Below are 144,179 nucleotides of genomic sequence, written 5' to 3'. Positions count from 1 at the left end.
GATATAAGTACTTCTAGGAAACCTTCTCTCTTGTAATTGTATTTGAGTATGTAGCTCTGTGGCCCCTATCAACTCTGGGTGCAGGTGTTCATAGGAAGGCTCCTGTCCCAGGTTGTTCCTTAGCTCTTGTGTCCTCAGGGTTTCTGGCTGTTTCCTCTGAGCAGCAGAGGTGGTCCTACTATACTGGTGGGTCTCTCTGCACTCCTGAGTGGTTAGCTACCTTCGTGCATCACTTGGATAAGATACACGGTGGCAGAGGGTGGTCCTAAGCCAGAAAAGGAAGCTGGAGAGTTTTCGACCAGAGGGTTCAGGACAAGATCCTCTGAGCTGCAGGGCAGGTGTCACCTGTGCTGACTGTCTGCTCTGCTCTGCTTGGTGGATAGCTAGCTTCCTGTTCCACTTGGAGATGGCACTCTGTGGCAGAGGATGGCCCCAAGCTCTGAATGCCGGACTCCCTCTAACTGCGGGACTCCCTGCAGGTCAGATGCTCTCTGTCAGGATAGGTGCCCAGGCGACTGTGGGGCTGCCCAGCTCCTAGGTGCAGGTGGAGCCCTGGCGGACTGTGTTCCAAGCAATCTTACACTCCAGTATTTCCTGTGTACCTGGCTGACCTGTCTGCTCAGTCACAGGAACCTCATCTCAGTTTTGCAAAAACAATTCTTAACAATAAAAGAACTTCTTGGGGAATCACCATCGCTGACCTCAAACTATACTACAGAGCAATGGTGATAAAAACTACATGGTATTGGTATAGAGACAGAAACATCAATCAATGGAATAGAATTGAAGACCCAGAAATAAAACCACACACTTTCAAACACTTGATCTTTGACAAAGAAGCCAAAAATTATACAATGGAAAAAAGAAAGCATCTTCAATAAACGATGCTGGTCTATCTAGCAGTCTGTATGTAGAGAAATGAAAATAGATCCATTTTTTTCACCTTGCATGAAGCTCAAGTTCTAGTGGATCAAGGAGCTCAACATAAAACCAGATACTCTGAATCTAATAGAAGAGAAAGTGGGAAAGAGCCTTGAGTTCATTGCCACAGGGGAAAATTTCCTAAACAGAACTCCAGTAACTCAGGCTCTAAACTCAACAATTGATAAATGGAACCTCATGAAACTGGAAAGTGTCTGTAAGTAAAGGACATAGCCAATAAGACAAATCAACAACCTACAGATTGGGAAAAAAATCTTCACTAATGCCACATCCAATTGAGTACTAATATCCAAAATAAATCAAGAACTCAAGAAGCTAACCACCAAGAAACCAAACAACTCAATAGAAAAATGGGGTATAGAACTCAACAGAGAATTTACAACAGAAGAATCTCAAAAGGATGAGAAGCACTTTAAGAAATTTTCAAAGTCCTTAGTGATGAGGGAAATGCAAATCAAAACGACTCTGAGATGCCACCTTACACCAATCAGAATGGCTAAGATCAAAAACCATAAGTGACAGCAGATGTTGGTGAGGATGTGGAGAAAGAGGAACACTCCTCCATTGCTGGTGGGATTGAAAACTGGTACAACCACTCTGGATCAAGCTGGAGATTCCTCAGAAAACTTAAAAAAGATCTTCCTGATCTTTTCCACTATACCACTCTTGGCATATATCCAAAAGATGCCTCATCATATCATAGGGAGACATGTTCCACTATGTTCATAGTCATGTTTGTGATATCTAGAGCTGGAAACAAGCCAAATGTCCCACAAAAGAAGAATGGATACAGAAAATGTGGTCTATTTATATTATGGAATACTACTCAGCTATTAAGAAGGACATCCTGAGTTTTGCAGGCAAATGGATGGAACTAGAAAATATGATCCTCAATGGAACAGGATTGAAGATCCAGAAATGAACCCACACACCTATGGCCACTTGATCCTCGACAAAGGGGCTGAAAACATCCAATGGAAAAAAGATAGCCTTTTCAACAAATGGTGCTGGTTCAACTGGAGGTCAGCATGCAGAAGAATGCGAATTGATCCATCCTTGTCTCTTTGTACTAAGCTCAAATCCAAATGGATCAAGGACCTCCACATAAAGCCAGACACTCTGAAGCTAATAGAAAAGAAACTGGGGAAGACCCTTGAGGACATCGGTATAGGGAGAAAGTTTCTGAACAGAACACCAATAGCATATGCTCTAAGATCAAGAATTGACAAATGGGACCTCATAAAATTACAAAGTTTCGGTAAGGCAAAGGACACCATCAAGAGGACAAATCGGCAACCAACAAATTTGGAAAAGATCTTCACCAATCCTATATCAGATAGAGGGCTTATATCCAATATATATAAAGAACTCAAGAAGTTAGACTCCAGAAAACCAAACAAGCCTATTAAAAATGGGGTACAGAGTTAAACAAAGAATTCTCACCTGAAGAACTTCGGCTAGAAAAGGGGAAATCATTTGAAATGTAAATAAAAAATTATATCGAATAAAAAAATATTGTTTAAATAAAAAAAAGTCAAAAACATATTAAAAAAAAAGAATTCTCACCTGAAGAACTTCGGATGGCGGAGAAGCATCTTAAAAAATGCTCAACTTCATTAGTCATTAGGGAAATGCAAATCAAAACAACCCTGAGATTTCACCTTACACCAGTCAGAATGGCTAAGATTAAAAATTCAGGAGACAGCAGGTGTTGGAGAGGGTGTGGAGAAAGAGGAACACTCCTCCACTGCTGGTGGGGTTGCAAATTGGTACAACCACTCTGGAAATCAGTCTGGCGGTTGCTCTGAAAACTGGGCACCTCACTTCCAGAAGATCCTGCTATACCACTCCTGGGCATATACCCAGAGGATTCCCCACCATGTAATAAGGATACATGCTCTACTATGTTCATAGCAGCCCTATTTATAATTGCTAGATGCTGGAAAGAACCCAGGTATCCCTCAACAGAAGAGTGGATGCAAAAAATGTGGTATATATACACAATGGAGTACATTCAGCCATTAGAAACGATGAATTCATGAAATTCTTAGGCAAATGGATAGAGCTAGAGAACATCATACTAAGTGAGGTAACCCAGACTCAAAAGGTGAATCATGGTATGCATTCACTAATAAGTGGATATTAACCTAGAAAACTGGAATACCCAAAACATAATCCACACATCAAATGAGATACAAGAAGAATGGAGGAGTGGCCCCTTGTTCTGGAAAGACTCAGTGAAGCAGTATTCGGCAAAACCAGAACGGGGAAGTGGGAAGTGGTGGGTGGGAGGACAGGGGGATAGAAAGGGGCTTGCGGGACTTTCGGGGAGTGGGGGGCTAGAAAAGGGGAAATCATTTGAAATGTAAATAAAAAATTACATTTCAAATTTTTGAAATGTAATTTCAAAAATTACATTTTATTTTATTTTATATTAAAATAAAAATATAATAACAAAAAAACTGAAAAAAAAGAAAATATGATCCTGAGTGATGTAACTCAGACCCAAGAGGACATGCATGATATGTACTCACTAATAAGTAGATATTGGCCAAAAAAGTACAGAATACCCAGGAAAAAATTCACAGAACTCAAAAAGGCTCACAAGCCCAAGAGCCTGAGTAAGGAGACCTCAATTCCACTTTGTAGAGAAAAGAAAGCAATCACAGGAGGGTACGGAGGGAGGGAACTGAGTAGAAAGTGGACAGGGAGGGGAAAAGGGCAACATGATCAGGTATTAGGTGGAGGGAACAGGACTGACGCCCTGAGAGCCAACCGAAAATAATAGAAACAGGCAACCTCTGGAGGTAGGAGGTGAGGGGGAGCCCCAGAATGCACCAGAGATCTGGGAGGTGGGAGACTGTCAGGAATCAAAGGAAGGGACCTTAGATAACATGCCCTGTAGTGGGGAGAGGGAACTTGTAGAGCCTACCTCCAGCAGAAAGATAGGGCATCAAGTGAGGGATGGGGTTGCATCCCACAGTCAAAAACTCTGACCCTTGGCTGAAAGAACTGCAGGCACAAAAATGGAGAAGAGCCTGAGGAAAAGGAGTTCCAGAGACAGGTCCAAATTTGGATAAAGCTCAAGGGGAGGCCCCAAGGTCTAACACTCTTACTGAGGCTTTAGAACGCCCACAAAAGGGGCCCATCATGACTGCTCTCCGAAAGACCCAACAAGCAGCTGAGTCAGATGCAGATATTTACACCCAACCAATGGACAGAAGCTGCTGAATCCCTGTGGTGGAATTAGGGAAAAGATGGAAGAAGCAGAAGAGGAGGGTGATCCTGTAGGAGGACCAGCAGTCTCAATTAACCTGAACCCCAGAGATCTCTCAGACACTGGGCCACCAACGAGGAAGCATACACCATCTGATAGGAGACCCACAACATCTATACAGCAGAGGACTGCCCGCTCTGGACTCAGTCAGAGAAGATGCACATAACCCTCAAGAGACTGGAAGCCCCAGGGAGTTTAGAAGTCTGATTGGGTGGGGGTGGGGTGGGGATATCCTCGTGGAGATGGAGGGAGGAGCTCTGTGATTTGGAACACTAAGAGGGTAGACTGGGAGGGGGGTAAAATCTGGGCTGTAATAAAGATTAAATAAAATTTAACAAAATTAAATTAAAAAGAAAATATATCTGCAGCTAGCAAAAAATCACACCCATCCTAGAGCACAAGAAAAATTATAATTGTTGTGGCTGTGGAAAATCTGAAATAGTCCTATATCCCACACCTGGGATTAAAACAAAAAAAAAAATCACAACATGACTGGGTTTTACAGAAACTAAAATTCTCACTGTATTTCCACCTTTTAGTCCACCAAATCTTTTTTTTTTCTCTTAACGTCCATCAACTATATAGAATAAAAACGATTATGGAAACTGTAAGGTAAGAATTATATTTGCAATATTCAGTCCATTTGTATTTGGGAACCTGGAGAAAGTACTCCATTATCTATTTCATCTTGGCAAGTCCAAAGTTCTCTGATCATAACTTTCTTGCCATAACTTGCATTTATCAACCTAAAAACATCTTTTAGACCCTAAAACATTTTTCTTAGATTCTAAACAACTTAAGCTTTTATGTCTTTAATCTTTAATAAGGAAAACTGTAAAGCTATTAACTATCTAGTCCTCAGCCTCATCAGAGACCTGAAAAGGATAGATATTACTGGCGTAAACAGGAAGTGCAGAGAAAGCAGCTTCCAAAACTGTAGAAATGACAAACTGTTGGCTGCCTGGACAGTCACCCGAGGTTCCTCTGTATCACTGGGGCATCCAATCTTTGGCCAAAAGGCCCATAAAATCTGACAGACTTTTCTGTGAAGCAGGCATTTTGAAAGACTGGTTTACTTTGTCTTGGCAAAGTTGTTCATTAACTTCCCAGGCTACTGAGCCTCCATGGTTTGGACAGCCTGCTGTCAGTTGTCAAGGTCAGAGACAGGTTTTTGTCTGTTTTGTCATTTGTTTTCTAGTTTGTCCAGTGCCCGTGTTTGCCACAAATGAAGCAATCTCCACGTGGAGGTTCTTTGATGCCCATCACTTTTTTTTGAAGTAGATTGGGGGCTGCTAGGAGCTGATGTGTCTCTGTCAGAAAAGTCTTTTATTATTATTTAATAATACCATTCTCTGCAGATTTCTGATGTGTTTGAGGACAATCTATGTAAAGTATATGAGCACACAAACGTTGCTTCTTTCTAGGTATTTATTTTCTGCTTAATTTTGAAAACATATACAAGAGGCTAAATAAAGTTTATTTCTATAATTAACTAAACTAGTAAGACTACAACTTTGATTATTTATAGGTAGCTAACTACTAACTTGTATTTCTTAATTATCCTAAACTGTTTACACAAGTAGCTTCCAAGGACTTGAACTTTATATCAAGATTTTAAATGAGTTGCATATGGACACTATTTTAAACAAGAGTTGAAACATATCCTCAGCATTTTGTAGTAAATATAACCTTAACTTTCTATCAATATACAATAATCCATGTCAATATAAGTTATTTGAGACTTGTTGATACTTTCTTAGTCTAAAAGGACATACTATAATCCAGTCTTTTATCTTTTCATTCCTAAATTCCCTCCTTTTTCCTTTTATCCCCTTGCCGCTCCTTTCCCCTTACAGGAGATAGGAGAGAAAGTAGGATAGAGGGAAGAAAGTGGAAGAGAGAAAGAGATCCCTGATTCTGACCTCTTCTTTTTTTGTTTCTTCTATGACCATGACCATTAACAACTTGTAACCAAACAACCTAAATGACAACACACATCCATAACCCTTGAAATTACCAAAACCCACCTATCACACCTCGTGAGAATGTGGGTGTCATATCCCCATTCTTTAAGCTGCTTCCAGCTGTCTGGGGACAAAGGCATCTTTGGGGACCCTAAAAAATTATCATTTTCGTCAAGTCCTGGGAAAGCTACCTGTATCATTTGCTGTCTGGTCTCTGTGGGATAGGAGAGTGCAGGGCTTAACTGAGGTCCTGGTGGAAAAAGCAGTCTGTAAGGCTTGTTGCTTTAAAGTTGTCCTGGATGCAAATTATTGAGGAAACAGTAACTGAGGTAGTCTTGTGAGGCTGGATCACCTGGGCTACTTAGTTCATCTTCATTGGTGTCTGGTCCTGCCGTTCTGCAAACACGAACATTTCAAGGTAATATTATAGATACATTTCTACATTAACATCTATATGGAATGTAGAGTGTGCACAATTTAGTTAATGATGATTCTCTATTTGAAAGAGCGAAAAGCATCTGTTAACTTTATAAGTCTATTCAGACTGCATAACCAAACCTAATATAAATCTCCATTTGTGCTATGTGAAAGGGAGGCATAGACTAATATGATGTGATAAGGACCAGGAAGTCAAGAAGATTCATTGGCTCATTCATGCCTCAGTTAGCTGGTGGTCTTCCCTGGTCAAATCTAATCTTTCTAAGTTTTGATCACAAACATATCTTTTCATTCCCTGCACAAACAAGCAAAACTGTGTCCCCAATGCAAAACCATTTGCAGGCTTCCATTCTATTGTTAGCATATCCTTATAGTATACAAGCCCATGTAATGCCATAGTCTTTGTTCTATAACCCAGTGTGTTTCTGCTGTTGTTCCTTTTTCATTAACATTACAAAGCATTATCTAGTCTGTGTCTGGGGATTTTTTTTTTTTTTTTACTTTTCCTTTTTGATTTATAAGCATTTCTTTTAAAGTGCCATTAGATCTTTCTACAACTGCTTGTCCTGTAGTATTGTGTGGTATACCTAAAATGTGCTTTATATTATCACGTGCAGAGAATTGCTTCATCTTCTTGGGGACATGCATGGAATTTTCAGTCTTAACTTACAAAGGTATCCCCATTATTGCCATTATTTTCAATAAATATGTAATTGTAGAATCAGCTTGTTCAGAACTCAAAGCAGTCACCTATTGGAACCCCAAATACCTTTCAATGGTATGGTCTACAAGCTTTAATTTCTCAAGTTCTTCAAAATGAGACTCCATCTGCCAGATTTTATTTCTTTTGTCACCCCTGGAGTTGATTCTGACAAGTGGAGCTTGTTGAGGTTTGCTCTGTTGCTCCGTATTGTAATGCTAAGTTCTGTACTGGAAGATCTAGGCCTGTGAGTGAATTCTCAGGTTTACAAGCCTTTGTTGTATAGATCTAGTTCCTTCATTTAAAACTATTGGTTAAATAAAACTGGCAATTTTATTTAACAGCCAATTATGGAAGGATTAGAGGTAGGTGGGCTTTGCGTTACCTCATGGGGGTAGAGAAGAGAGAGTAGAGAGATGAGGAAGAGAAGGAAAGAGACAGAGAGGGGGGAAGGAAACTTCCACGAGGGGAGATAGGCTATGAACACATGGTCAAGAGAAAAAGCAAATATTTGGGGTGCACTGCTGGAGAGATAGCCAGATCAGCAGTAAGAAAAGTAGATTCCCCAGTAACTGTCAAGCCAAATAAAATAACCTTAGTCTGAGTCTCATGTATTTGGAAGCTAGTTTGGGATATGTTTAAATTGGTGGTACTATAGGAGTTTGGTTATATAGAGATTAAGTAGGGCATTTTATAATTTCCTTGGCTTATTGCCAAGTGGCAGAAATTTTTGTCTTTAAACTTTTACTTTTAACCTGATGTTTTTCATGAATGTTTGAGGCTTCTAACATATTTTCCAATATGTTATAATTGGTCAATTTCTTCATTTTTTTTGTGCCAGTGAACCTGGCAAACTTGTATGAGACTGAATATGAGTAACATACAATGGATGGTTTCTATTTCCGATTGTCTGTGGTAGTTGCAAGGTTAATAACAAGGTTAATTCTGAACCATCAAGAACAAATTCAGCAGTTTCTATATACAAACTAGATCTTTTTGCATATTGAGAATTAGTAATTTTATTAAGAGATTCAGGAAAATCTAGTAATACCATAAGGATTGTATACGACTTTGATTTTTTAACTGAAGAATACGGGCTTTGGACTACTTTGTTTACTTTGTCTGATTTATAGTCTGCTATTCGCATTCCTAACTAATTTTATCAGTATAGACTGTAGGTGCTTCAAAACTTAGCATTTTCTTCACAGTATGTGGGAGAATCTAATTAATTCTTTGTATAAACTGAAGATGCTTGCTTTTAGAATATTTGATATTAATTTCTCCCAAATACTTGCTACAAGCTCTTGACAATCTTTACTGATCACCCATATTGACATAATCTCAGTATTAATAAAAAGGCTCTACAACTTTGGAGTGGTCTGTTCCTGACAATTGATTTAGTCTTATTCTACCTTTTATTGTTCAGAAACCATTCCTATGTGAGTCTTTAGCTTTTTATTTGTTTATACGCTAAGAGAATATATCCCACAATACTATCTTTCCTTTGCATAATGAGCCCAGTATGAGAATGAGTTGAAGGCAAAATAACCAAAATACAATCTGTGGATCAATTTGTTCCACATATGCACCTTGCAGTCTCTGTTCTACCAGAATTAAATCTTTCTTTGCTTCAGCTGTTGACCATCTTGGACTGGCTAAGTCTAAATCTCCTTGTAACTTTTGAACCAAATTATTTAACTCACGAGTAGTTGATCCAATTCTTAGCTGTAGCCAATAAATATCACCATTAATTTTTGAAAATCATTAAGAGTTTGCAACTGATCTCTGGAACCGTACCTTGTGGTCAAATTTTTTTTGTTGACTTATTTTATAAGCCAGATAATTAATAGAATCTTCTCTCTGTATTTTTTTTCCAGGATCAATGTGTATCCCCCAGCATGGCAGAATTCTTCATGTTTCCTTATACATTTTCTCCAAAGTATCTGTATCAGAATCAGCCAACAAAACATCATCCATGTCATGATAAATTCAAGGAAATTGCCTACAAATTATTCCTCATGATTGTTGCACAAAATATTGACATAAAGTTGATCTATTTAACATTCCCTGAGAAAGAACTTTTCAATGATATCTCTAATGGACTAGTGTTATTATTATGCCTGTACTCAAAAAGCAAACCTTTTCCTATCATGCTCATGCAAAGAGATTGTGGAAAAGAAATCCTTTGAGTCAATTCCTATTAGAGGCCTTGACCTAGGTAATAAAGAAGGTAAAGGAATTCTAGGCTGTAAAGGTCTCATTGGTTGAATTACTCTTAAATCTGTTAATACCCTCAATTTTCCTGATTTCTTTTAATAACAAACACAGAAGAAATCTAAGGGCTGTTAAGCACCCATAGATATCGCCATTAATTTTTTATTTTTTCCAGCACCTGCAATTTTTCCTTAGTTAAGGGCCAATGATTTACACACATGGGTTTACCAGTCAGCCATTTTAAGGGTAGACGCAAAGGTATTTCAGTAGTGGCCCCTCTTATAAATTTGAAATCTAAATCCCTGTGATATCCTGTCTTTGGACAATTGGCATAGCCCATGGGTGTTTCTGATGACACATTGTCAGTACCTTCCCCATGAGTATCCACCATTTTCCTCCTAATTTCATCATTAAATCTCTCTGGGATTGTTTCTACAATACTAATTTGTGTACCCCATTATTGTAAAAGACCTCTCCCCCATAAATGTATGGGTATGTCAGCTGCAAAAGGTCTCAACTTCATTTTTGCTCTTCTGGTCCCACACATTTAACCCTTTGTACACGTTGTTTCATTTGAGATAACTTACCAATTCCTACAAACTGTGTATAAACCTTCTGAACTGGCCATTCTGAATTCCAGGATTCAGGGGAAAATGATAGTCACATCAGCACCAAACCTTCTATTTCAAAATCATTCATTTGCAATTTTAAGTTTAGTTTCTGAGTGATAACTACTGTTGGCCAGAACACACATTTCCAGTACTCCCACATTCTCCTTTTCTTCCACTGGAGCAACTTTGCCCTTTATGTAGGAAAGTAGTTATCAGTTGAGCAATTCTCTCCCCTCCATTAATTTGCATCCTTATTTTTTTTACACATGGCACAATTTTAATTTCTCCTTTGAAATGCCTATCTATAATATATGGATCACAAAGAATCCTTGAGAAGTTAATCCACTTTCCCCAAAATCATCCCACTGTCCCCGAAGGCAAAGGACCATCAACACCAGTGGTTATTTTGTAACTTGGAAATTTTTGCCTTCAGTGGCATGAATGAGCTAAGCAATTCTTAGTTGTGTTTTCCTGCCTGCTGACCAGAAGGAAAGGTCTTGTAATTTTCGCAATGAGGCCTTCAGCTGGCAGGCCCCTCCATTTCATTTCCTGATGGCAAGAGATCGTGTATATCTTTCCTGGACTTGTGCTCATTAACGTCCTACAGCATCCCTTGCCAACGCTCCTATACGCCCTGGGATGCTTAGGCAGGTTTTTGTTTTCGTTTTTGTTTTGTTTATGTATTGAGAATGCATTGCCACCAGAAACAGTTAATTCCTTCCTCTGGCAGCAGGTATTTCTCACAGTTAATGCATCAGCCATTTTGAGCTCTGAGGCTTTTAACAGCTTGGTGACAGTTTCTGTGTAAATGGCTGAATTCACTGCAATTAAAGCACTGCAATTATTTTGTTATCTGAGACTTCTAGCTATAGCTTGTCCTGTGATATTGGTGTGATGCACCTGAGAGGCATCATCAGTCACGTCTCTTATTCACTCATCCGTTGCTGTTGCTTGTGCCTTTAACAGTCTAATCGCTCTTTTATATTTGGCATTAGCATTCTCAAATGCCAAGGTCTCTATCAACACCTGTCTCACATTAGGGTCTGATAAGGCTTTGTTTACAGCTGAAACCAATCTTTGCAAGAAATCTGTGAAGGCTTTTCAAGATCCTTCTACAAGTTTAGTGAATGAGGTGGATCTATTCCCAGGTTTCTCAAGCTTGTAGCAAGCATTTAAAGCAACCAAGTGGCATTAATTTATATAATAGCATCATCAAATCAAATTTGATCTTGTAGGTTATAATACACATTTAAAGCTACCAAGTGACATTAATTTATATAATGGCATCATCAAATCAAATTTGATCTTGTAGGTTATAATACGACCCTTCACCAACTGATCTTTAACAACACTCATTCCTTTGCTTTGTGTTGTTCAATATTCATGGCTTCCTCACTCTGCCCCATTAACCACTACAACTGCTGACCTGTAAGCATGGCTGTCACCAAACCTTTCCAGTCATTTTTTGCTAGTCCAGTTACTTAATATTTATTTAACGTAAGGGGAATGTATTCCATAGGAAATAATAATCTTTCTAAAATGCCTCAGATCTATCATTTCTATAGGATGCCACAATATCTCATCAAAATCATGATTAACACCTTCAGCAGGTGTGTGTTGCACAATTACTGGTAAAAATTGGTGATTTTATAGTTCCAGGCCCTCCTTCTGGTGACACACTAAGATTAACCCTTTCTCTCCAAAGGAGTTGTTTTTCTTTAACCCTGCGACCCTGCATGGCCTCCTGCTCCTACTGCTTTGCCAAAGGGCTTCAGGGATTTGAAATTGAAAATGTGCTATGCAAGGTGGGCCTACTATCTGCCTTCTAACTCAGTTTGCTTCTCTCTTTCATCCCAAGAGGAATGCAGACTCTCAGTCACTAGGTCTGAACCTTTTTGCTTCCCTTTTCCAACACTATTCACTTCCCAAGTGCTTCCAACTCTACCAGGAATCTCTTCCATTACACAGCTAATTCTGCAACCCTTTCAAAAAGAATGAGAGACCAGAATGACCCTTCTGGTCTTCCTGTTTCATCCATTCTTTTATTTCTTAGAATCCTTCATATCCATTCACAACTTTTCAATTGCTTAGTCATTCTCTTACTCTTTTTTGAAACAGAACACAGAAAGAGGAAGAAGAGGAGAGCAGGAGGAAGGAGGAGGAGAAGGAGGAAGAGGAGAAGGAAAAGAAGAGAAGAGGAGGAGGAAGAGTAAGAGGAAGAAGAGGAAGAAGGAGAGGAAGAAGAGAAAGAAGAGGGGGAAGAAGAGGAGGAAGAAGAGGAGGAAGAAGAAGAGGAAGAAGAAGAGGAAGAAGAAGAGGGAGAAGAGGGAGAAGAGGGAGAAGAGGGAGAAGGAGAAGGAGAAGGAGGAGAAGGAGAAGGAGAAGGAGAAGGAGAAAGAAGGAGAAGGAGAAGGAGAAGAAGATGATCAGTGGGAGCTTAGCTGGGGAAACCCCAATGGTAGCAGCCCCAATAAACCTTTTTGCTGTCATCCTGAAACAGAATATTCATCCCTTCTTTCCTTGTTCCTTCCTTTGTGCTATTAGAAACCAAGATCCCCATTATGCCTAGCCTCACATCTGGACACTATTCATAGGCGTATGCTTTTGGGCAACTTTATTGAGTTCTATTATCTACCACCTTTCCAGGCCTTATGCAAACCCAATCCCTTCCAATTCTCCAACCCTGGTAGAAGAGAAAGGTTAGAGGAGAAAGAGGATATAGATCTCCTTAGACTACTTCCTCCTGGTTAGGGGTGTCAAGGTCCTTGGGGGCAGTCATCAGAGTATCCATAACCAGCAATCCAGCAATCCAGCAATAGCAAAACCAGCAACTGCAACAGCAGGAACCAGAATCAACAGGAATTAGCAACAGGGGCAGAAGCCACCTCAACCCTTTTCTTGGCTCTCAGATTTATATACTGTCTCAAGAGCACCCAAAAATTCCAAACATAAACCTTCTGCACTTGATAAAAAATTATGCCCCAGCTATACCACTCCTGGGCATATACCCAGAAGATGCTCCTACATGTAACAAGGACACATGCTCCACTATGTTCAGAGCTGCCTTGTTTATAATAGCCAGAAGCTGGAAAGAACCCAGATGGCTCTCAACAGAGGAATGGAAACATAAAGTGTGGTATATATACACAACGGAGTACTATTTAGCTACTAAAAACAATGAACTTATGAAATTCTTAGGCAAATAGATGGAACTAGAAAGTGTCATCCTGAGCGAGGTAACCCAATCACAAACCCCACATGATACGCACTCACTGATAAATGGATGTTAGCCCAAAAGCTCAAAATAAACAAGTTACAATTCACCCAGAACAGGAAGCTCAAGAAGAAGGACTTTTTTTTTTATTTCTTTAAAAGATTTATTTATTTGTGTACTTTAGTTTTTCTTTTCTTTTTTATTAGATATTTTCTTTGTTTACATTTCTTTTTTTTAAATTTTATTCGATATATTTTTTATTTACATTTCAAGTGATTTCCCCTTTTCTGGTTCCCCACTCCCCGAAAGTCACATAAGCCCCCTTCCCTCCCTCTGTTCTCCCACCCATCCCTTCCCACTTCCCTGTTCTGGTTTTGTCTTATACTGCTACACTGGGTCTTTCCAGAACTAGGTGAGGGTGCTTTGGTTCTTTTGAGAAAGGGAACAAAATACTCACAGGAACAATAAAGGAGAGAAAGTGTGGAGTAGAGATTGAAGTAAAGGCTATCCAGAGACTGCCCTACCTGGGGATTCATCCTATAAACAGTCACCAAACTCCAACACTACTATGGATGACAAGAAGTGTATACCAAAAGGAACATGCCATGGTTGTCTCTGGATGGGCCCTGCCAGAGCCTTACAAATACAGAGGCAGATGCTAGCAGCCAACCATTGGCCTGGGTGTGGGGTCCCCAATGGAGGAGTTGGAGGGTGGACTGGAGAAGCTGAAGGGGTTTACAGCCCCATGGGAAGAACACATGTCGGCCACCCAGACACCCCAGGATTCTCAGGGACTAAACCATCAACCAAGAGGTACACATGGTTCCAGCCAAAAATGTGGCAGAGGAATGCCTTGTTGAGCATCAGTGGGAGGAGTGGTCCGTGACCAGGTGAAGGCCCAATAGATGCTCCAACAAAGGGAAATCTGCAGGGGGGGAGGTAGAAGTGGGTTGGGTAGAGGGGGCATATATGAGGAGTCAGGGAGTGGGAGGAGGGGTTGGGGGTCTTTGGGGAGGGGGAAAATCAGGAAAGGTTTTACCATTGGAAATGTAAGTGAAGATGATATTCAATAAATGAAATTTTAAAATTATGCCTCTACTAGAGCATAAGAAAAATCATTTTTAATGGCTATAAGCAAACTGAAGCATATTCCATACCTGGGATTAAAACAAAAACATACCCAAATAACATAACTGGATTTTTAAAGAAACAAAAAATTTCACTACAGAATAGTTTTTGCAATCCTGTGTTTTTTGTTATTCCAAATGAATTTGCAAATTGCTCATTCTAACTCTATGAAGAATTGAGTTGAAATTTTGATGGGGATTGCACTGAATCTGTGTATTGCTTTAGGCAAGAGGGCCATTTTTACTATATTAATCATGCCAATCCACGAGCATGGGAGATCTTCCCATCTTCTGAGATCTTCTTTGATTTCATTCTTCAGAGTCTTGAAGTTCCTGTCATACAGATCTTTCACTTGCTTGGTTAGAGTCGCACCAAGGTATTTTATATTATTTGTGACTATTGTGAAGGGTGTCATCTCCCTAACTTCTTTCTCAGCCTGTTTATCCTTTGAGTATATGAAGGCTACTGATTTGTTTAATTTTGTATCCAGCCACGTTGCTGAAATTGTTAATCAGCTTTAGGAGTTCTCTGGAATTTTGGGGGCCACTTAAGTATACTATCAAATTATCTGCAAATAGTGATATGTTGACTTCTTCCTTTTCAATTTGTATCCCTTTGACCTAATATTGATGTCTAATCGCTCTGGCTAGGACTTCAAGTACTATATTGAGTAGGTATGGATGGAGTGGGCAGCCTTGTCTCTTTCAGGATTTTACAGAGATTACTTCAAGTTTCTTTCCATTTAGTTTGATATTGGCTACTGGTTTGCTTTACATTGCTTTTACTGTGTTTATGTGCGGGCCTTGAATTCCTGATCTTTCCCAGACTTTTACCATGAAGCAGTGTTGAATTTTGTCAAAGGATTTATCTCAGCATATAAAGAAATGATCATGTGGGTTTTTTCTTTGAGTTTGTTTATATAGAGGATTACATTGATGAATTTCCATATATTGAACTATACCTGCATCCCTGGGATGAAGCCTACTTCTTGATCATGATGTGTTCTTGGATTCAGTTGGTAAGAATGTTATTGAGTATTTGTGCATCATTATTCAGAAGGGAAATTGTTCTGAAGTTCTCTTTCTTTGTTGGGTCTTTGTATGGTTTAAATATGAGCAAAATTGTGGCTTCTAGAGCAAATTGGGTAGTGTTTCTTCTGTTTCAATTTTGTGGAATAGTTTGAAGAGTGCTGGTATTAGGTCTTCTTTGAAGGTCAAATAGAATTATGCACTAAAGCTATCTGGTCCTGGGCTTTTTGGGGTTGGGAGAATTTTAATGACTGCTTATAGTTCTATAGGGGTTGTGGGACTGTTTAGATGGTTTATCTGATCCTGATTTAACTTTGGTACTTAGTATCTGTGTAGAAAATTTTGCATTTCATCTAGATTTTACAGTTTTGTTGAGTATAGACTTTTGTAGTAGGATCTATTATTTTTTGGATTTATTCAGTTTCTGTTGTTATGTCTCCCCTTCTCTTTCTGATTTTGTTAATTTGGATATTGTCTTTGTACTCTGGTTAGTCTGGCTAAGGGTTTACCTATCTTGATGATTTCTCAAAGAACTAGCTCCTGGTTTTGTTGATTCTTTGTATAGTTCTTTTTGTTTTTTCTTTTTTTCTCTCTTACTTTTGTGATTCCTAGGCTTTTTCCCTCTATTCTTTGTTTACATTCCAAATGATTTCCCCTTTCTCCGTTCCCCCCTCCACATAAGTCCCATAAGCCCTCTTCCCTCAGCCCATTCCCCAATCAACCCCCTCCTACTTCTCTGTCCTGGTAATCCCCTACATTGCTGCATCAAGCCTTTCCAGAAACAGGGCCCTCTCCTTTCTTCTTCTTGGGAATGATTTGATATATGAATTGTGTCTTGGTTATTCAGAGCTTCTGGGCTAATATCCACTTATCAGTGACTGCATTCCATGTGCATTCTTTTGTGATTGGGTTACCTCACTTAGGATGATATTTTCCACTTCCAACCATTTGTGTAAGAATTTCATGAATTCATTGTTTTTAATTGCTGAGTAGTATTCCATTGTATAAATATACCACATTTTCTGTATCCATTCCTCCATTGAGGGACATCTGGGTTCTTTCCACCTTCTGGCTATTATAAATAAGCCTGCTATGAACATAGAGGAGCATGTGTCCTTATCGCATGCCAGGGACTCCTCTGGGTATATGCCCAGGAGTGGTATAACATGGTCCTCCGGAAGTGTCATGCCCAGTTTTCTGAGGAACCCACACACCTATGGTCACTTGATCTTCGACAAAGTAGCTAAAATCATCCAGTGGAAAAAAAGATAGACTTTTCAACAAATGGTGCTGGTTCAACTGAAGGTCAGCATGCAGAAAAATGCAAATTGATCCATTCTTTTTGTTTCTACTTGGTTGATTTCAGCCCTGAGTTTGATTATTCCCTGCCGTCTACTCTTGGGTGTATTTGCTTCTTTTTTTTTTTTCCTAGAGCTTTCAGATGTGCTGTCAAGCTGCTAGTCTATGTCCTCTCAATTTGGAGAGGCATACTCTAGCAGCTTTTATTGGAAGCACCCAGAGCTATGAGTTTCCCTCTTAGCAATGTTCACATTGTGCCCCATAAGTTTTGGTATGTTGTGGCTTCATTTTCATCAAATTCTAAAAAGTCTATAATTTCTTTTATTCTTCCTTCCTTGGCCAAGTTATCATTGAGTGGATCCTTGTTCAGATTCCATATGCATTAGGCTTTCTGTTGTTTTTGTTGTTGTTGAAGACCAGCGTTAGTCCATGGTGATCTGATAGGATGCATGGGATCATTTTGGTCTTCTTGTATATGTTGAGGCCTGTTTTGTGACTGATTATGTGGTCAATTTTGGAGAAGGTACCATGAGGTGATGAGAAGAGGGTATATTCTTTTGTTTTAGGGTGAAAAGTTCTATAGATATCTGTTAAATCCATTTGGTTCATAAATTCTGTTAGTTTCACTGTGTCTCTGTTTAGTTTCTCTTTCCATGATCAACTGTCCATTGATGAGAGTGGGGTGTTAGTCTCCCACTAGTATTTGTGAGCTGCAATTTGTGCTTTGAGTTTTAGTAGTTTCTTTTATGAATGTGGGTGCCTGTCTTAGTCAGAGTTTCTATTCCTGCACAATCATCATGACCAAGAAGCAAGTAGGGGAGGAAAGGGTTTATTCAGCTTACACTTCCATGTTGCTGTTCAACAGAAAGGCAAGACTGGAACTCAAGCAGGTTAGGAAGCAGGAAGTGAAGTAGAGGCCATGGTGGGATGTTACTTTCTGGTTTGCTTCCCCTGGTTTGCTCAGCTTGCTTCCTTAAAGAACCCAAAATTACCAACCCAGAGATGGCACCACCCAAAAAGGATCCTCCCTCCTTGATCCCTAATTGAGAAAATGCCCCATAGCTGGATCTCATGGAGATACTTCCCCAGCTAAAGCTCCTTTCTCTATGATAACTCCAGCCTGTGTCAAGTTGACACACAAAACTGCTAGTACAATTGTTTGTGTGTGTGTCTGTGTATGAATGCTTTATGTATCTATGTAAAATATAGCAACTGTTTATAAGAGAAAGCATTTATGATGCAGCAATGTAGGGGATTACCAGGACAGAGAAGTGGGAGGGGGTTGATTGGGGAGCTGGTAGAGGGAAGAGGGCTTATGGGACTTATGGGGAGAGGGGAGCCTGGAAAGGAGAAATCATTTGGAATGTAAACAAAGAATATAGAAAATAAAAAATATTAAAAAAAGAGAAAGCATTTGTCTGTTAGTCTGACAGGGACTTAATTTGCTTCCAGTTGTCTCTACTTTCCTACATACAACAAAATTTGTTCTGTTTTTGATATATTTTTATTAGATATATTCTTTATTTATATTTCCTTTTTTAAGATCAACAATTGTTGTTTTTATTAGATATTTTCTTTATTTACATTCCAAATGTTATCCCTTTCCTGGTTTCCCCTCTACATCTTACAGAATAAAATAAAATAAAACAAAACAAAAAACAAACAAAACAAAAAAGTACTCATGCCTAAAGAAATATCAAAATAAACAGACAAAGGGTATTGTCTACGCGGACCTTAAACTCTGCTAGGAATGTTGTTTGAAAACCAATAATCTCTGGGAGCTCTGGGGGGTTCTGGTTGGTTGATATTGTTGTTCTTCCTATGGGGTTGCAAACCCTTTCAGCTCCTTCAGTCCAGTCTCTAACTCCTTCATTGGAGACCTCATGCTCAGTCCAATGGTTGGCTGTGAGCATCCAACTCTGTATTTTTCAGGTTCTGGCAGAAACTCTCAGGAGACAGCTATATCAGGCTCCTGTCAGCAAGCACTTCTTGGCACCCACAATAATGTCTGGGTTTGGTAACTGTATATGAGATGGAAGCTTCTGGATGACCTTTCCTTCAGTCTCTGCTCCACACTTTGTCTCTATATCTCCACCCATGGATATTTTGTTCCCCCTTCTAAGAAGGACCAAAGTATCCACACTTTGGTCTTGCTTTTTCTTGAGCTTCATATGGTCTCTGAATTGTATCTTGGGTATTCCGAGCTTTTGGGCTAATACCCACTTATCAGTAAGTATGTACCCTGTGTGTTTTTTTGTGATCGGATTATGTCACTCAGGATGATATATTCTAGTTCCATCCATTTTTCTTTATATATATATATATATATATATATATATATATATATATATATATATATATATACCATTTTATTTTATTTTTCTAATTTTTGTAATTGAATATCATCTTCATTTACATTGTCATGGTAAAACTTTTCCCAATTTTCCCCCTCCCCAAAGATCCCCAACCCCTCCTCTCTCCCCCAGCCTCTACATATATGCCCCTCCACCCGACACATTCCCACCTCCCCCCACTTCGGTTTCCCTTTGTTGGGGCCTCTGTTGAGCCTTTACCTGACGAAGGACCATTCCTCTCACTGATGCCCAACAAGGCCTTCCTCTGCCACATTTTTGGCTGGAACCATGTGTGCCCCTTGGCTGATGGTTCAGTCCCTGGGAGTCTTGGGGTGTCTGGGTGGCCAAAATCATTGTTCTTCCCATGGGGCTGTAAGCCCCTTCAGCTCTTTTGGACCACCCTCCAGCTCCTCCATTGGGGACCCCAAGCCCAGTCCAATAGTTGATTGCTAGCATCTATCTCTGTTTTTGTAAGTCTCTGGCAGGGCCCTTCTGGAGACAACCATTGCTCCTTTGGTATACACTTCATGTTATCCTTAGTAGTGCCAGGATTTGTTGACTGTTTATAGGATGAATCCCCAAGTAAGGCAGTGTCTTGGTGGCCTTTACTTCAGCCCCTGCTCCACACATTGTCTCCCTTATTGCTCCTGTGAGTATTTTGTTCCCTTTCTTAGAGGAACCAAAGCACCCTTACTTAAGTTCTCCTTGAGCTTCCTGTGCTAGATGAATTGTAAGTTGTTTATTTTAAGGTTTTGGGCTAACTTCTGCTTATTAGTGGGTTCATACCATGTGTGATCTTTTGTGATTGGGCTGCCTCACTCAGGATAACACTTTCTAGTTACATCCATTTGCCTAAGAATTTCATAAATTCATTGTTTTTAATAGCTGAACAGTACTCCATTGTGTATATATACCACAGTTTCTGTATCCATTCCTCTGTTGAGGGATATCTGGGTTCTTTTCAGCTTCTGGCTATTATAAATAAGGAAGCAATAAACATAGTGTAGCCTGTGCCCTCATTACATGTAGGAGCATCTTCTGGGTATATGCCCAGGAGTGGTATAGCTGGGTCAGCAGGTAGTACTATGTCTAATTTTCTGAGGAATCGCCAAACTGATTTCCAGAGTGGTTTTACCATCCTGCAATCCCATCAACAATGGAGAAGTGTTCCTTTTCCCCCACATCATCTCCTGCATCTGCTGTCCCCTGAATTTTTCATCTTAGCCATTCTGACTGGTATAAGGTGGAATCTCATCGTTTTGATTTGCATTTCCCTAATGACTAAGAATGCTGAACATTTCTTTAGGTGCTTTAGGACCATTCAAGTTTCCTCAGTTGAGAATTCTCTGTTTAGCTCTGTACCCCATTTTTTTTTGTTTTTGTAATCTATCTATTTATCTATTTATTTATCTATCTATTTATTTATTTATTAATCTATTTATTTATTTATTTTTAATTTATTGATATATTTATTTACATTTCAAATGATTTCCCCTTTTCTGAACCCCGAATCCCCAAAAGTCCCATCAGTCCCCTTTCCTCCCCCTGTTTTCCCACCCAACCCTTCCCACTTCCCTATTCTGATTTTGCTCTATACTGCTTCACTGAGTCTTTCCAGAACAAGGGGCCACTCCTCCGTTCTTCTTGTACCTCATTTGATGTGTGGATTATGTTTTGGGTATTCCAATTTTCTAGGTTAATATCCACTTATTAGTGAGTGCATACCATGATTCATCTTTTGAGTCTGGGTTACCTCACTTAGTATGATGTTCTCTAGCTCCATCCATTTGCCTAAGAATTTCATGAATTCATTGTTTCTAATGGCTGAATAGTACTCCATTGTGTAGATATACCACATTTTTTTGCATCCACTCTTCTGTTGAGGGATACCTGGGTTCTTTCCAACTTCTGGCAATTATAAATAGGGCTGCTATGAACATAGTGGAATACGTATCCTTATTACATGCTGGGGAATCTTTTGGGTATATGCCCAGGAGTGGTATAGCAGGATCTTCTGGAAGTGAGGTGCCCAGTTTTCGGAGGAAACGCCAAACTAATTTCCAGAGTGGTTGTACCAATTTGCAACCCCACCAGCAGTGGAGGAGTGTTCCTCTTTCTCCACATCCTCACCAACACCTGCTGTCTCCTAAACTTTTAATCTTAGCCATTCTGACTGGTGTAAGGTGAAATCTCAGGGTTGTTTTGATTTGCATTTCCCTAATGACTAATAAAGTTGATCATTTTTTAAGATGTTTCTCCACCATCCAAAGTTCTTCAGGTGAGAATTCTTTGTTTAACTCTGTACCCCATTTTTTAATAGGGTTATTTGGTTTTCTGGAGTCTAACTTCTTGAGTTCTTTATATATATTGGATATTAGACCTCTATCTGATGCAGGATTGGTGAAGATCTTTTCCCAATTTGTTGGTTGCCGATTTGTCCTCTTGATGGTGTCCTTTGCCTTACAGAAACTTTGTAATTTTATGAGGTCCCATTTGTCAATTCTTGGTCTTAGAGCATACACTATTGGTGTTCTGTTCAGAAACTTTCTCCCTGTACCGATGTCCTCAAGGGTCTTCCCCAGTTTCTTTTCTATTAGCTTCAGAGTGTCTGGTTTTATGTGGCGGTCCTTGATCCATTTGGATTTGAGCTTAGTACAAGGAGACAAGGATGGATCAATTCGCATTCTTTTGCATGCTGACCTCCAGTTGACCCAGCACCATTTGTTGAAAAGGCTATCTTTTTTCCATTGGATGTTTTCAGCCTCTTTGTCGAGGATCAAGTGGCCATAGGTGTGTGGGTTCATTTCTGGATCTTCAATCCTGTTCCATTGATCCTCCTGCCTGTCACTGTACCAATACCATGCAGTTTTTAACACTATTGCACTGTAGTATTGCTTGAGGTCAGGGATACTGATTCTCCCAGAATTTCTTTTGTTGTTGAGAATAGTTTTAGGTATCCTGGGTTTTTTGTTATTACAGATGAATTTGAGAATTGCTCTTTCTAACTCTGTGAAGAATTGAGTTGGGATTTTGATGGGTATTGCATTGAATCTGTATATTGCTTTTGGGAAAATGGCCATTTTAACTATATTGATCCTGCGGATCCATGAGCATGGGAGGTTTTCCCATTTTTTTGAGGTCTTCTTCCATTTCCTTCTTCAGAGTCTTGAAATTCTTGTCATACAGATCTTTCACATGTTTGGTAAGAGTCACCCCAAGATACTTTATACTGTTTGTGGCTATTGTGAAGGGGGTCATTTCCCTAATTTCTTTCTCAGCCTGCTTATCCTTTGAGTACAAGAAGGCCACTGATTTGCTTGAGTTGATTTTATAACTTGCCACTTTGCTGAAGTTGTTTATCAGCTGTAAGAGTTCTCCAGTGGAGTTTTTTGGGTCACATAGGTAGACTATCATGTCATCTGCAAATAATGATAGTTTGACTTCTTTCTTTCCAATTTGTATCCCTTTGACCTCCTTATGTTGTTGAATTGCCCATGCTAGTACCTCAAGTACAATATTGAAAAGATAAGGAGAAAGTGGGCAGCCCTGTCTAGTCCCTGATTTTAGTGGAATTGCTTCAAGTTTCTCTCCATTTAGTTTGATGCTGGCTACCGGTTTGCTGTATATTGCTTTAATGATGTTTAGGTATGGGCCTTGGATTCCTGTTCTTTCCAAGACTTTAAGCATGAAAGGATGCTGAATTTTGTCAGATGCTTTTTCAGCATCCAATGAAATGACCATGTGGTTTTTTCTTTGAGTTTGTTTATGTAGTGGATTGCATTGATGGATTTCTGTATATTGAACCAACCCTTCATCCCTGGGATAAAGCCTACTTGATCATGATGGATGATCATTTTGATGTGTTCTTGGATTAGGTTGGCAAGAATTTTATTGAGTATTTTTGCATCGATGTTCATAAGGGAGATTGGTCTGAAGTTTTCTTTCTTTGTTGGATCTTTGTGTGGTTTTGGTGTCAGTGTAATTGTGGCTTTGTAGAAGGAATTGGGTAGTGTTCCTTCTGTTTCTATTTTGTGGAATAGTTTGAAGAGTATTGGTGTTAGGTCTTCTTTGAAGGTCTGATAGAATTCTGCACTGAAACCATCTGGTCCTGTGTTTTTTTGGTTGGAAGACTTTCTATGACCCCTTCTATTTCTTTAGGGGTTATGGGACTGTTTAGGTGATCTATTTGGTCCTGATTTAATTTTGGTATTTGGTATCTGTCAAGGAAATTGTCCATTTCCTCCAGATTCTACAGTTGTGTTGAGTATAGGCTTTTGTAGTAGGATCTGATGATTTTTTGGATTTCCTCAGTTTCTGTTGTAATATCTCCCTTTTCATTTCTAATCTTGTTAATTTGGATACTTTCTCTGTGCCCCTTGGTCAGTCTGGCTAAGGGTTTATCTATCTTGTTGATTTTCTCAAAGAACCAGCTCCTGGTTTTGTTGATTCTTTGTATGGTTCTCTTTGTTTCCAATTGATTGATTTCAGCCCTGAGTTTGATGATTTCCTGTCTTGTACTCCTCCTGGATGAAATAGCTTCTTTTTGTTCAAGGGCTTTCAGGTGTGTCATTAAGCTGCTAGTATATGCTCTCTCCATTTTCTTTTTGGAGGCACTCAGGGCTATGCGTTTTCTTCTTAGCACTGCTTTCATTGTGTCCCAAAGATTTGGGTATGTTGTCTCTTCATTTTCATTAAATTCTAAAACGTCTCTGATTTCTTTCTTTATTTCTTCTTTGGCCAAGGTGTCATTGAGTAGAGTATTGTTCAGCCTCCATGTGTATGTGGGCTTTCTGTTGTTTTGTTGTTATTGAAAACCACTCTTACACCATAGTGATCTGATAGGAGGCATGGGATTAGTTCGATCTTCTTGTATTTGTTGAGGTCTGTCTTGTGACCAATAATATGATCGATTTTGGAGAAGGTACCATGAGGTGCTGAGAAAAAGGTATATTCTTTTGCTTTAGGGTGAAATGTTCTATAAATATCAGTCAAATCCAATTGGTCCAAAGCTTCAATTAGTTTTACTGTGTCCCTGTTTAGTTTGTTTTCCTGATCAGTCCATTGAGGAGAGTGGAGTGTTGAAGTCCCCCACAATTATTATGTTAGGTGCAATGTGTGCTTTGAGCTTTAGTAAAGTTTCTTTTACGAATGAGGGTGGCCTTGCATTTGGTGCATAAATGTTCAGAATTGAAAGTTCTTCTTGGTAGATTTTTCCTTTGACCAGCAAGAAGTGTCCCTCAGTGTCTCTTTTGATGACTTTAGGTTGAAAGTCAATTTTATCTGATATTAGAATGGCTACTCCGGCTCATTTTCCGAGACAATTGGCTTGTAAAATTGTCTTCCAGCCTTTTACTCCAAGGTAGTTTTTGTCTTTGACATTTAGGTGTGTTTCCTGTATGCAGCAAAATGTAGGGTCCTGCTTTTTTATCCAGTCTGTTAGTCTATGTCTTTTTATTGGGGAATTGAATCCATTGATGTTAAGGAATAGAGATTATTACTTCCTGTTATTTTTGATGTTATTTTTATATTTGAGTGATTATCTTCTTTTGAGTTTGATGAACGAAGGTTACTATCTTACTTTTTCCAGGGTTTAGTTTCCCTCGTTGTATTGGAGTTTTCCTCCTATTATTCTTTGTAGAGCTGGGTTTGTGGAAAGATATTGTGTAAATTTGGTTTTGTCATGGAATGTCTTGGTTTCTCCATCTATTGTGATTGAGAGTTTTGCTGGGTATAGTAGTCTTGGCTGACATTTGTGTTCTCTTAGAGTCTGCATGAGATCTGCCTAGGATCTTCTAGCTTTCGTTGTCTCTGGTGAGAAGTCTGGTGTGATTCTGATAGGTTTTCCTTTATATGTTACTTGCCCTTTTTCTCTTACTGCCTTTAATAGTCTTTCTTTGTTTAGTGCATTTGGGGTTTTGATTATTATGTGGTGAGAGGTATTTCTGCTCAGATCCAGTCTGTTTGGAGTTCTGTAGGCTTTTTGTATATTCATAAGTATCTATTTCTTTAAGTTGGGAAAGTTTTCTTCCATAATTTTGTTGAAGATATTTGCTGGCCCTTTCAGTTGTAAATCTTCGCTCTCATCTATACCTATAATCCTTAGGCTTGGTCTTCTCATTGTATCCTGGATTTCCTGGATGTTCTGGGATTCAAGCTTTTTGCATTTTGCATTTTCTTTGACTGTTGAGTCAATGGTTTCTATGGTATCTTCAGCATCTGAGATTCTTTCTTCCATCTCTTGTATGATGTTGTTTATATTTGCATCTATGGCCCCTGATTTCTTCTCAAGGTTTTCTATCTCCAAAGTTGTCTCCCTTTGTGATTTCTTAGTTGTTTCTACTTCTGTTTTTAGATCCAGGATGGTTTTGCTCGGTTCCATCACTTGTTTGTTTGTGTTTTTCTGTAATTCTTTAAGAGATTTTTGTGTTTCCTCTTTCATGAGTTCTGCCTCTTGACTCAAGTTCTCCTGCATTTCTTTAAGGTTTTTTTTGCATTTCTTCTTTATTGGCTTCTATTTCTTGAGCCTTATTCTCCTGCATTTCTTTAAGTGATTTTTCTGTTTCCATTATACGGGTTTCTAGCTTATTCATGTTCCCCTGTATTTATTTAAGAGGTTCATTTATGTCCTTTTTGTGTTCTTCTAACAGCATCATGATCAGTGATTTTAAATCCAAATCTTGTTTCTCTGGTGTGTTGGCATAACCAGGACTTGCTGATGTTGGAGAGTTTGGTTCAGATGCTGCCATATTGCCTAGATTTCTGTTAGTAGCGTTCCTGCGTTTGCCCTTTGCCATTTTGTTCTCTGGAGTTAGTTGGTCTTGTCCCTGGCTGGTGTTTGGGCCTCCTGAGTGGCTCTGGGGCTATTACTGCAACACTATATGGCTGGGTTTCCCCTGTAGCAGATTGCTGATGTTCTGTCCTCCTCTTGGGTGCCCTTTCAGCCCTAGTGTGCTTTGTCCCAGATTGTGTCTGTGAACCAGATGGAGCCCGTTTGCACCTTCAGGGAGTGCTGATGATGTATGCTGCCGGGACCTTTTCCTCATGCTGATCACTCTGCTGGGCAGCCGATCTTCCAACTGGGTTGGTGCACACAAGGCTAGCCTGGCTGCTCAGGCCCTGGGAGGCCAAGGTCCGAGCAAAGTTCCCCTCGGACTATGACTGTTAATTGGGTCTGTCAGGTGGCCAGGATGGTGGGCATGTGTGCTCGCGCTCCCTGAAAGTGCTGGGAGAGTCTGCTGGGCTAACAACCTCCTGGGCGGGTTGACACACAGATGGCCCACCAAGCCACCTAGTTCTTGGGGTCAGTCCAGGGCCTGTTGGGGCCCAGACCCCCGCTTTGTTAGCCTCTGCCTATGCTTGTTAGCCGGCTCTGCCCGCCCGAGCTCTCTGGCGTCCTGTAGGCAAAATGGCGGTGTGCGCGCTGGCCCGGGCAAAAAAACCTCCTGGCTGAGTTGGCACCCCGATGGCCCCCCGAACAGCCCAGGGCCTGGGTGGAGGCCAACGCCTGTCAGGCTTAGACCCCCACGATGTTGGCCTCGGGTTACGTTTGTGTACCTCAGTCTGTCTGATCTCTCTGGAGTCCGAAACCAAGATGGAGGTGAGTCTCTCCTGACTGGCGGGAGGCAGAGTTCTGAAGTGGCTTCTGTGCGGTGAAAGGCACCGTAAATCCGCTGCTGCTTGCAGCTTGGCTGGCCAGCGAAGGTCAGTGGTTGTGGGGGCAGGGCCTAACTGGACCCTGTGTCGCCTTGGTTCCACTGCTGATGGCCCTTCAGCTGGACCAGCCACTGCTGCACTGCCACCGCCGCCGCCGCCGCCGCAAGTGTCTGTACCCCATTTTTTAATAATAGGGTTATTTGACTCTCTGGAGACTAACTTCTTGAGTTCTTGGTATACATTGGATATTAGCCCTCTATCGGATGTAGATCTTAGTAAAGATCTTTTCCCAGTTTGTTGGTTGCCATTTTGTCCTATTAACTGTGTCCTTTGCCTTCCAGAAATTTTGCAGTTTTATGAGGTCCCATTTGTTGATTCTTGTTTTTAGAGCATAAGCCATTGGTGTTCTATTCAGGAACTTTTCCCCTGTGCCCATGTGTTCAAGATTTGTCCCCACTTTCTCCTCTATAAGCTTCAGTGTGTCTGGTTTTATGTGTAGATCCTTGATCCACTTGGACTTGAGCTTTGTATGAGGAGATAAGAATGGGTCGATTTGCATTTTTCTGCATGCAGATTGCCAGTTGATCCATCACCATTTCTTAAAAATGCTGTATTTTTTCCCTGGATGTTTCTAGCTCCTTTGTCAAATATCAAGTGACCATATGTGTGTGTGGGTTCTTTTCTGGGTCTTCAATTCTATTCCATTGATCTTCCTGCCTGTCTGCATAACAGTTCCAAACAGTTTTTATCATGATTGCTCTGTAGTAGAGCCTGAGGTCAGGGATGGTGATTCCCCCAGAAGATCTTTTGTTGTGGAGAAGTTCCAGATGAATTTGAGAATTGCTCTTTCTAGATCTATGAAGAATTAATTTGGGATTTTGATAGGGATTGCATTGAATCTGTAGATTGCTTTCTGCAAGATGGCCATTTTTTACAATATTGATCCTGCCAATCCATGAATATGGGAGATCTTTCCACCTTCTGAGACTTTCTTCTATTTCTTTCTTCAGGGGCTTAAAGTTCTTGTCATATAGATCTTTCTCTTGCTTCATTAGGGTCACACCTAGGTATGACATATTATTTTGGACTACTGTGAAGGGTGTCATTTCACTAACTTCTTTCTTCTCTTGTTTATCCTTTGAGTAGAGGAAGGCTACTGATTTGCTTGAGTTAATTTTATATCCGGCCACTTTTCTGAAGTTGTTTATCAGCTTTAGAAGTTCTCTGGTGGAAGTCTTGGGCTCACTTAAGTATACTATCATATATCTGCAAATAGTGATATTTTGACTTCCTTTCCAATTTGTATACTTTTGACCTCCTTTTGCCACCTGATTGCTCTGGCTAGGACTTCAAGTACTATATTGAATAGATAGGGAGAGAGTGGGCAGCCTTGTCTGGTCCCTGATTTTAGTGGGATTGCTTCAAGTTTCTCTCTGTTTAACTTGATGTTGGCTACTGGTTTGCAATATATTGCTTTCACTATGTTTAGGTATGGGTCTTGGATTCCCGATCTCTCCAAGACTTTTATCATGAAGGGATGCTGGATTTTGTCAAAAGCCTTTTCAGCATCTAATGAAATGACTGTGGTTTTTTTCCTTTAGTTTGTTTATCTAGTGGATTACATCGACAGATTTCCATATATTGAATCATCCCTGCTTCCCTGGGATGAAGCCTATAGTGAATTATAGTTTTGATGCATTCTTGGATTTGGTTGGCCAGGATTTTGTTCAGTATTTTTGCATCAGTGTTCATGAGGGAGATTGGTCTGAAGTTCTCCTTCCTTGTTTGGTTTTTGTTTGGTTTAGGTATAAGCATTATTGTTGCTTCATAGAATGAGTTGGGTAGTGTTCCTTGAGTTTCTATTTTGTGGAAATGTTTGAAGAGTATTGGTATTAACTCTTCTTTGAAGATCTGATAGAACTCCCCACTAATCCCACCTGGTCCTGGGCTTTTATTATTTATTTATTTACTTATTTATTTTTGATGGGAGACTATTAATGACTGCTTCTATTTCCTCAGGACTTATGGGATTATTTAGATGGTTCATCTGATCCTGTTTTAGTGTTAGCACCTGGTATGTATCTAGAAAGTTGCCCATTTCATCCAGGTTTTCAAACCTTGTTGAGTATAAACTCTTGTAGTAGGATCTGATGATTTTTTGAATTTCCACAGTTTCTGTTGTTATGTCTCCCTTTTCATTTCTGATTTTATTAATTTGAATACTGTCTCTGTGCCCTCTGGTTAGTCTAGCAAAGGGTTTATCTATCTTGTTGATTACTTTCAAAGAACAAACTCCTTGTTTTGTTGATTCTTTGTATAGTTCTTTCTGTTTCTGTTTGGTTGATTTTGACCCTAAGTTTGATTATTGCCTGCCATCTGGTCCTCTTGGGGGTATTTGCTCCCTTTTGTTCTAGAGCTTTCAAACGCACTGTCAAGCTGTTTTTGTAAGCTCTCTCCATTCTCTTTTTGGAGACACTCAGAGCTATGAATTTTCCTCTTAGCACTGCTTTCATTGTGTCCCATAAATTTAGGTATGATGTGTCTTTATTTTCATTAAATTCTAAAAAGTCTTTGATTTCTTTCTTTATTTCTTCCTTGGTCAAACTGTCATTGAGAAGAGCATTGTTCAAGGTCCATATGTATGTGTGCTTTCCATTGCTTTTGTTTGAGCTTAAGACCAGCCTTAGGCCATGGTGATCTGATAAGATACATGTAATACTTTCAATATTTCTGTATCTGTTGAGTCCCATTTTGTGAACAACTATATGGTCAGTTTTGGAGAAGGTACCATGAGGTGCTGAGAAGAAGGTATATTCTTTTGCTTTATGGTGGAATGTTCTATAAATATCTGTTAGATCAATTTGGTTCATAACTTTAGTTAGTTTCACAGTATCTCTGTTTAGCTTTTGATTCCATGATTTGTCCATTTTTGAGAGTGGGGTTTTGAAGTCTCCCACTATTATTGTGTGGAGTACAATGTGTGCTTTGAGCTTTATTAAAGTTTCTTCTATGAATGTGGTGCCCTTGCGTTCAGAGCATAGATGTTCAGAATTAAGAGTTCATCTTGGTACACTTTTCCTTTGACCAGTAAGAAGTGTCCCTCCTTAACTTTTTTGACAACTTTTGGTTGAAAGTCAATTTTATCCAATATAAGAATGGCCACTCCAGCTTGTTTCTTGGAACCATTTGCTTGGAAAATTGTTTTCCAACCTTTGACTCTTAAATAGTGACTGTCTTTGTCACTGAGGTGGGTTTCTTGTATGCAGCAAAAGGTTGGGCCTGTTTACATATCCAGTCTCTTAGTCTATGTCTTTTTATAGGGGAATTGAGACCATTGATATTAAGAGATATTAAGGAAAGTGATTGTTGCTTACTGCTATCTTCTTAGTTAAAGGTGAAATTCTGGTTGTGTATCTATCTTCTATTGGGTTTATTTAAAGATTACCTTGTTGATTTTTCTATGGTGTGGTTTGCTGCCTTGTGTTGGTATTTTCCACCAATTATCCTGTGCAGAGCTGGATTTGTGGAAATATATTATGTAAATTTGGTTTTGTCATGGAATGTCTTGTTTTCTCCATGTACAGCAATTGAGAATTTTGCTGGGTATAGTAGTCTTGGCTGACATTTATGTTCTCTTAGGGTCTGTATGACATCTGCCCAGGCTCTTCTGGCTTTCATAGTCTCTGGTGAGAAGTCTGGTATAATTCTGATAGGTCTGCCTTTATATGTTAATTGACCTTTTCCTCTCACTGCCTTTAATATTCTTTATTTGTTTAGTGCATTTGGTGTTTTGATTATTATATGATGGGAGGTATTTCTGCTCTTGTCCAATCTGTTTGGAGTTCTGTAGGCTTCTTGTATGTTCATGGGCATCTCTTTCTTTAGGTTAAGAAAGTTTTCATCTGTAATTTTGTTGAAGATATTTACTGGGCCTTTAAGATGTAAATCCTCACTCTCTTCTATACCTATAAGCCTTAGGTTTGGTCTTCTCATTGTGTCCTGGATTTCCTGGGTGTTTTGGGTTACAAGTTTTTTGCATTTTGCATTTCCTTTGACTGTTGAGTCAATGTTTTCTATTGAATATTCAGCATCTGAGATTCTTTTATCTCTTGTATTCTGTTGTTGATGCATCTATGACTCCTGAATTCTTTCCAAGGTTTTCTATCCTCAGAGATGTCTCACTTTGAGATTTCTTCGTTGATTCTATTTCCAGTTTCAGATCCTGGATAGCTTTGTTCAGTTCCTTCACTTGTTTGTTTGTTTTTTCCTGACATTCTTTAAGGAATTTTTGTGATTCCTTTTTAAGTCCTTCTACCTGTTTACCCATGTTCTCCTGTGTTTCTTTAAGGGATTTTTGTGATTTCTCCTTAAGGGCTTCTGCATGTTGACCCATTTTCTCCCATAATTCCCTATGGGACTATTGTATTGCCTCTTTAAGTGCTTCTACCTATTGACCCATGTTCTCCGTATTTCTTTAAGAGATTTTTGTGTTTCTTCTTTAAGGGGCTTCTACCTTTTGATCCATATTCTCTTGTATTTCTTTAAGGGATTTTTGTGTTTCTACCTGTTGACCCATGTTCTCCTGTATTTCTTTAAGGGAGTTACTTATGTCCTTCTTGAATTCCTCCATCAGCAATATGAGATATGATTTTAAATCTAGCTCTTGCTTTTCTGATGGGATGGAGTATGCAGGATTTGCTGCTGTGGGAGAACTAGCTTCTGATGGTGCCATGTTGCCTTGGTTTCTGTTGGTAATGGTCTTATAATTGCCTTTGGCCATCTCATTATCTCTGGTGTTAGTTGGTCTTGCTGTCTTTATCTTCACTGTCCTGCAGGCTTGTGTTTCTGCACTCCTGGGATTCCCTTTCTCTCCAATGCCCTGAAAACAGCTGGTTCTCCAGGAAGTATCATGATGGGGTCTCTCCTGTGGCAGACTTGGCAAGGGTCGAATGCCCTGCTGGCTGCTATTTCTCAAATGTTCTGCTACTGCTGGTTCGTTTTTTTTTTTTTTCGATATAATTTATTTACATTTCAAATGATTTCCCTTTTCTAGCCCCCCCACTCCCCGAAAGTCCCATAAGCCCACTTCTCTTCCCCTGTCCTCCCACCCACCCCTTCCCACTTCCCTGTTCTGTGGTTTTGCCGAATACTGTTTCACTGAGTCTTTCCAGAACCAGGGGCCACTCCTCCTTTCTTCTTGTACCTCATTTGATGTGTGGATTATGTTTTGGGTATTCCAGTTTTCTAGGTTAATATCCACTTATCAGTGAGTGCATACCATGATTCACCTTTTGAGTCTGGGTTACCTCACTTAGTATGATATTCTCTAGCTCCATCCATTTGCCTAAGAATTTCATGAATTCATTGTTTCTAATGGCTGAATAGTACTCCATTGTGTAGATATACCACATTTTTTGCATCCACTCTTCTGTTGAGGGATACCTGGGTTCTTTCCAGCATCTGGCAATTACAAATAGGGCTGCTATGAACATAGTAGAACATGTATCCTTATTACATGGTGGGGAGTCTTCTGGGTATATGCCCAGGAGTGGTATAGCGGGATCTTCTGGAAGTAAGGTGCCCAGGTTTCGGAGGAACCGACAGACTGATTTCCAGAGTGGTTGTACCAATTTGCAACCCCACCAGCAGTGGAGGAGTGTTCCTCTTTCTCCACACCCTCTCCAACACCCGCTGTCTCCTGAATTTTTAATCTTAGTCATTCTGACTGGTGTAAGATGAAATCTTAGGGTTGTTTTGATTTGCATTTCCCTAATGACTAATGAAGTTGAGCATTTTTTAAGATGCTTCTCCGCCATCCGAAGTTCTTCAGGTGAGAATTCTTTGTTTAACTCTGTACCCCATTTTTTAATAGGGTTGTTTGGTTTTCTGGAGTCTAACTTCTTGAGTTCTTTATATATATTGGATATTAGCCCTCTATCTGATGTAGGATTGGTGAAGATCTTTTCCCAATTTGTTGGTTGCCGATTTGTCCTCTTGATGGTGTCCTTTGCCTTACAGAAACTTTGTAATTTTATGAGGTCCCATTTGTCAATTCTTGCTCTTAGAGCATACGCTATTGGTGTTCTGTTCAGAAACTTTCTCCCTGTACCGATGTCCTCAAGGGTCTTCCCCAGTTTCTTTTCTATTAGCTTCAGAGTGTCTGGCTTTATGTGGAGGTCCTTGATCCATTTGGATTTGAGCTTAGTACAAGGAGACAAGGATGGATCAATTCGCATTCTTCTGCATGCTGACCTCCAGTTGAACCAGCACCATTTGTTGAAAAGGCTATCTTTTTTCCATTGGATGTTTTCAGCCTCTTTGTCGAGGATCAAGTGGCCATAGGTGTGTGGGTTCATTTCTGGATCTTCAATCCTGTTCCATTGATCCTCCTGCCTGTCACTGTACCAATACCATGCAGTTTTTAACACTATTGCTCTGTAGTATTGCTTGAGGTCAGGGATACTGATTCCCCCAGATTTCCTTTTGTTGCTGAGAATAGTTTTAGCTATCCTGGGTTTTTTGTTGTTGCAGATGAATTTGATAATTGCTCTTTCTAACTCTGTGAAGAATTGAGTTGGGATTTTGATGGGTATTGCATTGAATCTGTATAGTGCTTTAGGCAAAATGGCCATTTTAACTATATTGATTCTACCGATCCATGAGCATGGGAGGTTTTCCCATTTTTTGAGGTCTTCTTCCATTTCCTTCTTCAGAGTCTTGAAGTTCTTGTCATACAGATCTTTCACATGTTTGGTAAGAGTCACCCCAAGATACTTTATACTGTTTGTGGCTATTGTGAAGGGGGTCATTTCCCTAATTTCTTTCTCAGCCTGCTTATCCTTTGAGTATAGGAAGGCCACTGATTTGCTTGAGTTGATTTTATAACCTGCCACTTTGCTGAAGTTGTTTATCAGCTGTAGGAGCTCTCTAGTGGAGTTCTTTGGGTCACTTAGGTAGACGATCATGTCGTCTGCAAATAATGATAGTTTGATTTCTTCCTTTCCAATTTGTATCCCTTTGACCTCCTTATGTTGTCGAATTGCCCGAGCTAGTACCTCAAGTACAATATTGAAAAGATAAGGAGAAAGGGGGCAGCCTTGTCTGGTCCCTGATTTCAGTGGGATTGCTTCAAGTTTCTCTCCATTTAGTTTGATGCTGGCTACCGGTTTGCTGTATATTGCTTTTACTATGTTTAGGTATGGGCCTTGAATTCCTGTTCTCTCCAAGACTTTAAGCATGAAAGGATGGTGAATTTTGTCAAATGCTTTTTCAGCATCCAATGAAATGACCATGTGTTTTTTTTCTTTGAGTTTGTTTATGTAGTGGATTGTATTGATGGATTTCCGTATATTGAACCAACCCTGCATTCCCGGGATAAAGCCTACTTGATCATGGTGGATGATCATTTTGATGTGTTCTTGGATTCGGTTGGCAAGAATTTTACTGAGTATTTTTGCATCGATGTTCATAAGGGAAATTGGTCTGAAGTTCTCTTTCTTTGTTGGATCTTTTTGTGGCTTTGGTATCAGCGTAATTGTGGCTTCGTAGAAGGAATTGGGTAGTGTTCCTTCTGTTTCTATTTTGCGGAATAGTTTGAAGAGTATTGGTGTTAACTCTTCTTTGAAGGTCTGGTAGAATTCTGCACTGAAGCCATCTGGTCCTGTGCTTTTTTTGGTTGGAAGACTTTCTATGACTCCTTCTATTTCTTTAGGCATTATGGGACTGTTCAGATGGTCTAGTTGGTCCTGATTTAATTTTGGTATTTGGTATCTGTCAAGGAAATTGTCCATTTCCTCCAGATTCTCCAGTTGTGTTGAGTACAGGCTCTTGTAGTAGGATCTGATGATTTTTTGGATTTCCTCAGTTTCTGTTGTTATATCTCCCTTTTCATTTCTAAGTTTGTTAATTTGGATACTTTCTCTGTGCCCTTTGGTCATTCTGGCTAAGGGTTTATCTATCTTGTTGATTTTCTCAAAGAACCAGCTCCTGGTTTTGTTGATTTTTTTGTATGGTCCTCTTTGTTTCTACTTGATTGATTTCGGCCCTGAGTTTGATGATTTCCTGCCTTCTACTCCTCCTGGGCGAAATAGCTTCTTTTTGTTCTAGGGCTTTCAGGTGTGTCATTAAGCTGGTAATGTATGCTCTCTCCATTTTCTTTTTGGAGGCACTCAGGGCTATGAGTTTTCCTCTTAGCACTGCTTTCATTGTGTCCCATAGATTTGGGTATGTTGTGTTTTCATTTTCATTGTGTTCTAAAAAGTCTTTAATTTCTTTCTTTATTTCTTCCTTGACCAAGGTATCATTGAGTAGAGTATTGTTCAGTTTCCACGTGTATGTGGGTTTTCTGTTGTTTCTGTTGCTATTGAAGACCACTTTTACTCCATAGTGATCAGATAGGAGGCATGGGATTAGTTCTATCTTCTTATATTTGTTGAGGTCTGTCTTGTGACCAATTATATGGTCGATTTTGGAGAAGGTACCATGAGGTGCTGAGAAAAAGGTATATTCTTTTGTTTTAGGATAGAATGTTCTATATATATCTGTTAAATCTAATTGGTCCAAAGCTTCAATTAGTTTCATTGTGTCCCTGTTTAGTTTCTGTTTTCCTGATCGGTCCATTGAGGAAAGTGCAGTGTTGAAGTCACCCACAATTATTGTGTTAGGTGCAATGTGTGCTTTTAGTTTTAATAAAGTTTCTTTTACGAAAGAGGGTCCTTGCATTTGGGGCATAGATGTTCAGGATTGACAGTTCTTCTTTTTGTATTTTTCCTTTGACCAGCAAGAAGTGTCCCTCAGGGTCTCTTTTGATGACTTTGGGTTGAAAGTCAATTTTATCTGATATTAAAATGGCTACTCCAGCTTGTTTCCTGAGACCATTTGCTTGTAAAATTGTCTTCCAGCCTTTTACTCTAAGGTAGTGTTTGTCTTTGACCCTGAGGTGTGTTTCCTGTAAGCAGCAAAATGTAGGGTCCTGTTTACGTATCCATTCAGTTAGTCTGTGTCTTTTTATTGGGGCATTAAGTCCATTGATGTTAAGAGATATTAAGGAATAGTGATTGTTACTTCCTATCATTTTTGACGTTATTTTTTAAATTTGAATGCTTAACTTCTTTTGGGTTTGATGAAAGGTTACTATCTTGCTTTTTCCAGGGTGAAGTTTCCCTCCTTGTATTGGTGTTGTCCTCCTATTATCCTTTTTAGGGCTGGGTTTGTGGATAGATATTGGGTAAACTTGGTTTTGTCATGAAATATCTTAGTTTCTCCATCTATGGTGATTGAGAGTTTTGCTGGATATAGTAGTTTTGGTTGGCATTTGTGTTCTCTTAGAGTCTGCATGAGATCTGCCCAGGACCTTCTAGCCTTCATAGTCTCAGGTGAAAAGTCTGCTGTGATTCTGATAGGTCTTCCTTTATATGTTACTTGGCCTTTTTCTCTTACTGCCTTTAGTATTCTTTCTTTGTTTAGAACATTTGGTGTTTTGATTATTATGTGACGGGAAGTATTTCTGTTCTGGTCCAGTCTGTTTGAAGTTCTGTAGGCTTCTTGTATATTCATGGGCATCTCTCTCTTTAGGTTAGGGACGTTTTCTTCCATAATTTTATTGAAGATATTTGCTGGCCCTTTAAGTTGTAAATCTTCACTCTCATCTATGCCTATAATCCTTAGGTTTGGTCTTCTCATTGTGTCCTGGATTTCCTGGATATTTTGGGTTACAAGCTTTTTGCATTTTGCATTTTCTTTAACTGTTGAGTCCATGGTTTCTATGGAATCTTCAGCATCTGAGATTCTTTCTTCTATCTCTTGTATTCTGTTGTTGATATTTGCATCTCTGTCCCCTGATTTCTTCCCAAGGCTTTCTATCTCCAAAGTTGTCTCCCTTTGAGTTTTCTTAGTTGTTTCTACTTCTGATTTTAGATCCTGGATGGTTTTGCTTAGCTCCTTCACTTGCTTGTTTGTGCTTTCCTGTAATTCTTTAAGAGATTTTTGTGTTTCCTTTCATGACCTCAGCCTGTTGACCAAAGTTCTCCTGTATTTCTTTAAGAGATTTTTGTATTTCCTCTTTCATGACCTCAGCCTGTTGACCAAAGTTCTCCTGTATTTCTTTAAGTGTTTTTTGCATTTCCTCCTTGTTGGCTTTTGTATTCTCCTGGATTTCTTTCAATGATTTTTGTGTTTCCCTTGCAAGGGCTTCTAACTTTTGATCCATTTTCTCCTGAATTTCTTTAAGTATGTCCTTCATGTGTTCCTGTACCAGCATCATGACCAGTGATTTAAAATCCAAATCTTGTTTTACTGGTGTGATGGGGTATCCAGGACATGTTGGTAGAGGAGAATTGGGTTCAGATGTTGCCATATTGCCTTGATTTCTGTTAGTGACGTTCCTGCGTTTGCCTTTTGCCATCTAGTTCTCACTGGTGTTAGTTTGTCTTGTCAGTGCTGGACTCACCAGTGCAAGCTGCCCCTTCCCAGTTGGCCTCTGGTGCACAGCTTACTTCCTGCACTGCTTGTAGACAGGGTGCTGCTGCCCAGGCTGTTCAGATCCCAAAGCAGGCACCCAAAGGCTCCCGCTGGTGCCCGCTGGATTCACTGGAGCACACTGACTTCTCCCAGCTGGCCACCGGAAGCCCAGCTAGCCTCTTGCAGGACTTGGAGATGTGGTGCTGCCGCCCAGGCTGATCTCAGTCTGTCTGATCCCTGGAGTCCGAGACCAAGATGGATGCACCTCTCCTGACTGGTGGGAGGCCGAGTTCTGAAGTGGCTTCCGTGCAGGAAAGGCGCCGCACAACTGCAGCTGCTTGCTGCCCGGCTGGTCAGCAAAGGTCAGTGGTCGTGGGTGCAGGGCCTAGCTGGACCCTGTGTCGCCTTGGTTCCACTGCTGATGGCCCTTCAGCTGGACCAGCCACTGCCCGTTTTTTTTGTTTGTTTGTTCGTTTGTTTTGTTTTGTTTTGTTTTGTTTTGTTTTCTGCTGGTTCTTGAATGCACTGCTGATGCTGGTTCTCGAGTGCCCTGTTTTTACCAGTTCAAATGTCCCACTTGTATCAATTCTCGAATGACCTGCTCCTGCCCATTCTTTAAAGAGTATCAGGAAGTAGACTCCTCCTGGATAATCTGCTCCTGCCAGTTCTCTAGCAAGCATCAGGAAGTGGGATCTTTATTGTGCTAGATGTTGCACAGGTCTACCACATCAGATAATCTGCTCCTGCTAGATCTCTAGCGAGTATCAGGGAGTGGGATCTTCCTCTTGCTAGATGTGGCACAGCTCTACCACATCCGACAGAACAGGGCAGAGGCCGAGGAAGAGGGAGGGGTATAGGGGAAGGAAGGGGAGTGGGATTTTGGGGGGTTGCTAGGTAATGAGTCCCAGAGTGGCTCTGAGCCTCTGGGGGGTGCACAGTGATTCTTACCAGATAATCTACTCCTGCCAGATCTCTAGCGAGTATCAGCAAGTAGGATCTTCCTCTTGCCAGACGTGGCACAGGTCTACCACATCTGACAGAACCAGGGTAGTGGTGGCAGAGGAGGGAGGGGTACTGTGGAAGGAAGGGGAGTGATGTTCTGGGGTGTTGTTGGGTAATGAGTCCCAGAGTGGCTCTGGGCCTCTGGTGGTGCAGCATGATTCTTACCAGATAATCTGCTCCTGCCAGATCTCTAGCGAGTATCAGGAAGTGGGATATTGTTAGATATGGCACAGGTCTACCACATGCAATGGACCAGGGCAGTGGTGGTGGAGGAGGGAGGGGTATCCCTTTATTTACATTTCAAATGTTTCCCTTTTCCTTCTCCCCCAAAAACCCCTAGCCCATTCCACACACACACACCCCACTCACTAACCCACCCACTCCCAATTCCATGTCCTGGCTTTCCCCTGTATTCCCCTGTATTGAGCCTTCTCAGGATAAAGGGCCTCTCCACCCATCGATGTCCAACAAGACCATCCTCTGCTACATATGCAGTTGAGCCATGGGTCCCTCCATGTGTACTCTTTGGGTGGTGATTTAGTCCCTAGGAGCTCTGTGGGTACTAGTTGGTTCATATTGTATTTCCTCCTACAGGACTGCAAACCCCTTCCAGCTCCTTGGGTTCTTTCTCTAGCTCCTTCATTTGGGACTCTATGCTCAATTTAATAGTTGGCTGTGAGCATCCCCCTCTGTATTTGTCATGCACTGACAGAGCCTCTCAGAAGACAGCTATATCAGCAAGCACTTGTTAGCATCCACAATAGTTTCTGGGTTTGGTAACTGTACATGGGATGGATCACCAGGTGGGGCAGTCTCTGTATGGTGTTTCCTTCAGTCATATCTTGACTCTGCATCTCCTCTTGTGAGTATTTTGTTCCCCCTTAACCAGAGTATCCATAATTTAGTTTTCCTTCTTGACTTTCATTTGGTCTATGAATTATATCTTGGGTATTCCAAGCTTCTTGTCTAATATCCACTTATCAGTGAGTGCATAACATGTGTGTTCTTTTGTTATTGGGTTACTTCACTCAGGATATTTTCTAGTTCCATCCATTTGCCTAAGAATTTCATGAATTCATTGTTTTTAATAGCTGAGTAGTACTCCATTGTGTAAATGTACCACATTTTCTGTATCCATTCCTCTGTTGAAGGACATCTGGGTTCTTTCCAGCTTCTGGCTATTTTAAATAAGGCTTCTATGAGCACAGTGGAGCATGTGACCTTATTACATTTTGGAGCATCTTCTGGGCATGTGCCCAGGAGAGGTATAGCAGGGTCCTTAGGTAGTACTGTGCCCAGTTTTCTGAGGTACCACCAAACTGATTTTCAGAGTGGTTGTACCAGCTTTCAATCCCACCAGCAGTGGAGGAGTGTTACTCTTTCTCTACATCCTCGCCAGCGCCTGCTATCACCTGAGTGAATTTTAGCCATTCTGATTGGTGTGAGGTGGAATCTCAGGGTTGTTTTGCTTTGCATTTCCCTGATGACTAAGGATGCCGAACATTTCTTTAGGTGCTTCTCCACCATTCAGTATTACTCAGGTGAAAATTCTTTGTTTAGCTCAGTAACCCATGTTTTAATAGGGCTCTCTGGAGTATAATTTCTTGAGTACTTCATATATATTGGATATTAGCCCTCTGTTGGATATAGGGTTGGTTATGATCTTTTCCCAATCTGTTGGTTGCCATTTTGTCCTATTGACAGTGTTCTTTTTGCCTTACAGAAACCTTGTAATTTTATAAGGTCCCATTTGTCAATTCTTGATCTTAGAGCATAAGCTATTGGTGTTCTGTTCAGGAAATTTTCCCATGTGCCCATGTGCTCAAGGATCTTCCCCAGTTTCTTATCTATTAGTTTCAGTTTGTCTGGTTTTATGTGGAGTTCCTTGATCCACTTGGACTTGAGCTTAGTATATGATATTATTTCACTGTACTTATATCTGTTGATGTCTGTTTTGTGACTAATTACATGGTCAATTATGGAGAAGGTACCACGAGGTGCTGAGAAAAAGGTATATTCTTTTGGCTTAGAATGAAATGTTCTGTAGATATCTGTTAAATCCATTTGGTCCATAACTTCTTCAGTTTCACTGTGTCTCTGTTTATTTTGTGTCTCCCTGATCTGTACATTGATGAGAGTGGGGTGTTGAAGTTCCCCACAATTATTGTGTGAGGTGCAATGTATACTTTGAGATTTAGTAAAGTTTCTATTATGAACGTTGGTGCCCTTGGATTTGGAGCATAGATGTTCAGAATGGAGAGTTATTCTTTGTAGATTTTTCCTTTGATGAGTATGAAGTGTCCTTCCTTATCTTTTTTGATTAGTTTTGGTTGAAAGTCAATTTTATCTGATATTAGAATGACTACTCCAGCTTGTTTCCAGGAACCATTTGCTTGGAAAATTGTTTTCCAGCCCTTTACTATGAGGTTGTGTTTATCTTTGATACTGAGGTGTGTTTCCTGCATGCAGCAAAATGCTGGGTCCTGTTTATGTATCCAGTCTGTTAGTTTATGTCTTTTTATTGAGGAATTGAGTCCATTGATGTTAAGCGATATTAAGGAATAGTGATTGTTGCTTGATGTAATTTTTATGTTTTTGTGGTTATCTTCTTTTGGGTTTGTTGAAAGAAGATTAATTTCTAGCTTTTTATAGTGTATAGTTTCCCTCCTTGTGTTGGTGTTTTCCATCTATTACCCTTTGAAGGGCTGGTTTTATGGAAAGATATTGTATAATTTTCATTTTATCATGGAATATCTTGATTTCTTCATCTATGATAATTGAAAAGGTTGCTGGTATAGCAGCCTGGGCTGGCATTTGTGTTCTTTTAGGGTCTGTATGACCTCTGCCCAAGATCTTCTTGCTTTTATAGTCTCTGGTCAGATGTCTGGTATAATTTTGATAGGTCTGACTTTACTTTGGGTGGAAACACTGTCCATGACCTCGAGCAGTATTACAGAGCAATAGTGATAAAAACTGCCTGGTATTGGTAAAGAGACAGGAAGATATATAAATGGAACAGCATTGAAGGTCCAGAAATGAACCCACACACCTATGGTTACTTGATCATTGACAAAGGAGCTAAATTCATCCCATGGAAAAAAGACAGCATATGATGGTTAGGACATAGAGAGAGGGGAAACGCTCCTCCATTGTTCATGGGAATGCAAGTTGGTACAACCACTGAGGAAATCAGTCTGGTGGTTCCTCAGAAAATCGGACATAGTACTATCTAGGCACCCAGCTACACCACTCCTGGGCATATACCCAAATGAAGCTCCAACATATAACAAGGATACATGCTCCACTATGCTCATAGCAGCCTCATTTATAATATCCAGAAACTGGAAAGAAGCCAGATGTCCTTCAACAAAGGAATGGATACAGAAAATGTGGTACATTTACAGAATGGAATACTACTCAGTAATTAAAAACAATTAAATTGTGCAATTTGTAGGCAAATGGATGGAACTAGAAAGTGTCATCCTGAGTGAGGTAAGCCAGACATAAAAGAACACACATGTTATGCACTCACTGATAAGTGGATATTAGTCCAAAAGCTAGAAATTCCCAAGATGCAATTCACAGAATACATGAAGCTCAAGAAGAAGGAATTTGAAAGTGTTGATGTGGCTGTCTGTTCCTTTCTGCTGGGGCAGACTTGTGGCTGGTCTGCTCCAATGAAGATACCATCTCCTGATCCATCCTAGAGAACCCGCTGCACTCAGAGCTGTTGATCCAACAGTCTGAAGGCCTCCTAGGAGATCTATTGCAGCCATGGGAACAGATCAGAACCCTCTCTGCTCCTGTGAAGAGCCCCCTGTTGGAAGCCCCACAGGCAGTCTGCTACAGCCAAGAATACAGGCCTTCCAGGATACCTGAAGAAACCCAGGGTCAAAAGAGGTAGACTCCAGACAATCACCCAGACCAACAAACATCAGGGATATCCAGATAGCAAAGGGGAAGCACAAGACCATAAGCAACAGAAGCCAATGTAGGTAGACATCATCAGAACCCAGTTCTCCCACCACAGCAAGCCCTGAATACAACAACACACCTGAAAATCAGGAAGCTGACCTTAAACATTATCTCATGAAGATAATAGAATCCTTTAAGGAGGATATCAATAACTCACTGAAAGAAATAGAGGAAAACACAGGTAAACAGGTGAAGAAATTGAATAAAGTGATTCAAGACCTAAATGAGGAAGTAGAAAAAAATAAAGAAAACACAAATGGAGGAAAACCTGGAAATGGAAAACCTAGGAAAGAGGTCAGGAATTACAGATGTAAGTATCTCCAACAGAATACAAGAGATAGAAGAGAGAATCACAGGCGTAGAAGATATCATAGAAGAGATGGACACAACAGTCAAAGAAAATGCAAATGCAAAAAGCTTCTGACCAAAAACATCCAGGAAATCCAGGACAGAATGAGAAGACCAAACCTAAGGATTATAGGTATAGAAGAGAGTGAGGATTCCAAATGTAAAGGGACAGTAAATATCTTCAACAAAATTATAGAAGAAAACTTCCCTCACCTAAAGAAAGATTCCCATGAACATACTAGAAGCCAACAGAATTCCAAATAGGCTGGACCAGAAGAGAAATTTCTCCTATCACATAATAATCAAAACAGCAAATGCACGAAATAAAGAAAAAATATTAAAAGCAGAAAGGGAAAAATTCAAGCATCATATAAAGGCAGACCTATCAGAATTACACCAGACATTGGTACAATATCAGGCAAGAGGATCAATGGAATAGGATTGAAGGCCCAGAAATGAACCAACACACCTATGGTCACTTGATCTTCGACAAAGGAGCTGAAAGCATCCAGTGGAGAAAACATAGTCTTTTCAACAAATGGTGCTGGTTCAATTGGAGGTCAGCATGCAGAAGAATGCGCAGCAATCCATTCTTATCTCTTTGTACCAAGCTCAACTCCAAATGGATCAAGGACCTCCACATAAAACCTGACACACTGAAACTAATCGAAAAGAAACTGGGGAAGACCCTGGAGGACATGGGCACAGGGGAAAAGTTCCTGAATAGAACACCAATAGCTTATGCTCTAAGATCAAGAATTGACAAATGGGACCTCATAAAACTACAAAGTTTCTGTAAGGCAAAGGACACTGTCAAAAGGACAAAACGGCAACCAACAGACTGGGAAAGGATCTTCACCAACCCTAAATCCAACAGAGGGCTAATATCTAATATATACAAAGAACTCAAGAAAGTAGAACCCAGAGAAACAAATAACCCCATTAAAAAGTGGGGTACGGAGCTAAACAAAGAATTTTCACATGAAGAACTTCGGAGAGCTGAGAAACACCTTAAGAAATGTTAAACATCATTAATCATTAGGGAAATGCAAATCAAACCAACCCTGAGATTTCACCTCACACCAGTCAGAATGGCTAAGGTAAAAAACTCAGGAGACAGCAGGTGTTGGCGAGGATGTGGAGAAAGGGGAACACTCCTCCACTGCTGGTGGGATTGCAAGATGGTGCAACCACTTTGGAAATCAATCTGGTGGTTCCTCAGAAAACTGGGCATGTCACTTCCTGAGGACCCTGTTATACCACTCCTGGGCATATATCCAGAGGATTCTTCAGCATGCAATAAGGACATCCACTATGTTCATAGCAGCCCTATTTGTAGTAGCCAGAAGCTGGAAAGAACCTAGGTGTCCTTCAACGGAGGAATGGATACAAAAAATGTGGTATATTTACACAATGGAGTACTATTCAGCCATTAGAAACAATGAATTCATGAAATTCTTAGACAAATGGATGGAGCTGGAGAACATCATACTAAGTGAGGTAACCCAGTCTCAAAAGATCAATCATGGTATGCACTCACTTATAAGTGGATATTAGCCTAGAAACTTTGAATACCCAGGACATAATCCACAAATTAAATGATGTCCAAAAAGAATGGAGGAGTGGCCCCTGGTTCTGGAAAGACTCAGTGCAAGAGTATAGGGGAATTCCAGAACAGGGAAATGGGAAGGGGTGGATGGAAGAACAGGGGGATGGGACTTGCAGGGAGTGGGGACCCAGAAAAGGGGAAATCATTTGAAATGTAAATAAAAAATATATCAATTAAAAAAAAAGAATTATACCAGACTTCTCACCAGAAAGTATGAAAGCTAGAAGATCCTGGGCAGATGTCATATAGACCCTAAGAGAACATAAATGCCAGCCCAGGCTACTATACTCAGCAAAACTCTCATTACCATAGACGGAGAAAACAAGATATTCCATGACAAAACAAAATTTATACAAAAAATGTCCACAAATCCAGCTCTACAAAGGATAATGTGTGGAAAATACCATGATGGGGTGGGAAACTACACCCTAGAAAAAGCATGAAGGTAATGTTTCAACAAACCCAAAAGAAAATAGTCACACAAATATTCCATGTTTAACAACAACATCAACAATAAAAACAAGAAGTAACAGTCACTTTTCCTTAATATCTCTTAACATCAATGGACTCAATTCCCCCCAATATAAAGACATAGATTAACAGACTAGATACCTAATCAGGACCCAACATTTTGCTGTATACAAGAAACCCATCTTAGTAACAAAGACAGTTACTACCTCAGAGTCAATGATTTGAAAACAATTTTCCAAACAAATGGTCCCAAGAAACAAGCTGGAGTGGCCATTCTTATATCAGATAAACTCAACTTTCAACTAAAAGTTGTCAAAAAAGACAAAGAAGGACACTTCACACTGATCAAAGGAAAAATCAACCAAGATAAACTCTCAATTCTGAACATCTATGCTCCAAAGGCATTAAAGAAAAAAAAAACTTTACTAAAGCTCATAGCACACATTGCATACCACACAATAGTGGAAGACTTCAACACTCCACTCTCAGCAATGGACAAATCATGGAAACAGAAACTAAACAAAAACACAGTGAAACTGACCAAAGTTATGACCCAAATGGGTCTAGCAGATATTTATAGAACATTTCATCCTAAAGCAGAAGAATATACCTTCTTCTCAGCACCTCGTGATACTATCTCCAAAATTGACCATATAATTGGTCACGAAACAGGCTTCAACAAATTCAGGAATATTGAAAGAATTCCATGCACCCTATCAGATCACCACAGTCTAAGGCTGGTCTTAAGTTCCAACAAAACAACAGAAAGCACACATATACATGGAAGATGAACAATGCTCTACTTAATGATAACTTGATCAAGGAAGAAATAAATTAAAGATCTTTTAAATTTTTATGAATATGAAGACACAACATATCCAAACTTATGAGACACAATGAAAGCAGTTCTAAGAGGAAAACTCATATCTCTAAGTGCCATCAAAAAGAAACTGGAGAGAGCTTGATATCACATCTGAAAGCTCTAGAACAAAAAGAAGCAAATATACCCAAGAGAAGTAGACAGCAGGAAATAATCAAATTCAGATCTTCAAAGAAGACCCAATACCAATACTCTTCAAACTATTCCACAAAATAGAAACACAAGGAACACTACCCAATTCATTTTGTGAATTATGCATATACAATTATGCATATACCTAAATCAAAGACCAAACAAGGAAATAGAACTTCAGACCAATTTCTCTTATGAACATTGATGCAAAAATACTCAATAAAATTCTTGCCAACCAAATCCAAGAATACATCAGAATGACCATTCACCACAATCAAGTAAGCTTCATCTCAGGGATGCAGGGGTGGTTTAATATACAGAAATCCATCAATGTAATCCACTACATAAACAAACTCAAAGAAAAAAAACATACGATCATTTCATTAGATGCTGAAAAAGCATTTTACAATATTCATCATACCCTCATGTTAAAAGTCTTGGAAAGATCCATAATTCAAGGCCCATACATAAACATAGTAAAAGCAATATACAACAAACTAGTTGCCAACATCAAATTAAATGGAGAGAAACTTGAAGTAATCCCTCTAAAATTAGGGACTAGACAAGGTTGGCAACTCTCTCCCTATCTATCCAATATAGTACTTGAAGTTCCAGCTAGAGCAAGTAGACAACAATATTAGGTCAAAAGGATACAAATTGGAAAGGAAGAAATCAAAATGTCATTATTTGCAGATGACTTAAGTGGCCTGAAAAATTCCACCAGAGAACTCCTAAACCTGCTAAACAATTTCAGCAAAGTGCTGGATACAAAATTAACTCAAACAAATCAGTAGCCTTCCTCTACTCAAAGGATAAGCAAGCTTTGAAAGAAATTAGGAACCCTTTGCAATAGTCACAAAAACTATTAGATATCTTGGTGTGACTCTAACCAACCAAGTGAAAGATCTGTATGACAGGAACTCCAAGCCTCTGAAGAAAGAAATCAAAGAAGTTCTCAGAAGATGGACATATTTCCCATGCTCATGGATTGGCAAGATTAATATAGTAAAAATGGCCATCTTGCTGAAAGCAATTTATAGATTCAATGCAATCCCCATCAAAATTCCACATCACCCCCATAGAGCTAGAACAAGCAATCTGCAAATTCATTTGGAATAACAAAAAACCCAGAATAGCAAAAACTATTCTCAACAACAAAAGAACTTCTGGGGGAATCACTGTCTCGGACCTCAAGCTCTACTACAGAGCAATAGTGATAAAAAAAAAACTGTATGATATTGGTACAGAGACAATCATGTATGTAGATCAATGGAATAGAATTGAAGACCCAGAAAAGAACCCACACACCTATGGTCAGTTGATATTTGACAACAGAAAATTCCATCCAATGGAAAAAAGACAGCATTTTTAACAAATGGTGTTAACAAATTTGTTAACAGCAGTTAACAAATCAACTGGAGGTCAGCATGTAGAAAAATGCAAATTGACTCATTCTTATCTCCTTGAACAAAGCTCAAGTCCCCGTGGATCAAGGACCTCCACATAAAACCAGATACATTGAAGCTTATAGAGGAAAAAGTGGGGAAGAACCTTGAATACATGAGGGGCACAGGGGAAAATTTCCTGACCACAACACCAATGGCTTAGGCTCTAAGAACAAGAATGGACAAGTGGGACCTCATAAAATTGCAAAGCTTCTGTAAGGCAAAGTTCACTGTCAATAGGATAAAACAGCAACCAACGAAATGCAAAAAAAAAAAAAAAAAAAACTTTACCAATCCTACATCTGACAGAAGACTAATATCCAATATATCCAAAGAACTAAAGAAGTTAGACGCCAGAGAGTCAAATAACCCTAGTAAAAATGGAGTAGAGAGCTAAAAAGGGAATTCTCAACTGAGGAAACCTGAATGGCTGTGAAGCACCTAAAGAAATATTCCAGGATTTGGGGCTGGAGAAATGTCAGCGGTTAAGAGCACTGGCTGGAAGAGCACTGGCTGGCTGTTCTTCCATAGGACCTGGGTTCAATTCTCAGTACCCACAAGGCATCTAACAACTGTCTATAACTCTAGTTTCAGAGGATCTGACACAGACATAGATGTAGGCAAAATGCCAACAAACATAAACAAATAAATTACAAAAACGTAAATAAAAAGATGAAAGCTGGAAAACAAAAAGAAATGTTCAATATCCTTAGTTATCAGGAAAATGCAAATCAAAACAACCCTGAGATTCCACTTCACACCACCAGTCAGAATGACTAAGATGAAAAATCAGGGGACAACAGATCCTGGCGAGGATGTTGTTTTAGTCAGGGTTTCTATTCCTGCACAAACATCCTGACCAAGAAGCAAGTTGGGGAGGAAAGGGTTTATTCAGCTTATAGTTCCGAATTGCTGTTTATCACCAAAGGAAGTCAGGACTGGAACTCAAGCAGGTCAGGAAGCAGGAAAAGATATAGAGGCCATGGAGGAATGTTTCTTACTGACTTGCTTCCCCTGGCTTGCTCAGCCAGGAATACCAACCCAGAGGTAGTACCACCCACAAGGGACCCTCCCCCCTTGATCACTAATTGAGAAAATGCCCCTAGGCTGTATCACTTGGAGGCATTTCCTTAACTGAAGCTCCTTTCTATGTGATAACTCCAGCCTGTGTCAAGTTGACACACAAAACCAGCCAGTACAGATGTGGAAAAAGAAGAACAGTCCTCCACTGCTTGTGGGATTGCAAGCTGGTAAAACCACTCTGGAAATCAGTTCGGTGGTTCCTCAGAAAATTAGACACAGTACTACCTGAGGACCCAGCTACACCCCTCCTGGGCATATACACAGAAGATGCTTCAACATGTAATAAGGACACATGCTCCTCTATGATCACAGCAACCTTATTTATAATAACCAGAAGCTAGAAAAAACCCAGATGTCCTTCAACAGATGAATAGATACAGAAAATGTGGTATATTTACACAATGGAATACTACTCAGCTATTAAAAACAATGAATTCATGAAATTCTTAGGCAAATGAATGGAATTAGAATGTGGCGTCCTGAGAGAGGTAACTCAATCACAAGGGATCACACATGGTATGCACTCACTGATAAGTGGATATTAGCCCAAAAGCTTAGAATAAGCAAGATACAATTCATAGAACACATGAAGCTCAAGAAGAAGGAAGACCAAAGTGGGGGTGCTTTGGTTTTTTTGAGAAAGGGAAAAAAATACTCACAGGAGCAATTATGGAGACAAAGTGTGGGGCAGAGACTGAAGGAAAGGCCATCCAGCGACTGTCCTACCTAGGGATTGATCCTATAAACTGTCACCAAACCCCAACACTATTGTGGATACCAAGAAGTTCTTATGAAAAGGAGCCTGATATGGCTGTCTCCAGAGGGGCCCTGCCAGAGCCTTCAGATACAGAGGCAGATAGTAGCAGCCAACCATTGGACTGAGTGTGGGGTCCCCAATAGAAGAGCTAGAGGGAGGACTGGAGGAACTGAAGGGGTGTGCAGCCTCATGATAAGAATGATGATGTTGGCCAACCAAACCCCACCAGGGCTCTCAGGGACTAAGCCATCAACCAAGGGGTACACATGGTTCCCGCTGCATTTGTGGCAGAGGAATGCCTTGTCCGGCATTGTTGGGAGGAGAGGTTCTTGGTCCCATAAAGGCTAGGTAGATGTCCCAGTGTGGGGAAATCTAGGGGGTTAGGTGAGAGTGGATTGGGTGGACTGGCATCCTCATGGAGGCAGGGGAAGGGAGGATGGGATGGGTTGGAGGTTTTCTGGGATGGGGGGAACTTGGAAAGGGAATTACATTTGAAATGTAAATGAAGAATATATTCAATTCGGAAAAAATGAAGAGTCAATGTTCCAGTCCTTCTTAGAAGGGGGATCAAAATACTCAAAGAAGGAAATATGAAGACAAAGTGTGGAGCAGTGACTAAAGGAAAGACCATCCAGAGACTGCCCCACCTGGGGATCCATCCCATATATAGACACCAAACCCAGGCACTACTATGGATACCAAGAAGTTCTTGCTTACAAGAGCTTGATATAGCTGTCTTCTCAAAGGCTCTGCCAGATCCTGACAAATACAGAGGTGGATGCTCTCAGCCAAACAACCATTGGACTGAATACAGGGCCCCCAATGGAGGAGTTGGAGAAATGACTGAAGGAGCTGAATGGGTTTGCAACCCCATAGGAAGAACAATATCAACCAACCAGACCCCCAGAGCTCCCAGGGTGTTGTATTCCTTAGCTGCCTGAAGCTATTATGAACTGGGTTGCTGGAACAGAAGCTGAGGTATGGATGGGGAAGGGGTGAAAAGAAGGAGGGCCAAACCTCACTTCCAGAAGATCCTGCTATACCACTCCTGGGCATATACCCAGAGGATTCCCCACCATGTAATAAGGATACATGCTCTACTATGTTCATAGCAGCCCTATTTATAATTGCCAGATGCTGGAAAGAACCCAGGTATCCCTCAACAGAAGAGTGGATGCAAAAAATGTGGTATATATACACAATGAAGTACTATTCAGCCATTAGAAACAATGAATTCATGAAATTCTTAGGTAAATGGATGGAGCTAGAGAACATCATACTAAGTGAGGTAACCCAGACTCAAAAGGTGAATCATGGTATGCACTCACTAATAAGTGGATATTAACCTAGAAAATTGGAATACCCAAAACATAATCCACACATCAAATGAGGTACAAGAAGAAAGGAGGAGCAGCCCCTTGTTCTGGAAAGACTCAGTGAAGCAGTATTCTGCAAAAACCAGAATGGGGAAGTGGGAAGGGGTGGGTGGGAGTACAGGGGGAGAGAAGGGGGCTTATGGGACTTTCGGGGGGTGGAGGGCTAGAAAAGGTGAAATCATTTGAAATGTAAATAAAAAATATATCAAATAAAAAAATAAGTCGAGTACATTAAAAAGAAGAAGAAGAAGAAGAAGAAGTAGGAGGGCCAAGACAATATTTCACTGATCAAGGCCGGAAACTTTAATGGCGGTTGGACTTTTAAAAGGTTTGGGCAAACCCTTCCCCCCAGACTCTGGTCTGAGTTCTGGTAGAAGTTGTCTAGCTTCTCTTGGAGGTCCTTGTCTTGACTGCTCCAGCAGTTGGGTGGGTCACCTGCTTAATTCAGGAATTCTTAGACCTAGAGGAACAATGAACTTAACCTTCACTGAGCTTCTCCACCCTAGGATAAAAATTCCTGCTTTAACCTACTTCTCTATCATGTCCTAAAGGCAGATTCCTGCCCGAAGCCAGGGATTGTCCTTGTCCAATGTCAAACTCCGACGTGACTGCACCAATATGGCTCTGTACACCAGGGACTAAACCACGAACCAAGAGTACACATAGAGGGACCCATGACTCCAGCAACATATGTAGCAGAGGATGGCATCAATAGAAGGAGAGGCCCTTGGTCCTGTGAAGTCTTACATTCCCAGTGTAGGGGAATGCTAGGGCGGTGAGGGGTGGGGAGTTGGTGGGTAGGTGGGGCAGCACCCTCTTAGAAGCAGGGAGAGAGAGGATGTGATAGAGGGGTCACAGAGGAGAAACCAGGAAAGGGGATAACATTTGAAATGTAAATAAATAAAATATCCTCTAAACAAAATCATACAGAAAATAGAGAGCATCTTCAAAAAATGGTGCTTGTCAAAATTTATGGCTGCATGCAGAAAAAGGCAAATTTTCCATCTCTATTACTTTGTATAAAACTCAGCTCAAAATGGATCAAGGACCTCAACATAAATCCATACAGCCTTAATCTGGTAGAAGAGAAAATGGGAGTAGTCTTGAATGCATTGGCACAGGAAATGACTTCTGCACAGGACACCAATAGCACAGGCACTAATAACAACAATTAGTAAATGAGACCTTATGAAACTTAATAGCTTCTGGATGCCAAAGAACACTCATTCTAACAAGTCATCAAGGGAAACAGATATTTAGCAACTACTTATCCAACAGAGGGCTCATATCTAAAACATACACAGAACTAAAAAACAAACTGGACATCAAGAAAACAAACAACCCAAATTAAAAAGTGGGGTACAGATACAGATAGAGTTTTCAAAACATGAAACACAAATAAATGGCTGAGAAACACTTTTAAAATTTCATGTATCTTTAGTCATCAGGGAAATGTCAATAAAAAGTACCTTGAGATTTCATCTTATACTAGTAAAAATGGCCAGGATTGATGAAGCAGATGGCAACTGATGCTGGAAAAGAAATGGAGTAGAGAAATGCTCATCCATTGCTAATGGGCACACAAACTTGTCCAGCTACTATGGACAGTTCCTCGGGAAGCTAGGAGTAGATCTACCTCAAAACCTAACTCTAGCACTCTTGGGAATATACCCAAAGAGTACTATATCCTACTACAGAGACACTTGCTCATCTGAGGTCATTGCAGCTCTCTTCATAATTGGAAATTGGAAATAACTTTGATGTCCACCAATAAATAAATGAATAATAAAAATGTAGAAAATGTGCACAACGAAATATAACTTAGATAAATAGTAGAATCATGAGCCAGAGACCCATTTGCTCTGGATCCCCACTGACTCAGCCCACACCCCAGTTGCAGCTCAATCACCAAGGAGTTCTGGAATATCCAGAATCACAGGGTCACAGGGTCACAGGGTCACAGGGTCACAGGATCACAGCCAGACAGGCTCCAGTCAGAGATGACAAGGCCAATTAATATCAGAGATAACCAGATGGTGAGAGGCAAATGCAAGAACATAAGCAATAGAAACCAACACTGTTGGCAAAATCAGAACCCAGTTCTCACACCACAGAAAGCCTGGGATAGCCCAACACACCTGAAAAGCAAAATTCAGATTTAAGTTTTCATCTCATGAAGATGAAAGAGAATTTTAAGAGGGACACAAATAGCTCCCTTAAAGAAATACAGAAGAACACAGGTAAACAAGTAGAAGCCCTTAAAAAGGAAACACAAAAACCCATTAAAGAATTATAGGAAAACACAACCAAAGAGGTGATGGAATTGAAAAAACCATCTGTGATCTAAAAATGGAAATAGAAGCAATAAAGAAATCACATAATGAGATAATGAGATAGAAAACATACAGAATACCCAAGATACAGTCCACAGAACTCAATGAACGTTTTCAACCAAAAGTTATCAAAAAAGATAAGGAAGGACATTTCATATTCATCAAAGCAAAAATCCACCAAGATGAACTCTCAATTCTAAACATCTGTGCCCCAAATGCAAGGGCACCAACATTTATAAAAGAAACATTAATGAAGCTCAAAGCACACATGAACTCCACACAATAACAGTAAGAGACTGCAACACCCCTATCTTGCGAATGGACAGATCATGGAAACTATAACTAAACAGAGATTTGATGAAACTAATAGAAGTTATGATGCAAATGATGTTAAAAGATATCTATAGAGCCCTAAAACACAAGAATATACATTATTTCAGCACCTCATGGTATCTTTTCAAAAATCGACCATATAATTGGACACAAAACAAACCTCAACAGATACAAAAACATTGATAGAAAATATAGGAAAGAAATCAGGAGTCGTAGATGAAATAATCAGATCCAACTACAAAATTCTATATTCAACAAAACTGGAAAATCTAGATGAAATGGATGACTTTCTAGACAGATACTAGGTACAAACTTAAATCAGGATCAGATAAGCCATCTAAACATTCCCATAACTCCTAAGGAAATAGAAGCAGTTATTAAAAGTCTCCTATCCACAGAAAGCACAGGGCCAGGTGGTATTAGTACATAATTCTATCAGACCTTCAAAGAAGACCTAATACCAATACTCTTCAAACCACTCCACAAAATAGAAAAATAAGGAACACTACCTAATTCATTCCATGAAGCAACAGTTATGCTGATACCTAAACCACACAAAGACCCAACAAAGAAATAGAACTCCAGACCAATTTTCCTTATGAATATTGATGCAAAACTACTCAGTAAAATTTTCACAAACCAAATCCAAGAAAACATCAAAAATAATCATTCATCATGACCAAATAGGATTCATCCCAGGGATGCAAGGATGGTTCAATATATGGAAATCCATCAATATAATCTACCATATAAACAAACTCAAAGGGAAAAAAAACCCACATGTTATCTCATTACATGCTGAAAAGCCTTTGAAAAAACACAACACCCCTTCCTGTTAAAAGTATTGGAAAGAGATCTTTGCTCCTGTGACAAAGCAGCCAGCTTAGCCAGGTACACAGGGAACACCAGAGTGAAAGATCGCTTGGGACAGAACCTGCGAGGGCTCCACCTGCACCTAGGAGCAGGGCAGCCCCACAGCTGTCTGGGTACATATCCTGCCAGGGAGCATCTGACCTGCAGGTAGTCCCATGGTTAAAGGGAGTACTGTGCTCAGAGGTGAGGCTGCCACCATCTTTGTTCCTGTGACAGTGGGGAGTGGCAGACTGTTAGGCAGGGATCATCAGAGTAGAGGATCACTTGGGACACACCCCTGCCAGGACTCTGCCTGCATCCAGGAGCTCTGCAGCACCACAGCAATCTGTGCTAGGGGAAAGCAGGTCACCTACAGTTGCTGAGATAGGCTTGCAAGGAAACAGGAGGGGCAAGCACCAGTCAATGACAGCAGAACCAACTAACACCAGATATAATCAAATGGCAAAAGGCAAATGTAAGAACATTGCTAATAGAAATCAAGGCATTATGGCACTACCCAAATCCAGTTCTCCCACAAAAGCAAGTCCTAGAAACCCCAACACACCAGGAAAGCATAAGACTTGGACTTAAAATCACAGGTCATAATGCTGATAGAGGGCTTCCTGGAGGGCTTCAAGAAGGACATAAATAACTCCCTTAAAGAAATATAGGAGAACACAAGTAAACAGGGAGAAGCCCTTGAAGAACTAAAAGAAAACACAACAAAACAGGTGAAGGAATTGAACAAAGCCATCAAGGATCTAAAAAAAGGAGGTAGAAACAATGGTAAGATCACAAAGGGAGACAACTCGGGACATAGAAAACCTAGGAAAGAAGTCAGGAGTTATGGATGCAAGCATCAACAACAGAATACAAGAGATAGAAGAGAGAATCTCAGATATAGAAGATACCATAGAAAGCATTGATACAACAGTCAAAGAAAATGAAAAATGCAAAAAGCTCTGACCTAAAACATCCAGGAAATCCAGGACAAAATGAGAAGACTAAACCTAAGAATTATAGGTATAAAAGAGAGTGAAGGTTTCCAACTTAAAGGGCCAGTAAATGTCTTCAACAAACTTATAGAAGAAACCTTCCCTAACCTAAAGAAAGAGATGCCCATGAATATACAAGAAGCCTACAGATCTCCAAATAGATTTGACCAGAAAAGAAATTCCTCCTGTCACATAATAATTTAAAAAAAAACAAATGTATAGAACAAAGAAAGAATATTAAAATCAGTAAGGGAAAAAGGTCAAGTAACATATAAAGGTAGACCTATCAGAATTACACTGGACTTCCCATCAGAGACTATGAAAGCCAGAAGACCCTGGGCAGATGTCATGCAGACCCTAAGGGAACACAAATGCCAACCCAGACTGATATATCCAGCAAATCTCTCAATTATAGATGGAGAAACCAAGATATTTCATGACAAAAACAAATTTACACATTTTCTTTCCACAAATCCAGCCCTTCAAAAGGTAATGAATGGAAAATACCAACAAAAGGAGGGAATCTACACACTAGAAAAAGCAAGAAATTAATCTTCTTTCAACAAACCCAAAAGAAGATAAAGAAACATAAAAATTACATCAAAAATAGCAGGAAGCAACAATCACTATTCCTTAATATCTCTTAACATCAATAGACTCAATTCCTCCAAGAAAAAGACACAGACTAACAGACTGGATACATAAACAGGACCCAACATTTTGCTGCATACAGGAAATGCATCTCAGTGTCAATGACAAACACTACCTCAGAAGAAAAGGTTGGAAAACAGTTTTCCAAGCAAATGGTCCCAGGAAACAAGCTGGAGTAGTCAATCTAATATCCAATAAAATAGACAATCTTCCAAAAGTCATCAAAAAAGACAGGATATTTTATACTCATCAAAGGAAAAATCTACCAGGAGGAACTCTCAATTCTGAACATCTATGCTCCAAATACAAGGGCACCCTCATTCGTAAAGGAAACTTTACTAAAGCTTAAAGCACACATCACACTCCACACAATAATTGTGGGTGACTTGAACACCCCACTCTCCTCAATGGACAGATCAGAGTAATAAAAACTAAACAGAGACACAGTGAAACTAACAGAGGTTTTGGACCAAATGGATTTAATAGATATCTATAGAAAATTTCATCCTAAATCAAAAGAATATACGTTTTTCAGCACGTCATGGTACCTTCACCAAAATTGACCATATAATTGGTCACAAAACAGGCCTATACAATTATAAGAAGATCGAACTAATTCCATGCCTACTATCTATGGAGTAAGGGTGGTCTTCAATAGCAACACAAACAACAGAAATCCCTCATACACATGGAAGCTGAACAAAGCTCTACTCAATGATATCTTGGTCAAGGAAGAAATAAGGAAAGAAATCAAAGCATTTTTAGAATTCAATGAAAATGAAGGCACAACATACCTACATTTATGGGAATGAAAGCAGTGATAAGAGGAAAACTCATAGCTCTGAGTGCCTCCAAAAAAGAAGCTGGAGAGAGCATATACTAGCAGCTTAATAGTACACCTGAAAGCTTTAGAACAGAAAGAAGCTAATACACCCAAGAGGAGTAGAAGGCAGGAAATCCTCAACCTCAGGGCTGAAATCAACCAAGTAGAAACAAAAAGAACTATATAAAGAATCAACATAACCAGGAGCTGGTTCTCTGAGAAAATAAACAAGATAGATAAACCTTTAGCCAGACTAACCAGAGGGCACAGAGGCAGTATCCAAATCAACAAAACAGAAATGAAAAGGGAGATATAACAACAGAAACTGAGGAAATTCAAAAAATTATATCCTACTACAAAAGCCTATACTCAACACAACTGAAAAAAATCTGAATTAAATTGACAATTACCAGCTACCAAAGTTAAATCGGGATCAGATAGACCATCTAAATAGTCCCATAACCCTTAAAGAAATAGAAGTGGTCACTGACAGTCTCCCAATCAAAAAAAGCACAGGAACAGATGATTTTAGTGCAAGATTCTATCAGACCTTCAAAGAAGACCTAAAACCAATACTTTTCAAATTATTCCACAAAATAGAAACAGAAGGAGCACTATCCAACTTGTTCTATGATGCCACAATTTCGCTGATACCAAAACCACAAAAAGATCAAAGAAAGACAACTTTAGACCAATTTCACTTATGAATATCAATTCAAAACTGCTCAGTAAAATTTTTGCCAACTGAATCCAAGAACACATCAAAATGATCATTCACCATGATCAACTAGGCTTCATCCCAGGGATGCAGGGATGGTTCAATATATGGAAATCAATCAATGCAATCCACTACATAAACAAACTCAAAGAAAAAAACCACATGGTCATTTCATTAGATGCTGGAAAAGCATTTGACAAAATTCAGCATCCATTCATGTTAAAGGTCTTGAAAAGAACAGGAATTCAAGACCCATACCTAAACATAACAAAAGCAATATACAGCAAACCGGTAGCCAACATCAGACTAAATGGAGAGAAACTTGAAGCAATCCCACTAAAATCAGGGACTAGACAAGGCTGCCCTCTCTCTCCATGCTTATTCAATATAGTACTTGAAGGTCTAGCTAGAGCAATTAGACAACATAAGGAGGTCAAAGGGATACAAATTGGAAAGGAAGAAGTCAAATTATCACTATTTGCAGATGATATGATAGTATACTTAAGTGACGCCCCCCCAAAAAAAACCCCACCAGAGAACTCCTAAAGCAGATAAACAACTTCAGCAAAGTGGCTGGTTATAAAATTAACTCAAGCAAATCAGTAGCCTTCCTATCTCAAAGGATAAACAGGCTTACAAAAAAATTAGGCAAATGACCTCCTTCACAATAGCCACAAACAATATAAAGTATCTTGGTGTGACTCTAATCAAACAAGTGAAAGATCTGTATGACAGGAACTTCGAGTCTTTGAAGAAAGAAATCAAAGAAGAACTCAGAAGATGGAAAAAAATCTTCCTTGCTCTTGGATTGGCAGGATTAATATAGTAAAAATGGCCATATTGCCAAAAACAATCTACAGATTCAATGCAATACCCATCAAAATACCAACTCAATTCTTCATAAAGTTAGAAAGAGCAATTCTTAAATTGATCTGGAATAACAAAAAACCCAGGATAGGTAAAACTATTCCCAATATTCCCAATAGTAAAAGAACTTCTGGAGGAATCAGTATCCCGGACCTCAAGCAGTACTACAGAGCAAGAGTGTTAAAAACTGCATGGTATTGGTACAGTGACAGACAGGTAGATCAGTGGAATAGGATTGAAGACCCAGAAATGAACCCACACACCTATGGTCACTTGATCTTTGACAAAGGAGCTAAAACCATCCAGTGGAAAAAAGATAGCCTTTTCAACAAATGGTGCTGGTTCAACTGGGGGTCAGCATGCAGAAGAATGCAAATCAATCCATTCTTATCCCCACTAAGCTCAAGTCCATGTGGATCAAGGACCTCCACATAAAATCAGACACACTGAAACTAATAGAAAAGAAACTTGGGAAGAACCCTGAACACATGGGAACAGGGGAAAATTTCCTGAACAGAACATCAATAACTTATGCTCTGAGATCAAGAATTGACAAATGGTACCTCATAAAATTACAAAATTTCTGTAAGGCAAAGGACACCGTAAAAAGGACAAAACGCCAATCAACTAATTGGGAAAAGATCTTTATCAAACCTACATCCAAAAGAGGCCTAATATCCAAGATATACAAAGAACTCAAGAAGGGACATCAGAACTCTGCCTCCCGCCAGTCAGTTACGAGGCCTCCATATTGGTTCTCGGTCGCCAGAGAAATCAGACTGAGGTACGCAAATATAACCCGAGACCAACATCGCGGGGGTCTAAGCCCGACGGGCGTTGGCCTGCACCCAGGCCCTGGGCTGATGGGGGGGGGGGGGGGGGTGGGGGGGGGTGGGGGGGTGGGGGGGGGTGGGGGGGGTGGGGGGGCACCAGGGTGCAAACCCGGCCAGGAGGTTTTTTTCCTCCCAGGCCAGCACGCACACCACCGCCATTTTGCCTAAGGGAAACCAGGGAGACCTAGCAGGCAAAACCAAACTGGCTAACAGGCATAGCCCGAGGCGGACATAGCAGGGGTCTCAGACGGTCAGGCCCTGGACTGCCCCCAGGCCCTGGGCTGCTCGGTGGGCCATCTGTGTGCAGACCCGGCTAGGAGGTTGTTTATCCGGGCCGTTTGCGCACCACCACCATTTTGCCTACGGGAAGCCAGAGAGACCTAGCAGGCAAAACCAAACTGGCTAACAGGCATAGCCCTAGGCGGACACCAGCCGGAGACAAGACCAATTAGCTCCAGAGAACAAGATGGCAAAGGGCAAACGCAGGAACGCTACTAACAAAAATCTAGGCAATATGGCAGCATCTGAACCAAACTCTCCAACATCAGCAAGTCCTGGTTATGCCAACACACCAGAGAAACAAGATTTGGATTTAAAATCACTGTTCATGATGCTGCTAGAAGAACACAAAAAGGACATGAATGAATCTCTTAAAGCAATACAGGGGAACATGAATAAGCTAGAAACCCGTTTAATGGAAACACAAAAAACACTTAAAGAAATGCAGGAGAATAAGGCCCAAGAGATAGAAGCCAATAAAGAAGAAAGGCAAAAAAAAAAAAAAAAAAAAAAAAAAACTTAAAGAAATGCAGGAGAACTTGAGTCAACAGGCAGAAGTCATGAAAGAGGAAACACAAAAATCTCTTAAAGAATTACAGGAAAACACAGACAAACAAATGATGGAAATGAGCAAAACCATTCTGGACCTAAAAACAGAAGTAGAAACAACTAAGAAATCACAAAGGGAGACAACTTTGGAGATAGAAAACCTTGAGAAGAAATCAGGGGCCATAGATGCAAATATAAACAACAGAATACAAGAGATGGAAGAAAGAATCTCAGATGCCGAAGATACTATAGAAACCATTGACTCAACTGTCAAAGAAAATGCAAAATGCAAAAAGCTTGTATCCCAGAACATCCAGGAAATCCAGGATACAATGAGAAGACCAAACCTAAGGATTATAGGTATAGATGAGAGTGAAGATTTACAACAGAAAGGGCCAGCAAATATCTTCAACAAAATTATGGAAGAAAACTTTCCTAACTTAAAGAGAGAGATGCCTATGAATATACAAGAAGCCTACAGAACTCGAAACAGACTGGACCTGAGCAGAAATACCTCCCGTCACATAATAATCAAAACCCCAAATGCTCTAAACAAAGAAAGAATATTAAAGGCAGTAAGAGAGAAAGGCCAAGTAACATATAAAGGAAGACCTATCAGAATCACACCAGACTTCTCACCAGAGACCATGAAAGCTAGAAGATCCTGGGCAGATCTCATGCAGACTCTAAGAGAACACAAATGTCAGCCAAGACCACTATACCCGGCAAAACTCTCATTCACCATAGATGGAGAAACCAAGATATTCCATGACAAAACCAAATTCACACAATATCTTTCCACAAACCCAGCTCTGCAAAGAATAATAGGAGGAAAACTCCAATACAAGGAGGGAAACTACACACTGGAAAAAGCAAGATAGTTACCTTCCTTCATCAAACCCAAAAGAAGATAACCACTCAAATATAAAAAGAACATCAAAAATGACAGGAAGTAATAATCAATATTCCCTAATATCTCTTAACATCAATGGTCTCAATTCCCCAATAAAAAGACATAGACTAACAGACTGGATAAGGCAACAGTACCCTACAATTTGCTGTATACAGGAGACACACTTCAGTGTCAAAGATAAAAACTACCTCAGAATAAAAGGCTGGAAGACAATCTTACAAGCCAATGGTCACAGGAAACGAGCAGGAGTAGCCATTCTAATATCAGATAAAATTGACTTTCAACCTAAAGTCATCAAAAGAGACACAGAAGGACATTTCTTGCTGGTCAAAGGAAAAATCCACCAAGAAGAACTTCAAATTCTGAACATCTATGCGCCAAATGCAAGGGCACCCTCATTCGTAAAAGAAACCTTACTAAAGCTCAAAGCACACATTGCACCTAACACAATAATTGTGGGGGACTTCAACACTCCACTTTCCTCAATGGACCGATCGGGAAAACAGAAAGTAAACAGGGACACAGTAAAACTAATTGAAGCTTTGGATCAATTGGATTTGACTGATATTTATAGAACTGTACAGAGCCATATTGGGGCAGTCTTGCACTTGGTCAGAGTTTGACTTTGGTCAAGGTTAACTTCTCCCAGTTAGCCAGGATTCTGCTCCACCTAGGGTGGAGTGCACGTAGTAAAGGTTAAGTTCATTGTTCTTCCTGGTATAGGGATTCCTGAATTAAACAGGTGACCCACCCAGCTGCCGGAGCAGTCAAGACGAAGACCTCCAAGAGAAGCTAGACAACTTCCACCGGAACTCAGCCTGGAGTCTGGGGGGAAGGGTTTGCCCGAACTGTTAAAAGGTCCGGCGCCATTAAAGTTTACGGCTTTGATCAGTGAACATTGACTTAGCCGTACTTTCTTTTCGCCGCTCTTCCCTATGACCCCAAAATTCTCTCAACAGGTAACCTGGTTTACATGTAGCTGCTGGCGGCTACATAGTGGCGCCTGAACGTGGGAAGACCTGGCACGAGAGAATTTCTTGAGGTAGCCCTATCCAGCGAAGCTTCGTGGAAAAGGTGAAAATTAATGGTGTCCGCACGGTAAGCAACATAGAGGGCAAAACTAGCGCTAGTGAATTCGTGTCTATGGTTGTGAGTGCAGGAATGGATACAGTTTTTCAAGCATACTGCGTGGACCCAGCGCAGGACTGCTTGGGTTGATAAGATAGGGAAATATGGGGAAGGAATTTGGTAGGCATTTGCCCAAAGCTCGTAAGAGCTGATTTCGGCGAAAAGAAAGGGGTTTTTAAAAATAGGCATATGTCCACAGCTTCTAAGAGCTGTTTAAAGAGGAAAATGGATGCAATTGCTTAACAAGCACGCTTAACTTTCTGTGTATCTTTCCGTGTTTGTCCCGGTGCACCGACTGTCTATGTGTATGTTTATGTCCTCTCTGTGTCTTTGTGTGAATGACTGTTTCATGTTAAAAAGAAAAAATTGGTAAAGATTACATCTGCTGGTAACCTTTTGAGCTAGCCACAGTTTGTGTGGGGATTGATTCAAAGCCACGCTGCAGCAGCGTAGCTCACTCACCCAAGACAGAAACATGGCTGGGGAAAAAGCCGCTCTTAAAAGCCCAGAAACCTCGAGATTTGGGAAGACTTTGGTTTGGCTTGTGAAATTCATGTAGTCGCTTTATACTTGTTTTTAATTGGTTTTAATGATATAAGGCTTTACATTTCTTGACTAAAGAGTTATAAATTAATTGGTTATTATGTAAAAGGTATAGTGTTATTAAGAAAAGGTTAGTTTAAAACTGGTAATTCAGTGTTAGAGCCATCTTAACTAACTACACGTGGCCTAACGCCACTCATGCTTTGTTCTTGTTTATAATTGGATTTAAAGGTATATTTTGCATGTCTTGACTATAGAGTATTGGCTTAAGTCACTGCACATGATTTAAAAGGTATAATGTTATTAACAAAAGTCTGGTTAAGGCTGGTAGTTTAGGGTAGTCGCCATTTTGAACACGTGGCATGATGGTTAAGGCTGGTAGTTTAGGGTAGTCGCCATTTTGAACACGTGGCATGATGGTTAAGGCTGGTAGTTTAGGCTAGTCGCCATTTTGAACACGTGGCATGACGATTAAGGCTGGTAGTTTAGGGTAGTCGCCATTTTGAACACCACATGGCATGACGCAATCCAGGAAATACAGGCCTTTAAGACGCTCCTAAATTGGCATGGTGTTTTGTGTGAATCTTGGCCTGGAGATTGGATTTTAAGATTTAAAATAATGTCTCTTTAATAAGTTACACTGGCAGACAAACCTTGTGCTGTAAAAATGTGTTTGCCATTGATTTTAAAGAAAATAGATTGTTTAAAATTGGGATTTGCTTCCAAAATTGCAATTGTGCTCTAATATTGCAAGAAAACATTGAGTTACAATAAAAATCAGTGTGTCATTGGCTGCAGTTTTCAGTTTGCAGGCTCATAATTCTTAACATCTTGTAATTAAGATAATTTTAAGAGTGATACAGCTGTCTCCAAGATTAAAAAGGAGATCTCAGTGGAAATGTATTTGATATCAAGTAGGTTCCTTTGACCATGGAATTACAGGTTTCTTTTGTTTAATCCTTAAATTGTCCTTGTAGGTTTGGGTCTGGTCTTAGATAAAAGGCTCAGATTAGAAGATATTTACTTTCCAGTAATCTCTTACAATGTTCTTGCCAAGGACTCAGGGTGGATCCTAGGGCAGAATTTTTACATTTGAGTTAATGCAAAGCTTAGAGCTGCCTCAGGGGAAGCTAGTGAGGAAGCTTGAGAAATTGTTTCTGCCTTACAGGCCCCACCTAGGGAGTGTTTGGCTTAAAAAAAAAAAAAAAAAAAAAAAAAAAAAAAAGTTTTTGACTTATCCAGGTGTGGGTTAAAATGCAGTTCAAATCTATGAAAGGTCAAGGAGGCTATAAAAGCATTAACATTTGGCCTGTCTACTCCCTATAAAATTATTGTAAATTTAAAGGGTTGGTTTTTTGCTTTACATTCTGATAATTATAAAAGCATTTGCTTCTAATTTTAAAGAGACAACAAAACAATTTCATTAGAAAGTTTTGCCTCAGGGAATGGCTAACCGCCTTATGTCTTGTGAGAAAAAGTGTTTTGTCTCTGTTTCAATACTAGAAGTTAAGATCTTAAAATTTTCAGTGTATAATGTTCATAGAATGTTTGTTACAGGCCCTTGCTCCTATAGACTTTTAGAATTTTTAGGTAAATGATTTTCAAAGGTTGTTAAGATATATTAATTGGCTTTATCTTATTTACCTCATTTTAAGCTTGCCACAGAAGGTCTTAAACCTCTGTTTTCAAGGTAGGAAACGTTTGTTCCTTGCTTCAAGCAACAATCAAATTTATTATTAATGGTTGGTCTATTACATGGTAAGCATTTTTAGGCAAAATTAATAATTGTTATCCAAAAGATAATTTGTACTATCAGATCACATGTTTATTCCTTTAAGTTTCTCCCTGCTTCAACACAGATACCTGAATTGGGTGCTATAGCAGCTATTTTTAAGATGTTAAAGGTCAAGCTTTTAATAATAGTAGATATACATAGCTCATGGTCTATAATTGCTTAAAATTGGTCCATTTTTAATACTGCTAATTCTTAATATTTACAGTTTATACAAATGTGATTCAAATTTCTAAGAACAAAGGATATGTTCTCTAAATGACTGTCCTTTAGGTATTTGAAATAATTTTATATTTTGTGCACATCAAATTATAAAGATTTGTTCTTGATGTCCTCAATTTCTACCTCTACCACGTAATGGTGTTAATCCTAGAGGACTTAGTTATTACAGATAAATGATATTCATATTTCTAATTTAAAAGATTAAAAAAAAATATGTACATGTGACTAATGATTCATTTTTAGGCTGTCTAGTTGCAACTGCTCTAACAGAAAAAGCAACTATATTTTATATAATTACATAGTTATTGCCTATGTTATGGTTTATACTTTGTGTTCCAACTTAAATTAATAAAACAATATCTTGGAAGAAAGAAGAGAGGGGAAATCGTGTCCCTGTACATATCATTTATATTATGCTTACATGTTTTTAAGAAAATTTTAAAATTTTAAAATTGGATGCCAAGAAACTCCTTGCTAAATGTATATGACATCTTGTAATTAGACATATTGATGTCTAGGTGAAATGAAGGAATTCACTTACTAACATATGCCATGATCCTGATTTAATATTGGGGGAGAAGGCATGTCCTCTGTTTTTTCCACAGAATGCTGCAGAAGATATGCTGACTGTGCTTGCTGAATGCCCAGACCATGGTAACATAAGAGCTATATTGGATATATGTTCTTGACTTACCTCAATTGTTAAATGTCCCAGGTTAGATAAATTGCCTAGCTTCAAGCTTTTAGACTTTGTGGGACAGAAAATAGAGACTGTTAAGCTAGCTTAGGAAAAATTAATCTAAAGAAGAGTTAAAATGACTCTTCTCCTTATTGTGTTCAGCTGACTTAACCATAGACTAGTCTAGAAATAATCCCAATATTGAAGATTCCAATTTTGAAGATGGCTAACAATCTTCAGCCAGCTGTGTTAATTTAACATATAGTCTCCACTTTTCCTGAGAAGTAACAGCTTAATTCTTGATTCACAAGGCTACCTCTCCCACCTCAGAGGCCAAGCCTTGGGTCCTTAAAGTTGTTAATTTACAACTGAATTGGATACTTCTGGGACAAGTTAATCCTATTCCACCTTTAACTCTTGACCTTGTCTGTTAAGCAGACTGGCTGTCTCCACCCAGGTTCACCTGGATGGAGAGATTACATGTCTGTTAAAGACACTTGCAGACCCCCCTGGCTTCAAAACTTACACAAGTGGATCTCCAAAGAGGGAGCCACATAGAACTCAGATCTATGTGTGTTTGTTTATGAACAAACATGGGTACCAGCGAGACGTGCGAGGCAAAGCACTGCATGGGGAGGTGAATTTCTGCTTCTGAGTCCCCAGGAAGTACACCTAATTGCATAGGGGTTAACGTCGAGAGGCTGTCCTTAAAATAATAAGGGAGCCTATTACCCCTCCTCTGAAAAAGACGTTATACAATATTTAAGAGGAATTACGGTCAATGCTTCCCCTCCTGGTTAAGGCCCGCCTTCTTATGAAGGATATTTATCCACTTGTTTTCTACCTCCTCGTGTTCAAATTAATAAAAAAAAGGGAGGACATGTACAGAGCCATATTGGGGCAGTCTTGCACTTGGTCAGAGTTTGACTTTGGTCAAGGTTAACTTCTCCCAGTTAGCCAGGATTCTGCTCCACCTAGGGTGGAGTGCACGTAGTAAAGGTTAAGTTCATTGTTCTTCCTGGTATAGGGATTCCTGAATTAAACAGGTGACCCACCCAGCTGCCGGAGCAGTCAAGACGAAGACCTCCAAGAGAAGCTAGACAACTTCCACCGGAACTCAGCCTGGAGTCTGGGGGGAAGGGTTTGCCCGAACTGTTAAAAGGTCCGGCGCCATTAAAGTTTACGGCTTTGATCAGTGAACATTGACTTAGCCGTACTTTCTTTTCGCCGCTCTTCCCTATGACCCCAAAATTCTCTCAACAGGTAACCTGGTTTACATGTAGCTGCTGGCGGCTACATAGAACATTTCACCCTAAAGCAAAAGAATATACCTTTTTCTCAGCACCTCATGGTACCTTCTCCAAAATCGACCATATAATTGGACACAAGGCAGACCTCAACAAATATAAGAAGATCGAACTAATCCCATGCCTCCTATCAGATCACTATGGAGTAAAAGTGATCTTCAATAGCAATAAAAACAACAGAAAACCCACATACACGTGGAAACTGAACAATATTCTACTCAATGATAACTTGGTCAAGGAAGAAATAAAGAAAGAAATTAAAGACTTTTTAGAACACAATGAAAATGAAAACACAACATACCCAAATCTATGGGACACAATGAAAGCAGTGCTAAGAGGAAAACTCATAGCCCTGAGTGCCTCCAAAAAGAAAATGGAGAGAGCACACATTACCAGCTTAATGACACACCTGAAAGCCCTGGAACAAAAAGAAGCTATTTCACCCAGGAGAAGTAGAAGGCAGGAAATCTTCAAACTCAGGGCCGAAATCAACCAAGTAGAAACAAATAGAAACATACAAAAAATCAACAAAACCAGGAGCTGGTACTTTGAGAAAATCAACAAGATAGATAAACCCTTAGCCAGACTGACCAAAGGGCACAGAGAAAGTATCCAAATTAACAAACTTAGAAATGAAAAGGGAGATATAACAACGGAAACTGAGGAAATCCAAAAAATCATCAGATCCTACTACAAGAGCCTGTACTCAACACAACTGGAGAATCTGGAGGAAATGGACAATTTCCTTGACAGATACCAAATACCAAAATTAAATCAGGACCAACTAGACCATCTGAACAGTCCCATAATGTCTAAAGAAATAGAAGGAGTCATAGAAAGTCTTCCAACCAAAAAAAGCACAGGACCAGATGGCTTCAGTGCAGAATTCTACCAGACCTTCAAAGAAGAGTTAACACCAATACTCTTCAAACTATTCCGCAAAATAGAAACAGAAGGAACACTACCCAATTCCTTCTACGAAGCCACAATTACGCTGATACCAAAGCCACAAAAAGATCCAACAAAGAAAGAGAACTTCAGACCAATTTCCCTTATGAACATCGATGCAAAAATACTCAATAAAATTCTTGCCAACCGAATCCAAGAACACATCAAAACGATCATCCACCATGATCAAGTAGGCTTTATCCCGGGAATGCAGGGTTGGTTCAATATACGGAAATCCATCAATACAATCCACTACATAAACAAACTCAAAGAACAAAACCACATGGTAATTTCATTGGATGCTGAAAAAGCATTTGACAAAATTCAGCATCCTTTCATGCTTAAAGTCTTGGAGAGAACAGGAATTCAAGGCCCATGCCTAAACATAGTAAAAGCAATATACAGCAAACCGGTAGCCAGCATCAAACTAAATGGAGAGAAACTTGAAGCAATCCAACTGAAATCAGGGAACAGACAAGGTTGCCCCCTTTCTCCTTATCTTTTCAATATTGTACTTGAGGTACTAGCTCGGGCAATTCGACAACATAAGGAGGTCAAAGGGATACAAATTGGAAAGGAAGAAGTCAAACTTTCATTATTTGCAGACGACATGATAGTCTACCTAAGTGACCCAAAAAACTCCACTAGAGAGCTCCTACAGCTGATAAACAACTTCAGCAAAGTGGCAGGTTATAAAATCAACACAAGCAAATCAGTGGCCTTCCTATACTCAAAGGATAAGCAGGCTGAGAAAGAAATTAGGGAAATGACCCCCTTCACAATAGCCACAAACAATATAAAGTATCTTGGGGTGACTCTTACCAAACATGTGAAAGATCTGTATGACAAGAACTTCAAGACTCTGAAGAAGGAAATGGAAGAAGACCTCAAAAAATGGGAAAACCTCCCATGCTCATGGATCGGTAGAATCAATATAGTTAAAATGGCCATTTTGCCAAAAGCAATATACAGATTCAATGCAATACCCATCAAAATCCCAACTCAATTCTTCACAGAGTTAGAAAGAGCAATTATCAAATTCACCTGGAACAACAAAAAACCCAGGATAGCTAAAACTATTCTCAGCAACAAAAGAAAATCTGGGGGAATCAGTATCCCTGACCTCAAGCAATACTACAGAGCAATAGTGTTAAAAACTGCATGGTATTGGTACAGTGACAGGCAGGAGGATCAATGGAACAGGATTGAAGATCCAGAAATGAACCCACACACCTATGGCCACTTGATCCTCGACAAAGAGGCTGAAAACATCCAATGGAAAAAAGATAGCCTTTTCAACAAATGGTGCTGGTTCAACTGGAGGTCAGCATGCAGAAGAATGCGAATTGATCCATCCTTGTCTGCTTGTACTAAGCTCAACTCCAAATGGATCAAGGACCTCCACATAAAGCCAGACACTCTGAAGCTAATAGAAAAGAAACTGGGGAAGACCCTTGAGGACATCGGTACAGGGAGAACGTTTCTGAACAGAACAACAATAGTGTATGCTCTAAGAGCAAGAATTGACAAATGGGACCTCATAAGGTTACAGAGTTTCTGTAAGGCAAAGGACACCATCAAGAGGACAAATCGGCAACCAACAAATTGGGAAAAGATCTTCACCAATCCTACATCAGATAGAGGGCTAATATCCAATATATATAAAGAACTCAAGAAGTTAGACTCCAGAAAACCGAACAACCCTATTAAAAAATGGGGTACAGAGTTAAACAAAGAATTCACACCTGAAGAACTTCGGATGGCGGAGAAGCATCTTAAAAAATGCTCAACTTCATTAGTCATTAGGGAAATGCAAATCAAAACAACCCTGAGATTTCATCTTACACCAGTCAGAATGGCTAAGATTAAAAATTCAGGAGACAGCAGGTGTTGGAGAGGGTGTGGAGAAAGAGGAACACTCCTCCACTGCTGGTGGGGCTGCAAATTGGTACAACCACTCTGGAAATCAGTCTGGCGGTTCCTCAGAAAACTGGGCACCTCACTTCCAGAAGATCCTGCTATACCACTCCTGGGCATATACCCAGAGGATTCCCCACAATGTAATAAGGATACATGCTCTACTATGTTCATAGCAGCCCTATTTATAATTGCCAGATGCTGGAAAGAACCCAGGTATCCCTCAACAGAAGAGTGGATACAAAAAATGTGGTATATCTACACAATGGAGTACTATTCAGCCATTAGAAACAATGAATTCATGAAATTCTTAGGCAAATGGATGGAGCTAGAGAACATCATACTAAGTGAGGTAACCCAGACTCAAAAGGTGAATCATGGTATGCACTCACTAATAAGTGGTTATTAACCTAGAAAACTGGAATACCCAAAACATAATCCACACATCAAATGAGGTACAAGGAGAAAGGAGGACTGGCCCCTGGTTCTGGAGAGACTCAGTGAAACAGTATTCGGCAAAACCAGAACAGGGAAGTGGGAAGGGGTGGGTGGGAGGACAGGGAAAGAGAAGGGGACTTAAGGGACTTTCGGGGAGTGGGGGGCTAGAAAAGGGGAAATCATTTGAAATGTAAATAAATTATATCGAATAAAAAAAAAGAACTCAAGAAGGTAGAGTGCAGAGAGCCAAATAACCTATTACAAATGGGGTACAGAGCTAAACAAAGAATTTTCAACTGAGGAATATCAAATGGCTGAGAAGCACCTAAAGAAATGTTCAACATCCTTAGTCATCAGGGAAATGCAAATCAAAACAACCCTGAGATTTCACCTCACACCAATCAGAATGGCTAAGATCAAAAACTCAGGAGAAAACAGGTGCTGGTGAGGATGTGCAGAAAGAGGAACAGTCCTCCACTACTGGTGGGTTTGCAAGCTGGTACAACCACTCTGGAAACCAGTCTGGTGGTTCCTCAGAAAACTGAGCATGGTACTACTGGGGGACCCCCGCTATGTCACTCCTGGGCATATAACCAGAGAATTTCCCAGAATGTAATAAGGACACATGCTCCATTATATTCATAGCAGCCCTATTAATAATAGCCAGAAGCTGGAAAGAACCCAGATACCCCTCAATCGAGGAATGGATACAGAAAATGTGGTATATTTACACTATTCAATACTACACAGCTATTAAAAACAATGAATTCATGAAATTCTTAGGTAAGTGGGTGGAACTCGAGAATGTCTTCTTGAGTGTGGCAACCCAATCAAAAAAGTATACACATGGTATGTACTCACTGATAAGTAGATATTAGGCCAGAAGCTCGGAATTCCCAAGCAACAATTCACATATCAAATGATGCCCAAGAAGAAAGAAGGAAAGGTCCCCTGTCCTGGAAAGGCTCAATAAAGCAGTGTAGGGGAATACCAGGATAGGGAAATGGGAAGGGGGTGATTGGGGAACAGGGGGAGTGAAGAGGGCTTATGGGACTTTTGGGGAGGGGAGGATCCAGAAAATGGGATATCATTTGAAATGTAAATAAAGAGTGTATGGAATAAAAAAAGTATTGGAAAGATCAGCAATTCCAGGTCCATACCCTAACATAATAAAAGCAATGTACAGCAAACCAATATCCCACAGCAAACTAAATGGAGAGAAACTCAAACCCATCCCACTAAAATCAGGGACAAGACAAGGTTGCCCACTCTTTCCTGCCCTATTCCATATAATACTTGAAGTTCTAGACAGAGGAATTAGACTGCAAAAAGAGATTAAAAGGATACGAAGTGGTAGGGAGGCCATCAAGATATCACTATTTGCAGATGATATGATAGTATACATAATCAACCCCAAAAATTCTCCCAGAGAGCTCCTACAGCTGACAAATAACTTCAGCAAAGTGGCTGGATATAAAATTAACTCAAAAAAAAAAAAAAACCAGTAGCCTTTCTCTACTCAAAGGATAAATGGGCTTAGAAAGAAATTCGGGAAACAACACCCTTCACAATAGTCACCAATGATATAAAATATCTTGATGTGACTCTAACCACACAAGTGAAAGATGTGTATGACAAGAACTTCAAGCCCCTCAGAAGATGGAAAGATATTTCATGCTCATGGATTGGCAGGATTAATATAGGAAAATTGGCTATATTATCAAAAGAAATTTACAGATTCAATGCAATCCTCATCAAAATTCCAACTCTAGATTTTCTTTCCAGTGACTGTGCAGGCAGGTGCAGCCAGGAGCACAAGGAACACAGGAGTGGCAGAGCAGCTGAAACAGAGTCCTTCTGGGATCCATCTGCACCCAGGAGCTGGGATGATCTGCATCCATCTGTGCCAATGGAAAGCTGGTCTTTCAGGAGTGCTGTGACAGGCTTCCAGACCCATAGGAGGGACAAGCTCCAGCCAGAGACAGCGGGACCAAGACCAGAGATAACCAGATGGTGAAGGGCAAACATAAGAACATTACCAACAAAAACCAAGGCAACATGGCACCATCTGAACCCAGTTCTCCCACAACAGCAAGTCCTGGATACCCCAACACACTGGAATCGCAAGATCTGGATTTAAAATCACATCTCCTGATGCTGAAAGAGGACTTTAAGAAGGACATAAATGACTCCCTTAAAGAAATACAGGAGAACGTGGAAAAACCAGGTAAAAGCCCTTAAAGAGGAAATGTAAAAATACCCTACAGAATTACAGAAAAACACAAACAAACAAGTGAAGGATCTGGACAAAACAATCCAGGATCTAAAAATGGAAGTAGAAATAATAAAGAAATCACAAAATGAGACAACTCTGAAGATAGAAAACCTTGGAAAGAAATCAGGAGTCATAGAATCAAGTATCAAAAATAGAATACAAGAGATAGAAGAGAGAATTTCAGGTGCTAAAGATGCCATAGAAAACATTGACTCAACAGTCAAAGAAAATGCAAAATGCAGAAAGCTTTTAACCCAAAACATCCAGGAAATTCAGGACACAATGAGAACACCAAACCTGAGGATTATAGGTATAAAAGAGAGCAAAGATTTACAAATTAAAGGACCAGTAAATGTCTTCAACAAAATTATAGATGAAAACTTACCTAACCTAAAGAAAGAGATGCCCGTAACCATAAAAGAAGCCTACAGAACTCTAAACAGACTGGACCAGAACAGAAATTCCTCCCTTCACATAATAATAAAAAAGAAACAAATGCACTTAACAAAGAAAGAATATTTAAAGCAGTAAGAGAAAAAGGGTAAGTAACATATAAAGGCAGACCTATCAGAATTACACCACACTGCTAACCAGAGACCGGAGCAGATGTCATATAGACCCTAAGAGAACACAAATGCCAGGCCAGACTACTGTACCCAGTAAAACTCTCAATTACCATAGATGGAGAAACCAAGATACTCCATGATAAAAGTCCTGGATACCCCAACACACTGGAATCGCAAGATCTGCATTTAAAATCACATCTCCTGATGCTGAAAGAGGACTTTAAGAAGGACATAAATGACTCCCTTAAAGAAATACAGGAGAACGTGGAAAAAAAAAAAACAGGTAAAAGCCCTTAAAGAGGAAATGTAAAAATACCCTACAGAATTACAGAAAAACACAAACAAACAAGTGAAGGATCTGGACAAAACAATCCAGGATCTAAAAATGGAAGTAGAAATAATAAAGAAATCACAAAATGAGACAATGGACACAATTGAGACAAATGAAATCACAATGAGACAAATCACAATGAGAAATCACAAATGAGACAAATTTACACAATATCTCTCCACACATCCAGCTCTATAAAGGATAATAGATGGAGCTCACCCACATGAGGAGGGAAACTACACCATAGTAAAAGCAATAACGTAATCTTCTTTCAACAAACCCAAAAGAAGATAAACACGCAAATATAAAAGAACATCAACATTAACATGAAGCAACAATCACTATTCCTTAATATCTCCTAATATCAAAGGACTCAATACCCGCAATAAAAAGCAGACTAACAGACTGGATATGTAAACAGGGTCCAGCGTTTTGTTGCGTACAGGAAATGCACTTCAGTATCAAAGATAAACACTACCTCAGAGTAAAAGGCTGGAAAACAAATTTCCAAGTAAATCGTTCCATGAAACAAACTGAAGTAGCCATTCTAATATCAAATAAAATCGACTTTCAACTAAAAGTCATCAAAAAAGATATGGAAGAACACTTCATACTCATCAAAGGGAAAATCTACAAAGAGTAACTCTCCATTCTGAATATCTATGCTCCAAATGCAAGGGAACCCACATTAATAAAAGAAACTTTACTAAAGCTCAAAGCACACATTGCACCTCACACAATAATTTTGGGTGACTTCAACACCCCACTCTCATCAATATACAGATTAGGGAAACACAAATTGAACAGAGACACAGAAAAACTCACAGAAGTTATGGACAAAATGGATTTGACAGATATCTATAGAATATTTCATCCTGAATCAAAAGAATATACCTTCTTCTCAGCCCCTCATAGTACCTTTTCCAAAACTGACCATATAATCAGTCACAAAACAGACCTCAACACATTTAAGAATTGAAATAATCCCATGCCACTTATCCGATCACTATTGATTAAGGCAATAGCGACAAAAACAACAGAAAGCCCACATACACATGGAAGTTGAACAATGCTCTACTCAATGATACCTTGGTCAAGGAAAAAAATAATGAAAGAAATGAAAGACGTTTTAGAATTTAATGAAAATGAAGACACAACATACCCAAACTTATGAGACACAATAAAAGCAGTGATAAGCTCTGAGTACCTACAAAAAGAAACTTGAGAAAGCATATACTAGTAGTTTAACAGCATACCTGAAAGCTCTGGAACAGAAAGAAGCTAATACACCCAAGAGGAGTAGATGACAGGAAATAATCAGTTCAGGGCTGAAATCAACCAAATAGAAACAAAAAGAACTATACAAAGAATCAACAAAACCAGGAGCTGATTTTTTGAGAAAATCAACAAACAGACAAATCCTTAAGAAGATTAACCAGGGGACACAGAGACAGTATCCACATTAACAAGATCAGAAATGAAAGGGGAGATATAACAACAGAAACAAGAAATTCAAAAAAATCATCAGATCCTACTACAAAAGCCTATACTAAACACAACTGGAAAATCTGGATGAAACGGACAATTTCCTAGACAGATACCAAATACCAAAGTTAAATCAGGATCAGATAGAACATCTAAACAATCCCATAAGCCCTAAAGAAATAGAAGTGGTCATTGAAAGTCTCCAAACCATTAAAAGCACAGGACCAGATGGTATGAGTGCAGAATTCTATAAGGCCATCAAAGAAGACCTAATACCAATTCTCTTTAAACTATTCCACAAAATAGAAACAGAAGGAACACTACCCATCTCGTTATATGAAGCCACAATTATGCTGATACCAAAACCACATAAAGATGCAAAAAAGAAAGAGAACTTCAGACCAATTTCCCTTATGAATACCAATGCAAAAATACTCAATAAAATTCTTGCCAAGTGAGTCCAAGAACACATCACACAATCATTCACCACATGTGATCATTCATCACAATCAAGTAGGATTCATCTCATGGATGCAGGGTTCAATATAAGGAAATGCATCAATGCAATCCACTACATAAACAAACTTAAAGAAAAAAAAGCCACATGGTCATTTCATTAGATTCTAAAAAAGCATTTGACAAAATTCAGTATCACTTCATGTTAAGTCTTGGAAAGATCAGTAATTTAAGGGCCATACATAAACATAGTAAAAGCAATTTACAGCAAACCAGTAGCCAACATCAAACTAAATGGAGAGAAACTTGAAACAATCCCACTAAAATCAGGGAATAGACAAGGCCACACTCTTTCTCCATATCTATTCAATATAGTACTTGAAGTTCTAGCTAGAGCTATTAGACAACAAAAGGAGGTCAAAGAGATACAAATTGTAAAGGAAGAAGTCAAACTATCGCTACTTGCAGATGATATGATAGTATACTTAAGCGACCCCAAAAATTTCACCAGAGAACACTTAAACCTGATAAACAACTTCAGCAAAGTGGCAGGTTATAAAATTAACTCAAACAAATCAGTAGCCTTCCTATACTCAAAGGATAAAGAGGCTTAGAAAGTAATTAAGGAAACAACACTCTTCACAATTGTCACAAACAATATTAAGCATCTTGATGTGACTCTAAACAAACAAGTTAAAGATCTATATGACAAGAACTTCAAGTCTCTGAAGAAGTAAACTGAAGAAGACCTCAGAATATGGAAAGATTTCCCATACTCTTGGATTGGCAGGATTAATATTGTAAAAATGGCCATCTTGCTAAAAGCAATATCCAGATTCAATGCAATCCCCATCAAAATTCCAACTCAATTCTTTATAGAGTTAGAACAAGCAATTTTCAAATTCATCTGTAACAACAAAAACTCAGGATAGCTAAAAATATTCTCAACAAAAAGAACTTCTGGGAGAAGCAGTATCTTGGTCCTCAAGATGTACTACACAGCAACAGTAATAAAAACTGCTGCAAGGAGGCAGCTTGCACTGGTAAGTCCATCCAGCCGGGCAGAGCAGAGAATCCAGTCCGGAGGCCTCCGGTAGGAGCCTTCTGGTCTCCACCTCTGGATCTGGAACAGGTGGGCCACGGCGCCCCATCTCCAGGCAGTGCAGAAGACCAGCTGTGCACCTGGAGGCTGGCTGCAAGGAGGCAGCTTACACTGGTGAGTCCTGCATTGACAACAAGACCAACTAACACCAGTGAGAACTAGATGGCAAAAGGCAAACATAGGAAAGTTACTAAGAGAAATCAAGGCAATATGGCAGCATCTGAACCCAATTCTCTGTTAACAGCAAGTCCTGGATACACGAAAACTCCAGAAAAAAACAAGATTTGGATTTAAAATCACTGGTCATGATGCTGTTACAGGAACACATGAAGGACATAAATAAATCTCTTAAAAAAATTCAGCAGAAAATGGATCAAAAGTTAGAAGCCCTTACAAGGGAAACACAAAAATCATTAAAAGAAATTCAGAAGAATATGGGTCAAAAGTTAGAAGCAAATAAGGAGGAAATGCAAAAATCACTGAAAGAAATACAGGAGAACTTTGGTCAACAGGCTGAGGTCATGAAAGAGGAAACACAAAAATCTCTTAAAGAATTACAGGAAAACACAAACAAGCAAGTGAAAGAGCTGAGCAAAACCATCCAGAATCTAAAATCAGAAGTAGAAACAGCTAAGAAATCACAAAGGGAGACAACTTTGGAGATAGAAAACCTTGGGAAGAAATCAGGGGCCATAGATGCAAATATCAACAACAGAATACAAGAGATAGAAGAAAGAATCTCAGATGCCAAAGATACCACAGAAACCATGGACTCAACACTTAAAATGCAAAAAGCAAAAAGCTTGTAACCCAAAACATCCAGGAAATCCAGGGCACAATGAGAAGGCCAAACCTAAGGATTATAGGCATAGATGAAAGCGAAGATTTACAACTTAAAGGGCCAGCAAATATCTTCAATAAAGTTATGGAAGAAAACTTCCCTAATCTAAAGAGAGAGATGCTCATGAATATACAAGAAGCCTTGAGAACCCCAAGCAGACTGGACCAGAACAGAAATACCTTCTCTCACATAAAAATCAAAACTCCAAATATACTAAACAAAGAAAGAATATTAAAGGCAGTAAGAGAAAAAGGACAAGTAACATATAAATGAAGACCTATCAGAATCACACCAGAGACTATGAAAGCTAGAAGATCCTGGGCAGATCTCATGCAGACTCTAAGAGAACACAAATGCCAGCCCAGGCTACTATACCCAGCAAAACTCTCAATCACCATAGATAGAGAAAACAAGATACTCCATGACAAAACAAAGGTTACCCAATATCTTTCCACAAACCCAGCCCTACAAAGGATAATAGGAGGAAAACACCAATACAAGGAGGGAAACTTCACCCTGGAAAAAGCAAGATAGTAACCTTCTTTCATCAAACCTAAAAGAAGATAACCACTCAAATATAAAAATAACATCAAAAATGACAGGAAGTAATAATCACTATTCCTTAATATCTCTTAACATGAATGGACTCAATTCCCCAATAAAAAGACATAGACTAACGAACTGGATATGTAAGCAGGACCCTACATTTTGCTGCATACAGGAAACACACCTCAGTGTCAAATACAAACACTACCTTAGAATAAAAGGCTGGAAGACAATTTTACAAGCAAATGGTCTCAGGAAACAAGTCTGAGTAGCCATTTAAATATCAGATAAAATTGACTTTCAACCTAAAGTCATCAAAAGAGACACTGAGGGACACTTCTTGCTGGTCAAAGGAAAACACACCAAGAAGAACTCTCAATCCTTAACATCTATGCTCCAAATGTAAAAACACCCTCATTCAAAAAATAAACTGTACTAGAGTTCAAAGCACACATTGCACCTAACACAATAATTGTAGGTGACTTCAACACTGCACTTTCCTCAATGGACTGATCTGGAAAACAGAAATTAAACAGGGACACAGTGAAACTAATTGAAGCTTTGGACCAATTGGATTTAACATATATATATATATATATATACAGAGAGAGAGAGAGAGAGAGAGAGAGAGAGAGAGAACATTTCACCCTAAAGCAAAAGAATATACCTTTTTTCAGCACCTCATGGTACCTTCTCCAAAATCGATCATATAATTGGTCAAAAGACAGGCCTCAACAAATATAAGAAGTTCGAAATAATTGCATGCCTCCTATAAGATCACTATGGAGTAAAAGTGGTCTTCAATAGCAACAAAAACAACAGAAAGCCCATATACACAAGGAAACTGAACAATATTCTACTCAATGATACCTTGGTCAAGGCAAAAATAAAGAAAGAAATAAAAGACATTTTAGAATTTAATGAAAATGAAGACACAACATACCCAAATCTATGGAACCAATGAAAGCAGTGCTAAGAGGAAAACTCATAGCCCTGAGTGCCTCCAAAAAGAAAATGGAGAGAGCATACACTAGCAGCTTAATGACACACCTGAAAGCCCTGGAACAAAAAGAAGCTAATTCACCCAGGAGGAGTAGAAGGCAGGAAATCATCAAACTCGGGGCTGAAATCAATCAAGTAGAAACAAAGAGAACCATACAAAGAATCAACAAAACCAGGAGCTGGTTCTTTGAGAAAATCAACAAGATAGATAAACCCTTAGGCAGACTAATAAAAGGGCACAGAGACAGTATCCAGATTAACAAAATTAGAAATAAAAAGGGAGATATAACAACAGAAACTGAGGAAATTAAAAAAATCATCAGATCCTACTACAAAGGCCTATACTCAACACAACTGGAGAATCTGGAGGAAATGGACAGTTTTCTAGACAGATATCAGACACCAAAATTAAATCAGGATCAAATAGATCATCTAAACAGTCCCATAACTCCTAAGAAATAAAAGGCGTCATAGAAAGTCTCCCAACCAGAAAAAGCACAGGACCAGATGGCTTCAGTGCAGAATTCTATCAGACCTTCAAAGAAGACCTAACACCAAAACTCTTCAAACTGTTCCACAAAATAGAAACAGAAGGAAGACTACCCAACTTGTTCTACGAAGCCACACTTACGCTGATACCAAAACCACGCAAAGATCCAACAAAGAAAGAGAACTTCAGGCCAATTTCCCTTATGAATATCGATGCAAAAATACTCAATAAAATTCTTGCCAACTGAATCCAAGAACACAACAAAATGATCATCCACCATGATCAAGTAGGCTTCATCCCAGGGACACAGGGTTGGTTCAATATAAGGAAATCCATCAATGCAATCCACTACATAAACAAACTCAAAGAAAAAAAAACCATATGATCATTTCATTAGATGCTGAAAAAGCATTTGACAAAATTCAGCATCCTTTCATGCTAACAGTCTTGGAAAGAACTGGAATTCAAGGCCCATACCTAAACATAGTTAAAGCAATATACAGCAAACTGGTAGCCAACATCAAACTAAATGGAGAGAAACTTGAAGCAATCCCACTAAAATCAGGGACTAGACAAGGCTGTCCTCTCTCTCCATATCATTTCAATATAGTACTTGAAGTTCTAGCTAGAGCAATTAGACAACATAAGGAGGTCAAAGTGATAAAAATTGGAAAGGAAGAATTCAAATTATCACTATTTGTAGATGATATGATAGTATACTTAAGTGACCAAAAAAACTCCACCAGAGAACTCCTACATCTGATAAACAACTTCAGCAAAGTGGCAGGTTATAAAATCATCTCAAGCAAATCAGTTGCCTTCCTATACTCAAAGGATAAGCAGGCTGAGAAAGAAGTTAGGGAAATGACACCCTTCACAATAGCCACAAACAATATAAAGTATCTTGGTGTGACTCTAACCAAACAAGTGAAAGATCTATATGACAAGTACTTCAGGTCTCTGAAGAAGGAAATCGAAGAAGACCTCAGAAAATGGACAAATCTTCCATGCTTGTGGATTAGCAGGATTAATATAGTTAAAATGGCCATCTTGCCAAAAGCAATCTACAGATTCAATGCAATCCCCATCAAAATCCCAACTCAGTTTGTCACAGAGTTAGAAAAAGCAATTCTCGAGCAGCAGCAACAGCAGCAGCAGCTGGTCCAGCAGAAGGGCCATCAGCAGTGGAACCAAGCAGACAGGGTCCAAGCAGACCCTGCGCCCACGACCACTGGCCATCGCTGGCCAGCCGGGCTGCAAGCAGTGGCGGATTTATGGCGCCTTTCACCACACAGAAGCCACAACATCAGTACTCTGCCTCCCGCCTGTCAGTTATGAAAGACTTGCCTCCATCTTAGTTCTGGGACTCCAGAGTGATCAGACAGACTGAGGTACGCAAATATAACCCGAGACCAACATTGCGGGGGGTCTAAGCCCGACGGGCGTTGGCCTGCACCCAGGCCCTGGGCTGGTCGGGGGCCACCGGTGTGCAAACCGGGGCAGGAGGTTGTTTGCCCAGGCTGGTGCGAGAGCCACCGCCATTTTGCCTACGGGAAGCCAGAGAGTCCTAGCAGGCAAAACCAAACTGGCTAACAGGCATAGCTGGAGGCTGACATTGCAGGGATCTAAGACGGTCAGGCCCTGGACTGCCCCCAGGCCCTGGGCTGCTCAGTGGGCCATCTGTGTGCCGACCTGGCCAGGAGGTTGTTAGCCCAGCAGACTCTCCCAGCACTCTCAGGGAGTGCGTGCACGCACGCCATCCTGGCCACCTGACCGACCCAATTAACACTCACAGCTGAGGGGAACTTTGCTCAGACATTGGCCTGCCAGGCTTTTGCCTAGACTCAGGGCCTGAGCAGCTAGGCTAGCCTTGTGTGCACCAACATGGTTGGCAGTTCCACTGCTCAGCGGAGTGATCAGCACACAGAAAAGGTCCCTGCAGCATACACCCTCAGCACTCCCTGAAGGAGCAAACGGGCACCATCTGATTCACAGACACAATCTGGGGCAAAGCACACTAGGGCTGAAAGGGCACCCAAGAGGAGGACAGCACATCAGCAATCTGCAACATGGGAAACCCTGTCATCCAGTATTGCAGAAATAGCCCTAGAGCCTCTCAGGAGGCTGAAACACCAGCCAGAGACAAGACAAACTAGCTCCAGAGAACAAGATGGCAAAGGGCAAACGCAGGAATGCTACTAACAGAAATCTAGGCAATATGGAAGCATCTGAACCAAACTCTCCAACATCAGCAAGTCCTGGTTATGCCAACACACCAGAGAAACAAGATTTGGATTTAAAATCACTGGTCATGATGCTGCTAGAAGAACACAAAAAGGACATAAATGAATCTCTTAAAGAAATACAGGGGAACATGAATAAGCTAGAAACCCGTATAATGGAAACACAAAATTCACTTAAAGAAATGCAGGAGAATAAGGCCCAAGAGATAGAAGCCAATAAAGAAGAAAGGCAAAAAAAAAAAAAAAAAAAAAAAAAAAAACAAAACCTTAAAGAAATACAGGAGAACTTGAGTCAACAGGCAGAAGTCATGAAAGAGGAAACACAAAAATCTCTTAAAGAATTACAGGAAAACACAAACAAACAAATGATGGAATTGAGCAAAACCATCCTGGATCTAAAAACAGAAGTAGAAACAACTAAGAAATCACAAAGGGAGACAACTTTGGAGATAGAAAACTTTGAGAAGAAATCAGGGGCCATAGATGCAAATATAAACAACAGAATACAAGAGATGGAAGAAAGAATCTCAGATGCTGAAAATACCATAGAAACCATGGACCCAACTGTCAAAGAAAATGCAAAATGCAAAAAGCTTGAATCCCAGAACATCCAGGAAATCCAGGATACAATGAGAAGACCAAACCTAAGGATTATAGGTATAGATAAGAGTGAAGATTTACAACTGAAAGGGTCAGCAAATATCTTCAACAAAATTATGGAAGAAAACTTTTCCAACTTAAAGAGAGAGATGCCCATGAATATACAAGAAGCCTACAGAACTCCAAACAGACTGGACCTGAGCAGTAATACCTCCCGTCACATAATAATCAAAACCCCAAATGCACTAAACAAAGAAAGAATATTAAAGGCAGTAAGAGAAAAAGGCCAAGTAACATATAAAGGAAGACCTATCAGAATCACACCAGACTTCTCACCAGAGACCATGAAAGCTAGAAGATCCTGGGCAGATCTCATGCAGACTCTAAAAGAACACAAATGTCAGCCAAGACTACTATACCCAGCAAAACTCTCATTCACCATAGATGGAGAAACCAAGATATTCCATGACAAAACCAAATTTACACAATATCTTTCGACAAACCCAGCCCTGCAAAGAATAATAGGAGGAAAACTCCAATACAAGGAGGGAAACTACACCCTGGATAAAGCAAGATAGTTACCTTCCTTCATCAAACCCAAAAGAAGATAACCACTCAAATGTAAAAATAACATCAAAAATGACAGGAAGTAATAATCACTATTCATTAATATCTCTTAACATCAATGGTCTCAATTCCCCAATAAAAAGACATAGACTAACAGAATGGATAAGGAAACAGGACCTTACAATTTGCTGCATACAGGAGACACACCTCAGTGTCAAAGATAAAAACTACCTTAGAGTAAAAGGCTGGAAGACAATCTTACAAGCCAATGGTCGCAGGAAACAAGCAGGAGTAGCCATTCTAATATCAAATAAAATTGACTTTCAACCTAAAGTCATCAAAAGAGACACGGAGGGACACTTCTTGCTGGTCAAAGGAAAAATCTACCAAGAAGAACTTTCAATTCTGAACATCTATGCGCCAAATGCAAGGGCACCCTCATTCATAAAAGAAACTTTACTAAAGCTCAAAGCACACATTGCACCTAACACAATAATTGTGGGGGACTTCAACACTCCACTCTCCTCAATGGACCGATCAGGAAAACAGAAACTAAACAGGGACATAGTAAAACTAATTGAAGCTTTGGACCAATTGGATTTGACTGATATTTATAGAACATTTCACCATAAAGCAAAAGAATATACCTTTTTCTCAGCACCTCATGGTACCTTCTCCAAAATCGACCATATAATTGGTCACAAGGCAGACCTCAACAAATATAAGACGATCGAACTAATCCCATGCCTCCTATCAGATCACTATGGTGTAAGAGTGGTTTTCAATAGCAACAAAAACAACAGAAAGCCCACATACACATGGAGGCTGAACAATACTCTACTCAATGACACCTTGGCCAAAGAAGAAATAAAGAAAGAAATCAGAAACTTTTTAGAATTTAATGAAAATGAAGGCACAACATACCCAAATCTTTGGGACACAATGAAAGCAGTGCTAAGAGGAAAACTCATAGCCCTGAGTGCCTCCAAAAAGAAACTGGAGAGAGCATATACCAGCAGCTTAATGACACACATGAAAGCCCTGGAACAAAAAGAAGCCAATTCACCCAGGAGGAGTAGAAGACAGGAAATCATCAAACTCAGGGCTGAAATCAATTGGAAACAAAGAGAACCGTACAAAGAATCAACCAATCCAGGAGCTGGTTCTTTGAGAAAATCAACAAGATAGATAAACCCTTAGCCAGACTGACCAAAGGGCACAGAGAAAGTATCCAAATTAACAAAACTTAGAAATGAAAAGGGGATATAACAACAGAAACTGAGGAAATCAAAAAAATCATCAGATCCTACTACAAGTGCCTATACTCAACACAACTGGAGAATCTGGAGGAAATGGACAACTTCCTTGACAGAGACCAAATACCAATATTAAATCAGGACCAAATAGATCATCTAAACAGTCCCATAACCCCTAAAGAAGGAGAAGGAGTCATAGAAAGTCTTCAAACCAAAAAAAAGCACAGGACCAGATGGTTTCAGTGCAGAATTCTATCAGACCTTCAAAGAAGACTTAACAGCAATACTCTTCAAACTATTCCACAAAATAGAAACAGAAGGAACACTACCCAATTCCTTCTACAAAGCCACAATTACGCTGATACCAAAACCACACAAAGATCCAACAAAGAAAGAGAACTTCAGACCAATTTCCCTTATGAACATTGAAGCAAAAATACTCAATAAAATTCTTGCCAACCTAATCCAAGAACACATCAAAACGATCATCCACCATGATCAAGTAGGCTTTATCCCAGGGATGCAGGGTTGGTTCAATATACGGAAATCCATCAATGCAATCCACTACATAAACAAACTCAAAGAAAAAAACCACATGGTCATTTCATTGGATGCTGAAAAAGCATTTGACAAAATTCAACATCCTTTCATGCTTAAAGTCTTGGAAAGAACAGGAATTCAAGGCCCATACCTAAACATAGTAAAAGCAATATACAGCAAACCAGCAGCCAGTATCAAACTAAATGGAGAGAAACTTGAAGCAATCCCACTAAAATCAGGGACTAGACAGGGCTTCCCCCTTTCTCCTTATCTTTTCAATATTGTACTTGAGGTACTAGCTCGGGCAATTCAACAACATAAGGAGGTCAAAGGGATACAAATTGGAAAAAAGAAGTCAAACTATCATTATTTGCAGATGACATGATAGTCTACCTAAGTGACCCAAAAAACTCTACTAGAGAGCTCCTACAGCTGATAAACAACTTCAGCAAAGTGGCAAGTTATAAAATCAACTCAAGCAAATCAGTGGCCTTCCTGTACTCAAAGGATAAGCAGGCTGAGAAAGAAATTAGGGAAATGACCCCCTTCACAATAGCCACAAACAGTATAAAGTATCTTGGGGTGACTCTTACCAAACATGTGAAAGATCTGTATGACAAGAACTTCAAGACTCTGAAGAAGGAAATGGAAGAAGACCTTAAAAAATGGGAAAACCCCCCATGCCCATGGAGCAGTAGAATCAATATAGTTAAAATAGCCATTTTGCCAAAAGCAATATACAGATTCAATGCAATACCCATCAAAATCCCAACTCAATTCTTCACAGAGTTAGAAAGAGCAATTCTCAAATTCATCTGGAATAACGAAAAACCCAGGATAGCTAAAACTATTCTCAGCAACAAAAGAAATGCTGGGGGAATCAGTATCCCTGACCTCAATCAATACTACAGAGCAATAGTGTTAAAAAACTGCATGGTATTGGTACAGTGACAGACAGGCAGATCAATGGAACAGGATTGAAGATCCAGAAATGAACCCACACACCTATGGCCACTTGATCCTCGACAAAGGGCTGAAAACATCCAATGGAAAAAAAGATAGCCTTTTCAACAAATGGTGCTGGTTCAACTGGAGGTCAGCATGCAGAAGAATGCGAATTGATCCATCCTTGTCTCCTTGTACTAAGCTCAAATCCAAATGGATCAAGGACCTCCACATACAGCCAGACACTCTGAAGCTAATAGAAAAGAAACTGGGGAAACCCCTTGAGGACATGGGCACAGGGGAAAAGTTACTGAACAGAACACCAATAGCTTATGCTCTAAGATCAAGAATTGACAAATGGGACCTCAGAAAATTACAAAGTTTCTGTACGGCAAAAGACACCATCAAAAGGACAAATCGGCAACCAACAAATTGGGAAAAGATCTTCACCAATCCTACATCAGATAGAGGGCTAATATCCAATATATATAAAGAACTCAAGAAGTTAGACTCCAGAAAGCCAAACAACCCTATTAAAAAATGAGGTACAGAGTTAAACAAAGAATTCTCACCTGAAGAACTTCGGATGGCTGAGAAGCATCTTTAAAAATGCTCAACTTCATTAGTCATTAGGGAAATGCAAATCAAAACAACCCTGAGATTTCACCTTACACCAGTCAGAATGGCTAAGATTTAAAATTCAGGAAACAGCAGGTGTTGGCAAGGATGTGGAGGAAGAGGAACACTCCTCCACTGCTGGTGGGGTTGCAAATTGGTACAACCACTCTGGAAATCATTCTGGTGGTTCCTCCAAAAACTGGGCACCTCACTTCCAGAAGATCCTGCTATACCACACCTGGGCATATACCCAGAGGATTCCCCAGCATGTAATAAGGATACATGCTCTACTATGTTCATAGCAGCCCTATTTATAATTGACAGAAGCTGGAAAGAACCCAGGTACCCCTCAACAGAAGAGTGGATGCAAAAAATGTGGTATATCTACACAATGGAGTACTATTCAGCCATTAGAAACAATGAGTTCATGAAATTCTTAGGCAAATGGATGGAGCTAGAGAACATCATACTAAGTGAGGTAACCCTACATCCAATAGAGGGCTAATATCCAATATATACAAAAAACTCAAGAAGTTAGACCCCAGGGAACCAAATAACCCTATTAAAAATGGGGTACAGATCCTAACAAAGAATTTTTACCTGAAGAAATTCAGATGGCCAAGAAGCACCTTAAGAAATGTTCAACATTGTTAGTCATTAGGGAAATGCAAATCAAAACAACCCTGAGATTTTGCCTCACACCAGTCAGAATGACTAAGGTTAAAAACTAAGGAAACAACAGGTGTTGGGGAGGACGTGGAGAAAGAGGAACACTCCTCCACTGCTGGTGGGATTGTAAGATGGTACAACCACTATGGAAATAAGTCTGGCAGTTCCTTAGAAAACTGGGCATGACACTTATGAAGGACCTTGCTGTACCTCTCCTGGGCATATAACCAGAGGATTCCCCATCATTCAATAAGGACACATGCTCCACTATGTTCATAACAGCCTTATTTATAATAGCCAGAAGCTGGAAAGAACCCAGATGTCCCTCAGTGGAGGAATGGATACAGACAATGTGGTATATTTACACAATAGAATACTACTCAGCAATAAAAAACAATAAATTCATGAATTTTTTAGCCAAATGGTTGGAACTGGAAAATATCATCCTAAGCAAGGTAACCCAATAACAAAAGAACACACATGGAATGCAGTCACTGATATGTGGATATTAATTAGCCCAGAAGCTCTGAATACTGAAGACACAATTAGCATATCAAATGATTCCTATGAAGAAGGAAGAAGAGGGCCATGATCCTGGAAAGGCTTGATCTAGCATTGTAGGGGTGTACCAGGACAGAGAAAAGAGAGGGGGAATGATAGGAGAATGGATGGAGAGAAGAGGACTTATAGAACATATGGGGAGGGGGGAACTAGGAAATGGGAAAGCATTTGGAATGTAAACAAAGAATATAGAAAGTAAAAAAAATATATTAACAAAAAAACCTACATAATATTGGTACAATGACAGGCAGGTAGATAAATGAAATAGAATTGAGGACCCAGAAATGAACTCACAAGCATATGGTCCCTTGATCTTTGACAAAAGAGCTAAAACCATCCAGTGGAAAAAAGATAGCCTTTTAAACAAATGGTGCTGGTTCAAGAAGTGGTTAGCATGCAGAAGAATGCAAATAGATCCATTTTTGTCTCCTTGTACAAAGCTCAAGTCCAAATGGATCAAGGACCTCCACATAAAACTAGACACACTGAAACTAACAGAAAAGAATGTGGGGAAGAGCCTCGAGCACATGGGCATAGGGAAAATTTTCCCGAACAAAACCCCAATAGCTTATGCTCTAAGATGGAGAATTGACAAATGGGACCTCATAAAATTACAAAGTTTCTGTAAGGCAAAGGACACTGTCAATAGGACAAAATGGCAACCAACAAATTGGGAAAAGATCTTTACCAACTCTATATCCAATAAAGGGCTAATACCCACTATATACAAAGAACTCAAAAAGTTAGACTCCAGAGAGCCAAATAACCCTATTAAAAAAATGAAATACAGAGTTAAATACTCTCTACTGAGGAATACTGAATAGCTGAGAAGCACCTACAGAAATGTTCAACATCCTTAGTCATTAGGGAAATGCAAATCAAAGCAACCCTGAGATTTCACATCCCACGAGTCAGAATGGTTAGGATCAAGAACTCAGGTGACATCAGGTGCTGGCGAGGATGTGGAAAAAGAGGAACACTCCTCCACTGCTGGTGGGATTGCAAGCTGATACAACCACTCTGGAAATCAGTCTGGCAGTTCCTAAGAAAACTGGACATGACACTTCTCGAGGACCCTGCTATACCACTCCTGTGCATAAACCCAGAGGAATCCCCAGCATACAATAAGGATACATGCTCCACAATGTTCATAGCAGCCTTATTTATAATAGCCAGAAGCTTGAAAGTACCCAGATGTCCCTCAACAGAGAAATGGATACAGAAAATGTGGTACATTTTCACAATGGAATATACTACTCAGCTATTTAAAAACAATGAATTCATGAAATTCTTAGGCAAATGGATGGAACTAGAAAATATCATCCTGAGTGAGGTAACCCAATGACAAAAGAACACACACATTGTATGCAGTCGCTGATAAGTGGATACTAGCCCAGAATCTTGGAATACCCAATACAGTTCATAGACCAAATGAAGTGCAAGAACAAGGAAGACCAAAGTATGGATAATTTGGTCCTTCTTAGAAGGGGAATAAAATACCCAGAAGAGGAGACACAGAGACAATGTGTGGATCAGAGACTGAACCAAAGCCCAACCAGAGACTGTCCCAAATGGGGATCTACCCCATATACTATCACCAAATCCAGACACTAATGTGGATGTCAACAAGCACTTGCTAAAAGGAGCCTGATATAGCTGTCTCCTGAGAGGCTTTGCCAGCACCTGACAAATATGGAGGTGGCGCCTCCCAGCCAACCATTGAACTGAGCACAGGGTCCCTAATGGAGGAGCTAGAGAAAAGACTCAAGGAGCTGATGGAGCTGTCAGCCCCAAAGGAAGAACATTATTATGAACCAACCATTACCCTCAGTGCTCCCAAAGACTAAACTATCAACCAAAGAGTACACATGGAGGGACCCATGGCTCCAGCTGAATATGTATCAGAGGATGGCGTTGTTGGACATAAAAAGGAGAAGAGGCCCTTGGCCATGAGAAAGCTTAATGCCCCAGTATAGGGGAATACCAGGACAGGGAAGTGGGAGTGGGTGAGTTGGCGAGCAGGGGCAATTGGGGATAGGATAGGGTGTTTTTGGAGGGGAAACTAGAAAGGAGATAACATTTGAAAAGAAAATATCTAATAAAAAATCAACTCCATTTCTCCTAGAAATTCTCAAATTCATTTGGAATAACAAAAACTCCAGGGAAACTACTCTCAACCATAAAGGCACTTCTTGGGAAACCACTATCTCTGACCTTAAGATATATTATAGTACAATAGTGATAAAAACAGCATGGCAATGGTACAAAGACAGGCAGGCAGATCAATGAAATAGAACTGAAGACCAGAAATGAACCCATATACCTATGATCACTTGATCTATGACAAAGAAGCTAAAACTATCCAGTGGGAAAAAAGATAGCCTTTTCAACAAATGGTGTTGGTTCAACTGGAGGTCAGCATGCTGAAGAATGCAAATAGATCCATTCTTATCTCCTTGTACAAAGCTCAACTCCAAATGGGTCAAGGACCGCCACATAAAACCAGACACACTGAAACTAATAGAAAAGAAACTGGGGAAGAGCTTTGAGCACAGGGGAAATTTTTCTGAACAGAACACCAGTAGCTTATGCTCTAAGATCAAGAATTGACAAATGGGACCTCATAAAATTACAAAGTTTCTGTAAGGCAAAGGATACTGTCAAAAGGACAAAACAGCAACCAACAAACTGGGAAAAGATTTTCACCAACCCTACTTCTGACAGAGGGCTAATATCCAATATATACAAAGAACTCAAGAAGTTAGACTCCAGAGAGCCAAATAATCCTATTAAAAATGGGGTACAGAGCTAAACAAAGAATTTTCACCTAAAGAACTTCGAATGGCTGAGAAGCATCTTAAGAAATGTTCAACATCATTAGTCATTAGGGAAATGCAAATCAAAACAACCCTGAGATTTCACCTTACACCAGTCAAAATTGCTAAGATTAAAAACTCAGGAGACAGCAGCTGTTGGCGAGGATGTGGAGAAACAGGAACACTCCTCCACTGCTGGTGGGATTGTAAGCTGGTACAACCACTTTGGAAATCAGTCTGGCGGTTTCTCAGAAAACTGGGCATGACACTTCTGGAGGACCCTGCTATACCACTCCTAGGCATAATACTCAGAGGATTCCCCGTCATGCAACAAGGACACATGCTCCACTATGTTCATAGCAGCTTTATTTATAATAGCCAGAAGCTAGAAAGAACCTAGATGTCCCTCAATGGAGGAATGGATACAGAAAATGTGGTATATTTACACAATGGAATGCTATTCAGCAATTAAAAACAATGAATTCATGAAATTCTTAGGCAAATGGTTAGAACTGGAAAATATCATCCTAAGTGAGGTAACCCAATCACAAAAGAACACACATGGAATGCAGTCACTGGTAAGTGGATATTAGCCCAGAAGCTCTGAATACCCAAGATACAACTCACATATCAATTCATTCCCAAAAAGAAGGAGCAAGAGGGTCCTGGTTCTGGAAAGGCTTGATGTAGCATTGTAGGGGGTTACCAGAACAGGAAAATGGCAAGGGGTGGATTGGGGAATGGGTGGAGGGAAGAGGGCTTATGGGACTTATGGGGAGAGGGGAACTGGGAAAGGGGAAATCATTTGGAATGTAAACAAAGAATATAGAAAATTAAAAAAAGAAAAGAAAACAGAGAACCAAATAACCCTATTTCAAAATGGGGTCCAGAGCTAAACAAATAATTTTCAACTCAGGAATCTCAAATAGTTGAGAAGCAGCTAAAGACATGTTCAGTATCCTTAGTCATCAGGGAAATGTAAATCAAAACAATGCTGAGATTCCACCTCACACCAGTCAGAATGGCTAAGATGACAAATACTGGTGACAGCAGATGCTGGGGAGGATATGGAGAAAGAGGAACACTCCTCCATTGCTGGTGGGACTGTAAGCTGGTAGTCCACTTTGGAAACCAATCTGAATGTTCCTGAGAAAATTGGAATTAGTTTTCCCTGAAGCTATACCACTCCTGGGCATGTACCCAAAAGATGCTCCAACATATAACAAGGACACATGCTCATCTATGTTTATAACAGCCTCATTTATAATTTATAATAACCAGAAGTTGGAAAGAACCCAGATGTCCCTCAACAGAAAAATGGATATGGAAAATGTGGTCCATTTACACTATATATAAATGGAATCACCAAATAACAGTGGAAACAAAGTCCCAACTAGGTGAAACCTTCAGTACTATAAATGGATTACATCTAGTTGAGCTGTTGGCTAATGGAGTCACATGGAAACTCCTTAGACAACTCAGGCTATTATTAAAGCTATTGCCTGCTCTCTGCAAACTGATGGTAAGGCCTTATTGCTGAGGACAATACCTACAAATGTCACTGAACATGAAGTAGTTGAGCCTCTGTAAAACTAGAGCTTTTACCACTAATGACTTATGTCCATGGTGCTGCAAGATTCCCTGCACACTACCAAAAGAGAAAGGTAACCACCTATACAACAACAAATCCTTCAATCTACAGTGTTGAACTACCTGCTCAATATGCTGGTCCATGCACAAAGGTTGTAGAAGAAACCAGCCACTGTCAGATTGGAATTAAAGTTTACTCAGTCCATAAGATAGAATCAATGCCAAGAACTTGAGACTAGGTAGGAGACCATGGACCCAGGGGAAAACAAAATGCTATTGTTCTGTTAGAGGAACATAGCAATAAAATGACTTTTTATCAACATTCTGCTATACCGTAGATCAGTGTGTCTTGATCAGCATCAGAGAAACTTCCCCTTGCAGGAGATGAGAGAAAGGACAAAGACCCGCAAGTGGATGATGGGCAGAGAGTGAAAAACCTGGGCATATTCAGTCCGAAGCTAGATGTCTTCACCAATCCCTCCCCTCTGGTCTCAAGGAATTCTGCAGAAGAGGAGTGGGAAGATTGTAAAAGTCAGTGGGGATGAAAAACATGAGGAATGCATGCCTTCCAGACACAAAAGAACAGATGCTCATATGAACTCACAGAGATTGAGGGAGTGCACACAGGGCCTGCACAGATCTAAGCCAGATGGGCTCCTGGTGTTAATAGAGGAAGCAGATACTAGTCCCAGTCGCTGTCCCAGAAGCCCTCTCCAGATGTCAACCACTCACAAAGTAAAAGATTTATTCAATGGAACCTTACCAGGTATAATAAACTATAAACAAAGTATTATTGGAGATGTTTTGTCTCATAATGCTTTGTTTGGAGATTTTTCTCTCTTAGTTGTCTTTTGTTTATCTATTATGGTTTCTGGTTTTGTTTTTATGGATGTGTGTTAATATATTTCTTGTGCTTTTTCTCTGTTTTGTCTTTTCTTTCTATGTCTGTTTGCTTTGTTTTATTTTGGTTTGTTTTTTTTAATTGACCTGATTGTTTGAGAGAGAGAAAGAGAAGAGAAAAGAGAGAGAGAGAGAGAGAGAGAGAGAGAGAGAGAGAGAGGAGGTGTGGTATTGGGTGGGGAGAGGTATAGGGAGAATCTGGAAATAGGTAAGGAAGGGAATAATGTGACCAAATATATTATATGAAAAAATATTTTTATTTAAAAAAGTTAACAGAAATAGTTAGAGCTAAATGATATTATAGATCAAGTGGACCTAACAGATACCTACAGAACATTCCATCCAAATAACAGAGAGTACAGGTTATTCTCAGCAGTCACTAAAACGCTGGCTAATATATGTTGGCATATTTTTTTTAACTATTTTATTGGGTTCTTATATCTATCACCCTTCCAACACTTATCCTGTCCCAATTTCTTCCAACTCCCTAACACTAGGTAGGAGAGAAAGAAAGAAGGTATAGATCTCTTTAGATTACTTCCTGCTGGTTTGGGGTGTTGGGTTCCTGGGGCAAGTCTAGTTTCTTCTATCCAATTTCTTCTTATCTCTTTGCACATGACCAATTGACAAGCTGCAGCAAGAGAAAGTAGCAGCAGCAGGGACAGAAGCTGCAGCAAGAGAAAGTAGCAGCAGCAGGGACAGAAGCAGCCTCCATGGGCCTTCTTGGGACTCTTCCATTTATATCCTTTCCAGAGTCCTCAGAATTAAACTATCTGTAGCTGGTTAAAAAAAAAAAAAAAAAAAAAAAAAGGCAGCGGCAGCGGCAGCAGTGGCTGCTCCAGCTGAAGGGCCATCAGCAGTGGAACCAAGGCGTCACAGGGACCAGTTAGGCCCTGTGCCCACGACCACTGACCTTCGCTGACCAGCCGGGCAGCAAGCAGCTGCAGTTGTGCGGTGCCTTTCCTGCACGGAGGCCACTTCAGAACTCGGCCTCCCACCAGTCAGGAGAGGTGCATCCATCTTGGTTCCATACTCCAGGGATCGGACAGACTGAGGTACACAAACATAATCCGAGGCCAACACCGCGGTGGTCTGAGCCCGACGGGCGTTGGCCTGCACCCAGGCCCTGGGCGGGTCGGGGGCCATCGGGGTGCCAACCCAGCCAGGAGGTTTTTTGCCCAGGCCTGCGAGCGCGCCGCCACCATTTTGCCTGCAGGACGACAGAGAGCTCAGGCGGGCAGACCTGTAACAGGCATAGCCTAAGGCTAACAAAGCGGGGGTCCAGGCCCCAAAAGGCACAGGACTGACCCCAAGAACTGGGTGGCTTGGTGGGCCATCTGTGAGTCAACCCGCCCAGGTGATTGTTAGCAAAGCAGACTCTCCCGGCACTTTCAGGGAGCGCGGGCGCGCACGCCCACCATCCTAGTCACCTGGCGGACCCAATTAACAGTCATAGCCCTAGGGGAACTTTGCTCGGACCTTGGCCTCCCAGGCTTTTGCCTGGACTCAGGGACTGGGCGGCCAGGCTAACCTTGTGTGCGACAGCCCGGTTGGCGGATCGGCTGCCCAGCGGAGTGAGCGGAACACAGGGGAGGTCACAGTAGCATACACCGTCGGCACTCCCTGGGGGTGCACACAGGCTCCATCTGGTCCACAGACACAATCTGGGGCAAGGCCTCAGGCAGAAGCCCTTAGCTCTACTCTCTCCGCTTCCGGATCCAGATCAGTCTGGGCGGCAGCATTACATCTCCAAGTCCTGCAAGTGGCTAGCTGGGCTTCCGGGCGGCCAGCTGGGAGAAGTCAGTGTGCTCCAGTGAATCCAGAGGGCCCCAGCGGGAGCCTTCTGGTGCCTGCTTTGGGATCGGAACAGCCTGGGCAGCAGCACACTGTCTACAAGCAGTGCAGGAGGTAAGCTGTGCACCAGAGGCCAACTGGGAAGGGGCAGCTTGCACTGGTGAGTCCAGCACTGACAAGATAAACTAACACCAGTGAGAACTAGATGGCAAAAGGCAAACGCAGGAACGTCACTAACAGAAATCAAGGCAATATGGCAACATCTGAACCCAATTCTCCTCTACCAACATGTCCTGGATACCCCATCACACCAGTAAAACAAGATTTGGATTTAAAATCACTGGTCATGATGCTGGTACAGGAACACATGAAGGACATACATAAAGAAATTCAGGAGAAAATGGATCAAAAGTTAGAAGCCCTTGCAAGGGAAACACAAAAATCATTGAAAGAAATCCAGGAGAATACAAAAGCCAACAAGGAGGAAATGCAAAAACCACTTAAAGAAATACAGGAGAACTTTGGTCAACAGGCTGAGGTCATGAAAGACGAAACACAAAAATCTCTTAAAGAAATACAGGAGAACTTTGGTCAACAGGCTGAGGTCATGAAAGACGAAACACAAAAATCTCTTAAAGAATTCCAGGAAAACACAAACATGCAAGTGAAGGAGCTAAGCAAAACCATCCAGGATCTAAAATCAGAAGTAGAAACAACTAAGAAAACTCAAAGGGAGACAACTTTGAAGATAGAAAGCCTTGGGAAGAAATCAGGGGACAGAGATGCAAATATCAACAACAGAATACAAGAGATAGAAGAAAGAATCTCAGATGCTGAAGATTCCATAGAAACCATGGACTCAACAGTTAAAGAAAATGCAAAATGCAAAAAGCTTGTAACCCAAAATATCCAGGAAATCCAGGACACAATGAGAAGACCAAACCTAAGGATTATAGGCATAGATGAGAGTGAAGATTTACAACTTAAAGGGCCAGCAAACATCTTCAATAAAATTATGGAAGAAAACGTCCCTAACCTAAAGAGAGAGATGCCCATGAATATACAAGAAGCCTACAGAACTCCAAACAGACTGGACCAGAACAGAAATACTTCCCGTCACATAATAATCAAAACACCAAATGTTCTAAACAAAGAAAGAATACTAAAGGCAGTAAGAGAAAAAGGCCAAGTAACATATAAAGGAAGACCTATCAGAATCACAGCAGACTTTTGACCTGAGACTATGAAGGCTAGAAGGTCCTGGGCAGATCTCATGCAGACTCTAAGAGAACACAAATGCCAACCAAAACTACTATATCCAGCAAAACTCTCAATCACCATAGATGGAGAAACTAAGATATTTCATGACAAAACCAAGTTTACCCAATATCTATCCACAAACTCGCCCTAAAAAGGATAATAGGAGGACAACACCAATACAAGGAGGGAAACTTCACCCTGGAAAAAGCAAGATAGTAACCTTTCATCAAACCCAAAAGAAGTTAAGCATTCAAACTTAAAAAATAACGTCAAAAATGATAGGAAGTAACAATCACTATTCCTTAATATCTCTTAACATCAATGGACTTAATGCCCCAATAAAAAGACACAGACTAACTGAATGGATACGTAAACAGGACCCTACATTTTGCTGCTTACAGGAAACACACCTCAGGGTCAAAGACAAACACTACCTTAGAGTAAAAGGCTGGAAGACAATTTTACAAGCAAATGGTCTCAGGAAACAAGCTGGAGTAGCCATTTTAATATCAGATAAAATTGACTTTCAACCCAAAGTCATCAAAAGAGACCCTGAGGGACACTTCTTGCTGGTCAAAGGAAAAATACAAAAAGAAGAACTGTCAATCCTGAACATCTATGCCCCAAATGCAAGGGCACCCTCTTTCGTAAAAGAAACTTTATTAAAACTAAAAGCACACATTGCACCTAACACAATAATTGTGGGTGACTTCAACACTGCACTTTCCTCAATGGACCGATCAGGAAAACAGAAACTAAACAGGGACACAATGAAACTAATTGAAGCTTTGGACCAATTAGATTTAACAGATATATATAGAACATTCTATCCTAAAACAAAAGAATATACCTTTTTCTCAGCACCTCATGGTACCTTCTCCAAAATCGACCATATAATTGGTCACAAGACAGACCTCAACAAATATAAGAAGATCGAACTAATCCCATGCCTCCTATCTGATCACTATGGAGTAAAAGTGGTCTTCAATAGCAACAGAAACAACAGAAAGCCCACATACACGTGGAAACTGAACAATACTCTACTCAATGATACCTTGGTCAAGGAAGAAATAAAGAAAGAAATTAAAGACTTTTTAGAACACAATGAAAATGAAAACACAACATACCCAAATCTATGGGACACAATGAAAGCAGTGCTAAGAGGAAAACTCATAGCCCTGAGTGCCTCCAAAAAGAAAATGGAGAGAGCATACACTAGCAGCTTAATGACACACCTGAAAGCCCTAGAACAAAAAGAAGCTATTTCGCCCAGGAGGAGTAGAAGGCAGGAAATCATCAAACTCAGGGCCGAAATCAATCAAGTAGAAACAAAGAGAACCATACAAAAAATCAACAAAACCAGGAGCTGGTTCTTTGAGAAAATCAACAAGATAGATAAACCCTTAGCCAGAATGACCAAAGGGCACAGAGAAAGTATCCAAATTAACAAACTTAGAAATAAAAAGGGAGATGTAACAACGGAAACTGAGGAAATCCAAAAAATCATCAGATCCTACTACAAGAGCCTATACTCAACACAACTGGAGAATCTGGAGGAAATGGACAATTTCCTTGACAGATACCAAATACCAAAATTAAATCAGGACCAACTAGACCATCTAAACAGTCCCATAATGCCTAAAGAAATAGAAGGAGTCATAGAAAGTCTTCTAACTAAAAAAAGCACAGGACCAGATGGCTTCAGTGCAGAATTCTACCAGACCTTCAAAGAAGAGTTAACACCAATACTCTTCAAACTATTCCACAAAATAGAAACAGAAGGAACACTACCCAATTCCTTCTACGAAGCCACAATTACGCTGATACCAAAGCCACACAAAGATCCAACAAAGAAAGAGAACTTCAGACCAATTTCCCTTATGAACATCGATGCAAAAATACTCAATAAAATTCTTGCCAACCGAATACAAGAACACATCAAAACGATCATCCACCATGATCAAGTAGGCTTTATCCCGGGAATGCAGGGTTGGTTCAATATACGGAAATCCATCAATACAATCCACTACATAAACAAACTCAAAGAACAAAACCACATGGTCATTTCATTGGATGTTGAAAAAGCATTTGACAAAATTCAGCATCCCTTCATGCTTAACGTCTTGGAGAGAACAGGAATTCAAGGCCCATACCTAAACATAGTAAAAGCAATATACAGCAAACCGGTAGCCAGCATCAAACTAAATGGAGAGAAACTTGAAGCAATCCCACTGAAATCAGGGACCAGACAATGCTGCCCCCTTTCTCCTTATCTTTTCAATATTGTACTTGAGGTACTAGCTCGGGCAATTCGACAACATAAGGAGGTCAAAGGGATACAAATTGGAAAGGAAGAAGTCAAACTATCATTATTTGCAGACGACATGATCATCTACCTAAGTGACCCAAAGAACTCCACTAGAGAGCTCCTACAGCTGATAAACAACTTCAGCAAAGTGGCAGGTTATAAAATCAACTCAAGCAAATCAGTGGCCTTCCTATACTCAAAGGATAAGCAGGCTGAGAAAGAAATTAGGGAAATGACCCCCTTCACAATAGCCACAAACAGTATAAAGTATCTTGGGGTGACTCTTACCAAACATGTGAAAGATCTGTATGACAAGAACTTCAAGACTCTGAAGAAGGAAATGGAAGAAGACCTCAAAAAATGGGAAAACCTCCCATGCTCATGGATCGGTAGAATCAATATAGTTAAAATGGCCATTTTGCCTAAAGCACTATACAGATTCAATGCAATACCCATCAAACTCCCAACTCAATTCTTCACAGAGTTAGAAAGAGCAATTATCAAATTCATCTGCAACAACAAAAAACCCAGGATAGCTAAAACTATTCTCAGCAACAAAAGGAAATCTGGGGGAATCAGTATCCCTGACCTCAAGCAATACTACAGAGCAATAGTGTTAAAAACTGCATGGTATTGGTACAGTGACAGGCAGGAGGATCAATGGAACAGGATTGAAGATCCAGAAATGAACCCACACACCTATGGCCACTTGATCCTCGACAAAGGGGCTGAAAACATCCAATGGAAAAAAAGATAGCCTTTTCAACAAATGGTGCTGGTTCAACTGGAGGTCAGCATGCAGAAGAATGCGAATTGATCCATCCTTGTCTCCTTGTACTAAGCTCAAATCCAAATGGATCAAGGACCTCCACATAAAGCCAGACACTCTGAAGCTAATAGAAAAGAAACTGGGGAAGACCCTTGAGGACATCGGTACAGGGAGAAAGTTTCTGAACAGAACACCAATAGCATATGCTCTAAGAGCAAGAATTGACAAATGGGACCTCATAAAATTACAAAGTTTCTGTAAGGCAAAGGACACCATCAAGAGGACAAATCGGCAACCAACAAATTGGGAAAAGATCTTCACCAATCCTCCATCAGATAGAGGGTTAATATCCAATATATATAAATAACTCAAGAAGTTAGACTCCAGAAAACCAAACAACCCTATTAAAAATGGGGTACAGAGTTAAACAAAGAATTCTCACCTGAAGAACTTCGGATGGCGGAGAAGCATCTTAAAAAATGCTCAACTTCATTAGTCATTAGGGAAATGCAAATCAAAACAACCCTAAGATTTCATCTTACACCAGTCAGAATGGCTAAGATTAAAAATTCAGGAGACAGCAGGTGTTGGAGAGGGTGTGGAGAAAGAGGAACACTCCTCCACTGCTGGTGGGGTTGCAAATTGGTACAACCACTCTGGAAATCAGTCTGGCGGTTCCTCCGAAAACTGGGCACCTTACTTCCAGAAGATCCTGCTATACCACTCCTGGGCATATACCCAGAAGACTCCCCACCATGTAATAAGGATACATGTTCTACTATGTTCATAGCAGCCCTATTTATAATTGCCAGATGCTGGAAAGAACCCAGGTATCCCTCAACAGAAGAGTGGATGCAAAAAATGTGGTATATCTACACAATGGAGTACTATTCAGCCATTAGAAACAATGAATTCATGAAATTCTTAGGCAAATGGATGGAGCTAGAGAATATCATACTAAGTGAGGTAACCCAGACTCAAAAGGTGAATCATGGTATGCACTCACTGATAAGTGGATATTAACCTAGAAAACTGGAATACCCAAAACATAATCCACACATCAAATGAGGTACAAGAAGAAAGGAGGAGTGGCCCCTGGTTCTGGAAAGACTCAGTGAAACAGTATTCAGCAAAACCAGAACGGGGAAGTGGGAAGGGGTGGGTGGGAGGACAGGGGAAGAGAAGGGGGTTTGCGGGACTTTCGGGGAGTGGGGGGGGGCTAGAAAAGGGGAAATCATTTGAAATGTAAATAAATTATATCGAATAATAAAAAAAAAATAAAAAAAATCATTCAGGGAAAAAAAAAAAGAGAGAGCAGGCTGAACAAGCTAGGGGAAGCAAGCCAGTAAGAAACATCCCTCCATAGCCTCTGCATCAGCTCCTGCTTCCTGACCTGCTTGAGTTCCTTTCCTGACTTTCTTTGCTAATCAACAGCAAAGTTTCCACATTGTGAGCTGAATAAACCCTTTCCTCCCCCCCCCCCAAAAAAAAAACATGCCCAGGAAAATGCATGAGACAAATCATAATCACCTGCTTTGAAGCAGCTTCTTACCCTACACCTGGGATTAAAAGAAAAACATACTCACACAGCATAACAGATTTTACAGAGACTAAAATCCTTACTACATATCCCCCTTTTAATCCAACAAATAGCTTTCCCCCCCTCTAACAACAATAAGCTATATATAACAAGAACAATGATGAGAACTACCAAGTAAGAGTTATATTTACAATATTCAGTCCATATGTGTTTGGCAGTCTTGGAGAAATTGGGAGAACTGGGCAACCTCCACAATCCATCCTATCCAAAGTTTTGTACCTAAACCACTTTCATGTCATAACTTGCATTTATCAACCTAAATACATCTTTTTAGACCCCAAAACATTTTCTTAGAATGTAAGCAACTTAAGCTTTTATGTCTTTAGTCTTTAGTAAGGAAAACTGCAAGGCTATTAGCTATCTAGTCTTTGACCACATCAGAGACCTGAGAAGGATAGATATTACCTGAGTCAAAAAGAAGTACAGAGCAAGCAGATTTCAAAACTGTAGAAATGACTGTTGACTGCCTGGACAGTCACCGAGGCTCCTCTGTATTGTCTGGGCATCCGATCTTTGGCCAACAGACCCACAAAGTCTGACAGACTTTTCTGTGAAGGAAATATGATAGGCTAGCCAACCTCATCTCTGAAAATTGGACAGTCGATTTTCCAGTGTCTTGCTTGCCTGCAGTTTGGACAGCATGCTGTTAGCAGCTGGAGTGAGGGCAGGGTTTTGCCCAGTGGCTTCATGTGGAGGTTCTTTAATGCCCATCATCTTCTTTGAAGTGTATTGGGTGCTGCCAGGAGCTGATGTGTCTCTCTGTCAGAAAAGTATCTCATTATTAAAACATCTTAAATGCCATATTCACTCTTTAGATCTCTGAAGTGTTTGAAGACTATCTTTCTATCAATAGTATATCTGAATAGACATTTTTGTTTTAAGCTATTTATTATCTGCTTAACTTTGAAAACATATACAAGAGACTAAATAAAGCTTATTTGTGTAATTAACTAAACTAGTGCCTAACAAGACTAAAAGTAAAATTATTTATAGGTGACTATTAACTTGCATTTCTTAATCATCCAAAACAATTTGCAATAGTAGCTTTTCATAAGACTAAAATTTTATATTACATTTTAAAATGAGTTACATATATACAAAGCATTAATCAAGAATTGAACAAAATAATCTTAAATTTCTACCAATATACAATAATCCATGCCAATGTAACATATTTGAGACTTGTTGCTTTCTTAGTCTAAAAGATTTTCAATGTACCTAACATGTTCGGGTTTGTTTTTTTCATTCATTTTTTGTTTTTGTTTTAATAACTTAGTAATTCTTGACTGCTCTTGTTTGAAATGGTTAGTCCCTCAAGCTAGGGCCCCAAAGTTGTTTCCTGACAGGAAGAGATTGTCGTGTGTGATTAGGAAAACTAGACCTTCACTCAGTTGTCCAATGATGCCCCTCATCACAAAGTCTGCAAACCTCAGGAAGCAGGCTTTGAGATTTCTTTAAGGGAACCCATTGCTACCACAAATGTTTATCTGCCTCTTCAGCAGAAAGCACATATTTCTTAGAATTAATACATCAAACATTTTTTATTTGATATATTTTTTATTTACATTTCAAATGATTTCCCCTTTTCTAGCCCCCCACTCCCCGAAAGTCCCATAAGCCCCCATCCCTCCCCCTGTCCTCCCACCCACCCCTTCCCACTTCCCCATTCTGGTTTTGCTGAACACTGCTTCACTGAGTCTTTCCAGAACCAGGGGCCACTCCTCCTTTCTTCTTGTACCTCATTTGATGTATGGATTATGTTTTGGGTATTCCAGTTTTCTAGGTTAATATCCACTTATTAGTGAGTGCATACCATGATTCACCTTTTGAGTCTGGGTTACCTCACTTAGTATGATGTTCTCTAGCTCCATCCATTTGCCTAAGAATTTCATGAATTCATTGTTTCTAATGGCTGAATAGTACTCCATTGTGTAGATATACCACATTTTTTGCATCCACTCTTCTGTTGAGGGATACTTGGGTTCTTTCCAGCATCTGGCAATTATAAATAGGGCTGCTATGAACATAGTAGAGATGTATCCTTATTACATGCTGGGGAATCCTCTGGGTATATGCCCAGGAGTGGTATAGCAGGATCTTCTGGAAGTGAGGTGCCCAGTTTTTGGAGGAACCACCAGAATGATTTCCAGAGTGGTTGTACCAATTTGCAACCCCACCAGCAATGAAGGAGTGGTCCTCTTTCTCCACATCCTCTCCAACACCTGCTGTCTCCTGAATTTTTAATCTTAGCCATTCTGACTGGTGTAAGGTGAAATCTCAGGGTTGTTTTGATTTGCATTTCCCTAATGACTAATGAAGTTGAACATTTTTTAAGATGCTTCTCCGCCATCCGAAGTTCTTCAGGTGAGAATTCTTTGTTTAACTCTGTACCCCATTTTTAATAGGGTTGTTTGGTTTTTTGGAGACTAACTTCTTGAGTTCTTTATATATATTGGATATTAGCCCTCTATCTGATGTAGGATTGGTGAAGATCTTTTCCCAATTTGTTGGTTGCCGATTTGTCCTTTTGATGGTGTCCTTTGCCGTACAGAAACTTTGTAATTTTATGAGGTCCCATTTGTCAATTTTTGATCTTAGAGCATATGCTATTGGTGTTCTGTTCAGAAACTTTCTCCCTGTACCGATGTCCTCAAGGGTCTTCCCCAGTTTCTTTTCTATTAGCTTCAGAGTGTCTGGCTGTATGTGGAGGTCCTTGATCCATTTGGATTTGAGCTTAGTACAAGGAGACAAGGATGGATCAATTCGCATTCTTCTGCATGCTGACCTCCAGTTGAACCAGCACCATTTGTTGAAAAGGCTATCTTTTTTCCATTGGATGTTTTCAGCCCCTTTGTCGAGGATCAAGTGGCCATAGGTGTGTGGGTTCATTTCTGGATCTTCAATCCTGTTCCATTGATCTGCCTGCCTGTCACTGTACCAATACCATGCAGTTTTTTAACACTATTGCTCTGTAGTATTGCTTGAGGTCAGGGATACTGATTCCCCCAGAATTTCTTTTGTTGCTGAGAATAGTTTTAGCTATCCTGGGTTTTTTGTTATTCCAGATGAATTTGTTAATTGCTCATTCTAACTCTGTGAAGAATTGAGTTGGGATTTTGATGGGTATTGCATTGAATCTGTATATTGCTTTTGGCAAAATGGCCATTTTAACTATATTGATCCTGCCGATCCATGAGCATGGGAGGTTTTCCCATTTTTTGAGGTCTTCTTCCATTTCCTTCTTCAGAGTCTTGAAATTCTTGTCATAAAGATCTTTCACATGTTTGGTAAGAGTCACCCCAAGATACTTTATACTGTTTGTGGCTATTGTGAAGGGGGTCATTTCTCTAATTTCTTTCTCAGCCTGCTTATCCTTTGAGTATAGGAAAGCCACTGATTTGCTTGTGTTGATTTTATAACCTGCCACTTTGCTGAAGTTGTTTATCAGCTGTAGGAGCTCTCTAGTGGAGTTTTTTGGGTCACTTAGGTCGACTATCAGCATCCTTTCATGCTTAAAGTCTTGGTAAGAACAGGAATTCAAGGCCCATACCTAAACATAGTAAAAGCAATATACAGCAAACCGGTAGCCAGCATCAAACTAAATGGAGAGAAACTTGAAGCAATCCCACTAAAATCAGGGACTAGACAGGGCTGCCCCCTCTCTCCTTATCTTTTCAATATTGTACTTGAGGTACTAGCTCGGGCAATTTGACAACATAAGGAGGTCAAAGGGATACAAATTGGAAAGGAAGAAGTCAAACTATCATTATTTACATCAAACATTTTGAGCTCTGAGTCTTTTAGTCTGGCATGTCCTTTGTAAATGGTCAGATTCACTGCAATTAAAGCACCAGGCATTTTACTATTGGAGACCTTGTATAACTACTGGGAAAGCTAAGGGTGGTACTCTTTTTTTTTTTTTAGTGTGTTTATTTGTTTTTTTATAATAGAGGTTCTTTTTTTGAGTTAATTTTATTTTTTTATTTTTTTATTCGATATATTTTTTATTTACATTTCAAATGATTTCCCCTTTTCTGGACCCCCACTCCCCGAAAGTCCCATCAGCCCCCATCCCTCCCCCTGTTTTCCCACCCAACCCTTCCCACTTCCCTGTTATGGTTTTGCCCTATACTGCTTCACTGAGTCTTTCCAGAAGAAGGGGCCACTCCTCCGTTCTTCTTGTACCTCATTTGATGTGTGGATTATGTTTTGGGTATTCCAGTTTTCTAGGTTAACACACACTTATTAGTGAGTGCATATCATGATTCATCTTTTGAGTCTGGGTTACCTCACTTAGTATGATGTTCTCCAGCTCCATCCATTTGCCTAAGAATTTCATGAATTCATTGTTTCCATTGTGTATATATACCACATTTTTTGCATCCACTCTTCTGTTGAGGGATATTGGGTTCTTTCCAGCTTCTGGTAATTATAAATAGGGCTGCTATGAACATAGTGGAACATGTATCCTTATTAATGCTGGGGAATCTTCTGGGTATATGCCCAGGAGTGGTAGAGCAGTATCTTCTGGAAGTGAGGTGCCCAGTTTTCGGAGGAATCACCAGACTGATTTCCAGAGTGGTTGTACCAATTTGCAATCCCACCAGCAGTGGAGGAGTGTTCCTTTTCCTCCACATCTTCACCAACATCTGCTGTCTCCTGAATTTTTAATCTTAGCCATTCTGACTGGTGTAAGGTGAAATCTCAGGGTTGTTTTGATTTGCATTTCCCTAATGACTAATGAAGTTGAGCATTTTTTAACATGCTTCTTCGCCATCTGAAGTTCTTCAGGTGAAAATTCTTTGTTTAACTCTGTACTCCATTTTTTAATAGGGTTATTTGGTTTTCTGGAGTCTAACTTCTTGAGTTCTTTATATATATTGGATATTAGCCCTCTATCTGATGTAGGGTTGGTGAAGATGTTTTCCCAATTTGTTGATTGCCAATTTGCCCTTTTGATGGTGTTCTTTGCCTTACAGAAACTTTGTAATTTTATGAGGTCCCATTTGTCAATTCTTGATCTTAGAGCATAAGCTATTGGTATTCTGTTCAGGAACTTTCCCCCTGTACCGATGTCCTCAAGGGTCTTCCCCAGTTTCTTTTCTATTAGCTTCAGAGGGTCTGGCTTTATGTGGAGGTCCTTGATCCATTTGGAGTTGAGCTTAGTACAAGGAGACAAGGATGGGTCAATTCCCATTCTTCTGCATGCTGACCTCCAGTTGACCCAGCACCATTTGTTGAAAAGGCTATCTTTTTTCCATTGGATGTTTTCCGCCCCTTTGTCGAGGATCAAGTCTATGAAGAAGGAAATGGAAGAAGACCTCAAAATATGGAAAAACCTCCCATGCTCATGGATTGGCAGGATTAATATAGTTAAAATGGCCATTTTGCCAAAAGCAATATTCAGATTCAACGCAATACCCATCAAAATCCCAACTCAATTCTTCACAGAGTTAGAAAGAGCAATCCTCAAATTCATCTGGAATAACAAAAAACCCAGGATAGCTAAAACTATTCTCAACAATAAAAGAAATTCAGGGGGTATCAGTATCCCTGACCTCAAGCAATACTACAGAACAATAGTGTTAAAAACTGCATGGTATTGGTACAGTGATAGGCAGGCATATCAATGGAACAGGACTGAAGATCCAGAAATGAACCCACACACCTAGTACTCTTGTAACCCAGTGCCTCCTGTGGCACTGTTTGTGCAAGATTAACCCTTTCCCTTGAAATGGACTGTTTTAGTTTTTTTACCCTGTGACCTCTCACAGCCTCCCCCTCTTCCCTTCTGTACACAGGCTCATCATCGCACCTGGGGTTACAGGGACTTGAAAGTGGGAGTGGCTCAGGGCCCTGGGCTACAGTATGCCTTCCAGCACAGTCTGTTTCCCTCTCTCATTCTGTGGGAAGCTCCTGTTCTCAGTCACCAAGTCCAGACTCGTTTGTTCTCCTTTTTCAGTGCTATTCTCTTCCCAAGTCCTCCCATTTGTATCCATAATCTCTCCAGTTGCATCTCAGGTCCTGCCATTTCCATTCATAATTTTCCAATTACTCAGTCATTCTCCCAATTTTTTTGAGACAGAATACAGGAAGAAGAAAAAGCAGAAACAACATCCCTACTGGGAGCAAAACAGAGGGTGGGAGGGGGTAGGAAGGGACACTGTGTGTGTGGGGGGGGAATGGGCCAAGGTTAGAGGGAGGGGTCATAGGGGAGGAAGAGAACCCAGCAGCAGCCACAATAAATTTTCTGCTGACCTCCTGAAACAGAAAATCTATTCCTTTGTACCCTGCCATTTTCTCCATAGCATTAGAAATCAGATTCTCATTCTGCCTAGCTGAACATCTAGGCAACACTTGCTGGTGGTATTTTTTTAAAGCTATTTTATTGGTCTCTTATATCTACAACCCTTACTCCACCTAATCCTTTCAAGCCCCCAACACTAGGTAGGAGAGAAAGTCAGCAGGGGGAGAGGTAGTAGTGGTGGTGTCTGTAGACCTCTTTAGACTACTTCCTGCTGATTAGGGGTGTTGGGTTCCTTGGAGCAAGTCCAGTCTTCTTTATCAGGATGTGCAATTTCTTTTTCTCATTTCCTTGCTCATGACCACTTGACAAATCACAACATCAGAACAGACAGCAGCAGGGATGGCAGCAGCCTCCACAGGCCCTATCAGGACTTGCCTATTTATCTCCTCTCCAGAATCCCCAGAATTAATCTGCAGCTGGCAAAAATCACATCCTTGCTAGTGCAGGAGGCAAATCATGATCACCTACTGTGAAGCAGCTTCTTATTCCACACCTTGGAAGCAAATTCTCACTACAGATATAGGCCACCTATTAGGAACACAAAGCAAATCTCAACAAATACAGAAAAACTAAAATAATCCTCTTTTCTTTATCTGTCCACAGAGGAATAAAGCTGTGTGTCAAGAACAAACAAATCACATATAATATAGTTATGGAGATTGAATAACACATTATTGAATGATAATGGATCATCAAAGAAAAAAACAGGAAATTTAATTTTTTTCTGGGGTTGAGTGGCAATGAAAACATAACATATAAAATTTTTTAGGCTATAAGGAGGCCGATCCTAAGAGAAAGTTTAGAGCTCTAACTCCCTACTTTAAAAAAAGTCACAGATAATCCAAAAAAACAACTTAATGATGCACCTTAAAGTCTTTGAAAAACAAGAACAAATAACAGTAAACAGGAAGAAGTAATTAAGATAAGCCCAGAAATTAATGGAATAGGAACAACAAAAGTAATGCAAAGAATCAATAAAATGAAGATTTAGTTCCTTAAAAAGATTAACAAGATTGCTAAACCTTTAGCTAAATTAATCAAAAATTTAAAAAAGCCAAATTAATAAAATTAGAGATGAAAAGGGAGACATAATAGACACCAACAAAATTCAGATGATTATAAGAACATACTGTGAAATATCTGTAGTCTACCAAATTAGAACACATAAAAGAAATGGATGAATTCTTAGTGAATATGACATGCTAAAATTAAAGAAAGAATGATAAGAGTGTTAAACAGACCAATCAATCACCAACAATGTTATCCAGACAGCAATAAGGAATCCCTTCCACTACAAAAGCAGGCTCAGGCCCTGACAAATTTCTTACAGAATATTACCAAACCTTTAAAGTAAACTCATTCTTAAATTGTCTCACAAGATAAAATGGAAAGGATGCTTTAAGTTCTTTTATTACATTGATAACTAAAACCAGATAAAGCATAATGAAAAGTTAAAGATTAACTTCCTTGCCGATCAAGGTACAAAAGTGTGTAATGAAGTATTTACAATCTGAATTCACGAACATGTGAAACTCACCGACCATGATCAAGTCAGTTTTATCTCAGAGATGACAGAATAGTTCAACATACAAATCAACAAATGTAATCAACAACAGAAGTAGACACAAGGGCAAAGCCACATGGTCATCTCATTAAATGCAGAAAAGGCCTTTGGCACAATCCAAAATGCCTGCAGGATAAATGTCCAGAGGAGACTAGGGCTACAGGAGTCATATTTCAACATAAGAAAGGCATCATACAACATGCCTGCAGGCAATGTCATGATGAATGGAGAGAAATGAGAAGCAATCCCATTAAGTGAAAAAGACAGGGATGCTCACTCTCTCCACTCCTGTTCAATACAGCACTGTATCCTTAGCTAGGGCAGTAAGTCAAGAGGAGATAAAGGAGGATACAAAAAGGAAAGGGAACTGTCAAAGCATCTTTTTTGTAGATGGTAAGATTCCATACATTAAAATCTCCTAAAAACCATACCAGGTAACGTCTACATCTAGTAAATATGTTCACAAAAGTAGCAGGATAAAAATTAACACATGAGAGGAGGCCAGCTGTGTACCCGGAGGCCAGCTATGCACCCAGAGGCCAGCTGGGAGGAGGCAGCATGCACTGGTGAGTCCGGCTCTGCAGAGAAGAGGATCCAGTCCTGAGGCCTCTGGTGGGAGTCTTCTGGTCTCCATCTCTGGATCAGTAACACCCTCGGACACAGCGCCCCCATCTCCAAGCAGTGCAGGAAGCCAGCTGTACACCCAGAGGCCAACTAGTAAGAGACAGCTTGCACTGGTGAGTCCTGCATTGATAACAAGATCAACTAACACCAGTGAGAACTAGATAACAAAAGGCAAATGTAGGAACGTTACTAACAGAAATAAAGGCAATATGGCAGCATCTGAACCCAATTTTCCATTAACATGTCCTGGATACCCCAAAACACCAGAAAAACAAGATTTGGATTTAAAATCACTGGTCATGATGCTGTTACAGGAACACATAAAGGACATAAATAAATCTCTTAAAGAAATTCAGCAGAAAATGGATCAAAAGTTAGAAGCCCTTACAAGAGAAACACAAAAATCATTGAAAGAAATTCAGGAGAATATGGGTCAAAAGATAGAAGCCAATAAGGAGGAAATGCAAAAATCACTTAAAGAAATAAAGGAGAACTTTAGTCAACAGGCTGAGGTCATGAAAGAGGAAACACAAAAATCTCTTAAAGAATTACAGGAAAACACAAACAAGCAAGTAAAGGAGCTGAGCAAAACCATCCAGGATCTAAAAACAGAAGTAGAAACAACTAAGAAATCGCAAAGAGAGATTTTGGAGATAGAAAACCTTGGGAAGAAATCAGGGGCCATAGATGCAAATATCAACAACAGAATACAAGAAATAGAAGAAAGAATCTCAGATGCTGAAGATACCATAGAAACCATGGACTCAACAGTTAAAGAAAATGCAAAGAGCAAAAAGCTTGTAACCCAAAACATCCAGGAAATTCAGGACACAATGAGAAGCCCAAACCTAAGGATTATAGGTGTAGATGAGAGTGAAGATTTACAACATAAAGGGCCAGCAAATATCTTCAGTAAAATTATGGAAGAAAACTTCCCTAACCTAAAGAGAGAGAGATGCTCATGAATATACAAGAAGCCTTCAGAACTCCAAACAGACTGGACCAGAACAGAAATACCTCCCGTCACATAATAATCAAAGCCCCAAATGCACTAAACAAAGAAAGAATATTAAAGGCAGTAAGAGAAAAAGGCCAAGTAACATAAAGGAAGACCTATCAGAATCACACCAGACTTCTCACCAGAGACAATGAAAGCTAGAAGATCCTGGGCAGATCTCATGCAGACTCTAAGAGAACACAAATGCCAGCCAAAACTACTATACCCAGCAAAACTTTCAATCACCATAGATGGAGAAAACAAGATACTCCATGACAAAACCAAGTTTATCCAATATCTTTCCGCAAGCCCAACCCTACAAAGGATAATAGGAGGAAAACACCAATACGAGGAGGGAAACTTCACCCTAGAAAAAGCAAGATAGTAACCTTCTTTCATCCAACCCAAAAGAAGATAACCACTCAAATATAAAAAATAATATCAAAAATGACAGGAAGTAACAATCACTATTCCTTAATATCTCTTAGCATCAATGGACTCAATTCCCCCCAAAAAAGACATAGACTAACGAACTGGATATGTAAGCAGGACCCTACATTTTGCTGCATACAGTGTCAAAGACAAAAACTACCTTAGAGTAAAAGGCTGGAAGACAATTTTATAAGCAAATGGTCTCAGGAAAAAAGCCGAAGTAGCCACTCTTAATATCAGATATAATTGACTTTCAACCTAAGGTCATCAAAAGAGACACTGAGGGACACTTCTTGCTTGTCAAAGGAAAAATACACTAAGAAGAATTCTCAATCCTGAACATCTATGCTCCAAATGCAAGGGCACCCTCATTCATTAAAGAAAGTTTACTAAAGCTCAAAGCACACATTGCACCTAACACAATAATTGTGGGTGACTTCAACACTGCACTTTCCTCAATGGACTGATCAAGAAAACAGAAACTGAACTAATTGAAGCTTTGAACCTATTAGATTTACCAGATATATATACACACACACACACACACACACACACACACACACACACATATATATATATATACATATATATATATATATATATGTATATATATATATATATATATTATACAGAGAGAACATTTCATCCTAAAGCAAAAAAATATACCTTTTTCTCAGCACCTCATGGTACCTTCTCCAAAATCGATCATATAATTGGTCACAAGACAGACCGCAACAAATATAAGAAGATCGAACTAATCCCATGCCCCCTATCAGATCACTCTGGAGTAAAAGTGGTCTTCAATAGCAACAAAAACAACAGAAAGCCCACATATACATGGAAACTGAACAATGCTCAATGATACCTTGGTCAAGGAAGAAATAAAGAAAGAAATCAAAGACTTTTTAGAATTTAATGAAAATTAAGTCACAACATACCCAAATCTATGGGACACAATGAAAGCAGTGCTAAGAGGAAAGCTCATAGCCCTGAGTGCCTCCAAAAAGAAAATGGAGAGAGCATACACTAGCAGCTTAATGACACACCTGAAATCCCTGGAACAAAAAGAAGCTAATTCACCCAGGAGGAGTAGAAGGCAGGAAATCATCAAACTCAGGGCTGAAATCAATCAAGTAGAAACAAAGAGAACCATACAAAGAATCAACAAAACGAGGAGCTGGTTCTTTGAGAAAATCAACAGGATAGATAAACCCTTAGCCAGACTAACCAAAGGGCACAGAGACAGAATCCAGATTAACAAAATTAGAAATGAAAAGGGAGATATAACAACAGAAACTGAGGAAATGCAAAAATTCATCAGATCCTACTACAAAAGCCTATACTCAACATAACTGGAGAATCAGGAAGAAATGGACAGTTTCCTAGACAGATATCAAACAAAAAAATTAAATCAGGATCAAATGAATCATCTAAACAGTCCAATAACTCCTAAAGAAATAAAAGGGGTCTTAGAAAGTCTCCCAACCAAAAAAAGCACAGGATCAAATGGCTTCAATGCAGAATTCTATCAGACATTCAAAGAAGACCTAACACCAATACTCTTCAAACTATTCCACAAAATAGAAACAGAAGGAACACTACCCAACTTGTTCTACAAAGCCACAATTATACTGATACCAAAACTACACAAAGATCCAATAAAGAAAGAGAACTTCAGGCCAATTTCCCTTATGCATATCGATGCAAAAGTACTCAATAAAATTCTTGCCAACCGAATCCAAGAACACATCAAAACGATCATCCACCATGATCAAGTAGGCTTCATCCCAGGGATGCAGGGATGGTTCAATATAAGGAAATCCATCAATGCAATCCACTACATAAACAAACTCAAAGAAAAAAAAAACATATGATCATTTCATTAGATGCTGAAAAAGCATTTGACAAAATTCAGCATCCTTTCATGCTAACAGTCTTGGAAAGAACTGGAATTCAAGGCCCATACTTAAACATAGCTAAAGCAATATACAGCAAACCTGTAGCCAGCATCAAACTAAATGGAGAGAAACTTGAAGCAATCCCACTAAAATTAAGGACTAGACAAGGCTGCCCTCTCTCGCCATATCTTTTCAATATATTACTTGAAGTTCTAGCTAGAGCAATTAGACAACGTAAGGAGGTCAAAGGGATACAAATGGGAAAGGAAGAAATCAAATTATCAGTATTTGTAGATGATATGATAGTATACTTATGTGATCCAAAAAACTGCACCAGAAAATTCCTACATCTGATAACTCCAGCAAAGTGGCTGGTTATAAAATCAACTCAAGCAAATCAGTTGCCTTCCTATACTCAAAGGATAAGCAGGCTGGGAAAGAAGGTAAGGAAATGACACCCTTCACAATAGCCACAAACAATATAAAGCATCTTGGTGCAACTCTAACCAAACAAGTGAAAGATGTATACAATAATAAGTTCAGGTCTCTGAAAAAGGAAATGGAAGAAGACCTCAGAAAATGGGAAAATCTTCCATGCTCGTGGATTGTCAGGAATAATATAGTTAAAATGGCCATCTTGCCAAAAAGCAATATAAAAATTCAACACAATCCCCATCAAAATCCCAACTCAGTTCTTCATAGAGTTAGAAAAGGCAAATCTCAAATTCATCTGGAATAACAAAAAAAAAAAAATCCAGGATAGCTAAAACTCTTCTCAACAGTAAAAGAACTTCTGGGGGAATCAGTATCCCAGACCTCAAGCAATACTACAGAGCAATAGTGTTTGAAACTGCATGGTATTGACCCAGTGGCAGGCAAGTGGACCAATGGAATAGAATTGAAGACCCAGAAATGAATCCACACATCTATGGACACTTGATCTTTGACAAAGGTGCTGAAAACATCCAGTGGAAAAAAGATAGCCTTTTCAACAAATGGTGCTGGTTCAACTGGAGGTCAGAATGCTGAAGAATGCGAATTGATCCATTCTTATCTCCTTGTACTAAACTCAACTCCATGTGGATCAAGGACCTCCGTGTAAAACCAGACACACTGAAACTAATAGAAAAGAAACTGGGGAAAACCCTTGAGGACATGGGCACAGGGGGAAAGTTCCTGAACAGAACTCCAATAGCTTATGCTCTAAGATCAAGAATTGACAAATGGGACTTCATAAAATTACAAAGTTTCTGTAAGGCAAAGGACACTGTCAAAAGGACAAAATGGCAACCAACGAATTGGGAAAAGATCTTCACCAACCCTACATCCGATAGAGGGCTAATATCCAATATATACAAAGAACTCAAGAAGTTAGACCCCAGGGGACCAAAGAACCCTATTAAAAATGGGGTACAGATCTAAACAAAGAATTTTCACCTGAAGAAATTCTGATGGCCAAGAAACACCATAAGAAATGCCAACATCATTAGTCATTAGGGAAATGTAAATTTAAACAACCCTGAGATTTCACCTTACACCAGTCAGAATGGCTGAGGTTAAAAACTCAGGAGACAGAAGATGCTGGACAGGATGTGGAGAAAGGGAAACACTCTTCCACTGCTGGTGGGATTGTAAGATGGTACAACCACTATGTAAATCAGTCTGGCGGTTCCTCAGAAAACTAGGCATGGCACTTCTGGAGGACCCTGCTATACCTCTCCTGGACATATACCCAAAGGATTCCCCTGCATGCAGTAATGACACATGCAACATTATGTTCATAGCAGCCTTATATATAATAGCCAGAAGCTGGAAAGAACCCAGATGTTCCTCAATGGAGGAATGGATACAGAATATGTGGTATATTTACACAATGGAATACTACTCAGCAATTAAAAACAATGAATTCATGAAATTTTTAGGCAAATGGTTGGAACTGGAAAATATCCTAAGTGAGGAAACCCAATCACAAAAGAATACACATGGAATGCAAGCTCTGATAAGTGGATATTAATTAGCCCAGAAGCTCTGAATACCCAAGGCACAATTAGGATAACAAATGACTCCCATGAAGAAGTAAGGAGAGGATCCTGATCCTGGAAAGTCTTGATCTAGCATTGTAGGAGAATATAAGGACATAGAAAAAGGAGGGAGGTGATCTGAGAATGGGTGGAGAGAAGAAGGCTTATGGAATATATGGGGAGGGGAGAACTGGGAAAGGGGAAATCATTTGGAATGTAAACAAAGAATATAGAAAAGAAGAAAAAGAAAAAATTAACATGAGTGTCTGTGCTCAAACACACCACACACACACACACACACATACACGCACGCACGCACGCACACACACACACACTCACGCACGCACGCGCACGTGCGCGCGCGCGCGCACACACACACACACACACACACACACGCATGCACGCACGCACGCACACACACACACACACACACACACACACACGCACGCACACAGACTCATTAGCCTTTCTATATTCTAAAAACATATTGAAAAAGAAATCAGGGAATGAACTCTATTCACAGTAAAAACAAAACAAAACAACAAAACAAAAGAAAAAACCAACCAACAAACAAACAAAAACCCAGAAAGACAGAAGAAACAGAAACCTGAAAATAAATATAACCAAGGGAGTTGTTCTATTCAGGTTCCTGTAACAGGTTTCTGTTGCTAGGATAAAACACTAACCAGAACCAACCAGTGGAGGAAATGGTTTACCGGCTTTCCTGTGCTGATCACAGCCCATCATGAGGAAAGTTGGGGTCGGAGCTCAAGCTTGCACAGAGACAGGAACCATAGAGGAAAGCTGCTATCTCCTGCTTGTCCCCAGGTTCATGTCTCTCTACCTATCATATACCCATAGGACTACGAGGAGTGGCACCACCCATGGTGCGGGTGCCTCCTACACTCCCACATCAAGCAACAATCAAGAAAATGCTGCATAGAAATGCCTAAAGGGCAACTGGTGGAGGCAATTCCTAAGTTGAGGATCCTTCCTCCTAGGGGACTCTAGCTGTGTCAAGCTGACAAAAACTTAACCAGAGCAGAAGTGAAAGCCCCATACAATGAAAACTAAAGTACTGAGGAAAGAAATCAAGGATTAGCATGGTGAAGATGGCCATCTTGCCAAAAGCAATACACAGATTCAATGCAATTCCCATCAAAATTCCAACTCAATTTTTTTTACAGACATTGAAAGAGCAATCCTTAACTTCATATGGAAAATCAAAAAACACAGGATAGCCAAAAGAGTTCTGAACAATAAAAGAACTTCTGGAGGAATCACCATCTCTGACTTCAAACTGTACTATAGAGCAATAGTGATAAAACAAAACAAAACAAAACCCTTGTGGTATTGGTACAGAAACAGACAGGTTGATCAATTGAATAGAATCTAAGATCTAGAAATAAACCCACACACCTATGGACATTTGATTTTTGACAAAGAATCCAAAACCACATAGTGAAAAAAATGAAAGCATTTTCAACAAATGGGGATGGTTTAATTGGAGGTCTGTCTGCTAGTAGAAGAATGCAAACTGACCCATATTTATCACCCTGCACAAGACTCAAGTCCACATAGATCAAGGACATCAACGTAAAACCAAATACACTGAATCTAATAGAAGGGAAAACGGGAAATACTGAATGCATTGTCAAAGGAGAAAATTTCCTGAACAGAACACCAATGGCTTGGACTCTAAGATCAACAATTGATAAATGGGACCTCATGAAACTGAACAGCTTCTGTAAGGCAAAGAACACTGTCAATAGGACAAAATGGCAACCTACAGATTGGGAAATGATATTCACTAACCCTACATCTGATAGAGGGCTAATAGCCAAAATATACAACGAACTCAAGAAGTTAGATTCCAGAAAACCAATAACCCAATTAAAAATGAAAAACAGAGTAGTACAGTAGTACAGTGTAGGGGAATACCAGGACAGGGAAGCGGGAGGGGGTTGATTGGGAAATGGGGGCAGAGAAGATGGCTTATGGGATTTTTGGAAGGGGAACCAGGAAAGGGGAAACCATTTGAAATGTAAATAAAGAATATATCTAACAAAAATAATGAAGAACAAAGCTAAACAGAATTCTCAACAGAGCAATTTCAAATGGCCAAGAAGCACTTAAATAAATGTTCAGCATTCTTAGTCATCAGGGAAATGCAAATCAAAAAGACCCTGAGATTACACCTTACACTAACAAAAATGGCAAAGATAAAAAATCTCAAGTGACAGCAGATGCTGGGGAGGATGTGGAGAAAAGGGAACACTTCTCCACTGCTGTTGAGACTGCAAACTTGTAAAGCCATTCTAGAAATCAATTTGGCAGTTCCTCAGAAAACTGGAAATAGTTGTACCTGATGACCCAGCTCTACTCCTGGGCATATACTGAATGATGCCCAACCATATCACAAGGACACATGTTCCACTATGTCTGTAGCAGACTTATTCATAATAGCTAGGAACTACTATGAAACTAATACCCAGACATCCCTCAACCAAAGAATGGATATAGAAAATGTAGTTCATTTACACAATGGAAAAGCAAATACATCATGAGTTTTGCAGGCAAATAGATGGAACTAGAAAATATCCTGAGTGAGGCAACCCAGTCCCAAAAAGACATGCATTGAATATCCTCAGGGATAAGCGGATTAGCCAAACAGTACCCATAATATACCCCATAGGCCCTAAGAAGTTAAACAAGAAGGAAGGCCCAAGTGATGATGGTTAAATCCCACTTTGAAGGGGGAACAAAATAATCATGGGAGGAAGAGGGAGAGAGGGACCAGAGTGGGAGATGAGAAAGGGAGGGGAAATGGGGGACAGAATCAGAATGGAGACAGGAGAGGGGTCCAGTGGGCCAGGAGAAAGAATGGAAACATGTAGCTGCCAGGGTTGGGGATAGGGGTAACCTTTAGAGAATCCCAGACGCCTGGGATAGGAGAGACTCCCAGAACTCAATGTAGGTGACCTTAGCAAAAAATGCATAACAATGGGGATATGGAACCTGAAGAGACCACCTCCATTAGCCAGACAGGACCCCCTAGTGGAGGGATGGGATGGGATTACCAAGCTATCTACAGAGCTTTCTACCCAAAAATTGCTTCTATCTAAAAGAAATGCAAGGACAAAGGTAGAGCAGATGAAGAATTGGCCAATCAGTGATAGGCCCAACTTAGGATCCATCCCATTGGCCGGCACCAATCCCTGACTAATGCTTGCAGTCAGGAACCTAACATGGCTGTCCTCTGAGAGGCTCTACCTGCATCTGACTGAGAGAGATGCAGATAATCACAGTCAAGCATTGGACAGAGATCTAGGACCCCTATGGAAGAGTTATGGGAAGGATTGAAGGAGCTGAAGGGGATGGCAACCACATAGGAAGACCAACAGTGTTAACTAACCTGGGAGTTCCCAGAGACTGAGCCACCAACCAAAGAGCATCCATGGATTGGTCCAAAGTCCCTGGCACATATAGGATTATCCTATAGAGACTTGATGATCCAGGGTGAGGGGATAGCTGGGGGCACCCTCTCAGGAGTGAAGGGGAAGAGGAATGGGAGGGAGATCTCTGGGGCAGGTGATCAGGATGGGGGTGCAACATTTAATATATAAATAAATAAAATAATTTATTATAAAAGGAAGAAAGTGAAGAAGACACAGGAAGATGGAAGGACCTTCCATAGACATTGATTGGAAGGAATAATATTGTAAAAATGGCCAACCTACCAAAATCAATGTACAAATTCCATAGAATCTCTGTCAAAATTAAAATCCAATTATTCACAGAAATTGAAAGAAATTTTAATTCATATGGAAATATGAAATATTCAAGATTGCCAAACAACCTAAACAATAAATCAGAATGTATTACCATTCCTGATTTTCAGTTATACTACAGAGCCACAGTGTTAAAAACAGCATGTACTAAAGAAAGAAACAGACATATTGCTTGATAGGATGAAATTATAGATCCAGATATAATCCCTGGTCCATATTCATACCCAACTTTTGATTATGAAGCAAAAAACATACATTGGAGAAAAGTCAGCATCTCCTTTCTTTTTTGTTTTTTGTTTTTTTTTCTTTTTTCGAGACAGGGTTTTTCTGTGTAGCCCTGGCTGTCTTGAAACTCACTCTGTAGACCAGGCTGGCCTTGAACTCAGAAATCTGCCTGCCTCTGCCTCCCAAGTGCTGGGACTAAAGGCGTGCACCACCACTGCCCAGCTATCCCCTTTCTTTTTTCATGTTAATTTCAATTCTTTATCACTTATGTAAAGAGACTTAACCTATTGATAACTTAAGCATAAAATCATTGTATTATCAATTCTTCCAGATTTATAGGAACTGATTAAATTAGTATCCAATCCTTTTCAAAACACAATCTTCCTTTACTTTGTAATAATACAATGTCTTGATTTGAATTTTCTATATACTAATTATCTTTCCCCAACTTCCTGAAAATTTATCTCAAAGGCTTTTACATTCTTATTTCTAAAGTGAAAAACACTATAAGGAATTTAATTATGTTTTTCACAATTATATGCCATTAAACGATATTCTCAATCATTGCTCCTCCCAACCCTTCCCAATGTACTTCCGCTGGTTCACTTCTTCCTCCCAAGTTGTACCTTCTTTCTTTCTTTTTTTTTTTAATTTTTTTCAATTTTCTATATTCTTTGTTTACATTCCACATGATTTTCCCTTTCCCAGCTCCCCCATCCCCATAAGTCCCATAAGCCCTCTTTTTCCTCTACCCATTCTCCGATGAACCCCATCCTGTTTCTCTGTCCTGGTACTCCCCTACAATGCTGGATCAAGCCTTTTCAGGACCAGAGACCTCTCCTTCCTTCTTCTTGGGAATCATTTGATACACAAATTGTGTCTTGGGTATTCAGAGCTTCTGGGCTAATAGCCACTTGTCAGTGACTGCATTCTATGTGTGTTCTTTTGTGATTGGGTTACCTCACTTACGATATTTTCCAGTTCCAACCATTTGCATAAGAACTTCATGAATTCATTGTTTTTAATTACTGAGTAGTATTCCATTGTGTAAATATACCACATTTTCTGTATCCATTCCTCCATTGAGGGACACCTGGGTTCTTTCCAGCTTCTGGCTATTACAAATAAGGCTGCTATGAACATAATGGAGCATGTGTCCTTACTGGGGAATCCTCTGGGTGTATATACCCAGGAGTGGTATAGCAGGGTCCTCCTGAAGTGTCATGCCCAGTTTTCTGAGGAACCACCAGACTGATTTCCAGAGTGGTTGTACCAACTTGCAATCCCACCAGAAGTGGAGGAGTGTGCCTCTTTCTCCACATCCTTGCCAACACCTGTTGTCTCCTGAGTTTTTAATCTTAGACATTCTGACTGGTGTGAGGTGAAATCTCAGGGTTGTTTTGATTTGAATTTCCCTAATGACTAATGATGCTGAACAATTCTTAAGGTGCTTCTCAGCCATTCGAAGTTCTTCAGGTGTAAATTATTGGTTTAGATCTGTACCCCATTTTTAATAGGGTTATTTGGCTCTCTGGAGTCTAACTTCTTGAGTTCTTTGTATATATTGGATATAAGCCCTCTGTTGGATGTAGGGTTGGTGAAGATCTTTTCCCAATTTGTTGGCATTTTGTCCTTTTTACAGTGTCCTTTGCCTTACAGAAACTTTGTGATTTTATGAGGTCCCATTTCTCAATTCTTTTTTTTTTTTTTTTTTAGATTTGGTTTCTTTGAGGCAGAATTTCTCTGTATAGCCCTGACTGTTCTGTAATTCACTCTGTAGACCAAGCTGGCCTCAAACTCAGAAATCTGCCTGCCTCTGCCTCCCAGAGTGCTGGGATTACAGGTGTGTGCCACCACCGCCCGGCTCCATTTGTCAATGCTTGATCTTAGAGCATAAGCTATTGATGTTCTGTTCAGGAACTTTACCCCTGTACCCATGCACTCAAGGCTCTTCCCCAGTTTATTTTCTATTAGTTTTAGTGTGTCTGGTTTTCTGTGGAGGTCCTTGATCTACTTGGAGTTGAGCTTAGTACAAGGAGATAAAAATGGATCAATTTGCATTCTTCTGCATGCTGACCTCCAGTTGAGCCAGCACCGTTTCTTGAAAAGGCTATCTTTTTTTCCACTGGATGGTTTTAGCTCCTTTGTCAGAGATCAAGTGACCATAGGTGTGTGGGTTCATTTCTGGGTCTTCAGTCCTATTCTATTGATCTGACTTGCTTGAGTTGATTTTATATCTGGCCACTTTGCTGAAGTTGTTTATCAGATGTAGGAGTTCTCTGGTGGAGTTTTTTGGATCACTTAAGTATATTATCATATCATCTGCAAATAGTGATAGTTTGACTTCTTCCTTTCCAATTTGTATCCCTTGACTTCCTTATGTTGTCTAATTGCTCTAGCTAGGACTTCAAGAACTATATTGAAAAGATATGGAGAGATGGGGCAGCCTTGTCTAGTCCCTGATTTTAGTGGGACTGCTTCAAGTTTCTCCCCATTTAGTTTGATGTTGGCTACCGGTTTGCTGTATATTGCTTTTACTATGTTTAGATATGGGCCTTGGATTCCTGTCCTTTCCAAGACTTTTAGCATGAAAAGATGCTGAATTTTGTCAAATGCTCCCTTTTCATTTCTAATTTTGTTAATCTGGATACTATCTCTGTGCCCTTTGGTTAGACTGCCTAAGCGTTTATCTATCTTGTTGATTTTCTCAAAGAACCAGCTCCTGGGTTTTGTTGATTCTTTGTATGGTTCTCTTTGTTTCTACTTGATTGATTTCAGCCCTGAGTTTGATGATTTCCTGCCTTCTACTCCTCCTGGGTGAATTAGCTTCTTTTTGTTCCAGGGCTTTCAGGTTTGCCATTGAGCTGCTAGTGTATGCTCTCTCCAATTTCTTTTTGGAGGCACTCAGGGCTATGAGTTTTCCTCTTAGCACTGCTTTCATTTTGTCCCATAGATTTGGGTATGTTGTGTCTTCATTTTCATTAAATTCTAAAACGTCTTTGATTTCTTTCTTTATTTCTTCTTTGGCCAAGGTATCATTGAGTAGAGTATTGTTCAGTTTCCATGTGTATGTGGGTTTTCTGTTGTTTTTGTTGCTATTGAAGACCACTCTTGATCCATAGTGATCTGATAGGAGGCATGGGATTAGTTTGATCTTCTTATACTTGTTGAGGTCTGTCTTGTAACCAATTATATGGTCGATTTTGGAGAAGGTACCATGAGGTAGGTGCTAAGAAAAAGGTATATTCTTTTGCTTTAGAATGAAATGTTTATATATATATATATATATATATATATATATATATATATATCTGTTAAAACCAATTGATCCAATGCTTCAATTAGTTTCACTGTGTCCCTGTTTTGTTTCTGTTTTCCTGATATGTCCATTGAGGAGGGTGGAGTGTTGAAGTCACCCACAATTATTGTGTTAGGTGCAATGTGTGCTTTGAGCTTTAGTAGAGCTTCTTTTATGATGGGTGCCATTGCATTTGGAGCATAGATGTTCAGAATGGATAGTTCTTCTTGGTGGATTTTTCCCTTGACCTGTAAGAAGTGACCTTCTGTGTTTCTTTTGATGACTTTAGGTTGAAAGTCGGTTTTATCTGATATTGGAATGGCTACTCCGGCTTGTTTCCTAAGACCATTTGCTTGTAAAATTGTTTTCCAGCCTTTTACTCTGAGGTAGTCTTTGTCTTTGACACTGAAGTGTGTTTCCTGCAAGCAGCAAAATGTAGGGTCCTTTTTACGTATCCAGTCTGTTAGTCTATGTTTTTTATTGGGGAATTGAGTCCATTGATGTTAATAGATATTAAGGAATAGTGATTATTACTTCCTGTAATTTTTGATGTTGTTTTGATATTTGAGTGGTTGTCTTCTTTTGAGTTTGATGAAAGGAATTTACTATCTTGCTGTTTCTATGGTGTAGTTTCCCTCCTTGTATTGATGTTCTCTACCTATTAACCTTTATAGGGCTGGTTTTGTGGAATGATATTGTGTAAATTTGGTTTTGTCATGGAATATCTTAGTTTCTCCATCTATGGTGATTGAGAGTTTTGCTGGGTATAGTAGTCTTGGCTGGCATTTGTGTTCTCTTAGAGTCTGTATGAGATCTGCCCAGGATCTTCTAGCTTTCATGGTCTCTGGTGAGAAGTCTGGTGTAATTCTAATAAGTCTTCCTTTATATGTTAGTTGGCCTTTTTTTCTTACTGCTCTTAATATTCTTTGTTTCATACAATTGTGGTTTTGATTATTATGTGATGTGAGTATTTCTGTTCTGGTCCAGTCTGTTTGGAGTTTGTAGGCTTCTTATATATTCATGGGCAACTCTCTCTTTAGGTTAGGGAAGTTTTCTTCCATAATTTTGTTGAAGATATTTGCTGGCCCTTTAAGTTGTAAATCTTCACTCTCATCTATACCTATAATCCTTAGGTTTGGTCTTCTCATTTTGTCCTGGATTTCCTGGATGTTTTGGGTTACAAGCTTTTTGCTTTTTGCTTTTTGCATTTTCTTTCACTGTTGAGACCATGGTTTCTATGGTATCTTCTGCATCTGAGATTCTTTCTTCTATCTCTTGTATTCTGTTGCTGATATTTGCATCTATGGCCCCTGATTTCTTCCCAAGGTTTTCTATTTCCAAAATTGTCTCCTTTTGTGATTTCTTAGTTGTTTCTATTTCTGTTTTTAGATCCTGGATGGTTTTGCTCAGTTCCATCACTTGTTTGTTTGTGCTTTCCTGTATTTATTTCTTTAATAGATTTTTGTGTTACCTCTTTCATGATTTCTGCCTGTTGGCTCAAATTCTCCTGAATTTCCTTAAGTGATTTTTGTGTTTCCATTGTAAAAGCTTCTAACTTACTCATGTTCCCCTGTATTTCTTTAAGAGATTTATTTGTGTCCTTTTTGTGTTCCCCGAGCCCTCAACAGAAGAAGGTTTTATAGAAAATGGCGATCAAGCAAGGGGGTTTCCAGCCTGGCAAGCATCTAATGGAAGGACTATTATAAGCCAAGGGGTGGATCTTCTGGATGGTGAAAAATCACAAACAGTCTGAAAGTACATCTGGAACAATCAGACCAATCTTGGTTAGCCATTGCTAGGGAGTGGCTAGGGAGTAACTATGGGGTATGGGTCAGAAACAAGTGATCTGGTTCTTCCTGGACCTTGGGTACAGCTTAGGTTGGCTCAGCTGCAGGTCGAGTTCTCAGGCTCTTTTTCTTTTAAAATGGAGGCCAGTCCCAAGATAGAGTAGGTTTTGCCTCTCAAGAACAAAATAAAAGGTATTATTATTATACTTGATCTTAGAGTTTGCAATTGTGCTATAATAATCCAAAAGGCATGGTTTTGGCTAAGGACATAAATGCAATCAAACAGAGCAGAGAAGAAAACCTAAAAGCCGATCCCAGCATGTAGAGTCAGCTTTTCAAATGTGTTCTAATGGCAAAAATCCATAAAAGATTCATTTCTGTAAATTATTTCTGCACTCAGATAGCCATACGCAGAAGGACAAAACTTGATTTCATTACATCCTAGTTATAAAACCAAATCAAAAGGCTTCAAAATCTAAAACCTATTACTGTGGAATATATTTTCAATAGACTCTCACTAACAGAAATAACTCTAAGTAATGGAAATTCACTGGACTGGGAACGGATAATTTTATACAAATTTCTAAAAGTACAGGAAGCAAAAGGAAAAAATAGAAAAATGACTTTACAACAATTTAAAATCTTATGTGCGACAAGGGGACAATTAGCAGACTGAAGAAACAACCTAACCAATGTGAGAAATTATTTGTAATGTGTATATTGGAAAGGCTAGTTCTATGTTAACTATATAGAGGACTCCAAAACTCTATATTAAGCTTAGCTCATACCAAAATTACTTATGGTTAAAAAAAATGTGCTGGTGAGGTTTTACAGAGAAGAGACCCTGTCTACACAGTTGATGGGAGTGTAAATTAACACATCAATTATAGAAACAATATAGGGTTTTCTTGACCCAGCTAAGGGACAGTGTGGTTGTTTAAATAAGAATGGCCCCCTTGGCCTATAGATTCAAATGCTAATGAATTCAGAGGCATGCCCTTGTTGGAGGAAGTCTGTCACTGGGGTTGGACTTTGAGGTTTCTACAAATGAAGACAAACAAACTACCTTAAGGCCTAGAAATCCTATCTCTGGTTCTGCATCAGAAGGACATGGAGTGTGTGTGTTGAGGAGAAATCTGTACTCCATTTTCTTCTTCCTTTCTTAAACAAAATAAAATATAATAAAATCAAACAAAATCCATTACAGTGAAGTTGGATAAGTCAAGCCAACAGAATGAAGAGAGCCCAAGAAAAGATACAAGAATCAAAGACCCACCTGTACTGCCTGATTTTGTATGGAAACTTGAGACAAGTTAAGAGTCATCAGCGAGGAGAGAACCTCAGGTGAGGAACCGCCTCCATAAGATCCAACTGTAGGGCATTTACTCAATTAATGATCAATGGGCAGGGCCCAGCCCATGGTAAGTGGTGCCATGCCTGGGCTGGCGGTCCTGGGTTCTATAAAAGAGCAGGCTGAGCAAGCCATGAGGAACAAGCCAGTAAGCAGCATCCTCCACGGCCTCTGATCAGCTCCTGCCTCCAAGTTCTAGCCCTGCTTGAGTTCTGGTCCTGACTTTTTCCAATGATCGATTGTGATGTGGAAATGTAAGCCAAATAAACCCTTTCCTCCCTGACTTGTTTTTTGGTCATAGTGTTTCATCACAGCCATAATACCCTAAGATACCATTTCACACACTCACAAAAGTTCCATAGAAACATTAAACTGAAACCTATAATCTATACGTAGTGTAGACCTATGTTGTCCCTGTGTTTGCTGCTTCCATTGCTATAAGTTTATGTGACCTTTGCTTAGTTAATTTATAGGGACTTGCTCACCATCCCCTCTGGCTCTTAAACTCTTTTCTTCTCATCACAGAGTTCCGAGGGCATAGATTTGATGGATACATTCCATTTAGAGATGTATGTTATAAGTTCTCTCTCTCTCTCTCTCTCTCTCTCTCTCTCTCTCTCTCTGTGTGTGTGTGTGTGTGTGTGTGTGTGTAATGTCTGGCTGTGGGTCTCTGTATTTGTTCCAATCTGTTTCAGGAAGAAGCTTCTCTGATACTGGCTGAATAAATAACTAATCTATGAACATAGAAGAATGTCATTAGGCGTCATTTTGTCATTACTTTTTATTTTAATTAAAGCCCAGTAGTAACCAGATTGTGATAGCACATTTCTTTAATCCCGACACTTGGGAAGCAGAGACAGCTGGATCTCAAAGACATCCTTGTCTACAGAGTGAGTTCTAGAACAACCAGGGTCCTACAGAGAAACCCTGTCTCAACAAACAAACAAACAAACAAACAAACAACAGCAACAAAAAAAGACAAGTAGGTTGTCTACTTTGGTTTTTACCTTAGGTCTCTGGACTATCTACTGTCTGGTTTTTGATCACCCAAACAGTGTTATGTATGGGTTCCATTTTGTAGAGTGTTCCTTAATTCAAATCAGAAGTTGGTTGGTTGTTCCCACAAACTTTGTGCCTCCATTGCCTTAGCATATTTTGCAGCAGGACAGCAATGAAAGCCAAACAATTTGTGGCTAGGTTGGTGTTTGCATTTCTCATTTTTAACCTGCAGAGTACCGTTCCACATGAAAGACACTAGAACTTAGGGGTGAAGGTTCTATGTAGGCACCAGCTAAACCTCTCTGCAGTCAATGAGTCCAATGGGTACTATCTTCAGCAATAGGACCTTACTGTCAGCAACCTATTGTCTTAAGAACATCCTAGGTTGTTTGAGGATTTCCATGGGACTTCTTTGGCCAATAACTCTATTGGATGTAACCCAATCCCAGTACTGGATGTTTGGTTTGGAGACAAGAGATGGCCAGTTGGGACTCTGTCTTCTCTACTTGGAGACTATTTTAGGATTGCCTTCATATATTTAAGAAGTTTTTACTGCACTAGGTTTCTATACCCTCAAATGACCATCAATTCTAGCTATTTCTCCCTGTATTCCCTCTCAACTCCATCTTCCCTTCCCTTTCCCCCATGATCTTCCTGTTCCTCTCCATGTCCCTTTCCCATGAATCCAACCATAAAATCAACTCTATTTCCCCCTTCCAAAGAATGTCCATGTGTTCTCCAAGCCCTGGTCCCTTCATTTATACCTAAGTTCTCTGGTTCTATGAATTATGGCTTGTTTACCATTGACTTAATGGCTAGTAAGCCAAGTAGTTGGATATGAAATTTATTCACAAAAATCAGTAGTCCTCCTATATATAAATGACAAATGGACTGAAAAATAAATTAAGGAACTAGCACCTTTCACAGTAGCCTCAAATAACATAAAATATCTTGGGGTAACTCTAACCAAACAAGTGAAAAATTTGGAAAATAATAATAATAATAATAATAAACCTAAGGACTGGTGAGATGGCTCAGTGGTTAAGAACACTGACTGCTTTCCTGAAGGTTCTGAGTTCAAATCCCAGCAACCACATGGTGGCTCACAACTATCCATAATGCAATCTGATGCCCTCTTCTGGTGTGTCTGAAGACAGCTATGGTGTACTTACATATAATAATAAATAAATCTTTATAAAAAGAATTAAAAAATGAAAAAACAAAACAAATCCTATGACACTGAAGAAGACATCAGAAGATAGAAAGATCACATGTAGTCCTGAGGCCTCTGGCGGTAGACCTCAGACCTCTCTGCTTCCAGATCCAGATCAGCCTGGGCGGCAACACCACATCTCCAGGTCCTGCAAGAGGCAAGAGGGGCTTCCGGGCAGCCAGCGGGGAGAAGTCGGTGTGCTCTGGTGAATCCAGCGGGCCCCAGCAGGAGCCTTCAGGTGCCTGCTTTGGGATCTGAACAGCCTGGGCCACAGCACTCTTTCTCCAGGAAATGCGGGAGACCTGGTGTGTACCCAGAGGCAGTCTGGGAGCTCACAGCACAGCTTGCTCCTGTGGCACAGAGCTTAGGTTCCAGTACTGAGGCCTCTGGTGGTAGCCCTCAGATCTGTCCACTTTCGGATCCAGATCAGCCTGGGCTGCAACACCACATCTCCAGGTCCTACAAGAGGCAAGAGGGGCTTCCGGGTGGCCAGCGGGGAGAAGTCGGTGTGCTCCGGTGAATCCAGCAGGCCCCAGCGGGAGCCTTCAGGTGTCTGCTTCGGGATCTGAACAGCCTGGACAACAGCACCCTGTCTCCAGGCAGTGCAGGAGGTAAGCTGTGCACCAGAGGGCACCTGGGAAGGAGCAGCTTGCACTGGTGAGTTCAGCATTGACAAGACCAACTAACACCAGTGAGAACTAGATGGCAAAAGGCAAACGCAAGAAGGTCACTAACAGAAATCAAGGCAATATGGCAACATCTGAACCCAATTCTCCTTTACCAGCATGTCCTGGATACCCCATCACACCAGTAAAACAAGATTTGGATTTAAAATCACTGGTCATGATGCTGGTACAGAAACACATGAAAGACATACTTAAAGAAATTCAGGAGAAAATGGATCAAAAGTTAGAAGCCCTTGCAAGGGAAACACAAAAATCATTGAAAGAAATCCAGGAGAATACAAAAGCCAATAATGAGGAAACGCAAAAAACACTTAAAGAAATACAGGAGAACTTTGGTCAATAGGCTGAGGTCATGAAAGAGGAAACACAAAAATCTCTGAAAGAATTACAGGAAAGCACAAACAAGCAAGTGAAGGAGCTAAGCAAAACCATCCAGGATCTAAAATCAGAAGTAGAAACAACTAAGAAAACTCAAAGGGAGACAACTTTGGAAATAGAAAGCCTTGGGAAGAAATCAGGGGACAGAGATGCAAATATCAACAACAGAATACAAGAGATAGAAGAAAGAATCTCAGATGCGGAAGATACCATAGAAACCATGGACTCAACAGTTAAAGAAAATGCAAAATGCAAAAATCTTGGAACCAAAAATATCCAGGAAATCCAGGACACAATGAGAAAAGCAAACCTAAGGATTATAGGCATAGATGAGAGTGAAGATTTACAACTTAAAGGGCCAGCAAATATCTTCAATAAAATTATGGAAGAAAACGTCCCTAACCTAAAGAGAGAGATGCCCATGAATATACAAGAAGCCTACAGAACTCCAAACAGACTGGACCAGAACAGAAATACTTCCCGTCACATAATAATTAAAACACCAAATGTACTAAACAAAGAAAGAATATTAAAGACAGTAAGAGAAAAAGGCCAAGTAACATATAAAGGAAGACCTATCAGAATCACAGCAGACTTTTCACCTGAGACTATGAAGGCTAGAAGATCCTGGGCAGATCTCATGCAGACTCTAAGAGAACACAAATGCCAGCCAATACTACTATACCAGCAAAACTCTCAATCACCATAGATGGATAAACTAAGATATTCCATGACAAAACCAAGTTTACCCAATATCTATCCACAAACCCAGCCCTACAAAGGATAACAGGAGGAAAACACCAATACAAGGAGGGAAACTTCACCCTGGAAAAAGCAAGATAGTAACCTTTCATCACACCCAAAAGAAGTTAACCAATCAAATTTTAAAAATAACGTCAAAAATGACAGGAAGTAACAATCACTATTCCTTAATATCTCTTAACATCAATGGACTCAATGCCCCAATAAAAAGACATAGACTAACAGACTGGATACATAAACAGGACCCTACATTTCGCTGCTTACAGGAAATACACCTCAGGGTCAAAGACAAACACTACATTAGAGTAAAAGGCTGGAAGACAATTTTACAAGCAAATGGTCTCAGGAAACAAGCTGGAGTAGCCATTTTAATAACAGATAAAATTGACTTTCAACCCAAAGTCATCAAAAGAGACTCTGAGGGACACTTCTTGCTGGTCAAATGAAAAATACAACAAGAAGAACTCTCAATCCTGAACATCTATGTTCCAAATGCAAGGGCACCCTCTTTCGTAAAAGAAACTTTATTAAAGCTCAAAGCACACATTGTACCTAACACAATAATTGTGGGTGACTTCAACACTGCACTTTCCTCAATGGACTGATCAGGAAAACAGAAACTAAACAGGGACACAATGAAACTAATTGAAGCTTTGGACCAATTAGATTTAACATATATATATATATAACATTCTATCCTAAAGCAAAAGAATATACCTTTTTCTCAGCACCTCATGGTACCTTCTCCAAAATCGATCATATAATTGGTCACAAGACAGACCTCAACAAATATAAGAAGATCGAACTAATCCCATGCCTCCTATCAGATCACTATGGAGTAAAAATGGTCTTCAATAGCAACAAAAACAACAGAAAACCCACATACACATGGAAACTGAACAATATTCTACTCAATGATATCTTGGTCAAGGAAGAAATAAAGAAAGAAATTAAAGACTTTTTAGAACACAATGAAAATGAAGACACAACATACCCAAATCTATGGGACACAATGAAAGCAGTGCTAAGAGGAAAACTCATAGCCCTGAGTGCCTCCAAAAAGAAAATGGAGAGAGCATACATTACCAGCTTAATGACACACCTGAAAGCCCTGGAACAAAAAGAAGCTATTTCACCCAGGAGGAGTAGAAGGCAGGAAATCATCAAACTCAGAGCCGAAATCAATCAAGTAGAAACAAAGAGAACCATACAAAGAATCCACAAAACCAGGAGCTGGTTCTTTGAGAAAATCAACAAGATAGATAAACCCTTAGCCAGACTGACCAAAGGGCACAGAGAAAGTATCCAAATTAACAAACTTAGAAATGAAAAGGGAGATATAACAACAGAAACTGAGGAAATCCAAAAAATCATCAGATCCTACTACAAGAGCCTGTTCAACACAACTGGAGAATCTGGAGGAAATGGACAATTTCCTTGACAGATACCAAATACCAAAATTAAATCAGGACCAAATACATCATCTAAACAATCCCATAATGCCTAAAGAAATAGAAGGAGTCATAGAAAATCTTCCAACCAAAAATAGCACAGGACCAGATGGTTTCAGTGCAGAATTCTATCAGACCTTCAAAGAAGAGTTAACACCAATACTCTTCAAACTATTCCACAAAATAGAAACAGAAGGAACACTACCCAATTCCTTCTACAAAGCCACAATTACGCTGATACCAAAACCACACAAAGATCCAACAAAGAAAGAGAACTTCAGACCAATTTCCCTTATGAACATCAATGCAAAAGTACTCAATAAAATTCTTGCCAACCGAATCCAAGAACACATCAAAACGATCATCCACCATAATCAAGTAGGCTTTATCCCGGGAATGCAGGGTTGGTTCAATATACGGAAATCCATCAATGCAATCCACTACATAAACAAACTCAAAGAAAAAAACCACATGGTCATTTCATTGGATGCTGAAAAAGCATTTGACAAAATTCAGCATCCTTTCATGCTTAAAGTCTTGGAACGAACAGGAATTCAAGGCCCATACCTAAACATAGTAAAAGCAATATACAGCAAACCGGTAGCCAGCATCAAACTAAATGGAGAGAAACTTGAAGCAATCCCACTAAAATCAGGGACTAGACAGGGCTGCCCCCTTTCTCCTTATCTTTTCAATATTGTACTTGAGGTACTAGCTCGGGCAATGGACAACATAAGGAAGTCAAAGGGATACAAATTGGAAAGGAAGAAGTCAAACTATCATTATTTGCAGATGACATGATAGTCTACCTAAGTGACCCAAAAGTCTCCACTAGAGAACTCCTACAGCTGATAAACAACTTCAGCAAAGTGGCAGGTTATAAAACCAACTCAAGCAAATCAGTGGCCTTCCTGTACTCAAAGGATAAGCAGGCTGAGAAAGAAATTAGGGAAATGACCCCCTTCACAATAGCCACAAACAGTATAAAGTATCTTGGGGTGACTCTTACCAAACACGTAAAAGATCTGTATGACAAGAACTTCAAGACTCTGAAGAAGGAAATGGAAGAAGACCTCAAAAAATGGGAAAACCTCCCATGCTCATGGATTAGTAGAATCAATATAGTTAAAATGGCCATTTTGCCAAAAGCAATATACTGATTCAATGCAATACCCATCAAAATCCCAACTCAATTCTTCACAGAGTTAGAAAGAGCAATTATCAAATTCATCTGGAATAACAAAAAACCCAGGATAGCTAAAACTATTCTCAGCAACAAAAAAATTTCTGGGGGAATCAGTATCCCTGACCTCAAGCAATACTACAGAGCAATAGTGTTAAAAACTGCATGGTATTGGTACAGTGACAGGCAGGAGGATCAATGGAACAGGATTGAAGATCCAGAAATGAACCCCCCCTATGGCCACGTGTTCCTCAACAAAGAGGCTGAAAACATCCAATGGAAAAAAGATACCCTTTTCAACAAATGGTGCTGGTTCAACTGGAGGTCAGCATGCAGAAGAATGTGAATTGATCCATCCTTGTCTCCGTGTACTAAGCTCAAATCCAAATGGATCAAGGACCTCCACATAAAGCCAGACACTCTGAATCTAATAGAAAAGAAACTGGGGAAGAACCTTGAGGACATCAGTACAGGGAGAAAGTTTCTGAACAGAACACCAATAGCGTATGCTCTAAGATCAAGAATTAACAAATGGGACCTCATAAAATTACAAAGTTTCTGTAAGGCAAAGGACACCATCAAGAGGACAAATCGGCAACCAACAAATTGGGAAAAGATCTTCACCAATCCTACATCAGTTAGAGGGCTAATATCCAATATATATAAAGAACTCAAGAAGTTAGACTCCAGAAAACCAAACAAGCCTATTAAAATGGGGTACAGAGTTAAACAAAGAATTCTCACCTGAAGAACTTCAGATGGCTGAGAAGCATCTTAAAAAATGCTCAACTTCATTAGTCATTAGGGAAATGCAAATCAAAACAACCCTGAGATTTCACCTTACACCAGTCAGAATGGCTAAGATTAAAAATTCAGGAGACAGCAGGTGTTGGAGAGGGTGTGGAGAAAGAGGAACACTCCTCCACTGCTGGTGGGGTTGCAAATTGGTACAACCACTCTGGAAATCAGTCTGGTGGTTCCTCTGAAAATTGGGCACCTTGCTTCTAGAAGATCCTGCCATACCACTCCTGGGCATATACCCAGATGATTCCCCAGCATGTAATAAGGATACATCTCTACTATGTTCATAGCAGCCCTATTTATAATTGCCAGATGCTGGAAAGAACCCAGGTATCCCTCAACAGAAGAGTGGATGCAAAAAATGTGGTATATCTACACAATGGAGTACTATTCAGCCATTAGAAACAATGAATTCATGAAATTCTTAGGCAAATGGATGGAGCTAGAGAACATCATACTAAGTGAGGTAACCCTGACTCAAAAGGTGAATCATGGTATGCACTCACTAATAAGTGGATATTAACCTAGAAAACTGGAATACCCAAAACATAATCCACACATCAAATGAGGTACAAGAAGAAAGGAAGAGTGGCCCCTTGTTCTGGAAAGACTCAGTGAAGCAGTATTCGGCAAAACCAGAACGGGGAAGTGGGAAGGGGTGGGTGAGAGGACCGGGGGAAAGAAGGGGGCTTGCGGGACTTTCGGGGAGTGGGGGGCTAGAAAAGGGGAAATCATTTGAAATGTAAATAAAAATATATCGAATAAAAAAAAACGATCACATGTGTGAGAATTGGTGAGATTAACATAGTAAAAAATGGCCAACTTACCAAAAGCAATCTACAGAATCAATGCAATCTTTATCAAAATTCCAACACAATTCTTCATAGAAATTGAAGGACAATTTTCAGCTTTAGATAAAAACATAAAAAATTCCAAGATAACTAAAACAATCCTGAACAATGAACCAGCTGGAGGTATCACCACTCCAAATTTCACATTGTACTACAAAGTTATAGTAGTAAGAAGAGCATGGTACTGTCATGAAGACAGGTGTGATTAATGAAATAGGATTGAAAACCCATATATAAATCCATGCATCTGTAGATATCTGATTTTTGATAAAGAAGACAGAAATACTTAGTAGAAAAAAGATACCATCTTCAGCAAATGGTCGTGGTCAAACTGGATGTCTGCTGTAGAAGAATGAAAATAGATTCATACTTACCTCTCTGTACAAAAATCAACTCCAAATGAATCAAAGACCTCAGCATAAAAGTTAATAGACTGAACCTGACAGACCAGAAGATGGAGAATGACCTTGAGCTCATTGGCACATGAGAGAACATCATTAGCACAGGCACTAAGATCAACAGTTAATAAATGAGACTTTGTGAAACTGAAAAAACTTTAATAAGGCAAAGGAGATCATCATTTGGACAAAGTGGCAGCCTAAAGAATGGGAAAAGAATTTTGCCAACTCCAAAGTAGTTTGATAGTAGGCTAACATCCAGAATATATAAAGAACTCAGGAAACTATATATCAAAAACCCAAATACACCAATTTAAAAATGTGGCATAGATCTAAACAAAGAACTCTCAATTGATGAATCTCAAATGACCTAGAAACAAAAAAATGCTCAACATCCTTAGCCATCAGGGAAATGCAAAAATCAAAACTACTTTGGGATTCATCTTACACATGTCAAAATGGCTAAGGTCAATACCACAGGTGACAGCTCATGCTGGTGAGGATGTGCAGAAGGGGCATTGCTGGTAGTTGTAGTGGTTTGAATAGGTCTGTCCCCCCCCCCATACACTCATGTATCTGGATTCTTGTTCATAGGGAATGGCACTAATGGAAGGTGTGGCCTTGTACAAGGAAGTGTGTCACTGTGGAGGTGGGCTTTGAAGTCATACAAGCTCAAGCTACACACAGTTGCTGCCTGCAGATAAAGATGTAGAACTCTCAGCTCCTATAGCACCATGTCTCCCTGTGCACTGCGAAGCTTCCACCATGGTGATAACGAACTAATACTCTGACACTATAAGCCAGCCCCAATGAAACGGTTTCCTTTATAAGAGTTGGCATGGTCATGGTGTCTCTTTACAGCAATAGAACCCTGACTAAGTCAATGCGAGTGTAAACTTGTACAGCCATTACATGAAGATCAATGTGGTGGCTCCTCAGGAAGAATTTACAAGACAATACTGGGAATCGATCTACCTCAAATCCAGCTATGCCATTCTTAGGCATTTATCCAAAGAATGCTTCATCCTACCCTCAGAGACACATGCTCAGCCATGTTTGTTGCTACTTTATTCATAATAGCCAGAAACTGGAAACAATCTATATGTCTCTCAACAGAAGAATGGATAAGAAACTGTGTACATTTGATTACACAATAGAGTATTACTCAGCTGTTAAAAATAAAGTGATTCCATGAAATTTGCTGGCAAGTGGCTGGAACTAGGTGGAAACTTGGGTCATCCCAAGTGGGGTAACCTGGACCCAGAACTATAGATGTGCTGGTCAACCTGTCTAGCTACATATGGAAGAATGAAACCAATCCTTATCTCCTATTCTGCACAAAGCTCCAGTCTAAATGCATCTAGGATCATTACAGGATTAAGCAGGATGCCCAAATCTGTTAGGGGAGAAACTGAGGCATATTCTTCAACTTACGGGCATAGAAAATAGCCATCTGCATCAGATCTGGTAGCACAGGATTAGTCCCAATAACCGACAAAAGGGACCTCAGGAAATCGAGTGAAGAGGAACTTAGAAAACAGGAAAGTACTTGCCAGTTGTATATGTGACAGAGGGTCAGTGTCACAATATACAAAGAACTAAAAGCTAAACACCAAGAAAACCAACAGCTAGTTTAAAATGAACTGAACAGAAAATTTTCAAAAGAGATACACATGGCTAAGAAATAACTTTTAAAGGGTTCACCATCCTGGGTCATAATGGAAATGCAAATTAAACTGCTGAAAGGGTGCTTCTCATTGCAATCATAATGGCAAAGACCAGGAAATGACAAGTGCTGGGGTGGTGGAGTGTTTGGGAAGGGAACGTTCATTTAATGTTTTGTGCCTTTGGAAGTCAGTCTAGAGGTTCCTCGAATATCTAGAATTATATCTTTATTATTATTAGCTATTCCACATTGTAACACATACTCAGAGGTATGAGACTAGTAGGATACCTGACTAGTACTGTTATAGAGATACTAACTCTTCTATGTGCATCACTGTTTTAAGGAGAGTAGGTAGGAAGGGGAATCAGCCTATATGGTTACAGAGAGTGAAGAAAGAAGATGTGTTGCTTACACACAGTGAAATTTTATTCAGTTGCAAAGAAACATGAAATTTTCAGGTAAACCAATGAAATTCTTGTTCTGAGTAAGGTGACTCAGATCGTGTAAAGAACTGGAAGCTGGGAACAACCTAGATGTCTCCACGACAGAAGAATGAATACAGAAAATGTGGCTCATTTGCACAATGGAATACTACTCAGCTATTAAGGACGAGGGCATCCTGAGTTTTGCAGGAAAATGGATGGAATTAGAAAATATCATGCTAAGTGAGATAACTCAGACCCAAAGGACATGCATGGTATGTACTCATTAATAAGTGGATATTAGTCAAAATAAAAATACAGTACAGAATACCCAAGATAAAATCCAGAGAACTCAAAAACGTCAACAAGCTGAAGTGCCCAATTGAGGACACCCCAGTACCACTTGGGAAGGAGAAGAAAGCAATCACAAGTAGGGAGGGAGGAGGGACCTGGGAAGGAAAGTGGATGGGGCAGGGGAGTGGGGAGGGGGGAAAGGGGAACCTGATCTGGTATTGGGTGAGGGAAAAGGACTGAAGCCCCAAGGGCCAGCAGAAAGAATGGAAACTTTGGGAGATAGGAGGCTGGGGGCGGACCCTCCAGAATGCGCCAGAGACCTGGGAGGTGAGAAAATCTCAGGACTCAAAGGGAGGGACCTGAGATGAAATGCCTAACAGTAGGGAGGGAGTACTTATAGAGCCCACCTCCAGCAGGAAGACAGGGCATCAAAGGAGGGAGAAGGGGGCCATCCCCCAATCACAACTCTGACCCATAATTGTTCCTGTCTGAAAGGATTACAGGGATGCAAATGGAGAGGAGACTGAGGAAAAGAAGGTCCAACGACAGACCCAAAGTGGAATCCACCTCAAGGAGAGGTCCCAAGGCCTGACACTATTACTGAGGCTATGGAGTGCTCACAAAAAGGGACCTAGCATGACTGCACTCCAGAAGACCCAACAAGCAGCTGAAAGAGTCAGATGCAGATATTTGCACCCAATCAATGGACAGAAGTAGCTGACCCCTTTTGTTGAATTACGAAAGGCTGGAAGAAGCTGAGGAGAAGGGCGACCTTGTAGGAGGACCAGCAGTCTCAATCTGGACCCCTGAGATCTATCAAACACTGGACTACCAAACAGGCAGCATGAACCGGCTGCTACAAGTAGAGGACTGCCCCCCAACACACATACAGTAGAGGACTGCCAGGCCTGTGTTCATTCAGAGATGATACACCTAACCCTCAAGAGACTGGAGGCCCCAGAGAGATTAGAGGTCAGGTGGGTTGGGGGGTAGGGACATCCACGTGGAGACAGGGGAGTGGGGAGGAGGTATGGGATGTGGGACAGTCGGAGGGTGGAGGGGGGTATAAAATATGAAGTGAAAAACAAACAAACAAACAAATAAAAGAAGTCACAGAAACCAGAAAAAGCAAAGAAGAGTTTCCAAGGGAGAGAGGAGAGTAGAACACAGGTGATTTGAAGGGAGAAGGGGGTGATTATAGGGCAAAAAGGGTAAAGGGGTTGGGGATAGGAGGGCAGGGAAAAAGGAGATATAGGGAGGGTTAATTAAAGACCTTTTAAAGAGCCATGTGGACAGTTATTATTTCAGAAGCTTCCTAAATTAGATATGTATAGATCACACACACATACACACATCCCTATACATATACAAAAAGAGTTTAAATGGGGTTTTCCTATATGGGGGGCAGATAATGCCTCTTCCAGGTGTCATAGGTTATCAATCAAAAGATCAGAGCCAGCTGTGTGTTACTGGAGCTTTTATTCAGTTGGGTCCTGTGGGCCCATATAAATTACAGGATGTTGGCATTTCATTTGGTTAACCTCTAGAACTTGAAGGCAAGAACTTGCTCAACCTACTGCACAATTGGGACATAAGACACCGATAAATCAAGCTAATTCTAACCTGGAGGCTTCATCCCTGCTGGCTAACACTCATAGTGGTAGAAGGTTCTAGGATACTGAGAGAAGAAAAAAAAAACATCACTAATCTGGTGTGAAGTGTAAGCTGTTGTAAGAGGAACTTAGCCAAGAAAGCCCAGCTGCAATGCTGGCGCATGCGCTGCTGATATTTCCTCCCTGAGCCAACCTAGAACCTGTTCGCCGGGCTAGAGACCACTGGCTCTGGATCACATGATGGATCTCAATGGAGCAAGCCATTGAGAAAAAGACAGTGTCACATCTGGCTACTTGAGATCAAATGAAATGTGGGGAAGTGGGTATAAAGGTTTGCCCAGTTCCTGCAATAAACGTTGTCACTTGCCCAACTCCAGGAGTCTGGGGCATTGACCTTCCTACTCCCGCCCCCAAGGGTCTTGATCCGGATCTCAAGCAACAAGCTGCAATAAAAACCAGTCTGGAAAGACATGCTCATTGGTACGATGGTGGCACAAGTGCTACTGGAGTAAACACATGGATGTTTGGATCTAAGACATTTCACAAGACAGAATTTATGTCTGTACTGCTAAGTGGACCCAGAGCCAGCATCTGTGTTAAGTCATAAGCTCTAGGCTAGAACCTATGCTGTTACTCTGCTGAATGGGTATAGCATCAAACTGTCCAGCCCTCACCAGGGAAGCTTCCTTCTGCAATAGAAAACAACAGACTGACAGCTGTTCAACAGTTTGTGCAGAAAACAAAAGACCACGAAGTGTTCAGCCCTAAACACAGTATCCTGTAACACAGCCTCTCTGAAAATCTCAGGGTCATCAGAGGAGGCAGAAATATTGTAAGGGCCAGATGCAGACAGCTCCTGTGAAATGTTTTCTGACATGACAGGGCTGTTGCACAGACGTGCAGTAGCTGTGACTGCATGCCCAGGACCTGCTCAAGATCAAGACAATTAGTGTCTGCATAGGGGCAAACACTACAAAGTCCTAACCTAGATGAAGAGCCTTGGGCAACTGATGGCCTGCCCAGGGAAGGGAAAATGGGTTTGTTTTTAGATGCAACTCCTGAAAAGCTGCTCATACTCCAGTGACTGGTCCTGTGTACATTAATGGACATACTGAGCTTAATTAACAAGACTATGAAAAGTTAGGAGGTCAGTGTAATGGGTGAAGAAGTTATGGATTTGGTAAAAACACATTATGTGTCTGTCTAAATTCTTTAACAGTTTCATACAAGTATGTAGTATATCTTGGTCTTCTCTACTCCATTCCTCTCTCTAATTCTTCCAAGATCCACCATCCACTCCCTTTCATTCCCTCCCAAATTCATGTCCCTTTATTCTTTGTAACCCACCAAGTCCTATTTAGCTAACCATACACGCATCCGTGTGGGGCCATTCACTGAACTGTGTTCAATCTACCAGGGCCACACCCTTAGAGAAAGCTGATTTTCCTTCCCCAAGAAAAGGCCAGCTGTCCACGGCTCGGGGTGGGTGAGTCTGATCCCCTTCCCTTTCTCAGCTGGAGGGTTGACTTGCTTGAACACGCGCAGGCAGAGCACACGTCCTGAGTTTGCGAGTTTCAGTCCTGTCAGGTCCAGAGGACACTAACTCCTGGTTTTTGTAGCCTTTCAGCCCCCTCTTCTGGAAGGCCCCTCTTCGGGGTTTTTATTCACAAAAGGATGTTGTTGGATTTTTTTTGTCAAAGGCCTTTCTTTAACAACTGAAGCAATCTGATGATTTCTGACCTCGAGGCACTTTATGTGGTGATTTGGATTTACTGGATTTACTTACGCTGAACTTCCTTGTGTCCCGGGAGTGATATCACCTCCACCTTAGTGAATGATCATCTGCATGTGTTCTTGAATTCTGTTTGAAAGTATTTTATGTTTTTCAGGGAGATTGATATATAATTCTCTGGGGCAGAGTTGTTGTTCAAGTGTTTTTATCTGGTTTTGCTGTTGTCATAATCCTGGTTTTTGGTTTAGAAGTCACTTTTTTATTCTGTTTTGCAGAGAAATTTGCATCGTAGTAGAGCTAGCTCTTCTTTGAAGGTCTGGTTGAATTTTGCAGAGTCTGCCTGGCCCTGGGCTTTTATTACTTTGGGGATTTCCCGTTTATAATTCTATCTCATTGGTGGTTAAGGATCTGTTTTAAGTTCCCTACTGCGTCGTGGTTCAGCCTTTGTAGGTTGTACACATCTAGTAATTTATCTATTTCTTTAAGATTTTCTGATTTAATAGAAAAATCAATTTTTAAAGCCTGTCCTCATGATTGTCCAAGCAGGGGGACTTTTTATTTATTACTTCAATTTCATTGTTTGCTTTTCTTAATCTGCTTATGTTGAATATATCCTCTTTGTTCAATTTTTAAAATATATGTATTATAATATGTATCCATTTCTGAACTTTGCGATTTGGGGGGGGGGCTATAGCTTTTTAAATATTTTGTAATAGTTGTCTGGATTATGGTGATATTTACCATAATGGCACTTCCATTTTTTGACATGTTTTTAAATTTTTTATTAGATATTTTCTTTATTTACATTTTAAATGTTAACCCTTTTCCATATTTCCCCTCCCCAAACCCCCTATTCCACCTCCCCTCCCCCTGCTCACTAACCCACCTACTTCTGCTTCCTGGCATTCCCTGACACTGGGGCAGCTAGCCGTCACAGGACCAAGGCCCTCTCCTCCCAATGATGCCCAGTCCCTGGGAGCTCTGGAGGGTCTGCTTGGTTGATATTGTTGTTCTTCCTGTGGGGTTGCAAATCCCACGAAGAAACATTTTAAAGCCAAAAGTACCATTTCTAATTTTAAAAAAATTTAATTATTTGTCTGTGTACCACATCTTCATCATCCATTCTTTTGTGATTTCTTAGCTATTATGAATAGAGCACCAACTAACACTGATGAACAGGTATCTGTGGAGGAGATTGCTGTGTACTTCGAGCAGATGCCAAGAGCGGCATAGCAGGGTCATATGATTGATAGATTTTTAGCATTTTGAGAATTCTCCATACTGATTTCCAGGCTGCTCAGTTTTCAACCCCATCAACAGTGAATGAGTCTCCCCTTTCTCCTCACCATCATTTGTCATCAGTGTTTTTGCTGATTTCGGTCATTCTGACTGTGGTAAGATGAGATCTCAAAATTGTTTTGATTTGCATTACCCTGATCCCTAAAGATGACACCTTTGGAAATAAGTGTCATTTTCATATGTCTTTCGAGAACTATATTTAGATTCAGAGTATATTTTAATTGGATTCTTTGTTTTCTTGATTCTTTGGGTTTTTTTTTAATTGTTTATATATTCTAGGTATTGATCCTCTATCAGTCAAATAGTTGGCAAAGATTCTCTTCCCCTCTGTGACTTTCTTAGTCACTCAAATTTTATCCTTAGGCTCACAGGAGCATTTTGGTCTTGCGTGGTCCCACTAGTCAGTTGTTAGCCTTAGTTCCTGTGAAAATGGTGTCCTGTTCAGGAAATTCTTACTCAGTATCATAGTAGGAATCCTGGAAAATGCCACCACTGGCAAGGTAATAATCTATGTGAGGCAAAGGAAAAATCTGGTTTGGTGCAATTTAGTAGCAGGTACTGGTTCAACCTTTTAGAGTAGGATGCCTGGGAAGTTTAGCTTTTAGGCATTTAACTAAAGTAGAATTTTTAGAAGAAAAAAAGGGTTCTTGGAGACATTTGTCTCTAGCCCATGTGGCACAATGAAGCTTTAGAAGTGAGTACATAGAAACTCTTTTGCAATGTACATGTGACCTTTTCCATAAAGATGGGTTCTACAGCTTAAGGGCTTTGGAGAGAATGAGGTATGATCTTAGCCATACAGATATCATAGAGGTCACCAAGCTGCTAAGTATGTGTGACATCTTCCCTGTGGATGGGTTCTGTAGACTGAGAAACAAAGCTAAAAATAAATGTCTAGGGAGGAAAGGTTTGGATAAACATTCTGGGGGGATTCTGGTGAGGCCTGGCCTACAGGTAGCAAGGGTCACCATCCACTCCCAGACTTCTGGGTGGGAAATGGGTATAGACATCCCTTCTGTTAAGAGACAAGCCTGCATGTTTAACATTCTCGAGTTCCCTAGTGTGTGTCTGTGGTCTAGGGAGGAAGGGTCTGGATAAACATTCTGGGTCTGGTCTGCAGATAGCAAAGGTTACTCTCCACTCCCAGACTTCTGGGTGGAAAATGAGTATAGAGACCCCTTCTGCTAATGATATAAGCCTGCGTATTTAACATTCTTGTGTTCCCTAGTGCTTATCTGTGAGCACAAAGACCTCAGTGTCGTATACATCTCCTTATTTGTACATTTTTAAGAAAACACAGTGCCTGCTGTTTAATGCATGTCCTCCATGACTAGTCCAATTAATATAAGCAAGCATAAGAGAATTATGATAGATAATAGAGGATCAAGGAAGGGGAAAGCCATCTTAACCATGATGGCCTTCAAAGGTCACTTGTGAGATTTTGTTTTTCTCTTTTAGCAAATCATTAATTTGACCATCAATTAAAGCAACTAATGCCAAGTAATTGCTGACACAACGTATGTCAAAATTATGCTTCAGTGATACAACTTTGGTTTTTTTTAAACCTTATTTTTAATTATGGTTCTTAAATACTTTAACCTCCCTTGTAGCCCACTACCCTCCAGGGGTAGTAGAAAAGAAAGAATATGGGGAAAGTGGACCTGTTAGAAAGGTTCTTTGGAGCCTTCTATTTATACCCTCCAAACATCACTTATCCTTTACAGGTCTTGCCTCAGTATGTCTTGCTTTAGCACATGTCTAGAGTCAGCACATGAGTCTGTCTCAGAAGACATCACTCTGCCAATCAGCCCGAGTCCATAGAAACAGCAGGTTAACACACCACCAGAAGTTTTTTTAATGCATTTCTCTCTATAGAATCCTGACAAATACAGTTCAACTACTCAGTCAGTGTAAGGTGAACCAATACATGTGTCTTGTTAGTGAAGAATCCTTCATCACATGCTTGCTTAGCAGAACATCCTTTCTCCTGTGTCTGCTTCAGCAAAAGGTTCCTTCATGAGTCGGCCTTAGCCTTTCACACCTGTGTCCACTTTAAGATAATGTTCCTTCATGTGTTTGCCCCAGCAAAACAACATCCAACTGACTTTCCATAGTACCCTTAAGTTTCCACTTCCGAATGACAAATAATCTATAGTGGCTCTATTTTGTAAAAACAATGCTCCTCAGTTCACCAGTCTCTTGGTTCATTTCTGCTACTATTTTGTTGTAACATTGGTAGTTTTGCTAATCATATAAGACATCTTAGATATCTAACCTACGATAGGCAATAAAATCACCATTGTGGTGGCAATCATTACAGGATCTGAGAAATGCAAAGAATCATCACAATTTTCAGAAAGAGAGCTCTCTTAATTCTACTGATTGAAAAGATTTACCAAGTAAAATAAGTGTGATATGACCTATCCCACATAATCCTTCATAATCTGCAGGAAGGATAAACTAAGTATCATTTTTTTAATGCACGCGCGCGCACGCGCGCGCGCGCGCGCACACACACACACACACACACACACGCACGCACACACACACACACACACAGCTTCATTCCAAAGACAGTTGTGTACTAGAGGAGATGGTATAATTAGGAGCAGAATTGTGATAAGGAATATAAACAGTTAAAACATAAACAATGTGATAGAAGAAACATTGATAGGAATACCAGGGGAAGCCCAATGAATACAGGTATGGGTGGATTCTATGTTCTCCTGTTAGCTGTATGCAGTGCTATATGATGACAGAAGAGCCGAGGAGTAGACAGGTTTCCTCTGATAAGAACAGGTTTGGCAGAAGCTATGCTGCAGCTTCTGGAAATGGTGCGTGAGTATTTTGCAAATGGAATGCCTTATGGCAAGGTCCTTGGAGATCCCTGTCCACTTAACAACAACCCATGGAAACAATACTTCAATGTTTGGCCCTAGGGTGCACAACAGGTGCTTCAGGCCCTCTTGGATTTCGAGGTGTTTACTCTTATGGTAATTTTTAGTTTCACTTGTTCATCATGATTATGCCGAGTTTATGAGGAACTCTGAGCTTTTTTCTTGGAGCACAGAAACTGGTTCTCCCGGCAACCTGACTGCCTCCGCAGTCATCCTGAGTAAGCAGGAGGAAGTCATGGAGGTTAATGACTCTTGCTTAATTAACTCTTTTAGAGAAGAGATAACTACATTTCAGGAATTTAGATGATTTAAGAGACGGTATTAAAAACTTATAGGAACATATAAGGAAAAGATACAGGGCATGAAAGGTCAGGTAACTCTGTGATTCAAGAAAAAAAAAATCAACATAGAAATCGAAATCTCCCAGTCTCCTTGGAGGGAAAAATAAAAGTAGAAGCTGCCAGGAAGAATCGAAACTTGTTCCCAACAGTTAAGAGTCAGGTATAAATCATTATCATTCTGAGAACATACTAAAAAAAGAACAGAGAGAGGAAGCTTGTCTCCCAAGCTCACAGGTAAGACTAAGCCCAAGTGGGACCCACCTGGGGTCCAGTAGACACAGGAACCTCAGTGCAGCTGGGAACAAGATCCTTCCAGTTTCCATCTGTGCCCTGGAGCTGACCCTGTCCTACAGCCCTCCACACCCCAATCCCACACAGAGAATATGTGACCCCCAGGAGTGCTGATACACCAAGGGTCACAGGCTCAGAGAGGGGACACGTTCCAGTCAGAGACAGCAAGGCCAGATAACACCAGAGATAACCAGATGGCAAGAGGAAAGTACAAGAACATAAAAAACAAAAACCAAGGCTACTTGGCATCATCAGAACCCAGTTCTCCCACCAGAGCAAGCCCTGGATACGCCAACACACCTGAAAAGCAAGACATAGACCTAAAATCATTTCTCATGTTGATGATAGAAGACTTTAAGAAGGACATAAATAATTCCCTTAAATACAGGACAGTACAGGTAAACAGGCAGGAGCCCTTAAAGGCTCCTTAAAGGTTGTGTTAAAAAACACAACCAAACAGGTGAAGGAATTCAACAAAAACCGTCGAGGATCTAAAAATGGAAATAGAAACAATAAAGATATCACAAAGAGAGACAACCTTGGAAATAGAAAACTTAGGAAAGAGAGCAGGAGTCATAGATGCAAGCATCACAGAAAGAATATAAGAGATAGAAAAGAGAATCTCAGGTGCAGAAGATATTATAGAAAACATTGCCACAACTGTCAAAGAAAATGCAAAATGCCAAAAGCTCCTGATCCAAAACATCCGGGAAATCCAGGACACAATGAGAAGACCAAACCTAAGGATAATGGGTATAGAAAAAAAGCAAAGATTCCCAACTTAAAGGAAATATAGAAGAAAACTTCCCTAACCTAAAGAAAGAGATACTCATGAATGTGCAAGAAGTCTACAGAACTCCAAATAGATTGGACCAGAAAAGAAATTCCTCCTTTCACATAATAGTCAAAACACCAAATGACAGAGCAAAGAAATAATATTAAAAGCAGTAAGGGAACAAAGTCAGGTAACATATAAGGATAGACCTATTAGAATTACAC

Source organism: Apodemus sylvaticus, chromosome 6, assembly GCF_947179515.1.
Source record: "Apodemus sylvaticus chromosome 6, mApoSyl1.1, whole genome shotgun sequence".
In the NCBI taxonomy this organism is placed as follows: domain Eukaryota; kingdom Metazoa; phylum Chordata; class Mammalia; order Rodentia; family Muridae; genus Apodemus; species Apodemus sylvaticus.
The sequence above is the reverse complement of the archived record's forward strand: the minus strand, read 5'-3'. Positions refer to the sequence as shown.